Genomic DNA, 144,179 nt, shown 5'->3' on the forward strand with positions numbered 1-144,179 from the left:
CCCATAACCAGCGTGTTACTCCTTCAGCAGCATGGCATCTCTGTCACAAGCTCCCTCTGCCTACCTTCCCCAGAATTCTCCTTGTCTCCTAGTCCTGCCTATCTTTCTGCCTCATTGGAGGAATAGTGTCTTATTCATTGACCAATAAGAGAAACATATATGCAGAAGGACAACCCCCATCATCAGAGTAATGAAAACATGTGTGGTAACATACACCTATAACTTGGGAGGTAAAGTCAAGAAAATCATGATCTTGGGGACGGACTGGCCTACATAGTAAGTTCAAGGCCAGCCTAACCTACATTACCAAAACCTTGTCTCAAAAACATAAGGGGTAGGGATATAGCTCATTGGTAGAGCATTTGCTTAGCATGCACAAGGCCCTGGGTTTGATTCCTAGCATCACAAGAAGAAAACATGAGAGGAGGAGAAGGGAGAAGAGAGGAGAGAAGAGGAGAGGAGAGGAGAGGAGAGGGGAGGGGAGGAGAGGAGAGGGGAGGGGAGGAGAGGAGAGGGGAGGAGAGGGGAGAGGAGGGGAGGGGAGGGGTGGGGAGGAGAGGGAAAAAAGCAGTCTGCAGTCCTAGAGCTGGGCAGAAGAGTGTTACACAGGAATGTCAGGCCTGATTTCTGTTCCAGTGAGCAAGAGAGGCTCAGAGTAAAAGGCCAAGTTAAGGGGAGAACTGAAGAGATTATTCCATGCCAAGAATGACGTCTGAGTTTGTTGCAGAATATTCCTTTACTCTGTATGAAGATGTGTCACTGTGGTTGGTTTAATAAAGAGCTGTATGGTCAACAGCTAGGCAAGAAAACATAGAACTTCTGGGGACAGAGAGGTCTCAGGGAAGAAGAAAAGCAGGGTTACTAGCCAAACACAGAAGAAACAGCATGGCCAGAGCAGAGTAAAGGTAATTGAGCCACATAAAAGAACATAGATTTAAAGATATGGGATAATTCAAGTCATAAGAACTAGTTAGGGACCAACCTAAGCTGAGGCCAAGCTTTCATAATTAGTAAGTCTCCGTGTCTAATCACCATTCAATTCCAAGACCAATGAGATGGTACCAAGACAAGAAAAAATGTCCTACACACTGGGACCACTATGTGGGGGAAGTGAGTCCAGAAAAAAATCAGGAATAGAGTGGAATTTACACAATAGGAGCAACATTTACACAACATCCCCAAGGAGAGATAAAAGGTCCAAAAGCCTGTAGGTCCTAGAATCTTGCCCAAGAGCATCATTGAATGCCACACGCTCACAAGTTCTGCTACACATCATGTCCTGGAATGAGTTCCTAGACTTCTGGCAAAGAGAAGGTACACTTCATCCCTTGGTAAATTCAAGACAGTTTGTCCCAGTACATAACTCCTAGAGATCCCCCAAGGCCGTGCTGTTCACCCAACAGAAAGCACGAGGCGCGCATGGAGGGCTTCTGATGTCCAGCAGGCCATTTCTCAAGTGTCCCAAGATGGTGAAGCTGGCTGACTGGAAGCTTCTCTCCTGAGCATTGCCACGGGAGAGGAAAAGACCCAGTTTGGCTGAGAACACCTTAGGAGGGGCATGCCTCTGTGCTCTTACCCTAAAGTGGTGAGCAGCAGGACTGCGCCCAGGCAACCACTGAGACACCACCACCGTTTTCCCTTCCTAGCTTATGAATAAGGGTAAGAAGGGAAACCTTCGGGCTGGAGAGATGGCTCAGCCATTAAAGGCCAGGCTCACAACCAGAAATATAAGAAGGGAATCCTTCTCCTCCTTCTCCCGCACGAGGTTCAGTGACTACAACCACGCACTCCTTGTGTGTCCTCAACAGCCCAAATGCACGGGTAAAGTCAGCCAGAGCATCACAGTGGCATGTTCCTTTGCCCTCAGCTGGCCACATTAAGAATGTTTTGAAAGCCATTTCACAGTCCTAACTCTGGGAAGAATTTTTCTTTTCGTTGTCCGTGCCTTGTGGTCCTTTTGAACATGAAATCGGTTTACACTCCCGGGGACAGCATTCCTCCTCGGCTGTTTCTACATAGATTCCAGGATGTGGAAACCACCATGGCTCCCCAACATGGTCGCCTTCTTTCCTCTCATAAACAAACTCAGAGGCAATCATGGCGCTGTGGTCACCCGTGGGGCTTTCTCAAGCATCCCCTCCATCTGTAGGAGTCTGGTTATGTTTCGTCCCTCTGGTGAGCAAGCAGATGCTCATCCACGGACCTCCTGCCTGCAGGCTTTCCTTTCATCCTCCACAAGTATATGACACAGCACAATGGACCCGGGATTATAACGGCGGGTTCAGCAATGGCCCCAAGGCCTGGGACCTTCCTAAAGGTCAAAGTGAGTTATTTGAAAACACGGCTGTGTCTACGATTGTGTATGGTGAGGCCTTCCCACATAACTTTGGTGGGTCCTAAACTGCAGTCACATGCACTCCCAGAAGAGGGGAGCGAAGGGAAATTTGACAAAGGCAGACATGAGATGGCAACAGGACTGAGGATGCCGAACATGAAGTGGGAACAGCTGGAAGCCACAGCTGGAAGCCACAGCTGGAAGCTACTCAGTGCTGGAAGCAAGGACTGTATTTACTCCTAGCTCCTTCAGGAGGGACCACTGTCCTCCCGACACCCTGATTTTGAACTTCTGGCTTCCAAAACTGTAAGACAATAAAGTTTACACTGTATTAAGGTGTTTTGTTTGTTGCAGCAGCCAAAGGACACTCATTGGGTCAGAGTATTAGCATGCCAGCTTCGTGCAGTCACTGCTACAGAACCAGGCTCATGCATCTCAGCGTAGAACTCTCCCGTGACACTGATGGGAAAGGTCTGACCTGGGGAACCTTGGAAGCTCCTGAGCTACTTTGACCTCTTCACATCACACAAGAGGAAGATGAGGCCTCTAGTGGATATTCAAACATGAATCCCCAGGCGGGCTCCCTACGCCATGCCCTTCTCATGAGCACTCTGCCTGTTTGGTCAGAGGCAACTTAATTTTTCTGGACATCGATTTCATCTCTGCAAACAAGAGTTCATGCAACATCTGCACCCTCCAGAAGAGAAAGGGGACGTGGGAAGTCCTTCCACAGTGGGCTGCATCAAAAGTTCTCCAACAGATTTCTGTCTGCCAGGATAAAGTTTCTTCATAATTTTTTTCATTATCTAGTGAACTTTATGACCCAGACATGCCTGGTTTTCCTCTCAGAACTGAATTACATAAAAAGAAGAACTGGAGGGAGCTGCAGAGATGACTCCACAGTTAAGAGCACTGGGAGACGGCTCAGTTCCCTGCATCCATACAGCATCTCAACAATGACCTGTAACCAGTTACTGAGGACCTGACACCCTCTTCTGGCACCTAAAGGTACTGCACACACGAGGTACATACACACACACACACACACACAAATACAGGGTAAAGCAGTCATACACATAAGATAAATATTGGAAAATAAAAAAATAAAGAGAGATGATGGGTCAGAGAATACCTCCCTAAAAATCTCTCATTATAAACTGCACAGTAGATTCACCTTAGTTTAGTCACACCATTTCTTTCCAAGAAGATTTTCAACTCTAGGAAACTGTGTTCTGGGTTAAAATATAGGCAACAAAAATTCAATTGTGGGAAAAAATATTTTAAGTGTAAACAATAAATGTCATTGATTTTTTCAAATTTTAAGTAAATTAAGGAGAAAGAAGAATCTTTCTCTTATATACACATATTTTTCAATTTGGACTTTGCATTCAATGCAACTCTATAAACGGAAAAAATGTCATTTGAGAGTCTTAAACACGCTTCATAGCTCATAGCTTCAGGCATTAGAAAAATATCATTAATATAACCCGGGTTGAAAAAGAAAATGGCAGTTTCTAGAGTCTAAATTAAATTGGTTGCTGTCCAAGACTTTTTGCATTAGGAGATGCCAGGAAATAAAAAGGATTATTAATCATTTTTCTGCAGGTATGTGGAGTCTCCATAAATCCAGGGATGAAAGTGCTCAGGGAGCAGTGTTCCCGGAGCACGGCACAGATGGAGGGGCCAAAGCAGGGGTGAGGGAGAGCAGGGGGGGAAGGGGAGGGGGAGAAGGAGGGGGCGGAAGTCTGAAAACTGACCAGGACCCTGGGACAGCTTCCAGTAGGGAAAGCAGAACCTTTCTGGGCTTGTGGGTCATTGTCTATAAAACAAGGGAGTTGCACTAGGTGTTCCTGAAAGTTCTCTTGAGTCCAACTGCTCAACAGAAACACAGAGGCCAAGGGGAACAGTGGGCAGGAGAAGGATTCCCCGAAACCGTCGTGTCTGAGGGCAGGAATGGGAAGAGCTCCCAAGGCAAATGGGCTTGGATCTAGGCTGGACACCCACACCTCCTGTAAGAGGTTTTCCCCGATAGTTAACGGGATCCTATTACAAAGGCCCCGCCCCAGAGTGTTTGCTCACTCTTGTTTGACTACCGATGTTTCTCACCGCACTCGCCCTCACGGGGACTGGACCCTTCTCTCCATGTGCCTGCTTAGGCTCCGTCCTCAACTCACAGGCTGGGTTCTCAGAGGACAGGGACGGCTCACTACTATAGAGAGAAGGCCAAGGCCTATGCTACATAAGAGACGGTGAATGTTAGAATTATCCCGTTCTGCTGCTCTGAAAGAAACTCTTTTGTCTGCACTGGAACAGAGGGTGTCCTTTAGAATGCAGGGGTCATCGGGTCATTGCTCAGTGTCAACCAAACCCTTAGCTCTGGGGATAAAGAGGGAGGGGATCTCCTGTTCTGGCCTGCCATTGGCTCCCACTGCCCTCCCGCCATTCCCCATCCCATACTCAGAACCCCATCTCTTCTTCATTTCTCCTCATGCACATGCTAATCCCTCCCACATCCCGTGGCTTCTGCACACGCCGTGCACGGCACATGCCCCTAAGAAGTGGTACGCATCTCCTCTTCCCGCACACCTGTCAGGGGGTACCGAAGTTCACTTTGCCTTCCTGAGTGTTAATATCTGTCACGTCCACTTTCTCGGCAGGTCTGAGAAAAGCAGGGATCAGTTGGCTTCTGCTCTGTCCTGCAGCCCTCAAACCTCAGCGTGGGAGCATGGTTCCATGTTTAGACATGCGAGTCTCTAAGACATCCTAAGAAACTCTGATACAACCCCACTATCGCAGGCAATGTGGGAAGACTTCCTTTTAAAACTGATCTCATCTAACTATAAAACCATTGCTCCTTTCAGACAATTAATCGTATCAGAGACTGGCAACGAAGGCTTCCCTGAGATGTGACCCCTCTGAGCAATGGGAACTCCCTGCTGCCCTGTGTCTTTATAACCTCTCATTCCAACCAGAATGCTTTAATTTGGAGAAAATAATGAACCTCGAGAAAGGGGAAGGGGAAGGCAGCCCCAGGGACCACGGAACTTAAGTTCATGTCTGGTTACCATTTAGAGCCTGAAAGGAAACAGCAAGAGCCAAGGAACTTGGCTATTGCAATTTTTCTTTGTTCTGTTTTTTTCTTTTTTTTTTAAGAAAATGCCTCAAAATACTTTTCTGAGGCTTGGAGAAAGAAAATGTTTTCTGTGTTATTAAGAACCTAAAGTCGGTGTTTCTTCAACCTTCTATAAACTGACAGTAAAACGCTTGCTATTAGGAGGGGAAAGATGAGGATGGGGTTGAGAGATTTCATGATAAAAGTGTTTTCATGAAGGGAGGGAAAAATCACAATAATGATCCCCAGCAAGTTAAATAATGGGGGAGACATCTCAGTGTGCACCAGGAAGGATGGGAGAGATGTCTCAGTGTGGATCAGGAAGGATAGGGAGACATCTCAGTGTTCACCAGGAGCGAGGGAATTACATGAGCAGGCTTTCAGACATAACCCACGCATCTTATGGAAAGGAGAGTGAAGAGGTTGGGAGTAGGTGAAGGGTCAGTTATACGGACCATGGGAAGACCCGAATGGTGATGCTTAGCTAACGGTACATACAGAGGAGTGAGACCAAAGGGAGTCTGAGATAAGAGAAAAAATGTAAGCACAGTCTCCCGCAGCTTGTGTTCCTGTCCGGGAGAAAACATCCATCAGTAAGTAGTGCAGGAATGTGATACTTTGGAGCCAGGAGGGTGGGTCCACTCCAGATCTTATCCTATTTACGCCGTGCAGCCAGAAATTTTTTTAAAAAATGAAGGGGAGTAAGCGAACTCTCAGCTTTCTCCCCCATATGCAACTCCCGCCACCAATGCATGGGCTGTGGTTCTCACCCCATCCCGACCTGGGGCAACCAGCCCTGCCCCTCTTAGCCCTGCACTTCTCACATATAGAGGGAGAGTTTCCAGCCCCATCTTAGGTCCCAGAGGGTCCTAACATGCGGGCCGTGTGCTACACGTGGAAAAGCACAGATCGCAAGACCCACACCCGGCTCTTCTCCAGGCCAGCCGAGCTGCATTGCCAGGAGACCCATCTTCTCTGAGGTTCCGTTTCCTCCTTTTGAAAAGCCCGGAAACAATGTGAAATCGCCTCCATGGTGGAGAGAAAGGCGCATGTGGACTTACAGGGTGGGGTTTCCGGAGGAGTCCGAAGGGTTCCCACCAGAAGCAGTACCAGCACCCAGTCCCATGTTCCTCGGTGGCATCTGCTAGCAACGGGAATAGTGAAACAGAGTCCTCACATCCTGAACATGTTCAGTACTTACGAGCTGCTATGACAATTCTTACCGGTGACGGCCAATCCTGATCCCAGAGACTTGATGGAAAACGGGTAGTAAAGTAAGCATCGGACCTTCATCGGAGGTGAAGTGTCTGCGCCACCTACCTCCACTCAAGGTCCTGTTCTGAATGTTTTACATGCCAAAATCCACGCAAGCGTTGTTAAAGCTGGTGCCATCTTGTGAGTCACACAGCCGACCAAGTCCATAGAGGAAAACTGAGAGAAGACATACCCACCTACTGGGCAGGCTCGGGATCCCTGTGTGCTTGTGTGTAGCTAATAATTCATCGGCTTTAAACGTTTTTAAGCACTTGGTCTCACATCTGTAGGACATAGGAAACCAGCGGCGGGGCTCGTGTCACAAGGAAGCAAGCCCCATTTCACCTCAGGCTTTATTTAGGGTGTCGCTGCGCATTCTGTTTCCTGGAAAAGAACAGCCTCTTCCAGATGGATTTGGCTCTGGCTGCCAAACACGACCCGTGTCCTCCAGATTCACCACTGGCCCTCACGTCTGGTTTCAGGCGGAAATCACCAACCTCGACACGCTGCTGAGTTTTCAGTTGGATTTCTTAAGTGAAACCCTGGAATGAAGTTCAGACTGATGCAAAGTTGTTTCAAGTGAACTAAATGGACCAAGCACCTCCTCACTACCCGCCGCCCCGCTAGCGCTCAGCTGTAATGCCACAATTCAGAGGATTGGAGGACCCAGCCCAAAGCACTGATTGGATATACTGCACGTGCTGAGGTCATACTGTGTTCAGAAACAGAAGAATGGGACCTGGAGAGATGGCTCAGGGGTCAGGAGCAATGGCTGTCCTTCCAGAGGACCCAGGCTCGATTCCCAGCACCCACATGGCAGCTCACAGCCATCTATAACTCCAGTTCCAGGAAATGCAATGCCTGTTGCCGGAGTTTTCTGTCCTACCAGGTCCCACCGGCTTTACCCCAAATAAATACATAAAGACTTGTATTCATTATAAGTTGGCTGATGACTAAGGCTTCTTGTTGGCTAGCTCTGTCTTAATTATTAACTCATTTCTACTAATCTAAATATTTCCACATGGTCTTATCTTACCGGAGAAGGGTCCAGACCTGCCTACCTTTCCCTTAATTCTCATCTCTTAGTTCCGCCTATCTTCCTGCCTCTATTGGCCAAACAGTGCTTTATTCATCAACCTGTAAGACAAACAAATACAGAAGGATATCCCTGATGGGGAAAATCCTGTGTATATGTCAATAAAGTACTGTTGGCCAATAGGGAAGCAAGATAGGCAGGACTAGGAGTCGAGGAGGATTCTGGGAAGGAGAAACACAAGGAGTCAAGATGTAACTGCCATAGGGATAAGAAGTCCAGACCTTTTCTCCGGTAAGAGAAATACTTAGCATAACAATTATGGGGTAAATACTTAAGTCAGAGCTAGCCAGTATAAAACAAGCAAGGCTAACAGCTTCATAATTAATACAGAGTCTTGTGTGTTATTTGGGGACTACAACGTGGCAGAGCCCAGGTGACTGACTGGTGGGGAAAAACCAAGTGGCTGGCAAGGAAAAGGCTTTATCCTACATATCCCCCCATCACAATGCCATCCTCCAGCCTCTGTGGAGACCAGGCACACAAATGGTACACAAACACACATGCAGACAGAATATCCATACACACACAAATATAAATAAATAAAATTTTAGTTTTAATGAAAGAGAAGGGAGAACACACAAATGCAGAAAAATGGTCCCAGATGCCGCCAGGTGTGTGGCTTTGTCTGTCCTGGGTAAGCTGGTTTGTAAGCTTTCCTGTTTTAGTCTGAGGCCTTGTTCATTTTAAAATCCAAAAACTCTTGGACACATACTCCAGCCCAGATTCAACAGCCACTAGAAGCCCCATGCTTTGCATTACCCCAGGATAGTCTACCACTCTTCGCCTCACAGATAAGAACCAAAACAAAGTGACCCTCCCCCCAGACTGCATTGAACTTAAAGGCTGCTTCTTGCTAAGCAAAGCCTCTTTCGTGCCTTGAAGAAATCTCATGGAAATGAAGCTCTCGTGTGATGTGTGCTTGGAGTTTCAACCAAACTCGCATTCTGGGAGAGAGGAGCCCCCGTACTGAGCATTCTCACCCCAGGGTAAAGCAGTCTAGACATGGAGGGCTTTGCTAGCCAGGAGAGGGCAAGGCCTCCCGTAGGAAGTCTACTAAGTCTGTCCCATCATCTCGTTGAGGCAGGACCAAAGCACCGCTCTACCACCCACACCCCTGTGTCTAGGTTGGGCAAGGTATCTCTCCATACAGAATGGGCTCCACTAAACCAGCTTGTGCATTAGAGTTAGGTCTTGAACCCACTGCCAGTGGCCTCATATATTGTCCCAGTCATGCCATGGTCACCTATATTAAGGGAGTCTGGTTTGGTCTTCTGCAGGTTCCCCAGTTGTCAGACCTGAGTCAGTGGCCTCTCATAGGCCCTACGTTTTAGTAAAGTCTCTCTGACAGGATCTGCCACATACGGCCGCCCTGCCCACAGGAGGAACCGTGGATTCTTGAGATAGCCCCAAAGACAAACTAGACAATGTGGTGGGAGGGGGATAAAGACTAGAAGACAGGGTGAGTGTAGAACATGGAGTGAGTACTGACAAGCCTTTCTGATGCCCTAAAGGACTTAAGACTGTCCAATGATAGCCGAGCCCCTCTTAGCTGCGTGTGTTCACTGCTTTGTTGTCTTAAGGGTTATTTTATTTTTATGTGCATGAGTGTGTGCCTGCACATTGTTCTGTGCGTCATCTGTATGCAGTGTCTGCAGAGGCCCGAAGAAGGTGCCGGATCCTCTGGAACTGAACTCACCCATGAGTGTGAGCTGCCACGCGGGTGTTGGAAAACACTGAGAAGACTGAGAAGTTCAAGGTGTCCAGGTCAGTATTTGTAAGTACACAATTAGGAGCCCATCTACAGTCCTACCACGCCTTTTGTGTTCTTGACGGTTCTTGTGTGCCGTGTAAAGCATCATAACCCTGAAAGAGGGAAGAGACTAGGAAAAGCTTCTGGTAAAACTTAAACCACGTGTGTTGAGGTAAGTTGGCTTTGAAGCACCTCCTGTGAATATCTACGCGCGCGCACACACACACACACACACACACACACACGCACGCACGCACATACGCACGCATGCGCGCTCCTTAGTAAGAACCACGGTTAGCGTCACACGTGATCTTTGCGTGCATCAGAATCTACAGCCGCACCGGAACTCCTGGTAAAACTCTGTCTTCCCTCACACGTGCGCCTTGTCTCTAGGTCGTCTCCTGCTGACTCTGGGCTCCCCTGTGAGTTTGTTCCCTATTTCACGGAGTTTAGGTCTACCCAAAGAGAATGAACGGTGGCTTCACACTCTTGAATCTCACCCGGTGGGTCAAGCAGCTTTGCGCGTGGCAGCCGCTGAAGTGTGCTGGCGTCAGAGGTGGCAGTACGCCTTTGCATAGCCCCTTGCTGAGTATCCCCAGTTTAGAGGCAGCTGAAGGAGTTGTCTAGATGAAGAAGCTGTGAGCCGTTTGGGAGGGTGTGGCACGAATAGAGGGTCTCCAACAAGTCACGCTGGTGCGACTCATCTGACGCACAGCAAACAGACCCTTTTGTGGAAAGATCGAGAACAGATTGATTCCAGAGAGCCAAACTTGCACAGCTTGGGCTCTGAGCCACGGGAAGATAAACCAGCTCTTCCCCCTTCTGGGAGGAGATCACACCAGGCTTGAAAACACGGATTCTTCTTCATTTCCCAGGGTTGGGCGCTCTGTCCTCCCTGCGGGATAGGACGTCTCCCCATTTAAATTCCACAGACGCCTGGCTTTTTTCCTCTCCCCTGGATGCTAATCTACTGTCCTGAGAGGATCATTTATATTTATTACGTGCCAAACCCAACACCCAGCACATAATTCAAGATAACCCCTTCATAAATCCTGTGATGGGATTTATATATCCCAGATGGGTAAGACGTTTTGATCTTTAGAACAGCACAGATTTTTATAATTCACACAGTGCCCTACACTGCACACAGTGCTGTTCTGGGGCTTCCTGTGGAGCCCCTGTGTTCTGGGAGATCAGAATAAGATGGCCAATGACCGGGAAGCTTGAGGAATTTCTTCTAGGAATGTTTGTAAATGTTTTGGGGTGTGTGTGTGATTTATTCCTTAAGGATGGCCTGCATGGGGCCTGGAGAGGTGCCTCAGAGGGTAAGAGCATGTACTGTTTGCTCTTCCAGAGGACCTGGGTTCTTCTCCCAGCACCCATATCCAGGGGACATCTTTCTGGGCACCTGCACACACACGTGCATGCCCCTGCACACATCCACACACAGACACATCCACACACGTATGAAATTTAAAACAAAAAGAACACCCTCTCTGACTCCTTACATGTGCTTAAAGTCTAAAGCTAGGAAAGATCTGTCTGTGTGACATGGTCTTATCTGAGAAGAACTGAAGTTTTTCTCCAGTCCAGGAAAGTGGCCCATTCAACACACTGCTTTAAAACACAATTCACAGTTAGAGCAGCCACAGGCTTTCAAAGAGTGTTTTTAGCGTATTCGTAGTCTAAGCAAACAAGATTAGTTGCTGGGGTAAACAGGTCTAAATCTCAGGAGCTAACTTAACACAATAAACAAGTCTTTACAGCCTTCGGCCTCAGTCCAACAGCTTCGGAAGACGGTTTATTCCCTCTGAGCTCTTTGTTGCCTCTGAGTCTCCTGAATGCTTCATACTTCATGCTGGAGTCAAGAAAGGAGAGTGAGGGCCCCCTGTTAGGGTGCTTGGTTTTTGACGGAGGCCGAAATAAAGCTTGATGGGACAGACATGCCAGTTACCCTGATTTGATGGTTGCATGTGTGTTCTCCATATGATACTTGGCCCTGCAAAGACGTGGGGTTGTTAGGTTTAATTAAAATTTTTAGTATACTGAAAAGAAAAAGATAACAAGGATCCTACACTCCACAAAAACAAGACCTAGGACTAGCAGACGCCCTGCTCCTCTCTGGAGCTGATTGACACCTACCCCCACGGAGGTGAGGGGACAGACAGAGTGGGAAGAGCTCAGGAAGCACGGGATTGGGGTCTTGCCAATTGCACACGATCTTTCGCCAAAGGCGTTAAGCACAGCTAGGATAAGTGGAAGCCAATCCCAGGAGACCAAAGATCACATCGTTTCATCCCTATGAAAATCCAGGACGAGTTCATCTACAGCGACAGAAGCACGCAGGTGGCTTCTTGCTTCTGGAAGGAGTCGGGATGGGGTGACGACTCCAGACCGCACTGTAGAAATGTGTCATGGCTACGGTTGCACGGCACACACATAACCGAGTATGAGGCAAAACCATTGAGTTCTGCAGTGTTGGTGGCTTGCATGGCAAGCATAAAGAAAAGGGTTTTTTTTGTTTAATACCATCTTTTCAAAGTCAGGACCAAGTTCAACAGTTTGGTGTGCCCTCTCACAGAGGTCTTCCTTCGACGTTGTCTCCCACATAGAGGGCTGGTACTTCAGGATGGGGAGTTCCAGCTGTAAGGGAGGTTTAAGGTATACCTGGACTTGGGTTTCTTATTCTGTAAAGTGAGATTTACTGAGATCAATAGTTGATTAAATTGATTAAGATATTAAATTTGAACTGGACATAGCAGAACATACCTTTTATCTCTGCACTTAGGAGACAATGGCCAGTCTGGTCTATAAAGTGATTTCTAACCCAGCCAGGACAATATAGTAAGACCCTGTCTGAAAACAAAAACAAAGACAGATAGGCTTTGAATTTGAAAGTTCATGGGAATTTAGGCATATAATTGGCTCTTACCTGAAGCATATTCAGAGTTTTCAAAGGGAAATTAAACACTCAAAATTCAAATAACTCAGGGGAAATTTGTTAAAGACTTGGACAGATACTTCATTTTTAAAAAAGTATTTAAATTGTCATAAAAATATGAAAATATGTTCAACATCACTAGTTACCAGGGAAATACAAAGCAATGCCACAGCTACACATCCAACACAGGGACTAAAATTAAAGCTGAGTCAATTAAGTGTTAGCAACAGTGTGGTGAACTCTAGGGTGCTACTCATGTTTGAAACTTTGTAATCAGTTTTCTGATTAACTTGAATCTATGATCCTGGAACAGCATGATGCTACTTGACAAAGCCCAAGAGAAACTGATACATGACTTAGTCACCAAAAAGTTCTGTACATAAATAACCATTTTATTCAGAGTAAGAAAAAAATTGGCAACATTCCAACACCCTTAGTAGGACTATGGGTAAGCTGTGGTATATCTGTGTGAAATGAAATAACATTGAGCAATAAAAAAACACAATAGACTGGAGAGATGCTCGGTGATTGAGATGGAGCACTGCTCTAGCAAATGGCCCAGTTCAGTTCCCAGCACCCACTTCAGGCATCTCACGGCTGCCTGTAACTCCAGCTCCAGGGGATCCTGTGCCCTCTCTGGCCTCTGTGAGCACCTGCCATTTCCTAATACACACACACACACACACACACACACACACACACACACACACACACACACATTTTTATTTTAAAACAATAGAGTATGAATATATACAACGTGACATGAATTTTGAAATACCCTGAATTAGCTAATGTGTAAGCAAAGAACACCCATGCAAGCTTCATTTAGTCCTAAGTTCTTACGCATCAAAGACTAATTTATAGTGATAGAGCAGGACAGCCACAGCCTGGAGCTGGGAGACTTGAAGTATTAGCTCACCTGAAGGATCATGTTGTCCAAAGTCACAGAACTGTCTTGCGTGTAAATCAGGACACACACTTGCTAAACACTCATAATCTGTGCACATGGTTGAATATAATAAAGTACTATTAACATAAAAAAACCAAAGGGGTGGAAAAGAGGGCAGGGTGCTGTTCTGCCCTTTGCCTTGGAGACAAAAATCTGGAGTGCATATATGTTAACTATCTGCATCCTATCCAACGCCACAATGCCAAGTCCCTGAGATACGGGATTCTGGAAAATCATCTCTAGTCTGTGTCCCTCTAAAGACAAATCCACCACCACCCATATCAAGTGTCCATTGCACAGGTCAAAATAGTCCATGTTAGATGAAACAAAAAAGAAGCTAAGTGACTAGCCTCTAGCCTAGACATGTTCTGAAGCTGCGTGGAGCATCTGAAAACAGGAAGCAGGACACGTGTGCAGTGTGGCAGGGAAGATCCAAAATAAATGAAAATACGAACGAAGCCGTGAGATTAAAAAAAAAAACACAGCGTGCATTTTTTTTAAGATCCAAAATTAGTCTGGCCAAAACTTGGAAAGGGAGGAAATGAAATGAGAGTCCTGGAATGGGGATGGCCTTCAAAGCACAAAGCAATGTATGAGGAGTCGGAGGAAGATGCCAAGCCTGTCTGGAGATTGACTTAGAGCTGGAGACCCGTAGATGGGAGCCTAAGACACTGGGGCATCTATCTTACACACAAGCGGTGACGGATCAAGATCAGAAGACAGGGAGCCCAGTTAAATTACTGTGGCGGTTTTTCTTCGCTCCGTTCCATCCCCAGCACGTACATGGCAGCTCACAACGACCTTTAGGAACCAACATCCTTTTTCTGGCCTCTGTGGGCATGGCCCACGCGATGCACAGACAGACGTTCAGGCAAGACACTCAGCCGTTGAGTACTGAATTCATCCATCTTAAAAAAAAAAAGGGGGGTAGTGGCTGGTTTGTGAATCTTACCCACCCTAGCATGAGCTCACAACGTCCCCCCCCCCACTGTGACCGCGAATGTTTCTGGGTTTTTTTTTTCTTACATACTCTGACCTCCGTGTGTCTCCCTTCTGCACGGATGAGAGCAGAAGGACCCACCTTCTCTAGGGACTGTCAGGGTGGCAACTTTTCTCTGGCGCCTTCCTCTCTCACACCTACAATGGCACACTTCACTCTCTTTGACCGTAACTTTCCCATTCTTTTTATCCTTGACGTCCCTTGGGTTGTTTTGATTTAGGTGCATTCCTGTGAATGTGGTGTACAGCCAGCACTCTTTCCCGCCAGCCTGGTCCCACGGCCACGTCAGCCCCACATAAGTGTATGGACGCTGTGTTAACTATGAAACTGTTGGCCGATAGCTTGGGTTTCTTCTTGGCTAGCTCTGTCTTAATTGTTAACCCACAACTACTAATCTGTGCGTTTCTGCGTGCTCTTGTCTTACTGGAGAATGCCTGACCTACGTCCTCTCTTCCCCGGGCTCACATGACGACTCCTCTCTGCCTACACCTCCCAGAATTCTCTTTGTCTAGTGACCCCACCTATCTTTCCCGCCTGACCACTAGCCACGTGGAGTTTTACTCATCAGCCAATAACAGAAACATATACAGGATAACATCTCCCATCAGTGGTGGTGGTGATGGATTTTATGGTTGTCTGGCTCAGCTTTCATTTGTATCCAGGAGACACAAATGACGCTAGTCTCCTCTAGTCCTTCACAGACAGCCGCTCCCCGGGTTCACGGCCAGGACTTCGCCGAGGCCTGGAGATACCTTTCTGACCACCTCTTGCCATTTGACTCACCTTGACCTGCATGCCCCCCTACCCCCTAGTCCATCCAGGCACCTGAATACATACCTGTTACTTCTCTCCCTTCCCTTAGTAGACCCACATAGGCCATGGGCCCCACCACTCTGTGAAAACACAATCATCTGTGCCACCGGCTGGCCTGCCCTTCCGTAATGTCTCACTCTGCAGGGTTGCATCCTCGTCAAACCCACTTGCACCTGAGCAACTGAAGCTGGTTGACGGTCGGTGGGTCCCCGAACCACCAGAGGCTTTGGCAAGGACCCTTCCAAGCCTGCTTTGGCTTTGAGTTTTCTGCCCTACATTTCCCTGACACTTCAACCTTGTGCTAGTTCATAATATTCCAGGATATTCTCGTTCACCACGGCTGTCGACTTTTCAGAGGTTTTGCCTGTCGCTTCAGGGACCAGAAGCAAAACACAGACATATTCCAGCAGCCACTGGGGCCAAATCCCCGTCTAAGTTACTCGGTTAAAATCAGTGTCCTTAAGACAAGCCAATTGTCTCTTCGCTTTGGAGAAAGAGACCCTGCGTGGTCAGTCAAGGCTGCACAGATAACATGGGCTGGCTGAGAGGCTGGCAGCATCCCACAAGAACCCTTTTGGGAATAGAATTAGGGAAAAGGCCAGACTAGGAATCAAGGACCTTGCAGCTGGTGTCCTGTTATCGGGGGAAAAAGCCCACCACAGCCCCCAGCAGGAAGAGGGAAGAAAACCAGCCTTCACAGGAAAACACATCACCCTCCCTTTACCATAACGTCTCTCTGATGACCAGTTCCCGGAAGAGACACTGAATTGGAAAAAAAAACCCTGTTCCTTTACTTGATTTCACTGCCCCCAAACAGATCTGCTAAACAGATTTCCTGCGTGTGTTATTGCGGGCCCCGTGGAACTTTTGACTGAAATCCTGGTGCACTTTCCGTCCTTTCCTTATGCAATGTCTATCGGAGCCGGAGAGACAGAGAGGGGGACGAAAGCTCTGAATATGTTGACAGCTGAGACACAGAGAGCAGCAAAGCCCGTCTTCAAAATTTAGTGAGGGCCAGTGTTTCACAGGGTGGCTTCTCGCTGGGCCTAACTGAACTGAGAACCAAGTAGGTTGAAGGCCTTTGAATCTGCCCTTTCAATGCATGGTTCAGGATAGCAAGGCCTAAACCCCACCACCACCACCATTTTAGCATCAAGAAAGAAAGTTTTGGTGGGGGACAGGGATCACACCTCTGAAAGGCAGAACGCCCTGCCCTTCTCTTCATGGAGCTGGGATGTGCTCAGGGCTTCTCCAGAGCTGCCAGCCTCTGAGGGGCTGAGAAATGTTTGACCTGGTGGACATGGTCACAGAAATGCTGCACAGGAAGGTGCCATGGAGGCTCTAGGCGTGGCCTTATGGCTTATTTCTCACACAGAAGAGGCTTGGACTGGGCAGTCCTGATACTCAGAAATACAATATAGTTAAAAAAAAAAGCAAACCCAGAGTCTTCCCAAATCTAAAACGTGTGAGTTTTGTTGTGGTGTCAAAAGTGTCCCCTATATAGAGCATTTCAAGTTGTGCATTTTTAAGTTGTGACATTCAACTGGTAAAAAAAAAATCTGTGAAATATTTCCAAATTCGAAAACTAAAACTTGAAACGTTTCAGCCGAGGGGCCTCAACTAACGTGTTGCGACCAGCTGAGACTTGCACGTGTCTCAGTACTGTTACTTATTAGCCACATGGTCTTTGGGAAAGACACCTCATTGCCCTTATGTTCAGTAAAATGAGCTGTAGAGATGAATTAGCAGTTAAGAACACGCACAGCTCAGGCAAAGCATCCAAGCTCAGTTCCCAGTACCCATATAAGGCAACTCACAATTGCTCTGAGGGTTCTCATGCCCCCTTGTGGACTCCACAGGTATTTGCACTCACGTGCATATACCCACACATTAAACATACATGCATATACATGACTGAAAAATAATAAGCATTAAGGAAGGAGAGACAGCATCGGGGTTGTTGGATGCGACACAAGTAAGAGGCCCAGCACTCAGTGAATGAAAACAAATTCCACTCTCTGTAAGAAAGCACTCATATGCTGGCAATGCGACCTTTTCCAAATATTTGCCTGCGTTTTCTTGGAACAGGAGTTGGGGATGTACATACAGCCTTGCACACAGTAGGTGCTCAGTGAATACCCACTAACTTGATTCAGTTTCACTATCCCCTCCATCGTAATTAAGCTTTTATTGCCACCTCCAGTCAACACAGATCAGTAGCTCGCAAAGACCAGGCTAATCCAAAACTAATCTGGAAGTAGGAGATTAGTGCAAGAGGGGTCAGTCTAGGACAGCAATGGTCAGGCCAGAACAGCACTGGAGTGGAGTCTTGGGCTCTTCAGTAAGGGTGGACACCATCCTGGGTATTGGCCTCTGCTCTAGGAAACGGCCTGGAGCCTACTCATTTAGACTTCAAGTTTCTCCTGGAAGGTCTAAAGGGCCCTAAGATTATCCCAGGGGCCGGAACTACACTTCTGCTCATGCCAATGGGTGACCAAGCCCCTGGGTCCTCCTATCAGCCCCCAGCCACCTGACCTTCAGAATTATATTTTTGATCAAGCCTGTGAAAAATGGAGCGGCTTGGGGAATGATGTTCACATATTTTGGGCAACCCTAGCAGGTATATGTCACAATCGTGGTCACGCCATTCCTTTACCTGCTTTTCTGGGTTTTGTTTCCCAGCCACCATGTGGTAACTATGTTGCTCTATCACAACAAAAGTCTCTGGAGTTATTTCAAACCTTTTCTCTCTCTTTTTTTTTTTGTTTTTTTGTTTTTTTTTTACGAGACAGGGTTTCTCTGTATTGTTTTGGAGGCTGTTGGTCCAGCCCAGCCTCGAACTCACAGAGATCCGCCTGCCTCCGCCTCCCGAGTGCTGGGATTAAAGGCGTGCGCCACCACCTCCTGGCTCCTTTTCTCTTTATAAACCCATTGTGTTGAATATTTGCTACAGTAACAGGCAGCTAACACAAGCCTTTGCCATAGTAACAGACGGCTAACACAGTCAGGTTTCTCCTCTCTGCATTAAAAGTGTAGCTCAGCAGCAACCAAACCACCTTAGTTTAAGGACAAAATGACCCTTGGCAGCCTTTGCTCCATATTGCCTTAGAAATAAAGGAAGGTGGTAAAATAGAGGGGTGTGTAGAATTAAACTTAAGACACTTCAGGAGGCACCAAAATAGACACAAACGCCCCCATGATGGAGAACTGCCAGCATAGAATAGCCGAGCCCTCAGTAACTTCCCTGCTCTCCCCCTTTTTATCCTTTTCCCAGTCCTGAGATCTAGATATTGGAAACATCTGGAGAAGGGAGCATCTGGTGCCTGTGCTATGAACTGAACCCCCATAGGCTCAGGCAGAGCAGGATCTCTGTTCCCCGGTTCCCTTATGAAGAAATCAAGGAGCAAAGGTGGTTCGTACAAGGCTTGATGGTGTGAGTCAAGAGAGGCCTGAAAGAGCGAGGTCTCCTGAGTGTCACACATGTAAGAGACTTTGATGGCAGAAATGAATGAGTTGCAGTTCAGATTAAGTCTAATCCAATGTTCCATAACCTATCAGTGTTTGTATTTCCTTTCCTAGTATTTTTAACCTTTTTTTTCTGACAATGACTATGAACCACCCTTAATTTTGACCTTTATTTTTTTTTTCTAAAAACCAGAGGCTGTGGTACCAAAAGGAGCCGCAGTCCCGAGGTGGGCCCTGAAGCAACCTGGCTCCTCTTACCCCAAGGTTTCCTTGGGAGGGAGCCTGTGATTAATGTGGCCCAGCCCAGCAATTTGCAGCATGCTAGCCAGCTCCCCTAGGCTCCAGACATAAATCTAATGAGGTCAAGGACTTAGGGCAGCCAACAAACCACTCTTTGAAAGAGCTGGGAGTGTCAAGGCCAAGATCTCTTGGAATATTATGGGCTGGATATTGGGCTCAGCTTTTTGTTGCCATCAGTCAACTAGAGAGTCATAACCCAAAAGTGACTTCTGAGAAAGGTGCTGGGTGCTTGCCTCAGAATACCAGCCTCCCCCATCCCAAGGCAGAGTTTCCCGGTGATATTTACTATCCCTTGAGCCCCAAGGCTGCAGATGCTTCAGACACAGCCTGGGAAACAGGATACCAAAGTTCCAAATTCTACCTCTGTAGTCTACCAGTCATATTCCTTTATACACTTGAAAACTTTTATCTTCTAGTCTTTTTTATTCTCATTAAGAGCCATGCCTACCAACACCTTTGTGCAAAAACTAAGAGCAGACTATCCTAAACTGTGAGACGCAGGTCACACCCCGTCAGCTAGCGCGCTGCCGTCATCATCCATTGGCCACTCGGGGACTCCACCCATCCATTGCGCATGCTGGAAAAGACAACCAACGGTTCTGTGTGCCAACTTCGGCCACAGCAACCTCCACTCACACACCAAACACATGATCTGCACGACTCTTCACAGGCACCGGTGTGTTTCACAGACCCAGATCTGACCTTGGCATTGGATTGTGTTCTGTCAGTTGAAGAGCCAGTTCTTTGTTCAATGAACTATCCAGGCTTTGGTCCCAGCTCCCCTCCACATCGTGAGCAATGTCCTTCTCCTCATGCTCCTCCTGTTTTTTTTTTTTTTTTTTTTGGAGGGTGGTGGTGGTGGTGGTTTTGAGACTGGGTTTCTCTTTGTAATAACCCTAGCTGTCCTACACTCTGCAGACCAGGCTGGCCTTAAACTTAGAGATTCACCTGCCTCTGCCTCCCAAGTGCTGGGAGTCCTCATGTCATGTAGGCAACATCTGGTAATAATAATAAAATAATTAGTGCCATACATAGGCAGCAGTGTATGAGCCACTGTGCCGAGATCTTAAGAACAAGTTACCTAACTCAAGTACAACAGTCTTCTCCACACAATTCATGCACTGCTGTTCCAAGTTATCATAGCATTTGCTGAGGCAGTGGGGGAGACTCCCCCATGTAACACACTCAACGATTTATGCCTCCTAATTCACTATGTTCACTCCACAATCATGGTGTCCTCTCTCCTTTTTTTTTAAGATTATTTTGTCTCTTGTTATTCTTATTTTATGTATATGAATGTTTGCCCGCACATATGTATGTGCACTGTGCATGTGCCTGGTGCCTCTGGAGGACAGAAAAGAGAATCAAAACGTCTAAAACTGGATTTCCAGATATTCTGAGCTGCCGTGTGGGTGCTAGAAACCAAAACCTCGTCCTCTGCCAGGACAGCCCATGCTCCAAACTCCTGAACCATCTGTCTGTGACTTTATTCATTAAGGCAATGTAAATACAGGGGTTTTTGTACATGAGCCCTCCATATTAGCATTCTTTTAAAACACATTGTTCCTCATCATCTGGGCCTCGGTCTTCTTATTTGACAAGAAGTTCCCCCAAATTCATAACAGATTCAGAATTTATTAAACTGTTGCAAAAACAAACAAACAAACAAAAACAGGTCGTAGATCAGAAGGATCAGGGTTTTAAATTTGAAAACGTTCTACTCAACTACGGTAATGAAGACCGGGTGGTACTTGAGAATGAAGAGATGGCTCAGTGGTTATGGCTGTTCTCACAGAGGACTGGGATTTCCTTCGGAGGACCCAAATGGCAGCTCACAAGCATCTGGAACTCCAGCTCCAGAGAATCCAGTGCTTTCTGCTGCCCTCTGCAAGTACTGCACCTGTAAATGGAGGTTTCTCTCTGGCCCGCCAGGTCCCGAATAAACAATCAGAGGCTTAACATTAATTATAATTGTTCGGTCAGTGGCTCAGGCATATTATTGACTAACTCTCGCAATTAAATTAACCCATTTTTATCAAAGTTTGTATCACCACATGGCTGTGGCCAAAACATTTTTATTTATCAACCAGTAAAAGCAACTCATAGTCACAGCATACAGAAGGTCATCCCACATCGTCTCCCCTTTTCTGTCTATCTAAAAAGGAAGGTTTCAACTTTAACTTTGTAAAACTACATGTAACAGAACATGCACCAAGCAAGAATTATAGTATTTAGTCTGTATTTGACAAAATTAAAGAAAAAACTTTAGCATCTATCCTATCTTTGAGAGTCTAGAGTTTCATATCTAATTTGTCTTTCACCAAAGCTAAGGAAAACTATAATTAAGACTACCTCATCCTCAACTCCATCAAAGACCCCAGAATGATATAATATTACCTAAACAAACAGGAAGTGTATTGCAAGCAACTTCCAAAACTCTAGAAATGACAGAGACATCTGGCTGCCCAGACAGTCAACCAAAGTTCTTCTGTAACATTGGGGCCATCCATCTTTGGCTGGAAATTTGAAACTGTCCACTTGTATTGGCAGTTTGTCAGTCATTTTCCTCTGTGTCCTGCAGAATGTCTGGCAGATTTTTCCATGAAGCAAGAATGCTGAAGGACTGTCCCACCTTGTTTTGGCAAGTTCAGCAGTCACTTTCCTGTGGGTCCTCTATGTCCAGTTTATACAGCATACAGTCAAGCAGTCCAGGCAAGCCCATTTCTTGTCCAAATGGCTAGCCTTGCCATATTGAAGGCAAACTCCATAAGGAGCTACTTCGATGCCCATCATTCTCTTGAAATAACTGGTGCTGCCAGGAGCAGACATGTCTCACTGTCAAGAAAAATCTAAGTTCTTAAGACATTTTTAAATGCCATATTCTGTAGGTCTTTGAAGTGTTTGAAGATTACCTATCCATCTGAAATATATCTCTGCATATCTAGAAAACCTAACTAACATCATTATAAGTTTGACTATTATAGATAATTATTAATTTGTATTTCTTAATGATACATTACATTTTAAATGAGCTGCATAAACATAACTCCTTAAACAAGAGTAGCAATATACAAATAGTATAACAAAATTGACCTTAAATTTGTATCAATAAACAAAAATCCATACCAATGTAAAGTATTCATTTCTATATACCCCCTTTTTTTTCCTTTAAAAAAGAGATTGATTGTGACCATTAACCATTTACAACCAACCCCCCTTTGGATGAAAACAAACATTTACAAATAATATTTTGGGAATTTGGATGTAGTTTTCTATACTACTTCCTGCTGATTGTTGGGTGCAGTGGACCCTGAGAAAATTTAGAATTATGGTTAAATCTTGGCTGTAGTAGTCTGTGAGGCTGCATCATCTCAGCCAGTTGCCTTAAAGCTGTTTTGGATATTGGATCAACTGGGCCATCATTCCCATGGAGACCTTTTAGGGGGTCTTGTTTGGCCAAACCATATCAGCCTGGAAGGAATTCACAGCTTCTCATCTTCTATGGAAACAAAGGCCGAAACTGTTTTCGAAAGCAACATATCCTTAGACACAAATTTTGAAGTCAAGATACCTTTATGTTGGTTTAGCTTAGCAGCCCCCACAACCAAATATCTCTCTGTAGCTGGCTCATCAACAGCCAAAAAATTCAAAGAAACCACAGTAGTATACATAATCCAGACTCTGCATATTTTCCAGAGGTCCATATACATGGCCCATAATAATTTTTATTACTCTATCTCCCCTTTAAGGACCTCAGTTTATCATCCTCAAATTTTATCTTTATCTATGACTCTGCCTATCCTCTATCCTCTCTCTCCCAAGCCCATGCACACTTATCAAACATACTGTGACCCATTTAGAGGCCCTTTTTTTTGCCTAAATCTGTCCTTATGGTACATCTGTAGTCATTTTGTGACCACTGCTTTAAATTGTTAAGCAGGCATGGCTAGTATAAGAGTAGTTGCTTTAGCTGTTGGTTTGCCCTACTCAGCTTTTCAACATGGCAGGGGTACCAAGGAGAGTCATGCTTACCCCCCCCCCCCCCCAACTCTGGAAAGCAGTACTAAGTACCATGTAGCTGTGCTCTTAGGCCCATAGCTGTGTTCTCAAGCCTGCAGGCAGTGGCTGGGAGAAGCCTCTTTCTACTGCTGCCCCTTTGAAAAACTGTGGCAATCTGCCATGCTGCTTAGCTCATGACATTGGTGCAGGCAGCTGTTGGGAGACAGGTCTCTGCGCTGATGCTGGCATGAAAATGTGAGACTAGAAAGCCCATTGTAGCTCTGTTTCTCTGTGTTCAGAACCTTTTCTTAAGCTTTCTCAGGCCCTATAGAAATTCAAGAGTCCCAAGTTGGTACTGCAAATGTAGCCGGAAGTGTTTATGCATCCTACCTGGTACCGCAGTCACTTATAAAATAATCACTCTGCTGCTTAATATTAACTATAATTGTTTGGCTGATGGCTCAGGCTTATTATTAGCTAGCTCTTACACATAAATTAACCCATTTCTATTAATATGTGTATCGCCATACATTCTGTGGCATCTTACTTCTCAGGTGGCTACGTGGCATCTCCTTGACTCTGCCTTCTTTCTCTCTGTATCTCTGTTTGTATTTCCCTCCTGGCTCTATTCTGCCCTGCCATAGGCCAAAACAGCTTTATTCATCAACCAATAAAAGCTGGACATATTCGCAGCAGACAAAAGGACATCCCACATCATGCACCCACACCGTACACGAGCATACATGTAGGCAAACACTCATATACATAAAATTAAAATGAATAATTTTTTGAAAAAAAAAGACTGTGGTATTGACATGAAGACAGATATACCAGTGGGTGGAATGAACCTAGATTGTGTGCATAACCAAGAGTTCAGTACCGTGGGTGCTAAAGAACAGTCTTTCAGTGGAGAACGCCAGGGATATGCATTTCAAATATTTATGTACTCACTTAGCAGCATACGCAAAAGTGAACTCAAGCTAATCAAATACCCGAAATAAGATTTACAACTACAAAACCAGCCAGGCAGTGGTGGTGCACACCTTCAGTCCCAGCACTCTGGAGGCAGGAGATCTCTGTGAGTTTGAGGCCATCCTGGTCTACGGGGTGAGTTGCAGGACTGCCGAGGCTACACAGAGAAACCCTATCTCCAACAAAGAAACAAACAAACAAGAAACAACAATAACAACAAAAATCCCTACAAAACCTTGACTAGACAACAAAGTAGATTGTTATGGGCTGGGTTTCTTAGATTTGATACTTAAAAGTACTAGTGACAGAGAAAAATAGATAAATCAGACTTTGTTGATATGATAAGCATTTGTCTTTCAAAGGATTCCACTGAGAATCCACAGGACAAGAGATAGTATTTGCACTAAACACAGGGCTTAGTTCTAGAACATATAAGGAGCTTACGTAACTCAATGGCATAAACAACTGGGCAATAGAAGGACAAAAAGCTGGGGAGGGTCGTTGTTATTACTTGTGTCCTTGCTTGTTTAGTTAGTCTCCCTGTGCAGCTTTGGTTGGCTTGAACTCACTATGGAGACCAGGCCGGCCTTGACCTTATTATTTACAGAGATCCACTTGCCTCTGCCTCCCGAATGCTGAAACTTAGGCAAGCGCTGGCTGCCACTCCTGGTAAGCCAGCTTTGAAATGAGTGAAGGAGTTGAATGAATATTTCTCTGAAGACACGCAGATACCCTACAAGCCCACAAAAAAAATATACTCAATATTGCCAGTCATAGAGAGATGTAAACCAAACCACAAAGGCACCACCTCAAGCTCACTCAACAGCAAAAATAAAGACAAGTGCCTGTGGGAATAGACAGAAGTCAGGGAACCCTTGTCTTCGGAGACTGATAACATTTACACAATTTTGGAAAACTAGCTATTCAAAATTACCATATGACCAAGCAACGCCACTCCTAAGGGTGTGTTAAAACACATGTTCACACAAGCACTTGTACAAGTCCCTGGATAACCAGCAACTAATAAGTTAGCAAATGCAGTGTACCATGTAGCTGAACCCCATTTGGCAAAAGGAATAAAGTCCTGACTCATCTGGTCACAAATGGCCATGCATTATATAATTCTATATGAACTGTCCATGGAAACGGATTAGTAGTTGACAGAGGCTGAAAGAAAGGATTTCTTTTTCAGGTGATGAAATACTCAGAACTGGACCTTGTTGATGTCTGCCCAAACTTGTGAACAGATTCACAAAAAAATTGAACTGTCCACATTAAGTTGGCGACCATCAATGTGTGTGAGATCTGTCTCTGCGGAGTTACCGCTGTATAAAAACCAGATCCTGTTGCTGAGCTGGATTTCATGTAACTGCATTGCCCCTGCTTTTCTAGCCTTCCAATCTACCCCAGGCAGTAAACCTGGGAGCCAAACAAGTTATTAACTTTATAAAGTTGAAGTGAACTGCATCGCCGAAGGCTGAAGGAAACACAGCTTAAGCCCTGGGCAGAGCATATCATAAATTAAATCTAGAAAGGGCATGTAAACCAAACCAGTCATGATGCAAGAACTCAGTCTGGAGACATTTTTTTGGGGCAGACGTGTTCAATGGGTGAGGAAAATAGGCTGTTTTAAACTCACAGGGTTTGATCATTTGAGGCAGGGAATAAGCACTGGGTCCCCACGGTCTTGTCTTTTTTAGTCTGTTTTGGTCTCCCCATCCATGCACCCACCTAAACCAGCTAGGATTGTGTAAGCCCTAGACTAGTAGGCGGGACCAATTGAAAATGTCGGACCCTGTGGGGGTGCGGACAAGGCTGCCAGCCCAGCAAAACTGCAGGCTTTTGGTCCTGCCTGATTCCTGGTTCCTCGCTTACCAGCTGCCCTCCCAGTGGCTTCCCGTGGAGGACCAGTGCCCTCAGCCCAACAGTCTGGGGGCCGAACTGTCCTTGGCAAGTTGTTGCCGTGGCAAAATGCAGACAAGCAGGGCAACTGCACTTACGCTAGCAGGAGTCGAGAGACATTTGGAAGAATTAAGGAGACACACGAGCCCACCGCCCAGCACTTCAAGGCTGGCCATGCAAACGGCCCCCTGCCTTCCTGTAACTTTCTTGGCCCATGAAGCATATTTCAGATTCCTCCAATGGGTTGCCCCGGAGCTGTTTCTCCTTAAAGGAGCCGGTCTCAGGAGTAGCCATGACGCCTCTGCCTGGAAACACGGAGTAGGTAAGAGTGGAGACCCTTTCTTTGCTCTGGTGCTCAAGTTGCCACACGTCCACTAACCTTACTAACCTAAAAATTTACCAACCTAAGGGATTCAAGAGATAAAACAGGGAGCGGGAAGTCCCAAGGCCCAACCCAGCTTCCATACAGCCCCAACTTCCACTCCTGGGGGGGGGAGTACATTGCGTCCTACTGAGGGATTTCCATAGTCTGACAAAAATCTGAGCCTTCCAAATGCAAACATTTCATTGTCCACAAAGAGGTCATTCAGTAAACTAGAGCCGGAGAAAGGAAATGGGGAGGGAAGGGGGGCGGGAATCATGAAGGTTTTAATGAAAATTAAAGAGATGGAAAAAATGAATAAATAAATCCCTCCAAAGCTACTTCGCTGGATTGTATGCAAATAATCAGAAACACATTGTGTAGATGCAGCCGCCCTGGAACTGTACTTAGATTCCTGAGTTAATAGAGAGATGCTCAGCAGAAATTAAACAGAAAACAGCAAACACATCTGGGGTTCTGCCAGACCTCAAAACAGCTTTTTAAAAAATGCTTAGTATTTCATTCTTCCTAAAATATCTAGATGCCTGAAGGATAATATCCCCCCCTGCCAATGGTGACTAAACCGGGAGGCATCAGGAACCCTCCCTGTATTTCAATCTGGATTCACTTACTTGGAAACTTCCAAGCAGCCTCATTTAAGCCAAGCGTTTGCTTACAAGTTCAATGCACTTAAAAAAAAAAAGAGAGAGAGAGAGAAGTGTTTCTGTAAAGTGGCACTAAATGTAAGTCCGTCCAATAGGTGGGCTAAATGTCTCTTCTGAGGAAAAGAAAAGAAAACACCTGTGTCAATGTGCAGCTTCCCAACACTTTTTGTGAATTTCTCTGGTCTCCCCCCTGACCAGTTTGTGGCTGAACAGGAATCCCACCAGCCTGTTGCTGCAATGCCTGCACCTATAGCAGGCGATTTCGTAAGTGATGAATAAATCATGGAGGACCTCAAGGTACAACCAAGGAATCTTGCACTCGTAGGTGGCTTCTCCCTGTGTGCTGAAGGCAGGCAAAATAAAATGTCAAGCACACCCACGGGACTGAATGGGCATACCACCGTCTTGGTATCCACGCGTACGGCGTGTGCTGCGTCATTTTGCTTACACCTTAAGCTTCTACACAGATTAGCTAAGAAAAAAAAAATCACTGCCTGCTTCCTGAGGCCAAAGATGAATGCATGCTATGTTCTTCTCAGCCTTTTCTGTCCAAAGAAGGAATAAAACACTCGAGAAGCCAGGACAGCGCAGACAAAAACAAAACAAACAAACAAACAAAACAATGCTGCCAGCCTCTCTCTTACGGCAGGAGCATCCTAAGGGCAGCGTCTTGGGCATGATAATCTTGCATCCAGACCTCCAATGCTAAAGGTACAGCTGAGGTTTTCTGGGCGTTCAAGTTTAGTCTAGGTCAGCCAATAGTTGGGAGCTCTGCCTGGTTGTGAAATATTGCCTGTCGCTCCTTTGTGGACAACAGCCCAAAGTGGACTGGGAGTTAGCCAAGAACCGTAATTCTGATGGGAAGGGCACCATCAACACCCCAACAGCCCAGCCTAACCCCTGGCCCTCTCACCCCACCCCACCCCTCCTCTCCTGTTTCAGAGCTTCCCGGTTACAGCAAACCAAAGGAATGGCTGCTCTCACTTCTGTGAGCATCGGTGGTACCAACTAGCCAAGCATTCTGTTAGAGTTTCAAGCTGACCATGGGGGTGCGGGGGTAGTTGGGGGTGTGGAAACAACCGATCTGGTCTTTAACCGTGAAAACCGTGAAGATGGACAAACTGTTGACACTCTCTGGTCTGACATCCAGCGTTCGGAGGAGAGCATTCCTAAAGGCCAGCTTTGTGCTGACTGGGTCCCAACAGCAATACTGTCTCCAGGCTTGGGTCATCCTCAGGGAAGTAGGTCTAGAGCCCAAGACAGCATCTGCCAGCCTGGATAACTGTCCTTGCTTCAGGTCAGTGTGGAGACATGTGAACACAGTCCTGCGCAGCCGACGTGCTGAGTAAGGTTTCCTGAACACAAAGCGACTTGTATACGATGGTTGCTAAGGTGCCAGGGAGATTATGTTTTCCAGAGTCATCTGTAAAATAAACTCACCTACAAAATCTTCTATAATGGGACTTAGGCACTGCTCACTCTGATGAGGAGAGGGGGTCTTTGTCACATCTATTTTAGTATAGATAGGCTTGGAATGTGTGGGTAGAATCATCAACAGGATGGATAGAGACTGTCTTGCATGGTTCCTGAGGCTTGGTCGTGAGAAGGAGGTTTCAACTGCTGGACTGTGCACAGCTAGGCCACCACACAAGAACCCTGAGAATCTGTGTGCGCTCCAGCCTACAGGCCTGGCTATCTAAATGCCCCTCACGCACCATACCTGTGAGTAGTGGGCTTTCGATGCAAAGATAACCTGTCCTCACAGCATCCTTGCCTAACTGGTGGCCCACTGAAAGCCTAAACAACATCAGATGGTGATTAACCTTAGCTCTTGAGCATTGGTATGATATGGAATGTAGCGGTAATGACTTCCAGCAAGATGGCATGGGTGAACATAAGTATTTTCCAGGAGCTGCCCTCTGATCCACACATACACGTGTGTGTCCCAAAATAAATGCAATTTAAAGTTAAATAACTGAGTAAACCAAAGCAATCCTAAAAGTAACATTAAAGTGACTCTTTATAAATTGCTGCGATTTGCATGCTTTAAAATTCAAAAGCTGTTATACTCAGCTGACCTCATCCTAATTTTCCAGCCCTTCTCACTGTCCTCCCAAGGTGTTCCCTGCTTTCAGATGTCTCAAGTCTCTACCTAACCCCACATCTCTTTTGCTGCTTCACACCTTTGTGCTGTTATAATTTTTTTTGTCCTGATTGAAAAGCTTCCTTTTCCTACCTAGGGAATATCCATGAAGCCTTACATTCAGTGTAAGGTTGTCTGATCGTCCCCACCTTCCTGTGGTTGCTCCCTCTGAGCAGCTGCACGTTCCCATGGGACTACCAACCCTTCTCCCCTAGCCCTGCAGAAACACCAACCCTTCTCCCCCAGCCCTGCAGAAACACTAGCCCTTCTTCCCCAGCCCTGCAGAAACGCCAACCCTTCTCCCCCAGCCCTGCAAAAACACCAACCCTTCTCCCCAGCCCTGCACAAAGACCAGCTCTTCTCCCCCAGCCCTGCACAAAGACCAGCTCTTCTCCCCCAGCCCTACAGAAATGCCAACCCTTCTCCCCCAGCCCTGCAGAAACACCAACCCTTCTCCCCCAGCCCTGCAGAAACACCAACCCTTCTCCCCAGCCCTGCAGAAGTGCTAGCCCTTCTCCCCCAGCCCTGCACAAAGACCAACCCTTCTCCCCGAGCCCTGAAGAAACACCAGCCCTTCTCCCCCAGCCCTGCAGAAACGCCAGCCCTTCTCCCCCAGCCCTGCAGAAACACCAGCCCTTCTCCCCCAGCCCTGCAGAAACACCAGCCCTTCTCCCCCAGCCCTGCAGAAACGCCAGCCTTCTCCTGCAGGAGTGCCAAGCTTCTTACAGGGTGTGTGTGCATCTGTTTACTTCGGGATCTGCTCTCGCAGCCTGTAGAAGGACACTGCATTCCCTTGCTGTGCTCTGTACCTCAGGAACCCGCCCGCCTTCCCCTAGTGTATTGATTTCTATGCCCTGCACACAGTATAGGAGCCGCGTCCCACATCACCTGCAGGTTTTAGCCAAGGGAAGCTGTTTCTTCCTGGCCATTGCTTCCCCACCTCACAAACAAGGGAATTGTGTCCCGAAGGTCACGAGGCTAACAAGCCATGAGACCAGTGGGGGAAAACCCAGCCTACCCAGAAAGCCTGCAGCATTCTTTCTGTGGCATGAGGTGCCCCACCAATAACTAATGATTTCACGGCATACGCTCACATGTGCGTAGTTTTTGTCTGTCCACACAGGAGGCATCGATTCATGGAAATGAATACCCCCCCCCAGATCTTAGTGACATGATATGGCTCCTAGAGGTGAGGGCCACTTTGCAGGGTGACATCCTCTGGCATGGCTCAGATAGCATGCAACAACTGCTCTGCAGTAACGTTCCCACAGCAGGAGCAGGAGCATGGAGACTTGTCCACGTAGGTGAATCTCTAGGGAACAGCATACGTTTTGTTGGCCAAAGCAAGCCACAGCCCCACCTAATTTCAAGGGGACTCTTGTAGACACTGGTGTGGAGTGGCTATGTGAGCCACACAGTCAAGGGTCACAAGTAGACCGGGCCTGAGGTTCAAAGCAGTCACAACTTGAGGTTACTATTTCCTCACTCTGTAATCATTCACTAATACAAGGAAACACCAAAAGTGATTGCAGTGGGTTTCTAGGCTTAAACCACACTTAATTCTGACAATAACAGCAAGTCGTGTTCCCGCAACCACAATGGAAGCCACAACCAGCGTTTATAGAAGTGCTTTGCAATTTGCATGACATTTTCATTTATATCTTCACTCTGTGAAACACGAAAATCTCAAAAAAAAAGAGTTTTGAAATATGCTTTTCCTTCAGCTTTGCAATATGTGATTAAATAAAATGGTAACCTATTAATAACCTATTATAACCTCTCCTTGATAACCTATTAATCTACTGACCCACACAAATAAACCATTCCCATGATCCAATCACCTCCCAAAGTGGGGAGTAGGGGAACCAATGTCCAACACATGAAATCTAACATCCAGGATGCCTCAGACCACGGAAGCCAGGCAGACTCTGGGCTTGGTATCACATTCATCTCATAAAACATCAGGTGAAAAGTTGGCGGGCTGCCTATAAGATGAAATCTAGCTCGTGATGTGTTTCGTTTGACCCAAGTTGCACTAAATAAGCTGCCACTGCCATGTTAGAATTGAGACTAACCCAGGGAAATTCTGGGTTTTCAATGCTGCTTTTAAAGCTGGCCAACCCAGATGCCCAGGTCTGCACCCCGCGGAGCGCTCGGACCGCAGATCTGCACAAGCTGTTCTGCAGGATGTGGCTCCCTGTGGTCTCTGTCACTTCCGGTAGCTTCATCCTGGGTCCAACTTTACTGGCATTTGTTTAACTTCAGGCTCTTGAGCTCAGAGCAACCGAGACAGGACAACAACAGAAACATGCTGCAAACTGCTGAGGAGCTCGGAGACAGCTTGGCCGGCCGGGAGAGTGCTTGCTGCATAGGCACCGCACAAGGACCTGAGTTCAGAGAGAAAGAGTCCCTGTCCCTCGGCACTTCACCCAGTCATCACCGCGGCCTCTCTCAACTTTGTACCACATTGTCATCCAGCCAGCTGACTGCCTGAAATGCTCAGCGACTGCGAGAATGGCCAGTCGCTTCCCTCCTCAACTGCTCTCTCCCTGGGAATTGTTGCCCAGTGTCCTCGCTGATGGATTCTCAACTCTTATCCTTGCCGTGTCTACTGTTTAAAATCCAACCTTACCTCCCAGATGGACTTGGACATAAATTCCACGCAGCCAAGGGTCCCTACCTACTATCCTACCAATGGACCTGAACAGTGCTTATAAAAAAAAAGCCCCTGGACACAGTAGGTGCTCAGCCAACCTCAGTGAATGAGTGAGTGTCTCCAATCTGACAAGCAGAAGAACTTGGTTTTGTTGTTTAGCTCACTTTCGGTTTCTCTGTTACGTAAACTCTGCAGCTGAGATATTGCCTTTATTGCAGTAACAGTATCTGAACATCCTAGCTGGCTGTCATCAACACAATGTTTTCATGGGGCTGGATCCACGGTTAAGAGCTCTTGCTGCTCTTACAGATGGATGACAGGGCAGCTTACAACTGTGTCCCTAGCTGCAGTTCCAGCCGATCTGACACCCTCATTGGGGCTCTAACTGGCATCAGGCGCACACTTGGTACACATACGTACGCTGCAGGGAAAAGAAGACTCATGCATATAAAATAAAAAATAAGAAAACAAACATCTGAAAAAGCAGAAAAACGTTTTCACACAGTACCACAGTGTGCTCCTGTGGCTTGTGAGGCATGGTGGTGGTATGAATTGATGACACCACATACCTGATGTCTTCATCTCTGCGACTTGTCGGATGTCACCCTACAAGGCAGAGACTTTGCAGGTGCATGGAAATGAAGGGGCGGGGACAGAGAGATGGTACCTAAATGCAATCACAGAGATGAAGGGTCGGGGATTGAGAGATGGTCCCTAAATGCAATCACAGAGTCCTTTACAAGAGGGAGGACATGGGTGACAGGACACACGCATAGATGGGGGAGGGAATGTGACCACAGGGACAGAGGGGGGCATGCAGTGGCGGACACCGCACTAAGAGGACAGACACTCTGAGAAGCAAGCGCAGGCTCTGTCCTGGAGCATCCAGAGGGAGGAGAGGCTCTGGCAGCAACCCGGTTCAGCCCAGAAAGGAGCAGTCCTCCAGAACGTGAGAGAAATAAACCTCCTCTTGAAATCTGAAGCCAGATTTGCCGCCTTTCATTCCGGAAGCCATGTTAGAAAGCCGCTGGGGCTCACACAGAGGTCTCCTTTCACCAGAGGTGGAAGAGATGAGCTCCTTCCCTGACACTATGAAGCTAGAAGATGTGGAGCCCAGACCAGACACAGGGGCAGCCAACGCCTGGGCTCTGTCCCTCCACCCACCCACACACCCACACACACACACACACACACACACACACACACACACACACACACACCCCACACACACCAGGGAAGAAATGACAACAAAATGTTCCCTCAGAAGATTCCCAGAGGTGACTCACCATGGCTAACAATAGGAAAGATAAACCAAGACACTTCCACTGTGGCAAACTGTAGGGAATGTCACTGGAGTGTGTCCCCTCCTGTCTCCTGCACAGGCTGGTCTTCAATTTCCCGGTGGGCCACTGGGCTCAGAGGGTCCGGGGTTCCCAGAGGCACTGATCTCCCTCGTCCCCTTGACAGCTCCTCCCAATTCCATTTTGCAGGGTGTATTTCTTTGAAACAAAAGGCCTTGCTGCCACTAAGGTTTAAAACCCACTAAGCCCACTGCCCCTAAAGTCACACACCACAGTGATCTGAAATCTCCAGGTTCCAGACTCCAGGACAGCGGAGGCGACTCTCCCTTCGTGCCTGAGCCGGGTCACTCTCGGCAACCAGGTGGAAGGGGTCCTCAGGGAACCAGAAGGCCCCTCAGAGGGGTAGTCTTGGTGTCTGTTCACAGGTGCTGAGTCACAGCAGCTTTCTTGAGGGGTCTCAGCCAAGCCCATGTCACCATCAGCACTTAATGGAACGGCACACAGTTCTGGGAGTACCAAAGCCCAGCTCTTCCTCAGAATCCTTCCTACACAGTCCTGTAACAAATGCTCCAGTATAAACGGGCCCTGCTAGGCCATTCGTAAAGATCGGGTACCTTCAGTAGATAGCTTCTCCAATCTCCCTGTGGGTCACACACCAAGACCCATAGGGGGTCAAGTCCTCAATCCTCCCTGGCACTTGGGAGAAAATGCATGAGAAGAAAGCAATGCTCTGAGAAGGGGGACTGGGCCCTCTGTAACTGTACTTGCTCTAAGGCCAGATAATAAAAAGGCAGAGGGACAGGTGTGCCTGCTAATGTTGCTAGATAAAAATGGCTAAGCCTGCTCACCTTCAAGAATTCAGCGCCTATGCAGCTTATGCAACCTAGCTGCGGAGAGTACAAAATGTGCTTGCTTTTTCAAGCTCTTTATTTAAAAAAAAATGCTTGTTGTATGGCCCTCACCACCTGGACCGTGATTAGCCACTTTGCTGTTGTTGCAACAATGAGCCCATTGTTTTTGCTTTAGTAATTATATTGAAATCACTGAAATTTTTGAAGAGCTGCTGCCATAATGAAACTGATGGCCCGGAAAGCTGACTAACTTTGCCAAGGTGGCGGAAGACACACACATATCCGTGCCAGCAAAGCACTGACACATGAAACAAAATGAGCAAATGTGAGAGGTGTTGTTTTAGAGAACGCTCAGCGTCAGTACTGCGTGTCCCTCAGAGAAACAACCGATAGAATGCAGGAGCTCGCAGGACGGCGGATGCTTCCTGGACACAAGACAAATGCAGAGGCCCCCAGAAGCTAGTGAGGGCAACTGGAGGCCAAAGGCTACCCGTGGGCAGAGTTCTTCCTCGGCAGAGGTCAGGCTTGGGGTCAGTCTTTGCTCTGTCAAAATTTTTCAGAATGGCTCACCCATTAAGAGCTCGCAATGCTTTTCCAGAGGACTGGAGTTCGGTTCCTGCCTAAAGCAGCACACAACCACCTGTAACTCCAGCTCCAGGGGATCCAACACCCTTCACAGGCACTTACACGTACACACACACACACACACAAAACTAAAATTAGCAGGAGAGTTATCGTAGTCTGGGAGCTTGCACGCCCTGAGGGCAGCACACAGTGGTGTTCACTATGATGACAGCACACAGTGGTGTTCACTATGATGACAGCACACAGTGGTGTTCACTATGATGACAGCACACAGTGGTGTTCACTATGATGACAGCACACAGTGGTGTTCACTATGATGGCAGCACACAGTGGTGTTCACTATGATGACAGCACACAGTGGTGTTCACTATGATGACAGCACACAGTGGTGTTCACTATGATGACAGCACACAGTGGTGTTCACTATGATGACAGCACACAGTGGTGTTCACTATGATGACAGCACACAGTGGTGTTCACTATGATGACAGCACACAGTGGTGTTCACTATGATGGCAGCACACAGTGGTGTTCACTATGATGGCAGCACACAGTGGTGTTCACTATGATGACAGCACACAGTGGTGTTCACTATGATGACAGCACACAGTGGTGTTCACTATGATGACAGCACACAGTGGTGTTCACTATGATGACAGCACACAGTGGTGTTCACTATGATGACAGCACACAGTGGTGTTCACTATGATGACAGCACACAGTGGTGTTCACTATGATGACAGCACACAGTGGTGTTCACTATGATGACAGCACACAGTGGTGTTCACTATGATGACAGCACACAGTGGTGTTCACTATGATGACAGCACACAGTGGTGTTCACTATGATGACAGCACACAGTGGTGTTCACTATGATGACAGCACACAGTGGTGTTCACTATGATGACAGCACACAGTGGTGTTCACTATGATGACAGCACACAGTGGTGTTCACTATGATGACAGCACACAGTGGTGTTCACTATGATGACAGCACACAGTGGTGTTCACTATGATGACAGCACACAGTGGTGTTCACTATGAGGGCAGCACACAGTGGTGTTCACTATGAGGGCAGCACACAGTGGTGTTCACTATGAGGGCAGCACACAGTGGTGTTCACTATGATGGCAGCACACAGTGGTGTTCACTATGATGACAGCACACAGTGGTGTTCACTATGATGACAGCACACAGTGGTGTTCACTATGATGACAGCACACAGTGGTGTTCACTATGAGGGCAGCACACAGTGGTGTTCACTATGATGACAGCACACAGTGGTGTTCACTATGATGACAGCACACAGTGGTGTTCACTATGATGACAGCGCACAGTGGTGTTCACTACAACAATGGCACATGCAAAGCTCGTGCCCTCAGGCACAGCTGAGAGGACCCTGGAGCCCAGGCTGGGATTGTTTTGTTTTTGTTTTTGTTTTTTTCTGTGCATTGGTGTTTGTTCTGCGTGCATGCATGTCTGTGTGAAGGTGACAGATTCCCTGGAACTGGAGTTACAGGCAGCTGGGAGCTGCCATGTGGGTGCTGGGAATTGAACCCAGATCCTCTGGAAGAGCAGCCAGTGCTCTCAACTGCTGAACCATCTCTCCAGCCCAGGAGTCGTTTCTAAGATATCTGCATGAGTCTTCTTAGAAGTGAAAGCTCCACAAGTCTTTTATTGTTTCTACTTGGCTAAGGATTGCACATGCGAGTTTTAGATGTAAATACACCGTGGTACGGTACAGTTGGACTAACAATTGTAGAGTCTCACATGTGTATCCTGCAGTGACAGCGCTTAACCTGGTGCCACTTCTACTGAGAAACAAAAAGTGCTGGGATCATAAGCCAACCAACTGTGATAGCATATGTCTATAATCCCAGCATTTAGGAAGTAGAGGCAGAAAGGTCGGAACTCCGAGCTTATCCCCAGCCACGTAGCAAGTCAAGGGCCAGCCTGGGCTACCTGAGACTCTGTCTGAAAAGCAGACAAGCAAATGAACATGGATTGGTGGCAGGCTCCCCAGCATCTCCAAGTATCAAGCTTCCAAAGGAACATCATTTCTACCCTCAAATCCATGTGGCACACGTGTTGCCTTTCTCACTAGTCTAATTAATAAATTTAGGGACGGAGTTTATTCCAGTCTCAGAGATTTCTCTTTGGGAGGCTGTGGCAGAGCAAAACAGCTCACAGCATGACTGTGAAAGAGGAGAGAGGAAGAGAAAGAGGAGGAGGAAGAGGAGGGGAGGAGGAGGGGAAGAGGAGGACCTACCTTCAGTTTCCAGGGTCTTCTCCTTTCCCTTGTAACACCCCAGCCTGTGGGGTGGCGCTGCCAGCGTGCAGGGCACATGTCCTCCCGTAGTTAACATCCCCTGCAAACACCCAGAGACACATTTAAGTAACTGCCATGTGCATCCCAGTCCTGTAAAGACAACCGAGATTAGCCGCCTCTCTATGCAGAATGCGCTTGTATGAGGCTGACAGGCGCCCTCCCCCTCCCTCCCCACAGATTCTCAGGCTCACCCACAGACACCGATACAGATTCTCATGGGCCCAGAACACAGCCTCAGAGATGCTGCGCTGCGGTCCACGTGTGCGGGGGGGGGGGGTCTCTCCACCCCTCCCCCAGCTCCTCCCCCAGGCCTGGGTTTTGGGACACATAGGTTGAGTGTCCAGCCGGCTGAAAGGATGGAAAGGGTGGGAAGTGGTGGGAAGGGAAGAAGCTTCCGGGGCTTCCCTAGGCCACGGTTAACAGGAAAGCAAGGGTGAGTCTTACAGCACAGCCACCAAGGTTTCTGCCCAATCCCCTCCCCTCTTCCTGACCCACAGGCGCCCCTCTTGGGGGAGCGTGCCACTTGTTTGTCTAATTGTATGTGGGGGCACAACTGTTCTTGTGGGCACACGCGTTTGGATTTGCACGCTAGTGTGTATACGCGTAGAACTTAACCTTTCGTATCATTCTTCGGGACCCATGCTCCTTGCTGTGTGTTTGTTTGCTTATTATTCGTTTGCTTTTATTTCGAGTCCGTTCTCCCGTTGCCCTGAAGCTATGAAGCTCACAGCGTGTGCTAGGCTTTCAGGCCAGTGGGCACCAGGTCTCCAGATGCCTCCACCTCCCAAGTCCACACACCAACCCACGGCATTTTTTATGTGGGCTCTAGGACTCTGACTCAGGTTGGAGTCAGCAAGCAAACACTTTACAGGCTGGGCCTATCTCCCCGGCACAGATGTCCAGAGATTTAAGCACAGGAAAAAAAGTTCTCTTGTCCATTGTCCTTACAGACAGGCCTATGCTTTCCACCCCCTGACCTACTGAGGGTCATGACCTCCACAGCTTCACCCACGGCGACCCAGTCTGTCTGGTGTGTGCATGCAGGTCCTGCTCTGGGCAGCCTCGTCACAACTCCTCCTAGGACCCCAAGCCTCTGGAACTTGCTGGAAAATGTGATTCTCCATTGTGATTCTCGGCGCTGTGTACCAACCCTTCGCCTTCTGGGGACCCTGCTGTCTATGTCTGGCCCTCAGTCTCCAAGGTTCCTCTGTGCCCAGGCTGTCCCTCCGCCTGGCTGCTCAGTCTCCAAGGTTCCTCTGTGCCCAGGCTGTCCCTCCGCCTGGCTGCTCAGTCCCCTTCTGAGCTAAGTCAAACTCGTGGAAAGGCAGGCTGCTTTCCTCGTGCCATTCAGCCTTGGCCTCAGTTCCAGATGGTGTCTGTTTTTCTGAACCGAAAGAAGTGTGGGAGAAGGTTCGGGAAGGCGGCTATGTAAACAGCAGATAACCGACACACACTTTAGCCGCAAGAGTCTTCCATGGGGCCGGTGAAGCCAGGACCGGTTGTGATGTGTCTTGACTAATTTGTTTTCTGAGCAGATCACAAACACTGGCTTTCCTCTGAAGTAACATTTGACGAGTTTCATAACAACCTCTTTTACAGTAACAGGCAAAACTGACTCACAGGGTAATGGAATCGGACTCCCTCACTTCCCTTGGCACAGGAGACTGTCTCCCTAAGTCCATTTTTCTAAATTACCACTCTTTCGATGCTGTTTTTGAGCCAAGAAGAAAATTAAAAAGTGAACACCCTGGTAGGTGATGAGCAGAGGTCATGAGCCTCTCTCTCTCCGGGGGCTGTGAGGTGGCCGCTTGGGCTCCACCGTTGATGCCCTTTCTCAGAACTGAGGAGGACGTCTCCTGGGGTTAAAAATGACTCCTTTCATTTACCCATCGTTGGTAGTTTCTGTGGTGGCTGACAAATGAAACCATTTTAATATGGGAAACACTGCTATAAGCCAGTAGGCAATGTGGATGTCTCTGTGAAACCTTTCAATCAGGGGACATCTGAGTCATCTAATTTGATGTGTCATTAAAACCGATAAAATACAGCAGGTGGCTAGAGGTTAAGAGTAATGGCTGCGTGCTGGAGAAACCCACAGAAACAGCTGACCTGACCTACTGAGAGCACAGGGAACCAGCATTGGACAGAACCAAGCCCTCTGAATGTGGGTGCCAGCTAGGAGGCCTGGGCAGTCTATGGGACCTCTAACAGTGGTGCACAAATGGACTTCGGGAACCCATTCCCTGTGGAGGGATACTATTTAAGCCCAGACATACGGAGGAGGGCCTAGGCCCTCCCCCAAATGATGTGACAGACTTTGATGATTCCCCCATGGAGGGCCTCACTATCCTTGGGGAGCGGGTTGGGGGTGGGTTGGGGGGATCAGTGGGGAGCATGGGAGGATAGGAGAAAGAGGAAAGGGGGGAAATGAGATAGTTCCTAAATTAAAAAAAAAAAAAAAAGAGTACTGGCTGCTCCTCCAGAGGACACAAGTTTGACTCCTAGAACCCGCAAGTTGGCTCTCAAGAGTCTGTCACTCCAGTTCCTGGGATCTGATGCCTCCATGGGTACTGCACACACATGTTTCACAACATGCATGGAGACCAAACACCCACACACGTAATTAAAATAAAAATGTTCTTATGGAAGAAAAATATAGTAAAACTTCAGCGCTCGAAACAGCTGCAAAAAGGAACGATAAAGAGAGAAACAAAACTTCTAGACAGCCCAAGACATGCTCTGAAATGTAACTGCAAAGCCTTTTTCTGCTGAGAAGTGTCTGGGCTACTCATCACCACAGCTGGCCTTGAGACTTCGACTGTATCCCTGATACCGCCATCCTACAGGACTGCTGTTATGTTCCCCCTTAACACTCCCCCGTGTTAAAAAAGAAAAACACTCAGAGCCAATCACTCCCATCTTCTTTCGGCAGACATTTGTGCTATGTTGGTGCTACTTGGGGGAAGGCCACCTTCTTGACTTTGAGCTCCCTGTATTGCTCCCTAAGTTAGTCATTCATTTGGTGGGCCTCGGGAGCCTGTGGGCCAGATGTTTGGAGACCAACCATGTTACTAGGAAACATAATCCCCATTTTGCCATTGTTGTATCTTTGCTGTGGAAATGGCTCCACTCAGTGGTGTAACTCGGGAATTGCATGTCATCTTCCTATTTTAGCTGTCCTGCTTTAGGCAGGCAGACACAAGTGGCTAATTAGTTCGTTGCACTAAATTAATTGATCTGTACAAAAATTTACTAGCACTAAGTTTACTCCACCAACCAAAACTCCATTATAATCTTCTTTAAAGAGCATGATGTCTATCTTATCAGGGTAGAGCTAATTTTGAGTTATACAAAAAAAATGTCAAAGCCAGATTGAGAGAGAGAGAGAGAGATGTACACGTGTGTGTCTGTCCAGGTATGTTCAGCATGCATTTCGGTGTAGAGCTCAGAGGTCTGTGTCCCTGCCTTTCTCAATTGCTCTCTACTGTTTTAAAATTACTTTTATTAATCTCGCCTTTGACAATTTCATACTTGTGTATGATACATTCTTGTCTCGCTCATTCCTTTACTCTTTTGTATCCCAACAAGCCCCACCCCATGCTCATTTCTTGCTTTTGTGATCCACCGGGTTTAATGAAGGCCATTCCTGTTTGAGCGTAAAGGATCTCTGCCCTATCGTGGACAACTCATAAGTGTCTACATCTGCGGTGACAGTGATTTCCTCTCCCCCAGCAGCCCTCCCCTGCCATTCACCCACTGGTTGAGAGGGGGTCCCGTGATCCCTCTCCCCCATCTATGAGCAAACGTTTCGGGGCTCAGTCTTGTGCAGGCAACTGTAGCTATTTCGAGTTCATGCATGTCCCGGCCATGTCATGTACATGTCAGAGTATTTCGTGTCCCTTCTCGCCATCTGTCAGCTCCATGTACATGTCGGAGTATCTCATGTCCCTTCTCTCCATCCGTCAGCTCCATGTACATGTCGGAGTATCTCGTGTCCCTTCTCTCCATCGGTCAGCTCCATGTACATGTTGGAGTATCTCGTGTCCCTTCTCGCCATCCGTCAGCTCCATGTACATGTCGGAGTATCTCGTGTCCCTTCTCGCCATCCGTCATCTCCATGTACATGTTGGAGTATCTCGTGTCCCTTCTCTCCATCCGTCAGCTCCATGTACATGTCGGAGTATCTCGTGTCCCTTCTCTCCATCCGTCAGCTCCATGTACATGTTGGAGTATCTCGTGTCCCTTCTCTCCATCCGTCAGCTCCATGTACATGTCGGAGTATCTCGTGTCCCTTCTCTCCATCCGTCAGCTCCATGTACATGTTGGAGTATCTCGTGTCCCTTCTCGCCATCCGTCAGCTCCATGTACATGTCGGAGTATCTCGTGTCCCTTCTCTCCATCCGTCAGCTCCATGTACATGTCGGAGTATCTCGTGTCCCTTCTCTCCATCGGTCAGCTCCATGTACATGTCGGAGTATCTCGTGTCCCTTCTCGCTATCCGTCAGCTCCATGTACATGTCGGAGTATCTCGTGTCCCTTCTCTCCATCGGTCAGCTCCATGTACATGTCGGAGTATCTCGTGTCCCTTCTCTCCATCGGTCAGCTCCTAAGGTGTTTCTCCTCCCTCTTCCAAGCTCTCTAAGCCTTGGAGGGGATAATATGGGTGTCCTGTGTAAGGTTGAGCGTGCATAGTCACTGGTTCTCAACATTGTCACCAACCGTGAGTTTCTGGACTGACTGATGCTTTCTGTGAAGACAAACCTCTTGGATCAAAACTGAGGATAACACTAGTCTGACATAAATATTCAAGAATCGTAGGACCACTTGGTAAAATAAGCGTAATAGGCTGGCTCCTGGAGCCAATGTCTTCCCTAGCCATGGGTTTTTTGACCAGATCCATAGTACTGGGCGTGAGCTCCCTCCCATGGAGTGAGCCTCATATGCATTTTCAAAACTCCATTGTTCACCCCACACAGCTCTGCCACTACCGTATCAGTGGCACCTCTGAAATTAGGTTCTTATATCTTGTCCTACACAAAACACTTCATTTGGTTGCAGGGCTTCTTAGCTTTTTAGTTTCTTGAGATCCATGTATCAGTTGTCTTATTTCCCACACTGCTAGATCTTATCTTGGTCCACGGGTGGAAGGGTTTCCCCCTAGTTTTTACTCTAGCAGTTTCAAAATGGCAGGGTTCATGCTGAAGTTCTTGAACCATTTCTATTTGAGTGTTATGCAGATGACAAATAATGACAGCACTATTCTTTTACGTGTTGACGTCTGGTCTTCCCAGAACCATTTGCTGGCAGTGATGTCTTTTCTCCAGTTTCAGATATCTTTGTCAAAAAATCAGGTGGCTATAGTGGCATGGATTTATATATGGGTCCTCTGCTCTATTCCATTGATCTGTATGTCCCTTTTTGCTCCCCCATATCTCTCTCTCTCTCTCTCTCTCTCTCTCTCTCTCTCTCTCTCTCTCTCTCTCTCTCTCTCTCCTTAGTATAAGGCTTCACCATGTAGCCCTGGCTGTCCTGGAACTCACTCTGCAGACCACGCTGGCCTTGAACTCACTGTGATTCACCTGCCTCTGCCTCCCGAGTGCTAGGATTAAGGGTGGGCACCACCATGCCAAGATACCATGCTTCTTCGATTGCTGTGTCTCCATAGAGTAACTTGAAATGAGCTATGGTGATATGCCCCCCACTGTATTCTTTGTGTACAGGATGCTTTGGCTATCCTAAGTCTTTTGTGCTCTATAAGAAATTTAAGATTTTTTTCTGTGTCTGTGAAGAATGGCCCTGGATTTTTTTAAACAGGATTTCATTGAATTTGCAGATTGTTTTTGTTACAATCGCCATTTTCACAGTTTTAATTCCTCTGACCCCTGATCGGGGAAGGTCTTTTCACCTTTCCATCTTCTAGAGTGTTCTTTGATTTTTTTCATCATTATTTCTCGTGTGCCAGTGTTTTGCCTACATGTATGTATCTGTGCCAGGGGAGTGACTGGTACCCTAAGAGTGAGTGACTGCTGGACCTCCTGGCCCTGGAGTGGCAGGTGGCCGTGAGCTACCACGTAGATGCTGGAAACAGAATCCAAGTCTTCTGCAGGAGCAACAAGTGCTCTTACCCATTGAGTCATCTCTCCAGGCCCTCATCAAGCACTTTAAAGTTTTCATTGTAGCCATTTGTTTGTTTCATTAGTGAAGTTTATTCCCAGGTGCTGGCAGTGTTTGTGGCTGGTAAGAATGGAATTGCTTCCTTGATTCTTTCCCCCAATTTGTTTGTCCCTGGTATTAAACAGGAAGGCTAGTGGCTTGGGTTCCTTAATTTGGCAACCTAGGCTCTCCCACACTCCTTCTGCCTACATACATGTGAACCTCACAGCTGCTTCACTGGGGCAGGAAGGTGGTAGACCTTGCAGCAGGAAAGTGAGCATGCTTAGGAGAGAGGCAGGACCATGAACATCCAGCAGAGGGAGCTGTGCAAGCAGCGGAGACTCAGGCTGCCCAAGAAACTAGTGGCCCAAACACAGGACAGAGGCAAGATGGAAAATTAGTCTGCCTACGGCAGGGTTGTAAGGTCCAGTGTTTTTCCCTGAGGGTGGTCACTCCCTGACCTTCCTAACTATGCTCCCTTAGACACTGAGCACTGCCTGTAGCGCACCTGTCCTCTCCCTGGCCAAGTCATAAGTGTTACAAACAGGACGAGCCCGGGCTAAGTCCTGGGAGCTGGCTGCACCTGGTTGCCATGACAATAAAAAGAAAAGCAGGACAGTCCAAGGTTTCTGAGTCACTGCAACCTGGAGATTCCATTCCGTGGTGTATCTTGGAAAAGAAAACCTGCAATAGAGTTGTATCGCTGCGTTGCTATGGCGGAGCAAAGGAGAGACACGGGGGGGGGGGGGGGCAATGACCACTGGAGTCTGTTCACACCATGAAGAAAGAGCCCAACGGAACCTTTCAGAAGAGCCATCCTCACAGCAGACCTACACTCAGGCTGCTGCACGACAGACAGACAGACAGATGCAGTCTCAGGGAAAAGATCAGATGTAACTGTAAGACCCCAGGATGACTTCAAACAGTGCCTCAGACCAGTCTTAGATCAGGGGACATGTGCTGTAACACTGACTCCCAGCTCAAAGTCTAGAGGTGCCTGCTGTGCAGGAACAGCTGCCCTTTGGATAGGGTTGTGTAATGTGGGAGACAGGAAGTCTGTAATGTTATGCAGAAGCTGCTTTGACATAGCAGGGTGGTAAGAACAACCCAAAGGGAAACGCTATCTCTAGGTTTCTAGCTCTTTAGAGGAGGATTGAGGCTGAGATGACCACACAGATTTGAGTTCAGATTCTTTGTGTGTGTATGTGCGTGTGTGCGTGCTTGTGTGTGTGTGTGCAAGCAAAATGAACGTCAGTTCAAAGTTCAGCAAAGAGCCAATCTCAAGGCAGCGCTAGAACCTGATAAAAATTTAATAAATAAAACTGGAAACCTACATCCTGGCTACATTTCAGGGCAACTAGTGAAAACTTACTACACTTAACTTCATGCCTCACATCCTGCTCTCATTGGTGGACCCCCTTATTATACTTTATTCATCTCTTACATCCTGCTGTCATGGGAGACACTGTGTGCAGGGCAGATGGCGTGGTTAATCCTGAGAGTCAACTTGATGGGAATTAAGGTCACCATGGAAACAGATTTCTGCACATGTCTGTTGAGGCATTCTCTGCATTGAGTTAATCGAGCTAGGAAGACCCACCCTAAGTGTGGATGGTACCGTTCCACAGCCGGGGTCCCCAACTGCGTGGAGGAGAGAGTGAGCTGGGCACAGGCACGCACTTCCTTGTGCTTCCTGAGCGTGGGTGCAATGGGACAGTTGCCTCAAGGGCCTACCTCCATCACAAGACAATTCCCTGCAACTCTGGGCTAAAACAGACACTTCCTTAGGCTCCTCTTGCCACATTGTTACAACAATGAAACAAATAACTAATGCTGCAGTTTACATGGCTTCACCCTCCCCCACCCCTCCCCCAAGGAGCCACACCACACCATAAAGCAGTACCCAAGGGTCCTACCCACTGCTGGGCCTGTTCACTCCTATTCGAAAGCACAATACTTAGTTAAGAAAAGGATGGGCACACCTTGTATAAGGGAGGGGAAGACTGGTGACCTCTGGGCGTGCCCCAAGCCACTCTCAGGCTGAGTAGCATTCATTCCTCCTCTTCTCCAATCAGCTGGTCCCACGTCTACCCCCAACAGGACATGGTAAAGGTGAGTCTTGGGTTGCTGGTTTTTCTCCCAGCCTGGGCCAGCAGCGTCAGCCCCAAATGAACACACAGAGATGCTATATTGTTTATAAAACTGTTGGCCGGTGGCTGGGCCTTCTTACTGGTTAGCTCTGTCTTAACTATTAAGCCATTTCTATTAATCAATATATTTCCAAGAATGTCTGGGTCTCCTACTCCTTTGTCAACTACATGGCAATCCCTGCCTACCTTTCCCAGAATTCTCCCCACCTCCTAGTCGGGCCTGTCTTCCTGCCTCTATTAGCCAGTATCTTATTCATCAACCAATAAGAGAAACACATGTACGGAAGGACCTCCCCCATCAAGTCTAGATGCTGGAGGACTGGCCACTTTTCCATGCCCTCCTTTCTGAACACACCCCACTAGAATGGAGACGCCATTATGTGAGGAAGCCCAAGTACTCGAGAGGGGCCACGTGGGAAAGATACAGCCATCAGTAAACCATACCCAGCCAGGGCTGCATCCAGCAGCCAGCACCACACATGTCAAGGGTCAGCGCTAAAGAAGGAGAAGCCACGTTGGGCACTTCCCCCTCCACATGACCGCAGCTTAACCAAAGTGTGGGTCCCCGGCAGTGAAGCGGCTATGCGCCTTTGACCTCAAAGAGCGTGATTTTTTAAAGCTTGATCGCAGTAATTGTCTAACACTTTCTTGGATGTATCATTGCAGCTTATCCAGGCTCCCAGAGGAGAAGAGAGGGAAGAAATGATCTTAATTTGATCAGCCACCAATTTACCCGCATCAATCCGATTCACATGCCTGGCCTTTACTTTAAACGCTTCCTCCAACGGGGGAGAAAAATGATAACACAAACCCCAAGCAAGGTCAAACAGAAACTACCAAATACTGAGCTAGCTTTGCTGAGTTGCCGTCAGGATGCTTTTCCTGCCCTGAGACCAGACGATGAAGAAGCAGGCCAGTCTCCAGGGCTGTTGAGTAGGACTAAGCCTTTCCATCCTGGGCATCACTTCCTGAAGTGACACACAACTGACCTTCCCCAGGACTGTGTATGCAAGTCCTCTGGGCTGTATGCAGAAAGCCTGAATGCTGAGAGCCCTGAGGCTCTAATGTTCCAAGTCTTCCGAGCTCGCTCACCGCCCTCCCTGCTGCCTGCTGTCATCTGTCCTGACCTAGAACCGTTCCTTCATCCTCCCAACCTCCCATGGCTCAGAGACTTCTGCCCAACTCTGATGTCCACTCTCAGAAAATCCCATAGTCCCGTTGCGTGGGTCCCTGAGAACACCATCCTCCTTCATACCCCTGAGTTGATCCTCCAGGATGTTACCAATCCTGGAGCTATATTCCCAGACATAACAAAAGCCAATCCTTGCTACTTAGATTCTGTTGCTTTGACCTATGCAGCTGCCCTTCTGAAGGGACCATTGTTATCTGAAACTGTCTTGGGTGTTTAGACATCTGCATCTTCCTGCTCATCATAGCTCCTGGGCCACATAGATCACACACACACACACACACACACACACACACACGTACCGAGCAAGAGACTATAATTTTTCTGCCAGTCTTAGATGGGCTGAAGCCTGTGGAATGTCCGTTGCTCTGTTTTGGGGACTTTTTTTTTTAACTCTGAGACTCACACGATGCTAACAAACACTCCCCTTTCCCCCCCCCCCCAAAATGCACACAAGACAGAAGTTGCTTAGCTAGGGAATATTTTGGGGGACAAGAAGCAAGTACACTAAGCCAAGAGGGACGGATGAAATCTAAGTACTATAAAGGGAAGGATGCTAAGCATGGGCCCGCGTGGGACTCAGCCTGTTGGGTTGACCTTGCTTGTTGGCATGTGAGGAGGGCAGGAAGAGGCAAATCTAGAGAGGTAAGTCGCCTGTCGTAAGAGACCTTGGAAATGTGAACCTGACTATGAAGGCCCTTAGAGAGCCTTCGCGGTTCATGGCATGATTAGACAACAAAGGCCATTTTTGTATAGAAAGGGCAACATTGCTTCCCTGATTGGCTGATTGGCAGGACGGCTGTCTATACAAAGGTTCTGCATTTTGCTGTGGGAAACTAGGTCCCCATTAAGGTGCCCCCAGCTTCCCCAGTTTTTTTTTTCACTTATGTTTGGGGTGATGGATGGGAGTGGTGTATGTGAAAATGGGCACGCCCAGGAATACACTCGTGGGTGCCCATGTCGACACATACGGAGGTCATAGGTTGATACTGAGTTTCTTGTATGGCTTTATTATTTTTTTGAGGCAGGGTCTCACAGTCAACCTGGAGCTTCCCCTATTGGCTGGACAGGCAGGCTAGCAATTCCATGGGATCTTCCTGCCTGCCTTCCACCTCTGAGGTTACAGAGACTGCTGCCACTCCCAGATTCTCACCCAGGGGCTAGGGAGTCGAACTTGGGTACTGTGTTCGTGCAGCAAATACTTCAGCCACTGAGTCATCCTCCAGCCCCCCAATTTTACTTTTCTGGGGGGATTGTTAACACAAAACCAAACATCAGCCAATATTAGTTTTGTAGAGTCACGGACAGCCACCAGGAGGACGTGACAGATAACATGCTTGGCTCCCCAAGTTTATATCCAGAGCTGCCTATGTTCCTAAGACTAACAATAACAGCATAACAGAATAAAAATGGTGTCTTCATTACCACTGTACTTCAGTGTCTACTTTATTGAAAAGTGTTGGTGTTCTTTTCCATTTGCATTTCAAAGTACATGCTCTCCTCCGTTCTGATAAAAAGCCTCCATTTTCTTGTAAGAGGATTTAAATAATTACATCAGAAAAGCATGCAAAGAAAGAGTTGATTTTCAGCTTCAACTAGGAAAATTCATTTTGAGTCCCTAGAAATAGGATAGTTTTGACAGTTCTGTGAGTGTCTGAGCCAGACTTGGCAAGACTGATTCTACATTTCTGTTACACAAAGAATGGGAGATGCTTGGTGGGGGGGGGGTGCTCTGGCATGCACAAAGGAGAAACACCCTTTTCTGGCTGCGAGGGACACGGAAAGGAAAATGTGACTGTTGGTTTTAACTGTCAATGTGACACAGTCTACAGCTGCATGAAAAGAGTCTCAGTAAGGAGTTGTCTACATTGTTCCCCCTGAGTTTTCCTGTGGGAGGCTGTCCTTTTTGTGTGTTAATTGATCTGAGAAGAGTAGGCCTAAAAGGAGGCACCTCACCGGTTCCTGGGTTTGAGCCCTGGATGGTGCAAGAGCAAAGAGAAAGTAAGCTAAGCAGACATCATGCCTGCACTCCGTCTCTCTGCTCTTGACTGTGGATGTGTCTGGCTTCTTCAAGCTCCTGCCTTGATTTCTCCGCGGTGATGGGCTGTGAGCTGCTCTGAAAACAACCCCTGTCTCCCCTAAGTTGCTCTCACTAGGGATTTTTTTTTCCACAGCAGCAAAATGAAGCTAAAGCAGATGCTGAAGACGGACTGAAGAAGCCACTGCCAGCATTTTAGATGGCTTTCCCTCCATTTCGTTCTAGCTGTGGATGGATACAGGAAGAATGCCATAGGGGCGTGTTTGGGAGAATCAGACCATTAGGCGCTGATGCATCCAACACAACAGAAATGGGCCCTGACAGACAAGGCGTGCATTCAAGGAAAGTGAGAAAACCTTACCATGTGTGGTTGTCTGTCTGTCCTCCACAGAAGGACTCAGTGTGTCTGTTTGATGGAGAAAGAGTGCACATGACTCAGTATAAAATCTGGGGAGTCCACTGCATGCACAGGTCCCATAAGGAAGTCCAGAGGATAGCACAGCCCACCTGCTGCTTAAGATGCAGAATGAGAGCAAGGGACCCTAGATTTCCCATGTCAAGGTTGTTTCTGTTTTCTCCTTTAGCTAGACGCTCTGGGGATTCTCAAGAAAGAATCTGAATACTGAGTGCTGCGTTACTCTTCCTGGAAGACAAAGAAATGCCCATTTGCTCCAGATAGGACACTGAGGCCAATGGGACAGGTCCGCTGTGGTGACACGGGGAACTTCTGGAGGATACTAAGGAAGCGTGGGTGCAGGAGGACCATTTCTAAGAGATTGTATGACTCAAACCTTCATCACTAAATTGTCCCAACCATGCATAGATGACAAGTCACACAAAATCAGCTTCACTGGAGTGCCACCTGCTCCAACCACCATCTTCCACCGCCTATCTATTTTAGCGCCATCCAAGACCACGTGTGGCTGGGAGAACAGACAGAAGTGATAGCCAGACTCTCAGGTAGAGGCCCAGGGACACCAGTTCTTTTTACTAATGAATGCTAGCAGTGTGACACCAACCCCAGCGACCTGATGAGATGGTTAGTTGTCATTGTCAACATGACTAGAGAATCACCCAGGAATTCACTGCTCTCTGATCTACCAAGAGGCATACCGAGCAGATTTATGCTCCCATCACCACACCTTCCTTGCTGATAGACCATACCATTAGCCCCCGAGCCAAAATAAGCCCTCCTCCCTTTGAGCTGTGAGGAAAATAAGACCTAGTGTTTTCACTGTATCCTCTGGCTTATTCTGTCACTGTGACTGCAAAGCTGGGTATCCTGTGCTGTTATGGGATATTTTGTACACTGTGTGATGTATTGCTGTGGTTGGTTTAATAAAGAGCTGAACAGCCAATAGCTAGGCAGAAGGTTTAGGTGGGACTTCCTGGCAGAGAGAGGAAGTAGGAGGACACAATCAAGGTGCAGAGGAAATGCCAGGAGACATGGCAAGGAAAAAGGAGGTACCAGTTGGAAGAGAGGTAATGCCACGTGACTGAATGTAGAGTAGTATAAATGGGTTAATTTAAGTTATAAGAGCTAGTTATAAACAAGCCTAAGCCATAGGCTGAGCTTTCATAACTAGTAAGAAGCCTCCGTGTCATTATTTGGGAGCTGGCTGTCAGGACAGAGAAAGACTTGTTACGCTGTGCACATACATAGCCTCTCTAATAAAGATGACTGAGGGCCATGCCATACCTAGGGCAAACAGCCTCACTATGATACAAAGACAGTCAGACACAGATGCTTCTGGCTTCTTATCTCCAATACTTGGGAGGCTTGTAGGGACATTCAGTGACTTGAAACTATAAAATCTTCATCGTCTTCAGGCCATGGACCCCACTCACGGACAGATGTTCCAAGATTCCCAGTGGATGCCTGAAACCTTGACTGCTACCAAAACCTTTTAAACCAGGTTTCCCTCTACATATATACACATATTCAAAGATTAAGTGGAACAGTTACAATGCCACTCATGAAATATACATGAATATTGATGCTGCCAATGATAAACGGCACACTTACTGAAAGTATAAGTAAGTATTTATTGTATAAATTACTCACAAGAGACAAACAAGTAACCCAGATGAGCCAAGTATTTTCTGCCGCCGAACTGGAAGCCCAAAAGCCAGAAAAAGAGTGAGACTTCCACTGTTCAGTCTTTTATTCCTTCCTCCATACACGCCCCTAGCCATGCCCAAAAGTGGGCCTGGCTAGTGATGTAGTTCACTGACTACATCCGTATACATCTTTAGTCATGCCTAAAGTGGGTGTGGTTAGCGGTGCGGTAAACCGCCCTTTTATTACCTCATCTATGAGCCTCTAATAAGTCACATGGCTAATGGTGGAGCACTGTTTCCTCCTACAATTCCCCTTTTAGTCTAAAAAGAATATTTAAACTTAAAACAACTAACTTGTGTCAATGAACAAAATGTATCAAATATCTATCCCATCTAAACCTAACCTAAACTTATCTAAAAGAAACACCCAAGTCTGAACACCTCTTTCCAATCCCAACTCTAAAATAATTGAAAACTAACACTAACAGGTGTAAACTATCCTATAATATCAATAGTAGGGAGAGGGGGCGTGGAATTCTCAAAACTACTTCCTGCTGAGATGGGACGATGACAATCTCATGGGGACCTGTGAGAAGGAAAATGTTAGTGTAACAAAATCTTCAGTAGATCAGACAGTCTCTGTATGGCAGGAGTATGCAGAGTCACAATGTAACCCACCAGAGAAGTAGGATGTACAGAACTTTTCTCCAGTAAGAGAAATACTTAGATTGGCAGTTATGGGATAAATACTTAAGTCAGAGATAGCCAGTAGGAAATAAGCAAGGCCAACAGCTTCATAATTAATATAGCATCTTGTGTGTTATTTGGGGACTACAATGCGACAGAGCCCAGGCGACTGGTGGGGAAAAACCAAAGTGGCTGGCAAGGAAAAGGCTTCTCTCTACAGAATATGACCTCAATTTCTTGAGAGAGATACGACAGCATCAGGGTGATGGTGGTCTGTGGAAAGTAGACCTACTAACCCAACTACTAAGGAGACAATCTATCATACAGTTCCTTCTCTCCTTCCTCTGTATAAACTGAGGAAGGCAGGCCTACTGATGACCTACTAAGGAGACAAACCATCAAATAGTTCCGTCTCTCCTTCCTCTGTATGTTTGATTCTTGTGGTTCATTTGGAGGGGGGAGGGAGTCATCCTCTTTGTTGTATAAAGATGTATGTACCCGCTGTCTGTGACACACTGTTTTAAAGAGTGTGTGTTTTGTGGCTTGACTAACCTGGCTAATTAACATACGTGGTGCCTTGAATCACTTTGTATTTCTGTCAGGAACATGCAACGCCCAGTTCCTTAGCATTTTCCAAGAGCACATGACAGGGTTGGGATTAGGTAGAACATCTGCGCAGCACGTTCCGGGATCTAAACTCAACCCCAGAACTGCAAACAAAAGCCATGCTGTCCTGATAAGCAGTTAAGGCCTATAAAAGCTCCTTCCAGTCCCAGGGAGGAAATCTCTATGTGGGGAGGGGCTAACATTCTAGTTGGCCTGTGCCGATCACCTAGCCAAGGGACCACCCTCAGGAAAGGGACATCATGCCTAGGAAGCTGGGCTCACCTTAACTCATGTTGAAGAGATGGGTGGGACCCTTCCCAGAATCCTACCTCTAGTGGTCACGAAGCTAAGTCTATCTGCTTGCTAGATTATACAAAAAAAAAAAAGCATAACTTCCCTCTCCCCCTCATTCCTAAGGATGCTCTCCCTGTACTCTGGGCTTCTCCGGCATTGTGGACTTCCTTACTTCTTTTCAAAAGCCTGCCTCACAGCCCTGGCTGCTTGTCCACGTGTCTAACCTCCACCCTAGCCAGTGTCTTGTTTTGTTTTTTTCTCTCCTCAAGTCTCTGCCTTTCTGAAGATGCTGATTTACAGCTTGCCTGCTGGGAGGGGGACGTTTTCTTAAACTCCAGGAAAACCCCCTCAACTTCCTCTGGCATCTGTTCTTAAATTTTTAATATCTTTTAAAACTTCTATTTTATCTTATGCATCGGGGTGTTTTGCCTGGATCTATGTCTAGGCCTCACTCCTGTACCTGGTACCCACAGCGGTAGAAGAAGGTGTCAGACCCCTTAGAACTGGGGTCACAGACAGTTGTGAGCCACCAGATGGGTGCTGGGAATGGAACCTGGGTCCTCTGCAAGAGCCGAGCCACCTCCCCTGCACCCTATTAAAGTATTTTATTAAGGAGGCTATAAAACCCCTGAGAAGGGATCCCTGTTCCCCCTGTACCATCTGGCAGCCGCAGAGAGACTCCCCAAATGCTAGCAACAATAATTGGATACACCATCCTCCTGGCCACATACCATGCAGTGGTTCCATCTGCATATTTATGGCAGCAAAACTTCCACATTCACCATTGATTTTTTTCCGAACTCTGATTTTTTTCTGAGTGATATATAACTCTACAACACCGCTACCCTTTGATTTTATAATAAGAAATCAAATGTCAGTGGCCCAGAAATATCGCCCGTCACCAGCTCCAGTTTCTAATACAGTTGCTGTCCATAAGGTGGGGCCTGAAAGCCACCAAGCGCGCCACCGCACTGCGGAAGCCAGGCTGCCTTAGGGGTTAAATCCCCTTGGCTCTCGAAAATGCCTCTGAACAAGTGATGCGAGTGGGGTGGTGACATGGCTCACACGGCTCACCACCCTAGCTAACTGACAGTTCACTAGGGGTGGAAGCAGGCACCAGAGGCTGCTTCACCTGGAAGGATTTCTGCCAATTAAAAAAAAAAAAAAACTCAAAACCACCGTGAAAGTAAAGGAAAAGGCTCCAAAGAATGAACAACCTGCCAATGGTATTTACAAGCGTAAATAAAGCCTCAGCCATCATGGAATTCCAGATTGCCAGAGCTCTTGATGGTGGGTTTAATCAAAAGGCAGCCAGCTGCCTGTGCTTAACGTTAATTGTCAAGTTCTCCATCTCAGCCAATCACTGTGCTTCTGCGCTGGCAGCAGCAACAAAAACACGGAACTCTCCTCCTGACTCATTTGGCTGGGCTGGGCTAGGGTGGGGTGGGAATCAGTTCTAGATCTGGTCAGTCTTGGTATGAAGGACGTAATACTGGTTTTGTAAAGCTAAACGAAGTCTATGCCTGGAAATTTATCTTCGTCAAGATGCACTTACACATTGCAGTTTGAAACCTACAAATCCCCAGTCCCCTCTTCCTGCCCCCCCAAACCAGTGTAGCATCCTCATGAGATAACGTTTGGGGTCCACTATGGGCACAATCTCAGAGAAGCCCTAGTAACGCCCTCTGCTCCCCAGTCTGGGCTCTGGGTCTGGTTCTGCGCTTTAGAGAAGTTTTTCTTTTGTCTCAGATTGCTAACTGCTCTGAGCATTCCAGCCGATCCTAGCCCCCACTCCCACCCCCACCCAGAAGGGTGGATACCTCATCCTAGTTTCTGGACCGGAAGGCAAGAAAAAGAAGCTGAGCTGGGGTAAATGCAAGAATCCAGGAAGAAAATACTACCTGTAAGGACTCAGGCATTATGCTGGGCTGCCACTGTCACCTGGCAGAAGTCACTCAGGCAGGACCCTGGTCAGCCCAGGGTACTGGGAGTACATAGTCTGCACGCAGGTGCAAAGGACCCCTTTAAAAGACAGACCCCGCCCACTTACTCTCTCTTTCTGATTGCCCTCCCCTGGGGCAGACAGGACCTTTCTTGTCTCCTTCATCCTTCATCTCTTCTACCCTCTCTCTGTGTGTCTCTGGGTCTCCTTACCTCTTTTGCCTTTCCTTCCCCCTCCCTCCCCTTTCTAAATAAACTTCTCACTTAAGCTCCGCCTGCCTGGCGTGTTTGCCCCCCTACCCCCCCCCCGGCCTCAGTCAACCTCACCTGCCTCGGAACCCACCAAGGGCTTCCTCTCGCGCTTTACCCTTACATTGGTGCTGCGACTCGGATTCGAATCGAGGTTGCTGAGGCCACAATGCAGAGTACTGATGATGAAGGCGATAACCCTGCCTTCCTCCGCTACTCTCTGTCCCTCTTCCCCCCCTCCACCTCCATAATTAGTTGGTGAAATGGAAGCTCTCCTGAAAGTGTCAAACAGAGCAGCCCATTTCTAGAATCATCTCAGGCCTGGGGAGGGGGTGGGCGCACAGCGCAACCTTCTGCAGTCAACATGACCTTGGCCCTGACTTTGAGATCTGCCAATGCCAAGGCAGTGGTGGCTGTTAGCCTCGGTGCTTGGCAACGAGCTTTTGTCCCTCTCTAGTCTCCTACATATAGGTGGCGGTTAATATTCAAACTCAAAGGGTAAGCAAAGCCACGGGTTGACGAAGTTAAATCTTCTCCGGGCTGATTTACATAACTTGCCGTGAGATCAGAACCGAGCGTGAAAAGTGGAACTAGACAGACAGCCACGGGCTGCAGCTCTTTGGAATTAGGCATAATTGCACTGAGCTTGCAAATTCTCTGTCACTGGACGCCCAGCTGGCCGAGGCTAACTGTAATTTCAAAATATTAACAGATGTGAGTTGGTGAGCTGGCAAGCCAATTAAAGTCTTAGATTAAACAAGAAGAAAAACTATAAACAGGAGAAAAGAAGAGCTGGGTTAACGACCGTAAACATCTCGTAGAGATTCGCCACGCCATGGTGCTCCAACCTAGCTCGTGGAAGCAAAATCACTTAGCCCGTGCTCCCTTTGTTTTATGGCAGCAGTCGGATGCTTTTTTTAAAACACACACACCCCCCATCACTGCATGCACACCGGGTTCTTATTCTTTATGATTGGTGCAAAATCCTGCACCCCCAACCCGGCTCACCATGCCTTTACACAGGAGTAAAGCCAACCAAACCCGGCAAGCACACGCCTCATAATTGTACCTTTCCATGCTGTTCCCATCACCCGGGGTCTGAGAGAAGGAGGGGAAGAGGCAGCAGGCAGGCACAGGGTCACTGCAGGGTCCTCCCCTCACCCCCCCCCGCCCGCACTGCACCCCCCCCCACGACTTCCCAAGTGTTTCCGAAAAACAGAAACAAAATTAGAGACCTAAATGAAGCACCCTGGTTGGAGTTATCTGACAAATGCCACAGACAGGAGCTGGGGGGGTCTCAAAACAGTTACTTCACACAGACTTCACACAGGATGGTTTCTGGAGGGGTTTTCGGTTTGGCAGGTGTGGGTGGCTGATGTAGGGAGGGGACAACTCTCCAGTCCTCTCAGGCCTGCAAAGCTCTGCTATCCCAACTACCCCCAGCGGCAGGCCTCTCCTCCACAGTACCCATCTTCCTTTGCCATAGGAAAGAAACATGTCTCTCCTAAGGTAATATTCTGGAGTTGTTCAAATTGGTTTTTATAGGTTACCACCTCTCAAAAAATTAAAATTGAGACGTTCGGATTTAGGCTAGGCCTAGTGACACAGGCCTGGTGTCCTTAGGTGACTAAAGCAGGAGGAGCTCAGTGTCGTCGAGCTGGTGAGACCACTCAGCAGCCAAGAGCTCAAACTGCTCTTTCAGGGGACCCAGGGTTGGTTCCTAGCACCCACGATGGTGTCTCACAATCATTTGTAGCTCCAGGAGATCCAACGCCTCTGGCCTCTGAGGGCACCTGCAACTCACCTGCAATCACACACACACACACACACACTTAAAAAATAAGATGAATTAAAAAAAATAGGTCGGGCTGGAGAGATGGCTCAGAGGTTAAGAGCACTGACTGCTCATCCAGAGGTCCTGTGTTCAATTCCCAGCAACCATATGGTGGCTCACAACCATCTGTAATGAGATCTGGTGCCCTCTTCTGGCCTGCGGACATACATGCAGACAGAACACTGTATATATAATAAATAAATAATTCTTTTTAAAAAATAGGTCAAGGTCAATTTTCTATTTAAAAATTTAAAACTTAAAAATAATAAACAGTTTGGGGGCTGAGAGTTGGCTCAGAGAACTTGGGTTCAATTCCCAGCACCCACATGGCAGCTCACAACTGTCTGTAAACTCCAGTTCCAGGGAATCTGACAACGTCACCCAGACATACATGCAGGCAAAACACCAATGCACATAAAATACTACTACTAATACATAAATAAAGAAGAAGAACAATGATAAAACAATGGGGTTGGAGAAAGGTTAAGAGCACTTGTTCTTACAGAGAACCCAGGTTCAGTTCCCATCACCCACATGATAGTTCACAGCCATAGACACTCATAACACCTCTTCAGCCTCCTCAGGCACTGTATGCATGTGATACAGACACACACGCATGCAAAACATTCATACACATGAGACAATCTAAGCAGAAAAAGTTTCAAGTAAAAATAAACAGAAAGTTTGTCCTAGTTTGCATCTCTGCTGCTGTGATAAAGCATTGACCAAAAAGCAACTTTGGGGGGACAAAGGACCTATGTCATCTTACAACTTACAGTTCATCATCGTCCAGAGACATCAGGGCAGGAACTGGAGCAGAGGCCATCAAGGGCTGCTGCTTACTGACTTGCTCCCTGCGGGTTGCTCCGCCGGCTGTATTATATAACCTACAACCACCAGCTCTGGCATAGCACCACCCACAGTGGGCTGGGCCTTCCCACGCCAATCAACGATCAAGAGGATTTCTCACAGACATTTCCACAGGCCAATCAGTGACAGCGTTGCTCGGCTGGCATTTCTTCTTCCTGATTATGTCCAGGTTTGTGTTAATTTGACGAAAACCAAGCAGCACCGAGTTCAAGAACATCCCCAGGTACATGCTGGGTGTGAGGCCAGCCTGGGCTACTTGAAGACTTCTGTTGCCAATTTAACTCATCTCATTAGAGACAGCAGGTGCAGTAACCAGCCCAAGTGCTCATGGAAGAAACTGCAAAATCCAGTTACAAAATGTATCCACTCTCAATTGCCATGCTGTGTTCGCCTCCAGGCCTGCAAGGCCAGGACACCTAGAAATTGTTTTCTCCAGCAAGGCAGGAAAATAGTGATTTGTGAAAGTTACATTAATTTTGCATTGGTTGCATTGACTTTAATCTGAAACTGCCTCCCTGCTGTATTTTATTTGGCCTAAAACTTCCTCCACACCTGACAAATTGTAACCCAGGTTTATTTGTATCGGTTTGTAACCTACAAGTGGGACCAGTCTCAGCCAATCAAAACAACTTTCAAATAAGACAGACAAGAGTTACATCCAATCAGGCCGTGTCTGTATCTCCCTGTAGTCTCTGTATGCAACTTCCTTTCCTCTACTCATAAATGGAACTTACCATGCTGCATGTTCATGGTGGCATCAGCATTTGCAACCTTCATCATTTCTAACAGCCAGCTCTGAATGCAGAATTAATTCTACAGTTTGGTCTTCGGGCATGTCTGTGAGTGTGTATGTAGGTGTGTGTCTGGAGGAGCTGTTATTGTGTTGTCAAGCCTGGTCCATATTCCTTAAGACTTCTTTGTCTTGCAAAGCATAAGTCTGTCTTCCATCTTCCTTCAGTAAACTCTTGAAAAGGTTTCTTTTTCTTAAATTGGTCCCCAGTAATGGCTCAAGAAGAATCTGTGTCTAGCTCTCTCCTCCAGAAACCAAGTTCCAGTCTTAAAGTTGATGCTAGGGGTGAAGACCTGTGCAGGAGGACCCTTGCGGACAGCCACACTCAGGGGACCCCTCCGAAGGTCCTGTTGGTGGGCTTCTACAGAGCCCTCTCTCTCCTGGGAATTTCCAAGCACTCTCGCCAACCCTCCTCCGAAGCTCAGTCTAGGGACTTGTCCCTGCAAAATCCCTTCAGGGGTCTTCCCTAGTCCTGATACACTGAAGGCCACCTGCTTCCAACCGTGTAGCCACAAGGGGCTGCCCTACCTTGGTAGGAGTCAGCAAGAGCATCAATGGACGCCATGCTGAGCTTCTGCATTGAGGCTGGGTTTGTCACATGGCTTCAGCCTCTTCTGTGGACTCAACACTGGTGATGGCATGCCTTGTAGGGAGTTCCAGTTCTCACTCCCCAGCCACAGAAAATAATTTTGTAGCTGGTCAAAGGGAGCACAGACCCCTGGATCCATTTCATGCGACTCAGGGACGTGGGGAGAGGGTGTAAGGGAACTGTGTTTGAGAGATGGGTAGCTTGAGACCTGGTGGGTTTGAAACCCAACTTGGAGGTTGCTGACAGGAACAAAAAATAAAGAAGAGTGAAGACTAAGTAACGGATCTAGGAGATGGCTCAGTTGTTATGAGTGCTTGGTACTCTCTCAGAAGAAAACACCAGAGAAAAAGAAAAGGGAAAACCATAAGATGATCCAAGGCTCCCAATCTTAGAGGCTGCAGTGGTCAGAGCTCATTCAATGAAAAGGCAAGTTTGTGTGGTGTCAAAGGCTCAAGCATACTCTTATGGAAACCAAGGCGCAAATGAAAACAGGGATGCAGATGAAAGGCAGGCTGGGAGTTGGGGTGCTTCCAAACTCCCCAGGAGAGACCATGCAAGGACAGAGCACAGCAGAGTGACTGCAGCAAGGAAAGGGCAGGAATGAGAGGAAAGTTGTCCTCTGTCTCCAAGGAGTTGGTTCTGAGACTCGGGATGAGAGCAAAGCCCGAAGGTGCACCCACCCCTTGTGTGAAAGGGTGAGATGCTGCCTTGAGTCCTTTCCCGTCCAAAGCGCTGCAAACCAGTTCCGGGCGGCTTAGAATGCCTCACACGGTGTGAATGTGTATCATTGTGCAGGTTTCAATACAAAGACGACCGGACTTCGAAAGGTGGCTGAGTTGGAATAGGGGCCTGCCCCAAAAACACAAGAATCTGAGTTCGGATCCCCAGCACCAATGTCAGGGCAGGCACAAGTCTGCAACCCCAGTGTTGGTGTGGAAGCTGCATGGACGGGAAGGGTCCTGACGCTCAGTGGCCAGCCAACCTGGACAGATCGGCAAGCTCCAGAGTCAGGGAGAGGCCCTGTCTCAGAAAGTAAGGAATCGAGTGATCGAGGAGCATGCCCCACATCTGCTTCTGGCTCCACACTCACACATCCACACATGTGCACACGCACACACACACAAGTACTCAAACCACACATGTGACCCCTGCAGGGGGCAAAAATCGGTACATGTTCAGAGCCCGGATATCTGTGGTTTTCATGCCCGTGCTTGATTGACTCTGGGCGCAGAGCTCAGGATAAAGGAGCCCAGGCGTGTCTGAGAGCGGTCGTGACGGCAGCAGCAGAGAGCAGGTCATGAAGACTGTGCTGAGGGCATGACTGGCCACCAGCAGCCTCCGAGCTTTGAGCCACTTGACTCAGCTCAGTTCTCAGCATCTCACCGTCTCTGCACTGCCTACCCTTTATCCCCTGCCCACCCCGCAGCCCCTTCTAGAATATTCTCGAGGCTGCCTGTTCCCAGTATCCCACTCAGGATGCCTTCTGCTTGCCCCTGTCCCTGAGTCAAAGCCGGAGCAGGTCCTGCTCATTACCTGCAGTCAGGGTAGCCCAGATGGGGCTGCCTATGAGAAGACACAGGGCCAGTGTCATCCAGGCACTGACACCTGTCCCTCCTGGTGGAGAGAAAGGGACAGATTTCTTAGATGTACGGGCTGCTTTTAGATGGACCTGCTCTCAGGAATGTTCTTCATCGGCTGCTTCTTAGTGGCGTTCACGGTGGTTCCCAGTGGCCCATGTCTCTGCTGTAGGTGCCAACACAGTTTAATTGTGTGTGCTCTGTTGTAACTGGAGGGACATTATTCCGGGCAGCGCTGTTCAGAAATCTTGGAAACCTTTGAGGTGTGGGTGATAGGAGCTCCTCAAGCCCCTAGGGGTCATGCCCTCAGGAAGTAGTTCTTGGGTGAGAACTGTTTTAACAACTTGAGTTTGGTTTGAAGCATAATCACTTGTTGGTCGTAGCCACAGGGCCCATCTACCATGAGGAGAGGCAGCCCACGGGCAAGCCCCAAAACTCTGCCCTCTAAATCGCAAGGCAGATGGACATTTTCTCTTTGGACATCAGCAGACCTGAGTATTTCATGGTGATGACAGAAAGGCTAACCAGCACAATGTCCTGTGCTGTACAAGCTGTCGGAGAGAGACAGAGAGACACAGAGAGAGAGAGAGGGAGAGAAGAGAGAGAGAGAGAGAGAGAGAGAGAGAGAGAGAGAGAGAGAGAGAGAGAGAGAGAACTAAGAGGTGTCTGCTGACTCAGTTCCTGCAGCACCAGCAGCTCTCAGATTGGGGGGTGTAGGAGGACATTGCAAATCTGCTCCCACAATTACCCGGGCGCTTGGAATCCTGGGATCTCAGCTTGCAACAAGAGAAGCTTGCTAATCTCCCAGAAGCTCTGGGTTCCAGAAGCTCCACCAACTTGGCTGTCATCCTTGGTTTGTGTGTTTGGCCAATAACTTAGGACAGGTTTGGCAAGCCCAGCTCAACCTTTCCTGGAATCTTGTCTTTATCTAGAAGCCAGCGGGACTCCTAGCAGAGCTCACAGTATGCACTGGGCAGGGTAAGTGAAATTACCCAAGTTTTCAACAATCCCAGGCTGCATGATCTGGGACACAGGGGGCTGCTGGCTCAGCCGGACAGGTCTGTGAGGGGGAAGAGGGCTTCCTTCTTGCGAGCCTGCGTCCTGAGAAGGCTGAGAAGAACTAGACCTGACAAGCACTCCGGCCGTGTCTGCACTTGCACAGATGGAATTTTAAGCACATAAGACACTGGGGGTGCTGGTGCCAGGGAGCTAGCTTTCACAGCAGAGTTCTGTGGGTCCTGCAAAAACAGCAAGAACCCATGTCTTGGAAAAGTGACGTCTGCTGGTTCTGACAGACAGGGATATGAGGCTCCTTAAAACAAAACAAAAACAACAACAAAACCAGCTATGGAAGCTTTGTGCTGAGGCAGGAACATGAAAAGGAGGAGCAGGGAGTAATGGGCTCTGCGTGTGTGCGCGTGTGTGGATGTGCCTGTACGTGAGTGTGCAAGTGTGTGTTCATGTGTGTGTGTGTGTGTGAACCTGTATGTGAAAATTGTAAGCCAACACCAGGCCTCAATCACTCTCCACCATGTATGCATGTATGTGTATATGTGTGTATGTATATGTATATATATACACATATAGTTTAATATGCATATTTAAATTAAATACATAGTTAAGATTTATTTTCTTTTTAATTTAAGAGGCCCATGGGCACAATGCCTGAAGTGTCTAGAAGAGGGCACCAGATACTTAGGAGTTGGAGTTACGGGAGGTTGTGCACTGCCACTTGCCGCCGAGAACTGAACCTGGGTCCTCTGCAAGAGTACCCAGTGCTCTTAACTGCCCAGTCCTGAGCCTTAGTGTTTCAGACGAGAGGTCTCTCAGTGAATCTGTAACTCGCCAATTTGGCTTCTGGCTGGCCACGGAGCCCCAGGACCAGCCTGTCTCGGCTTCCCCTGGCACGCACCTCTGCTGCCCCTCCCCATGGGTACTGTCACATAAAGCACTCATCAGTAGTCAATGGGACCACGTTGTTCAGTGGCAGTGGTGACTGGCAGATGCTTTTTAGGTTCTACATGTAGATGAGTCATTAAAGACAGTGGGCTACGGGAGCTGACGCACGCTTGGAGTATACTATGACCCCATTCTCACACCTACTGCCTTGCAAACCAGGGGGAAACAGGATGTTTTCCTTCTAAAGGAAAGAAGTGAAGGGAAGCTTTGTTCTCCTGCCATTTGTGTCCTGCCAAATCTTGATCGCGTGCGGTATGCAAGAGGGTTTCTTACATTATTTGTTACATTTCCCCCAAACTTGAAAGCTGAGGGGGAGGCCCTCTTGTTTCCCCTCTGCTGGCTAGCTCACTTTTCCCTGTGGTGTGCAGTGTAGGCAGCAGAAGAGGCACATGGTAGCCAGCACCATAGAAAAACGATTTCAGTTAATACCCGAGTAACACATTTCAGGACTTTGAAAACATCTCAAAAGCAGTCCTCAAGCCTGCTTGAAGAACCCCACGTTGATGATCTGGGGTGCCAGGGTCTGATGGTTAGTATTGCTTGTCTACTGGGCAGATCTCGAACCAGCTGAGAGCTGGGGCTCTTATCGTGCCTGTGGGGGGTTTTCTTGACTGCACCTGAGGTAGAAAGACCTGCCCACCGTGGGTAGCATCATTCCCCGGCTGGCTGGCATCCTGGACTCTTCATCCCCATCTGCCTCCTCGTTGGGGCTATGATGTGACCAGCTCCTTCAATGTCTGCCTGACTTCCCACCGCTGTGGACTGTAACTTTGAACTGTGGTCTTGCACACACCCTGTCCCTTAAGTTGATGCTGTCAGACTGTTGCTATCACGGCGCTAGCAAAGGAAACTAAAACACAGGCCAAGTAAGAGCCTCTCTGCCTGGTCCGTCTCAGCCCAAGGAGAACTTTTGAGAAGGTCACTATGACAACTGACTAGCATGCTGAAGGTACTTCACCATGGAGTCTTCTCTATCAGGTGTGGGTTGACGAGGCTGACACTGATGTCCTGTCATGAAGAAACTGCTCCACGAAGGAGGTTCCGGGCAATACATGGCCTCAGTCGTAGACCCATACAGTATGACAGAGAATGAATTGAAGTCAGTTTATAAAAGAAACCAGACTAGAAGCCCCTCCCCACCAAGGCTGACATACAACAGAGCATGTCCTAAAACTAGTGTGCACATGAGCCAAAAACTGGGGGTGCTGGGCTATAAAAGTCCCGATTATTTCTGTTTGCCATCGATCCCCTGACATTTCTCACAGCTCTGGCCCACTTCCTTCCTTGGAAGTGCACACACACACACACACACACACACACACACTTAATAAGCTGCCTGTTCCTGTCACTATTCATGTGTTTGTGTTCTAGTCTTTGTTTTGGAACACAGGAGCCTGGAATTGTAGTGAGCGCCCTGGGACTCAGGTCTCCACTTACACCAGCAGTGGTACAACGACGCTCTCTGCTCTCTCTCTCTCTCTCTCTCTCTCTCTCTCTCTCTCTCTCTCTCTCTCTCTCTCTCTCTCTCTCTCCTCAGCTAGGCACTGCTGGATCTCTTCTCCCTTTTATTAAAAATTGTAATTATGAACAGAATGCTTGCTGACAAGTGCACAGCCTAAGCTGAACTCAGATCCAGAGTTTGACCCTGCTTTAACCCTGGTTAAGTTGCTTTAACTCCGAGTCCTCTTCTCCAAATGGGGCTGCTGGGATCTGCTCCGTGGCCCCAGTCCAAACGGTAAGTGCAGCGCTGGCTTGTCTCCCCCACGCAGATGGGAGAGGACGCATGGGTTGTTCTGTCAGACCAATGACTCTTAAATTAACCACTCACCAACTGCTGCCCTACTTTAAATGGAACAATGCCATCCACCCACACCATCAACCTTCTGAGGGCAATCTCGAACTGTAGTGCAGCTCATGAGCTGAGAAACAGTGCCTGGTTCCTTTTCCAGACTTAAAAAGGAAAGAAAGGAAAGAAATTACAGGCTTTCGTCCCCCCTCCCGCACTTCACAGACTGCACAGCGCCAAGTTCTCTCCGCTGTGTTGCCTCCCCCTTCCCTGCTCTCCCAGCTTAGCCCCTGCCTCTGCCGGGGTCTTTGTTTGAGATGTTTCCCTTTTTCCCTAAATTGTAGCATTCGATACACTGGGAGCAAGAGTACAGTCCTTTGTGCAGCGCTAAATGCCCAGAACAATCTAGAGAACTTAAATTACGTGAACAAGAGTTCACCCAAAAAGTCCTAAACGCTAGTTCTATGGAAGGATGTGTGTATGGACTTTCCTCCAGGGTTCTCTCATCCTGCTGATGACTGGCAATGCAGACACAGAGGCTTTAGCCACATGGGCAAGCATGCGAGGAATGTCAGCAAGGTTTCACTAGGCAGCCCTAGCTGTCCTGGAACTCACTCTGTAGACCGGGCTGGCCTTGAACTCACAGGGATCCGCCTGCCTCTGCCGCCTGAGTGCTGGTAAAGGTGTGAGCCACCATGCCCGGCTGGAAAGTCATCTTTCTCTGCCACGGGAGCTCCCTCTGGATCTCTGTAGCAGTTACGAGATTCCCTCCTGGTATTTGGGCAGGCATAGCTTCCCATTCGCCTTTGCACCCCTTTCCCTGCACAGGGCCCAGCGCACGCACGGTGAACACACAAGCACTGGTGTGTTGCGTGAGCCCTGGGCCACAGGGCACCTTCTGTACCTGAGGATGGAGGGGCGGAGCACAGTTGAGGGTGAAGGCAGCTGCCAGAGGCCAGGCAGAGAAGCTATGCTTGTGCTCTCACTTTCGAAGTGGGAAATGCCTCGAGAAGAAAGGACAAGGAAGGGCAGATGATTGATTACAAATACTGGGGCGGGGGGGGGGCACAAACATAGAAGACACTGTCTCGGTAGTGTGAGCATCGAAAGGAACATCTGTCCTGAGACGTCTTCGGAATGTCAGCACTGCCCCATCTCTGGAAGAATGGAGATTGAGGTGTCTCCCCCCTCCGTAATGCTGAACCTTGGCTCCAAAGCTCAACTGCTTTGAGTTCCTAGAAGGGGATCCTCATGTTTGGGCATCGCACACCAGTGAGCCCCAGGGGCCACCTGTGTCCGTCACCCCAGCGTTGGGGTTGTAAGCACCCAGCACCACTGTTTTTAAATGTGTTCTGAGAAACTGAACTCAGGTCCTCTTGCCTGTGAAACAAGCCCATTGGTGGCTGAGCCATGCCCGCAGCCTGTTCCCCAAACTGTTTCCTAACTTTTACTGTAAACCAGTTCAAAAGGCTTCTTCACGGTCGCCATCACAGGCCTGGGTGTCTCGGCACGCACTTCCTGTGTCAGGTGTCCTGTAGCTGGGGTTGTAGACGGTTGTGAGCGGCCACGTGGGTGCTGGGAATGGAACGCCAGGTCCCCCTGCGAGACCAGCAAGTGTTTGTAACCTCCGAGCCATCTCTCCTGTCTCAAATGCACGCTGTTCTTCAGGGCAAGGGACAAACCGGCCTCGGAGACGGTTAGAGGCTGTTACAGTGGGATTTCTTGGGTTCAGCTGTCACCCCGGTTTTGTAATCCACATATATGTCTCCCAGAGGAGACTCAAAAGTGTGACTGCCTGAAGCTTTTGGGGGAGCCCTCACGGCAGGGCTAAAGAGGCAGGGACGCCAACCCAGTAAGACTAGAACGTGGAACATGAAGGCAGCGTGAACTGCTCGTGAACGCCCAGATGGAAGTGAACTTGGTTTGGACCAGTTGGCACCTTTCTTCTTTTCCGTTTCCGCCTTCTATCTGATGCCTAGCCCACGACTACGCGCCAGAGACACGAAGTCATCTGAGTTGGTGAGTTCATAGCTAGAAAAGGGTTTTGCTGTAGGAACAAACTGTACCTAGAGTCTGGTCAACATCTAATTTAGGTGAGACGCGGAACTACAAACGGTAAACTCTCTTCGGTGTCCAAGAGCGGGCACAGGAACTCATTAGGACTTTGGGAGCTGTTGGGATGCATTTCACATGCAAGCGTATGAATCTGGTGGTGCCAAGGACGGGATATCACAGACTAAATGTTTATCCCCATTCCTTGCAACTTGTATGTTGGAGACCTGGCCCCCAGTATGATGGTGTCAGGAAGGGGTAAGTATATTTAAAAGGAGTCTGGAAACACCCTTCCCCATGACAGCAAATGTATCTGTACTGATTATTCTCATCTCTGTTTCTGTGACAAATACTTAACTGAGAAACTGCATGGGGGGGCGGGGTTATTTTGACTCAGAGAATATGACTCCCTTGTGGGAGCAAAGCACTTTCAGGTAGGGTGTCTCCATCCCTGTCAGTGGGGGCTTGTGGTGAGGCTTAATGCATTCTGTTAGGTCGGGAAGCAGACAGCAGAGAGATCAGCCCAGAAGCAGAAGCAGAAGTCCCTATCAACTTCCAGGCCTGACCCCAGTAACCCACTTCGTAACCCACTTCTGCCACTGAGGCCGAAGTCCCTAAGATCCTACAACCTGCTAAAGAGCATTGCCAGCTGGGGATGCAGGGTTTAGACACAAGAGCCTGGGTGGGGAGGGGGTCTGTGGAAGAGGAAGGAGTAAGGCAAGGCCATGCCCTCCGTCCGTGCACAGCAGAAAGGGAGCCAACTGCCTGTGAGCTGTGTTGAGAACTCCCCCTGGGAGCCAGCCCCCCAAACAGCTTCACTGTGAACTTCTGAAACTCTAGAACAAAGACTAATAAATGCCTGTCATTATTCTGCTCATTTTAAGGTGTTTGCTACCATCGCCTGGGCTAAATACAGCAGGAACATCTCCAGGAACTCTCAGGGTGGTGGTCAGCCAGCTAAGCCACAAGCTTCCCATCTGAGGGTTCCATGACCTCAAGCCCAGCAACACGTGTCTGTGCTTCGACTGTGAGATTCAAATTAGCTTGACTTTAAGAAACAACGCGGATTTGCATTTTCTGAACCGATTGTTATTTAATTAATAATAATAATGGTTAAGGCTTAAGGGTACTTTCTATTTTGTGGAACTGGAAGAAAAGATATGTCTTTACTTTTAAAAGTTCAGTACAAAGAAAGCCTCCCTGTTGAGGGAGGCTTCAGTAAATTCTCAGTGTTGGCTTGTTTAAATAACTAAGAACTAAAAGGAAAAAAAAAGAATGTTTGGGGTTTTTGTGAAAAGTTGGAGCTGAGATAAGTCAACCAACTGTGGTTTCTCAGTCCCCACGGATCTGCCGGGTACACAAAGCCACCGGACAGTCACATGACCCCTCTGATTCCTCAGGGCAGACTTCTCAGTGTGATGGGTGGAACCACTCCCCGCTGTGCGTGGCCAGGGGAAGAGGTACACATCCATTTCCTCCAAGAATTTACAAGAAAGTCCAGAATCATTGCAGCATTGAGGCTTCTTCCCTCTGTCTCTACAGGAAAAGCCACGGCGCTAAGTAAGCAAGACTTCTGTCACTTCCTGTTTCAACTTCCAGGACTCTTGTCTAACAATGTCTGACACCTTGTCAGCTTACCAGACAGGCCATCGCAGCAACAGACAAGCCCAGACACGGCAGGAGAGCCTGTCCAGGAGGGAGAAGATGTGTGGAGAATGTGAAGAGACATTGACGCTTCAGAAGCAAGCAGTCTTTGTGTAGGAGCCAACATGGAAGCATCCAAGGGAGGTTTCGTGGCTGTGGAGTGGAGTACGCTAATTCCTTTAAAAAGCTCACTGATGATTGGCGGATTGGCTTGCTGGGTGGCAGTGCTTGCTGTGCAATCAAGAGAATCTGAGTTCGCCGGGCGGTGGTGGCGCACGCCTTTAATCCCAGCACTCAGGAGGCAGAGGCAGGCGGATCTCTGTGAGTTGGAGGCCAGCCTGGTCTACAAAGTAAGTTCCGGAACAGCCTCCTAAACAGTACAGAGAAACCCTGTCTCAAAAAACCAAAAAAAAAAAAAAAAAAAAAAAAAAAGAAAGAAAAGAAAAGAAAAGAAAGAGAGAGAGAGAGAATCCGAGTTCAAATCCCAAACCCCCAAAGCTGGCTGTGTCCTTGCTCCTTGTAAACCCTGCACTGTGATGGGGGGGTTGGGGGAGACAGGAAGATGGCTGGGGCTCTTCTCTAATGTCTGGTAGAATTTGGTAGTAGACTGGACTGGACTGATCCTAGGCTTTCATCATCAGAGTCTCTTTTCTTGCTTCAATCTCACTCCTTGTTTTGTATGTGTTTAGGAAGTTTATTGCCCAGGGAGCCTGCATGGGACTGGGACTGACCTGTCATTCCTCCCCCACACACACACACATACGTGACGGTTGTGTAACTTGGTCTCCTCATGGGACTCCCAACAGTGGGAGCAGGGGCTGTCTCTAACTTCCTTGCCTGCTCTCCCTCATACCAGGTTGCCTTATCCAGTTTTAATAGGAGAGGAGGTGCCTAGTCACACTGTAACTTGATATACCGTGGCTGGCTGATATCCACCAGGAGGCCCTCCCTTATCTGAAGGGAAACAGAGGAGGAGAAGTGGATGGAGGGGAGGGGTGGGCAGCAGAGAGAGGAGGTGGGGTAGGGGCTGGAGGAGAGGAGGGAGGCAAAACCGTCGTAACAGATTTAGAAACAAAGAAGCAAAAAATATGTTTATTTCCTTTCTATTTCATTTTGGTAGATAATATATGTCTAAGAATTTACTCCCGCCATCTAGATTTTTTTTCCTATTTTGGAAGATAGGTTTCCAAAGTAGTCCTTAATGATCGTCTAGATTTCATGGGTAATATATGTTACAGTAGCCATGTTTAAAATGCTTGCTTATTTTTACTTTGTGTTGTGTGAGTGTGGGTGTTTCGCCTGGGTGTACGCACATCTGAGCACCACTTGCAGGGGCCAGAAGAGGGCATCCAGTTCCCTGCATCTGGAATCACAGATGGTTGTGAGACACCATGTGGTTCAGGAAACCAAACCCAGGACTTCGGCAAGAGCTGTAAGTGCTCTTAACTACTGAGTGTCTCTCTGGCCCCGTAATTGTTACATTTTCTTTTTGTAACAAAAGATTGTCACAAACGGATTGTTCCATTTGTTAATGTGTGCTGGCTTTTCTTATCTCCTCTGGCTAATTTTAGCTAAAAGTTTCTGCTGTGAGATACAGAACAGGTGCTCTGGCTTGTTTTTAGGGTCTGTTTATTTGATAAATTGACTTCATCCTTTCGCCGGCAGTCTGTGGATGTCTCTGTCAGGGAAGTGTGCTTCCCGGAGACAGCAAATAGATGAGTGTGTCTTTTAACTCTGTCGCTGTAATTCTGTGCCTTTAATTCAAGATTTAGGACCACTTACATTGAGGGGTATTTAGAGAGATTTATGTATCCCTGAAATTTTGTTGGTTTTATAGTTGGTTGAGTTGCTGATTCATTTCTTTCTCCCCTGTTCATATTAAAGGTTTGCTGCGGGAAGCATGATGGGGTCATTCCTAATGCCCCATTTCTCATCTTTCTCTTGTGAAGTTCCGTGTGCTCTCATGACTGGGTCACCAAAGGCTTTTGGTGCCTGCTTCCCATCTGTGCCCTCTCTGCCCTTCATGCCCCCTGTTACTGGTGACATTTAAACAATATTTTTTTTCTAGTTGTCATGGCACTTCAAGCGGGAAGAAATGCCCGTCCTTGTCATCTGCCCCCCTCTTAGCCAGGAGACATCGGCCTCAATCTCCTTACACGTAAGCCAAAAGTGTTCTTAACTCCTGCAATTCAAAATACAAATGGTAAATGACCGAGAAACGTCAAGTCCAAGACACGCTGGCAAATATGCTCTTAATATCCTGGTTCCCTTTTAACTTTATGAAGTGGCTGACCCTGATCCTGGGGCACTGTTTCGCCCACACGCTCAGCCTGTTTTCTTTAGAAAGAGTAAATTATAATGGAGTTAAGCAGACATGCTTTGCTGCTATTGTTCAGTTTCCTGGTTTTTATATTTTGATAGCAATCGCAGGGATTAGCAATTGCATTTAAATTGACTTCATAGCACACAAGTCTGTACTGGCCAGAGCTAGGGATACTTTCAATTATCTTATTTTAGTGCTTAGAATGTTGCGTCATAAATGCCTCCCCTTCTCTCAGGACCAAGGAATGAGTGGATCCAACGGGGGTGGGGAGAGGGTGGGGAGGTGGGGGTGGGGAGGTGGGGGAGGAATCTAATCTTTACCTCTTGCAGTTTTGACTTTTAGGTTCTGTACTTGCCTCTGGCCACTCCACCGCTCCGTATCCACTCCCTATTCCTGGTGCTCAAGAAACAGCAACCCAAAACAAGCTCTGCTTTTGCTGCCTTCTGCAGAAATCGATAAGAATGCAATTTGAACAAGGTATGATTTTAATCAGCATGCCTCAAGCGATAGTGTCAGGGCAACACTCGGGCCAAAAGACGGAGTCTGCCTAGACCCACACCAGGAACTTGAACTCTTGAGATACAGTTTTAAACAGCCAGGAGAACAATGAAACCGTGGCTAAGATTGGGGACTTGTCCCCCCTTCTGCTGGCTCAACTTGGGAAAGAAAAGTACTAAAACAATGTCAAGGGCATTTCCGCTGAAGGAGAAACCTGTAAACCAGCCACTCACCAGCCGAGTGTGGGAGACTGTTAGGGCTCAGAGTTTGCTTCTGTCTGGGCATGAAGTACACGAAGCCTAAGCCGTACACTGTTGTCAGGTCCCCAGTGTTGGAAATTTACCCAGTGACCTGGTCCAGTGCAGACAGATGTGGAGGAGCAGGGGAAGCCAGGCTTGGAACAGCTGAGGAAGATAAATGACCTTGGAGTCGCCCTAAGCAAGCCAGATGCAAGAAAGTGGCTGGTTTCCGAACCAGGGTTGGGGACAAGGGACTAGGCTGGTTCACAGTTCACTTTGCCAGCTCTTGCCAGGCCCTCTGTGCTTGACTGGGGGTACAGGTGGAGCAACCCTGCCTTCTGAAGGGAAGTTACCGTGAAATCAGAGCATCTCCTTCAGAAGGGAAGTTACCGTGAAATCAGAGCATCTCCTTCAGAAGGGAAGTTACCGTGAAATCAGAGCATCTCCAAGCTGGGTGTATTCCTGTCAGTCATCTGTGATTTATTATTGTTGCTGTTTTTTTACATTTGTTTGTTTGTTGGTTGGTTGGTTTTTATTTATTTATCCGGTGTGTAGGGGCAAGGGGAGGTCAGAGAACAGCTTTGGGGAATGGTTCTTTCCATCCTCTGAGGGTTCCTGGAATCAAATTCAGGCCAGCAGGTCTTGCTGCAATCACCACTTATCTGCTGAGCCATCTTGCTGGCCCCTCCACCTGTCCTCAATCTTAGGGGAAAAAAAGGTGCAAAAAAATGATACACATTCACAGAAGTAAAAACCCACTCCCACTTGCCCAGTTAAGTGGAGGTGCAGAGTGCAGAGTGCTATCCACAAGCAGCAGAAAGGAGGGAGATCAGCAAAGTGACTGCATTGGGGGGCGGGCAGACCAAAGATGCAGATAGCTTTTCACATTTAGCATGGCTCCGGCGTGAGCTTATGAGCACCTTAAACTAGAGTGGACATGTCAATGTCTATAAACTAATACCAGGTGAGGAGAGCACAGGCTCCTGCCCTTCCCGCCCCCCCTCCACAATGAAAAGGTCTGCCCAACCACGCTCTAACGTTCTCAGAGATTTTACATCTCCACTCTACCCAGTGTGGCCACAAGGGACTGTGGGCGAAGGCATGGGGTGGTTAATACATAACGCTGTCTAAGAGAAAGATGCTGCTGGATAAAATGTAACTCTGGTGACCTACAAACAGCGCACACTGGCCTGAGGCACCATTAACGAAATCCGAGAGAGTGAAAAGAGGTCAGGACCTCAGATCTGTCCCGGCTTCCAGGCCACTGAGTGCATTCCTCAGAGACAGAATCAGCCAAGCGTTCAGCGTCCTACGCTGGGCCCCATAGCCAAAAAATACAGGAAGGTCTGAAACCAGACATGAACAGTGAGCCTGCCTTGAGCTGTTAGGCCTCTGTTGGGAAGTGGCTGGAAATGGTTTCTGAAGGATGAAGCTTAGAGGGGATGTGGGAAAACTCAGTTTTGAGCCGACGACGTCCTGTTAAGGAGAGAACCTCGAGCCCATCTCCCCTTGCTAAGGAACGCAATTTACTATAAATCTGTCTTCCCCACACGATCTTCAAGAGAGGACTACATGGGGAAAATTCTGATAAAATGTAAACATGGAAAGATCTGAGTGTCCTGGTTTGCTTTCTGTGGGCATGATAGCACGGACCAAAAACGACTTAAGAGGTTTATTTCAGCTTAGTGAGTGGCAACCATGGAGGGAAGTCAGGGCAGGAACTTGTGGCAGGAACCTGGAGGAGCTGATGCAGAGACCGTGCAGGGGTGCTGCTTACTGGCTTGTTCTCCATGGCTTGCTCAAGCCTCCTTTTGGACGCGGTACAGGCCCACCTGCCCCAGGACGGCACCATTCTGCATTTATTAGCAAATGAGAAAATAACCCCACAAGGTAATCTGATGGTGGTAATTCCCCAACTGAGGTTCCCCCTGCCTAGGTGACTCTACTCTGTGTCAGGCTGACAGAAAGATGGCCAGCACAGCATGCAACACAGTATCTGTCTTTAAAGACCAGGAGAGGCAGGTGGGTGCAGTTGTACCACACTCGGGCATCTCTCCAGGGGATTCCTCATCCTACTGAAGGCATTCTTGCTCATCTGTGTTCACTGCCTGCTCTATTCATAACAAACAGAAGTTGGAAACATCTTTGACCAAAGTCCAGATGTAGTAACCAAAATAATTAAACTGAAATAACCAGAAAAAAAACATAAGTAAAAGATCTTGGCCTGTTATATCTAAATTAATTGCTATGTTCTTCCAGAAATGATCATTTCAAGGTTACTACGACCTTGATGTCAATTACTGTCTTTGTGGATTTTGCCCTTGAAAACTCTGTACTCCTGAGCTTGGACACCAAGAGACTCTTGAGAGGAACGAGCCCACTCTTGTCCGGCCATCAATAAAAAGGACTTAAAACTTATAATTGGCTTGATCAGCATGGTTGTCAATAACTGTTTCCTGTGGTTCATTTCAAGAGGCTAGCTTTTGGGAGCTGGTTTTCTCCCTAAGATTGTTAAGTTAAGGCCTCTTTCTGCTTCTCTGCTATGTCCTCCAGGCCAGCTCTCCCATCACTTCTGTAGAAGTACTGGGATTACAAATGTGGGCTACCACATCTAGCTTCCTAATTGGATTCTGGAGATCAAAATTGAATCTTCAGGATTGCTGGGCTAGAGCTTTTAAACAGTGAGTCATCCCACCATCCTCACACTGACATCCTCATCCTCATCCTCATCCTCACACTGACCATCTCCATCCTCATCCTCACACTGACCATCCTCATCCTCACACTGACCATCTCCGTGGAGTCCAGCTCCACAGACACCTTTGCAAATATTATTTTCTTTTGCCCGGAAACAAGCACATGCTCAAAGGAGCTGGCTATTGGTGCATGCAGAGAAGAGGGCCCATTGTGGGGCAGAGTAGGAAGGACTTCAAAGCTGGAATGCAATAGGCTTTGCTCTCATGGCAACCTCAAGTTTAAGATCAACCACTGACAGTGTGTAGGGAAGGCCTGGCTTTGCGGTGGTATGCAGGTCAGCGTTGAGCGAAAGGTTTTAAAATACACACTAGAGAAAAGTAGAGAGCTGTGAGCAAACAGGCAAAGTATTTGGAGATATAGTAACAAGGCTGAAACACAACTCAGGCGTCTTCAGAGTCTGTCAAGGAACCTGAATATGGACAAGACAGGAGCAGTGGGAAATAGCGAGAGGTATAGTCAGTAGGCATGTGGCAAAAGTCTCCAAATTCTAGGTATTTCAATAATATATTCTGATACACACCTACAGACAGTAGTGCCCTGGGGGTCAAACCCTGCTACTTCCTGGCTCTGCCATGCCATGAGTTATTCTGAGACACACCTACAGACTGCAGTGATCTTGGGGTCAAAGCTTGGGACTTGCTGGCTCTGCTGTGCCATGAGAACATTGTTTCCTGTAGAACTTAATAGGCATCTTAGTTTCTTTTCAATTGTTGTGACAAAACACTAAGATCAAAGCAACTCATTTATAGAGTCTATTGGGTCTTATAGTTCATACAGTGAGTCCATCAACCATCAAGGAGGATGGCATGGAAGCAAGCAGTCAGGCATGGTGCTGGAAAAGTAGCTGAGAGCTCGCTCACACTCTTATCCAGAAGTAGGAAGCAAAGAGAGAGATAGCTGATAGCGGCATGGCTCTCAGTGACACACCTCCTCCAACAGGCCACACATCCTAGTCCTTCCCAAACAGGCCCACCAACTGGGAACCAAGTATTAAAAATACAAGAGTACAGAGGTGGTTCTCATTCATACCACCAGGGCAGGTCACCCAATTATCAATGGAGTTCATCAGCCTTTGTTGAATCCTTCATGCGAGTGAGGATACAAGCAATATTATTCCTTCATGTCCACTGCCACAGGAAATGCAAAGGTTCAAGACTTACCTCTACAAGCTAAGGAGCAAAGAGAGACACAAGGTTTGTAAATGCAGGTTGTTAAATAGTGTGGGTTCAAGGCCAACGAGCCTGCCACAGGTCAGTCAGCCCACAGGCCCACAGATGAGCCCAAGTGGAAGAGCGTTGTGGGATCTCCGTAGTGTGTGAAGAGTTAGCAGGATATGGGGAGACAGGAAATAGATCTGCCTTCTCACTTATTTCAAAAAACAATGTCTTTTCTGGGATTAAAATCTCAAACAGACATCTATACTGTCTCTGCAAAGCAACTGGGTCCATCTGTGGATCTCAATGAAGATGAGGAACAGAGGCTTTGACCAAGATTCCCAATGTCTAGGAGAGAATCTGGAATTAAGTTCTGGAAGCAGAAATGGTTGAGATCATAGCAAAATGACATGGGGCTGGGTGGACAGCTCCTCTCTCACTATGGGATCTGCCAGAGTCCAGACAGCACTCCTCTTAGCCTTATCATAGTACCCTTGCAATTGGGTAACTCATTGCAAGGACAGTATAAATTCCAGAAAGGAAAGACCTGTCACAATATTTATGCGAGCCCAGCAACTTCAAGCTGTTCATTAATATGGCATTTTTTAACCATTCTGTGTAAGATCCTCAATTAATCTTCAAACAGTTACCTATCAATCTATCTATCTATCTATCTATCTATCTATCTATCTATCTATCTATCTGTCTGTCTATCATTGTATTATGTATTGGGGCTGGGGAGCTGTGCACCATTGCACAAATGGAGAAGCCAGAGGCTGACTTTCAGGAGTTGCTCCTCTCTCCCTCTGCTTTGTGGGTCCAGGCATGAGCTCAGGTGGTCAGGGTTGGAGATAAGCACCCTAGCAAACCAAGCTGTCTACCCAGACCAGTAACTCATCTTAGCTGAATTTCTTTACAAAAGAAAGGATTCCTGGTACAGCTCTCATCTAAGGATCTCTAACTCAGTAGCAGGAAATACCGTTTTCATTCTTACGGTTCTTCGATCGCAAACAGCCAAATGAAACCAAGTTAATTTAGACGAAATTAGAATATATTGGTGTTTATTGACCCACAGAATGAGAAGCAGGGGTAAAGAGACAGATGTCACTGGAATACTGTTGGTCTCTCTGGTCTGTCATTTGACTTTAGCTTAGTCCTGTACTGGGAAAGGAGCCAATCTGTGTTCTTTTGGTTAAAGCAGGAGAAAATGTCAGTGCATCTCAGTACCGTTCCCAACAGCTAGGTTCCAGAATTCCCTTCGATGTCCACCAGGAGGAATGGATAATGAATGTGAGACATCCTCACAGTGTGCATCTATTCAGCCACCAAGAAGCGTAAGACTGCTGTTTTCAGGGTGTGATCCAAATGCATTGTACACCTCTACGAAATTCTCAAAGGGTAAAGAAAATTTTATTTCAGAAATATAAAGGTCCTTATGAGACCCATCATTATATATATATATATATAAAATGAATACACACCAATTAAAACAATGTAATATATAAAGAATACATACTAATTAAAACAATGTAATATATGAAGAATACACACCAATTAAAACAGGGTAATATATAAAGAATACACACCAATTAAAACAGCATAATATATAAAGAATACATACCAATTAAAACAACGTAATATATAAAAGAATATATACCAATTAAAACAACATAATATATAAAAGAATATATACCAATTAAGACAACATAATATATAAAGAATGCCCACCAATCAAGGCAAGAGCAGCACGTGGGTCCTGCTGCCTGCAGGTTCATGTCTATGCTGAACCTCTGTGACTCTGTCACTCCCCACTGACAATGTGGATTCTCAAAGCGCAACCTCATAGTCAGAGACAAGACTGTGTGCCTTCCAGAGTTACACTCACCCTCAGTTCACAACAGAGGAGAAGGGTAGGTTGGCTTTGTGAAGACCGCTAAGTAATGAGTATAGCATGTCTTTCTCACAAGATAGGTTGTCATTTGGGCCGCATTCTTAAGTACCTGATGCCAGTGATTCAGCCAAAGCAAAGGTTTTTTTTTTTTAAACATGGAAAACAACTGACTTATCAGTGCTGTTTCTATTGCTCCGATGTGACAGGAGATCAGGAGAGCTGTACTGAAGGAGCCCACCAGTTGCTCTAAAGCACATATCATTCAGGACCAGGAAAAAAATGGATGGGGAATATAAAAGATGTATGGGACAGTAAAAGTCATAAAAGGAAGGCTCACAAAACTTGCTAAGAGTCAAAGTATAATGGTTTAATGACAAAGTATCTTTTAATGGGTAAAATTTAAAATGCATTCTACATGAACAGAAATGTCGACACAGTTGTAGCAATAGAGACTCATATTTCTTTAGTTGTCAAACTGGTAGATCAAGAGAATGAGGAGTTAAGCACTTAAGCTCCCAGCTCCTCAAAAGGCTTTCAAATGTTTAAAGAATGAAGGATCCTTAAATATGACAACAAGGACTAGAATCCTGTAGCCGGAGAGACTTGGCTCAGTGGTTAACAGCACTTGCTAGTCTTGTAGAGAACCAGGGTTCAGTTCCCAGCACCAACCGGGTAGCTCACGACCATCTATGACTCCAGTTCCAGGAAAATGATGCCCCTTCTGGCCAACACCAGCACTGCACTCACGTGGTGCACATACACACAGATAGACATGTATGCACATAAAATAAGAGCAAATATTTTTAAATAATCCTGACGCAGATATTCGTCAACATCCATTGAGTATGTTTTTTATTCTGAAAATTCCTTTCCCTCCGCCAAAATTCAGTACTCCCCCTTTCTTCCTTGCTAAGAATCTGGGGAATTGGGGTGACATGTCAAAAAATTCAGGCAAGGGTCGGTCATTGGTGGGGCGCACGCCTTTAATCCCAGCACCTGGGAGGCAGAGGCAGGCGGATCTCTGTGAGTTCGAGGCCAGCCTGGTCTACAGAGTGAGTTCCAGGACAGGCTCCAAAACAACACAGAGAAACCCTGTCTCGAAAAACAAAACAACGACAAAAAAAAAAATTCAGGCAAGAGAGGGCTGTGGTAATACACATTCTGTATCAAACCATAAAGACACCTGTGAAGATGTCCCATGTTCCGCCTGGTCACTAATCCCAGAGGCATGCCAGTCTGCATGGGGTCCAGGAGCCCAAAATAAATAAGCCTCATCATTTCCCCAGCATTCTCTCCACCCTCTGAGTTCCCTGGGAATCATTTCCATTCCTGGATAACAGCAGCTTCACTGCCCCTGATACTGCCTCCTGCCAGATCTCCTGCTGTGTCCTTCCCTCTGCTAGTCTGTTCAAACTCAGACTCCAAGAATATATTTCTTTTTTACCCTTTGACTTTCTATTCTCTTGCCCAAGCACCCCACCCAAACAAGATGCCCAGCCGAGCCCCAGACCCACCCAAACAAGATGCCAAGCCCCAGAAAGCGATGGATTCCATCTGGGGGGTGAGGCCAGATAGGGCGAGTCTGTAAAGCTCCCCAGACAATTCTAATTCATGGCGAGCTTAAAAACTTGAAAGTGCTCATTGTAGGGGAAGTTCTTTAAAAAGGAAAGAAAAATGTGTTTAATATTTCATGTTATTTCACAGCCATGCACAAATCAGTATTACGTAAGCATTCACAAGCAGCAGAGGTTAGGCAAGTCCTTGGAAGCCAACTTGAACCTAAGGCTGAAAGAGGGGCTTGGAGAAAACTGTAAACTATTACATACCACAGAAAACAACTACTAATTTGGGGGGGCAGTAGAGAGGGGTGGATATTTGAATGCCAACCCAATCCAGGCAGAACACTTAGAAATCCTTGTTTTCTATCTTGCACTTTTAATTGTCTTGGGTTTTTTTGTTTTGGTTTGGTTTGGTTTTGGTGGTGTTTTGTTTTTTGTTGTTTTTGTTTTTGTTTTTTTCTCTGAAGAGCATCCAGTTAGGACTGGGCCCCAAATGATTTTCTTGTGAAGGAGCTGAATCTGACTTGATTGCAACTGGTGACTAATAAGACAAGGAAATGATGCTCACCCCAGATCCAAACTGCCTTTGCTGTGTCTCTGGTGAGGTACAGGCCCTGCCTCGTAGCACAGGGCCATGTCCAGCTTCCTGTTGAGCAGCTCTGGGAGCCTCCTAGGCAGGTCCTCAGGAGATGCCAGGCTTCTGATACTGGTGAAGCCTTTAAGGACACTGAGTTCCAAATCATAGCGGGTCACTGGGCTGTGGGATCATTACTCCAGCAATCAAATCTCATAAACAGAAGAGATGCCACAGTAATAGACAAACATACAGAAGTAAATGATTTACAAAGAAAAGACAGCAGTGTTCAGTCTAAGGTCAACGTGCAAAACACAAGTTCCTAAGCCAGATCCAAATCTTGGCTCTACCCCCTGCCAGCTGTGTACCCCTCAGCGAGCTGCTGGCCCTCTCTGTGCTTCACGGACCGCATGTTCAAAGCAAGGGTCATTACAAAGCTTCCCTTGCGGGGTTTCTTACAAAAGCCGAATCAGAAAAATATTGGCTAAAGTTCCTGGTCAATGGTATCTAAGGCGGGCTTTCTGTCTAGTTCCGTGCATGAGTCCCTTCTATGAAGCGGCGGAGATCAACTTGAAGCGTGTGAGTCACGAGACAAAAGTGTAAAACAAAGGAGGCCACATAACTGTGTTCATGCAGCGGCGAGCTATTGGAACTGTTTTCAAAACATTTCTCACATGCACATGTACATGTGCCACATGTGTGCAGTGCCTGTGGAGGCAAGAAGAGGGTGTGGAGTCCCCTGGAGCTGAGATCACCATCTGTCGTGAGCTGCCGCGTGGGTGCTGGGAACCGAGTCTGGATCCTCTGCAAGAGCAGCCGGTGCTCTTAACCTTCAAGTCATCTCTGCAGTTGCCAGCTTAGTGTGTGTGTGTGCGTGTGGTATGTGTATGTGCATTGTGTGTGTGGTATGTGTGTGTAGTGTATATGTGTGTGTGTGTATGGTGTGTGTATTGTGTGTGTGGTGTGTGTGTGGTGTGTGTGGTGTATATGTGTGGGGTGTGTGTGATGTGTATGTGTGGTGTGTGTGTGTGGTGTGTGTGTGTGCGTGTGTGATATCTGTGTGTATGTGTGGTGTGTATGTGTGTGTGGTATATATGTGTATGTGTGATGTGTGTGTGTATGTGATGTGTATGTGTGTGTGTGTGGTGTGTGTAGCTTCACAATAAATAAAACACAATCCCTGCCTGAAATCCCTGGACCATGCCGAGGGCTTTCCAAGGCTGTGAACCAATGAAAGTCTCCTTACTGATCAACAACTGTTGGCCTGGGGGGCTGACTCGGCCAGGAACCCTCAGAGTCTATGTAAAGGCAGGCAGGGTAGCAGGATCTATAACCCCAGGGTTCCTATGGTGAGGAAGGGAGGCAGAAATGGGAGAACCCTCAGAAGTGTGCAGACCAACTAGACTGTGCACACAGCTGCCAGCAAGACTCTGTTTCAAACAAGGAAAGGCCTGCCCCTGCAGCCGCGGAGCCCCACACGTGAAGACTAGATAGATAGATAGATAGATAGATAGATAGATAGATAGATAGATAGATAGTCAGTAAAACCCTTCTTTGCCTCACCTCAAGCAGGCGGTGTCTGACTATCAACAGTTTGACTCCTCCAAATCTGTTTTCCAGGTTCTCCTCTAATTTCCCAGAATTCTCCTGGAGAAAGGGGGAGCCCTGCTAACACCTTCCCCCATGTCTTGGTTCTTCTAGAAGACGTTACTAGTGTTGGGGTTCTCCTTTTCCTTAAAACTCAGCCTGAAAAAAATTTAAATAGCTCTGATCTTATACAAGAATGGACTTAATGATACATAAAATTCACTATTTAAAGTGAGAAAAGTGGTTTTGAAAAAAAATCTCTGACTCCTGCTCACAAGGTATAATGTGTATTATGTTGGGATAACAGCCCGACTGCAGTACAATGGGAGATAATTACCATTTCCCCCTCCATCCTCGGCCTTGCCTTTCCTCTTGCCCTTGCTATGTAAACCGTTCCCTCTAGCGCACACAAACCTCCCCCACACGTTTGCACGCTGCCGAATGATACCCCAGCAGTCATGAGGAGAGCCACACCTGGAGGAGCACACAAGTCAGAATGTGTTTAAAAACTAAAGCAACCTCCCTCCACTCCCCGCATGTTGCCTGAGACCTCACCCTTGCCAGACAGCTGCCTTGCGGATGGTGTGAGGGCCATCCCAAATGACGGCTCCCTAGCCTGGCCTTGGATGCGGTTGAAAATGTGTCCACCGGGCTGTCTCAACAGTGATGCTCAAATCTCACACGTGTGTTGGTGTCTTTTTCCTACAGAAACCAGAAAATCAAAAGAGAAAGCAATAGGCCACCAGGAGGGAGTTAAAAAGGCTTCCCCACGATCTTTTAAAAACTGCCGGCGATTCATTTATCCGTGGCTGTGTCTGCTACTGGGGATGCCCAATCATGTTAGCACACAACTGGGAAGGCTTTTCTCAAGGAGGAAGGAGAGGAGGGAAAAGGGGGCATGGGTGGAGGAGCAACTCCTGCTCATTCTCATGCTGTCACCAGGAGACTGGGGCCTGTGCCTTCGAGCCTGGCGGGTGGATTCCAGCTGTGTTCTGGGTGCTCAGCTGGACTGAGCCAGGACGCCTGCACATGGGGGGTCTCTGTGTGAGCCCTGGGCTTGCTTTCCTCAGGACAGCTGGATTCCAGCAGCCCACGTCACCCTGTGCCACCTGTGAGGACCAGTCTCAGTGGTCTCATAGTGACACTTCTGCCACCGGCTGCTTGCTGTGGGGGCGAGAGAGACTACACTCCCAGCTGGAAAGGTGTTACAGAGCTTGCACCTGACTGCTGTGTTGTAGCTGGTCTCCTTCGTGTCTTTTCTGAGATTCCTCACATCCTGTCAATCACTTACCCCAGTGCTCACCACCCTGCCCCCCAGTCCCTTCCTCAACCACTGGTGCTCTCCATGCTTTGTAATTTGAATACCGAGCTCACACAGCCCCTTTCTGAGTTACCACCCGTTTGGATTTGGTGCCCTACCACCTTTCCAGAACTCCTGTGTCTTCCCGGCTCTAACAGGACTGTGAAGTTACTTAAGGGAGCTTTTACTCACATTCCTGATGGTGGGTTCCACCATGGATACACCACCCTGCTCCAGGAAACAGGATCCTTCCCCGACTCCCACTTGCATCCTCCGCTGTGTTCAGCCCTTCCCGACTCTGTCTCCCCACTCACACTCACTGACAGTCCGTCTTCGCTCAGCTGTGCCCTGCTTACCTGCAGATCCACTCATGTTTAGAAAAGGAAGCCCCAAGTTCCAGCGTTACAGACCTTCAGATGTGCCATCCAATGAGGTCATGTGAGCGCTGTGACAATGAGCATTCTCTCCTCTTTTCTTTTTTTTTTTGTTTTGTTTTGTTTTTGTTTTAGGACAAGGTCTCACATGGAGTCTTGAACCCCGTGTCTCTGGGGATGACCTTGGCATTTGATCTCTAGGCTTTACACCACTATTCCCACTATATGCAGTGTTAAACCCAGTCTACGCACGTCGGGGAAACCTCCCACGGCTGAACTATGCCGCTGTCTCGAGTGGCACCAATCTTGTGCTCATTCCGAAAGTGAGGAAGTGGGCCCCCGTGGCACCCTAGAACATGGTGCTCTATCTTGGGAAGGGGTGACCAAGAGGATTGACTCTCTTTGAAGACAGTGGTGTGTTAAGAGAAGCTTTTTCCTTGAGAGAAGCTTTCCCGCCCGCCTGGTTCTAGGGCCGCATCAGTCCCAAATAAACACACAGGAGGCTATATTAATTATGAAGCTGTTGGCCTTGCTTGTTTCTTACTGGCTAGCTCTGACTTAAGTAATTACCCCATAATTGTTCATCTAAGTATGTCTCTTACCGGAGAATGGTTCCAGGCTTCCTACCCTGTGGCGGTTACATGTTGACTCTCTTTGTGTTTCTCCTACCCAGAGTCCTCCTGGACTCCTAGTCCCTCCTATCTAGATTCCCTATAGGCCAGACAGTGCTTTATTGACAAATGCACAGGACTTCCCCAACAGTGGTGACAAACAGACTCATGCTAAGAGTCTCACACACACACCTGTTTTCAGAACCCAAAGTCACCCTAAGAGAACCACAGTGTCTGAAGACCCTCGAGGGCCCCACATCGGGACTCACTGGAGCTTACACAGCTGCGGCTTCTCGTCCCGAATTCCACCATCAGCAGGAAGTATCTTACCACTGAAGCTGTGGCTCAGCCCACATGCAGTAGGGGCTTCCCAGAAAGACCAAGGAGGTATATACAGCCTCAGGCTTGGAACACTCCCATGCTGCCACAGTACGAGTGTGTCTGGTTCGTGTGTGTCAGCTGATAAACTAGTGGGTGACGCGTGTGCGCAGCTAGGAATTCCTACACAATTTCTCAAGGGTTCTTTCAGTTGGTCAGATCACCCAGCAGCCTATGTGTGGACCATGGCATCATCTCCATTTTTCTGACCTCTGTATCTGGTCTCTCACACTTAAATATAGCCTGCCAACTGAAAGCCCGTGGGAGAAGCTTTCACACGGAGGGTCCCACGTCACCGGATCCAGCCAGCTCCTTCAAACTTGAATTCTTAGACAAATCCCCAACCGGATGTGAAGTATGACATCTGGTGTTATCTGTGCCTGTGAGTTACCTCCGGGAAGTCTGAAGAAGTGAGGAGAGGCTGGCACTCTGTGAGGGTCTTCCTGTACCCGTTGGATAAGCTAAGAGGATGCTGAGCGGGCAAGGGACTCCGGCTGACATTCCCTAGGGGAGTGGCAGGCTCAACAGTCCAAGGAGAACGTGCTCATGGATTCCATTTAGAGAGGATTGGCTATTGGATTTCTTTTACTGCACAAGCACTCACCCATGGAGGTACCAGCAGGGGCAGTACCTTTGAAATCCCAGCAACACAGTCCTTTATTCCTTCAGCAAATATCCCTTGAGTACATATTGTGCTCGGGCACCATTCAGGTGCCAGGGATACAGAGGCCAACAAAGCAAAGTCTTTCTCTTGGAGAGATTACATCCTAGAGAGATGAGACAAATGGTGTGTGTGGGTTAAGAAACACTGTGAAGAAAAATGGAGCAGCAGAAGAGGGGGAGGCGGAGCTCGGGAGTGCAAAGGGGGTTGCTCTGCATAGGATTGTCACGTCTGCTGCGCGGCCTGTGTCCGAGAACGTGCGGAGGGTGTCGGGTATTGATAACACAGAGACTCGTTCAATGATATAAAGAGAACTTTAAACAGGCTCCAAAAAGGTTCAAGAAAACCTCCTAAGAAAGGCTCCCACCAGAGAAGCCTCTGCTCTCTCCTCTCCCCTGGCTGGTTCTGCTCTGACCCAGAGGTGGATGTGTGTGGGTTTTTGAAGGTGCGGTTAGTCTTTGGACAAGGTCGAGGTCAGGGCGGTTTCCATGGGAAGGCCTTTCCCAGGAACTTATTGTATCGTTTTTAGTAAACATGTTTTTACTAAACATTGTCTTACAGCTGCCTACTCCCAGGCAGAAGGGGAAGTGGCCAGGAACTTATTGTATCGTTTTTAGTAAACATGTTTTTACTAAACATTGTCTTACAGCTGCCTACTCCCAGGCAGAAGGGGAAGTGGGTCTCTGCTCAAGGTCTGGTGTTCCCACATAGGATGATCAAGAAGGCCTCTTCTGATATAGCACCACTGGAGCCTATAGACAGGGTGGGGGTGCAGAGGCAGGGGGTGTGGAGAAGGCAGGGGTGAGGAGGAGGCAGGGGTGAGGAGGAGGCAGGGGTGAGGAGGAGGCAGGGGTGAGGAGGAGGCGTGTAGAAGCAGGCATGTAGAGGAAGCAGGCTATTTCTGGCAGAAGACAATCGGGAAGGGGGACCTCCAGGTTGAAGACACTTTAGCCTGCCCCACCACTGCCCAGGCCTAAGTCTTTCCAGGTACTCAAAGCTTTTAAGATTTCTCTTTACTTCCCACCAAGACTTAGGCTGCTGCGAGACCTTCATCGTGCGTGGGGTAACTGAAAATAGTTTTCTTATCTTCTCAAGAAAGCAACGTCCCTTGTAACCAGCAGTAGAGGTTTATGCATTCACAAATGAGTAGCCTTTAGAAAAAAGGTAAGAAAATCCAGGAGAGAAAAGGGAGATAGTTGCGGAAAGAGAGACCAAGGAGGGTCAGCCACCAAACGCCATGTCAGGATCAGGGCACCTAGACTTGCGTCTCTGAGGCCCGGGTCGCTTTAGTCTGTTGCTGTCATGAAAGACTCCGAAAACAGTCCTTCCCGGTCACAGCCCATCACGGAGGTATAGGACCGGTGCCTGAAGGCAGGACCTATGGAAGAACACGGTGAGCGTTGGGTGCTCTCAGGCTCACTGCCAGGCTCATGCTTAGCTTTCATATATGGCCCAGGAAACGGCATTGCCCAGCGTGGACCGAGCCCTCCTACATCACTTATGGCAGACAAGACCATCCCTCACAGACATGCCCACCCGCGACCTGATAAAGACAACTAAATCAGCTGGTTCTTTCTCAGGTGACGCTAGACAATCGTGACAATTAAAGCTGCCCAGGACACAGAGCAAGGCCTCTCCAGACAGTGCACATGTGTCGCCGTGGGGTATCTCCAGGGGCACCAAAAGGAAGGCTAGCGGACTTTGACTGACCTGCACACGTAGGAAACAGAGCACCAAGCACTGGGCCCAAGCAAACGGTTTCAAAACTCATGCTCTGACACCTACTAGTGGCGTGGCCTGGGAATTGATCAGCGTAGCGCACATGCTTAGCATGCATGAGTCTCTCTGGCACCTGGAGGGTGGGGGGAGACCTCTCCATGTGAAGTAAGGCAAGCAAGTTGTCTGACTCGGAAGACTTCCATGAGTGTATTTGACCAGACGATGATTGCTACGAAAAATCCTGTTTTAAGGATTCGTTTATGTGTTTGTATGCGTGGTTAGCTATAGCGTGTGCGTACCACATGGACGCAATGCTTACAAAGGCCAGAAGGGGGCAATCGGGTTCCCTGGAACTGGAGTTACAGATGGTTGTGAGCTGCCATGTGGGTGCTGGGGACTGAATCTCCTGGAAGAACAAACCCAGTGCTCTCAACCACTGAGCCGTCTCTCCAGCCCTGAGCCCATTTTCTTCTAAGCGCATTTCTAAACAATATCGTTGGAAAGCCTCTTCCTCTAGTTTGTTCACGCAGTTATATATTTCATGCATTGTATTTTTTTTCAAGTTCAACGGATTCCCAGTCCTCAGAAGCCCCATCTTGTAGCTAAATGATTTTTTTTCTCTAAAGCAGTGTCATTATCCAGTACCGAAGACCTCCCTAAGCCATTCTGTGAAGCTTTGTAAATGACCTGCACCAACCAAAGACTTCCAGCCTTTCAAATGCCTTTAATCCTGCCCTTAACACTGGCTGTCATCACAGGATGCAGGTCTCCCAGACAGACCTGAGCCCCTGGAAGCACTTAACGAGCAGGTGTTGATTGACAACTGCCACCATCATTCTGGCTCAGCCATCTGCAAAGAGCTGTGGAGCTGGCTTCTCAGACTCAAGCGTGAGCTGGCTGAGGAGTTCCATCCACCCAATGCATTTCCTGCAAGTTTTTACACAAAGTGAAGTTAAGAGAGCACACCCAGAGAACAACCACTTATGTTCTTGAGGTTTTGTGTTTTGTTTTTTTGGTTTTTTTTTGTTTGGTTGGTTGGTTTTTGGTTTTTTTGCTATCAACACAGAAGGTTGTCATTCAGAACATATCATTGAGTTCCATGTTTGGTAGATACACAAAAAGAGAGAAATCCATTTCTATGATAGTTTTGGAAAACAGCTGACAGCATAAAGGTGTGTGTGTGTGTGTGTGTGTGTGTGTGTGTGTGTGATATTATCAGTTAGTTGAGTCAAAGTCTTGGTATGTAGCCTAGGTTAGCTACTGACTTCCAGTCCTTCTGCCTCTTCCCCTGAGTGTTGGTTACAGTGTGTGTGCCACCACACACAGGTGCTGAGTTGTAGCATTCATCTAACTATTGTTTATTAACAAAATGAACTTGGGAGTCAGATATCATGGTGAGAATCTGAACAATCAGAGCACCAGTGAGGAAGTGATCAGAGGCCTCCACTCTCTCCTTCCTCAGTCCAAAAGAGCTGGGGGTCTTGCTAAGCCCCACCCTACTACTTCCGGTGTCCATCTATATGACTTTGGTTCTACAAAACACTCATGGCTAGCCAGGCAGTTTCCCATTATTACAAAACAAAAATCATGTTCCCATAAATTTGTTTTCATGTTAGCCACATATGACTTTGATTTTTCTTGCACTTTGTCTTTACCTTAGATAAGGTTCCAATCCCTAGAAACAGAATATTTACCTCCTGAAGATCCAAATCTGAATGCCACGATTTGGGTGAAATATTTGTTACACCAATGCCTATGTTTAGTAAACCTTCAATCACAATGCTGTTTTATTTTTTTCTTGTTTTAAGCTTTGGTCTTCGATCATGTATAGAAGTTTGAAAAATACTTGTTCTATGGTCTCTCCTGAAATTTTTGTTTTATCTACTGAAGCTGTTCCATCATCCAGAGCAGTGTTGCTTTTACTTGCTCTGTGGAGGAGTTTTCCCAATGCTGGCAGGGAATGATTGGACCAAATTTGACACTGGGATCTGTGAGAGGCCCCCTAAGGCATTTCCCAATGGCAAGGGGTCACCTTGCCTGTCCCTGGTTGATCAGCAGTCAGACCTCCAGCTCTACTTTGTTGTTCTATGGCTCTAGCTTCCTCTTTCCAGTGTGTTTTCCATTGTAATAGAGGACCAGCTTCCAATATTGCTGTAATTAAATCTTTCCAGCCTTTTGAGATGATTCCTTTTTGAGTGGCCCATGAATTTAACATCTGCTTCACGGAAGGTGAACCCGTACCACATGAAACTACTGCTTCTTCTGATGTCTTCAAATTTAGCACTGAGTCCTCTATTCCATTGCCTAGAGTCAAGCAATTCTAGAAGACAAGAACAGAACTTATGTAACTTCAACTTCATGGACATATAGCAGCCTGGAAAGTGGCCCTGGGGGGGGGGGGGAAGAAACCAGGAACCTCCCCTCCATGATGGGTTCTTTAATTTTTATGTTTTTTTTTCAGTGAGTGCCATATATCTTCAATGAAACCAGAACCAGGCCATCATATTCAAGGAAACATTCAAGAAAGACAGACCACAGCAGGCAACAAATAAATTGAAGGCAGGCAGGGGGGGAGGGGGGCCATGGGAGGATTGTTACAAGTTCATCATACTTGTTTCTTGAATGGCTTCATGCAGAGTCAAAGTACAATCCCCAGATACAAACCATTATCATTGCCTTGTATTGATCTTTAACCTACAGAATGTGAAAAACGGGAGCACACCGCTTACTTACTAACCAAGCATTTAAAAAGGAAATCTGCTCTATTACCCTGTTTTCATGTGTTGGTAGCACAATGCCACATATTAAGTAACAAAGAAAGCAGGTTTGTTTGATCTCAGAGTCTGGTCCGGGGATAAGAAACCATATCAGGATGTCTTCTTCTTGCTGTCAGACTCCAGAGGTAGCACAGGGCATCTCATGGCAAGAGATGGGAAGAAGAAAAACCACCCAGACATTTGGTTTTCCTGGTAGACCCAGTCTAGAGATAACCTATTTATCTATTATTCACATGCATGGAGAAATCTGCTCAGTAGCACAAACCCCTAATCATGCCTTAAGGACCCTCCCTGGCCCTAGCTCTTAATACCTCATAATGGAGATAAAATGTCAACAAGAGTTTCAGAGAAGATAAAATTCAAATTTTAACCTGGTGAATTCTTCTCTCCCATAGTTTGGGAAACCAGGAATGGGAACAGAAATGAATTCTCTCACTTTTTTTTTTGAGGCTGAGTCTTATGATACAGTCAGTATAGTCTCAAATTCATGATCCTTCTGCCTCAACTTCCTAAGTACTGAGATTTTAAAGAATGCACCTTCATGCCTGGACCCTTTCAATTTACACCAGATAATTGATGGGGGAATTAATTTCCCCACTCAAGTCTTGGTATCAAAGACTTTGGCGGTCCTACAGTGTAGTTGGAGTTTATGTTCTGCCTGGTCCTGCAGTTGATTAGCCCCAAATAAACACACAAAGACATATTATTTTAAACTCTTTGGCCAATGGCTTGGGCTTCTTACTGGCTAGCTCTCTCTTTATTATTAACCCATTTCTATTAATCTAAGTATTTCCACACGCTCTTGGCTTACCCCGGTAATGCCCCAACATGTTACTCCTTCGGCCTCTCCCTGGTGCCTCCTCTCTGCCTTCCTCTCTCCAGCCTTCTCCTGGTCTGGTCACCCAGCCTATGCTTCCTGCCTGGCTCCTGGCCAATCCGTGTTTTATTCATCAACCAATAAGAGAAACATATATACAGAAGGACATTCCCCCATCACTAAATATCAGAGGAAACATCCTCCTACCAGGGATTATGATGTCGGTTCTGTTCAGCTAGGAGCTGAGCCCTTGCATGGGCATCCTAGGCTCATCACACACTTGATCTGATAAGCCGGGAGATCTTTATACTGATGAGGTGAGGGGAAGACATCCGGTTGCTGTGACTGCATGGATGGTAAGAAGCAACTGGCCTAGAATTCACGAGGTTGGTTGGGGGGTACCTCCTAGTAGTTTCTGGCCTGAAACTTCTAGTCCACAATACTGAGGTAGCCGAGTTAAAATAAGTCAAGCACAGGGTATCAGACCCTGGATGGATGAAACTATGAGTCGTGCCACCAGGTAGAGGTGAAATACTACTCCAGTTGTCATACTACACTGGCAGGAAATGAGGTCCCTGGGTGGGTGCTCCTTACCTTCATGCTGTGTGGAATCAGCATCCTATTTACCCTTGGGCTTTCAACTATGATTGCCGGAGGCAAGAGCTGTTAATGCTCACCACACAGTCATGAGTCCTCTACAGCGTTAACCAGTATCCAGCTTAAGTTCATTTTCTGAGCATGTTGCATAATCTAGGGGGCAGAGCTCTCAGGTTCTCCCGTGTGTGTGTGTGGGGGGGGGCATGTGCAAGCATGAATTTGTGTACATGTGCATAGGTATGTGTATGCTTGCATGTGTGTATATGTGTGTAAGTGTGTGTGTGTGTGTGTGTGTGTGTGAGCATGTGCACGCCAGGGTCTTATACATACTGAGCAAGCACTATACCTCATACTCTCCCCTTCCTGTCATTATTTTTAAAACAAGTTCAATTTTATTATATCAACAATTCAAATAATAAAAACTTCTGCTTACCTCAACATTACAGAAAAGAGACCTTAAAAATGTTCATGTCTTTTGACTTTGACTTCTCCTAAGACTTTATGCACTATATGGAAATCTATAGAGTCTATGGAAATTAAAGAGATGAGAAATGTACACTTCAGTGTTGTATGTAACTGATCAAAAAAAAAACAAAGCAAACAAACAAAACTTTGAAGCAACCTTAGCATCAACCAGTAGACAAATGGTTTAGAAAATAATGGAAATTTAATAAATCAGGATATCATATAGTCAGTAACAGAACACTTGGAAGGCAACACCAATGTCACAAAGGAAGTGATTATGCTGAATCTGTGGAGAAAACACTGAATAAAACACAGTCTAAAAACTGATTCCAAATAGAACTACTGGACTATATTTTGTTTCCGTGGATATGAACCTATGCTACTTTTATACTGAGGCTTTTGAAGAACACCTGTTAAGTTCTGCTTATGTGTGACTTTTGTCTCATTGTCCCTGTCTGAGCGCCCTCAGAGAATTGCCTCCCAAGGTTAAGAAATAATAAGCATATGCTTATTGATTTGTTCTTAGTTTTGGTCTTTGAGTTTGTAGAGTTTTTGTTGATGCAGTTTGGTCTGTTTTGTTGGTTCTGGCACTGAGGATTGAACCTAAGGCCCCAAGCTAGCTAAGCAAGCACCCCACCCCTAAGTAATGTCCCAGACCTAACCTATCCATGTGTAAGTTTGGGCTTGTCGAAAAGTTTAAAAGAATGTGGGGAAGGGATTTTGAAGAAATCTGATCCTTCCAAGACCTGGCAACAATATGGCTTAGGCGACTGTCACAGGATTTCTCCACAGATTGGATTCCTCCAGCTGCCAGAACTTAAAAGACAAAACACAGACACTCTTCTCTTTGCAGAAGCAGAGCGCTGAGGAGATTGCAGAGGAGGACGAGGCAGTTTCTGCTTCCTGTCTTCATTCTAACCATTCCCCAAGTAAGTTCCTGCGGGGAGCAACTTCATGCCAGGGCAGTGAGAGACGAAAGTGAAGCCTTCAGAACTCCTAAATGTCATAAAACACCGGTCCTTCAGTGCAACAAGATGCCCTGTGCTTCAATGTGCAGGATGAGCCAGAATCCCGCACCAGATGACTGTGGAGACAGGAGCGGGCAGGCAAGTCAAACATTCGTCTGAAACTCTCTGACCCTGATCTGACTATGTTTCCTGGATCCTGTAGCAAACACATCTTAGAAGGTTGCACTAACTTCTAGTGACATCCAGGATCTTCTTTCCTTTCTCCTCTCCCTCCCTTCCCCTCCCCCTCTCCCTTCCTCCCTCCCTCCCCTTTCCTTCTTCCCTCAAAAGAGCTTCCAAGGGACTAAGCTTTCTTTGTCCCCAGCTATGTCACCAGGGCCAGTATTTGAGAGCACATAAACAAAAGGGGACTTGGTTTTCAGCCATTGTAATTACCAATATGATTTTCCTTAGTTACTTGTGTTTCTTACATTTTTTTTTATTTTTATGCGAATGAGTACATTGCCCGGATGCATGCCAATGTATGTCTGGTGCCCTCTGAGGCCATAAGAGGGCGTTGGATCCCCTGGAACTGGAGTTGCAAACAATTGTGAGCCACCATGTGGGGGCTGGGAATCAAGACCCAGATCCTCCGGAAGAGCAGTCAGTGCGGTTAACTACTGAGCCATCTCTCCAGCCTGATTTTCCTTCTGTAGACACGAAACTTCCTTCAAGGGAGGTCAGAGAAACCCCCACATGCAAATGAACCAGCAGATAAAACACACATAAAACTACAGTTCACCACAGCAGAACAATCTACCGTCTACAAAAAAATAAAAAAGTTGAAAAGCAAATGTCAATTAATTTATAGGAAGTCAGATGCCGCTCTCTAGCAATCAGCTGAAGGCAGACAGCGCTATGATGATCAGCCCCAAATATCCAGACTTGAATAATAAGTGACAGCTCCTCTATTTTTGTTCCCGATTCCAACTGAAAACCCAAGGAAGCCAAGCGTGTACCCCATATCTCTCAGACAGGATGGCAGCTAGTCTACCTCCCACGCCTCCCCAGCAGGAGCCTCTGCTAAGACCACACCAGGAGGAAGCCCGTCCTTTCTATTTATTGCTTTTCTCTTTCTCTGTCTGCCTTTTTGTCTCTGCCAAAATACCAGTGATGGTGGCCAACTCCCTTGTCACAAGATGCGAACAAAGAGGAGCAGATGCAGTCTGGTCGCTTCTGGGCGAAGGAATCAGCATCGCCATGGAAGTTATTCAAGACGGAAAGGCTCACCTCCTTCCTAGTCCACAGTTGCGGAGTCAGAGACCCCGGGTGCTTCTGTCCAGGAAACGGTTGGACTGTCCTCGGTGTGTCTCCAGAACTACGCAGTTGGAGAACCTTAACAGTGTAACCAGATCTGAATTACTTTGCGTCCCACAGACATTTTTATCTTTTGGGAGGTGTTCCTAAGTGGCACCAGAAGGTTCCTTCCCTACAAGTAGGCTCTGCCGATCTGTTGTTCCCCCCAGTTACAGCCACCAAGCGCCAGACAAGCCCCAGCTGAACAGTAGGGAAGGCACATGTGCTCCTCTGGGATCCATGCCTTTGCATAACACGGCAACCCTCTCTGAAACTGCACTGCATGCGGCTCCTCTCCTCTCTTCTCTGCCACCTGGTATTGTGATCTGTTAGGAGACAAACACCAGTTTTGGCTGTGCCTAGTGACTAACTGTTCCCAAGAACCAGCCAAATTATCCCTAGCACACAAGCTTCCCACCGATGGCTACTTTTCATTTGTAGAGATTTCCTAGTAGTCTAGTGAGTGGAAAATGCCTTGTCCCCACCTAGAATCTTATTCTATGGAAACTACAGATTCCAAACTCAGAGTCATGATAGAAGTTTCCAGTGACTTTTCTCCAGCTCAAATGTGTGATTTCCAGCACTTGGGTTGAAATTTGCAATAGGAGACAGGCATGAGGGTGGATATCTTTAGTCCTGGCACTTGGGAGGCAGAGGTTGGGGAGATACGTTTGAGTCTAAGGACCGTCTGGTCTTCCTAGCGAGTTCTAGGACAACTGGGTCTGCATAGCCAGGCCCTGTTTTGGGGGGGGGGGTGGTAAGGAAGGAAGAAGTTTGCTAGGTAAAAGAAGTCAGGGCTCTGAAACACAGTAGGCTATGAGATGGGATGTACTTTTGGTGGAGAACATTGTTTAGACAATTCTTTTAAAATTTTTATTTATGTATTTCAGGAATATGAGTGCTCTATCTACATATACACTTACATTCTGGAAGACAGCATCAGATACAATTACAGATGTTTGGAAGCCACCATGTAGCTGCTGAGAATTGAATTCAAGACCTTTGAAAGAGCAGCCAGTGCTCTTAACCACTAAGCCATCTCTACAGCCCAGGGGGAGAACATTTGAATTCTGCACCAAAACTCCGTTGTTTAGAAGCTTCTCTAAACAAATCGTTTTTCCAGAAGCGTCACAGTAGTTTCAAGTTCCAAGTTGCTTGGAACCAAGGACAAATCCATCGACTGCATACTTAGGTCTTAAATGATCTCAGAATCCTGTTTTTTTTAAAATTGTTTTAAAAGATGAAAAATTAGGTACAGATACAAGAGAAATGAAAACACAATAGAATATGAATATTTGAACACTGAGAAATATTACTGTTTCATAAGCTGCAGGGAAACTAATGCAAAAATTAATGAAATGCAAGAGTAAATGTGCATTGAAGCTCTGAGATATTGCAGTGATGTTTCCTTCCCATAGTGTTACCTGTGTGAAGATGTCGTAACAAGAAAAACAAGATCAGACGTCTTTCCTCTGGCCTGGCTGATAGAGTGTTTAAATTGTAGAAGGTTCTTTCAGCAACTCACCCTTTATGTATGATGCCATAAAAATTGTTTTGAATGGTGAACATATTTAGGAAAATTGGGATGATTTTCGTCACATGAGTTTTACAGTTTTAAAGTTCCAGTACCCTGGCTTAAGGTTGCATGGGTTCTAAAGATGGGGCTTCTCCAGAAATACACACTAGAAAAAAAAGGCAGCATCTTCTGCAAATGGTGCTAGTCAAACTGGGCAGCTGCACATAGAGCAATGCAAATGCATCCATTCTTATCACCCTGCCTAAATTCAACTGCAAATGGATCAAAGACCTTAACATAAAGCCCAGAGACACTGAACCTGATATAAGAGAAGGTGGGGAATAAATAGCCTGGAACCCACTGGAGCAGGAAAAGACTCCTGAGCAGAACACCATTAGCACAGATAAATAATAATAATAATAATAATAATAATAATAATAAAAAATTATTCCTCCTGAAACTGGAAACCTGAACAGTAAAAGACACTGCTATTCAGACAAAGTGGCAGCCTACAAAATAGGAAAGATTTTTACCAACTACACATCTGATAGAGGACTAGTATCCAAAACACATAAAGTACTCAAAAACCTGGATATCAGGAAAACAAATTACCTAAACTAGAGAGAGAGAGAGAGAGAGAGAGAGAGAGAGAGAGAGAGAGAGAGAGAGAGAAAGAGAGAAAGATCTAAACAGAATTCTCAAAAGAAGAAACTCAATGGCTGAGAACCATTTAAAGAAATTTTCAAAATCCTTAGTCATCAGGGAAATGCAAATCAAAATGACTCTGAGATTTCATCCTACAACTGTCAGAGTGGCTAAGATCAATAAAACAAGTGACAGTTCGTGCTGGTGGGGATATGGAGTAAGGGGAACACTCCTCCATTGCTGGCGGGAGCGCAAACTTGTACAGCCACTATGGGAAGCAGTGTGGTGGTTTCTCAGGAAGATGGGAATCGATCTACCTCAAGATCCAGTCATATCACTCTTGGGCACAATACCCAAAGGTCACTTCACCCTATCACAGTGACATTTTCTCAACCATGTTCATTGCTGCTCTATTCATAACAGTCAAAAGCTGGAAACAACCTAGATGTCTCCGAACAGAAAAATAAATGGATAAATAAAATGTGGTATGCTTACACAATGGGGTATTACTCAACCATTTAGAAAAGAAGAAGAAATTGTGAGATTTACAGATAAATGAATGGAACTAGAAAAAAAATCATCCTTAGTGGGATAACCCAGACCAAAATGACAAATATGGTATGTATTAGCTCATATGTAGTTAGTAGCTATTAAGTCAATGATAACCAGGTACAATCCATAGAACCATAGAGTTAGGTATAGAGTAAGAGACTAGGGAGAGAACATATATAGATCTCCCCAGGACAGAGAAAGGGAATAGATATTTATGAATGGGTCTGGAACATAAGGATGGTGTAGAGTAGAGTGGGAAAGGAAAGAGGGAAATGAGGGAAGGAATTTGGGGAAAGACAGATAAAATTAAGGGTCATTTGAGGGGTAGTATGGAAGCCTAATACAGTAGAAGGGTCCAAGTACACACACACACACACACACACACACACACACACACACACACACACACACACACGAAATTGCCAGATAATGGGTAGACAGATCCCAGAGTCCAACTGGCCATCTCTTTTCATCAAATGAAGCTTCCAGTACCAGGATTAGGTTAAATCTGAGTTGTTGGCCAAAGGGGTCCGATGAGAGCCCCAAACCTAAGCTGTTGCCAAGACCATAGGTTGCTCTCCACAAACAGACAGCAAGATCCCATTGCTGAAGACAACACCTACACAATTCATTGAGCATAGACAAGTTGAGCTGGTTACTGCAAAAAGCCTTCACCCCATATGCTAGTGTTTTTGGTACAGGAAGGCGCTTGTGGCAGTTTGAATGTAATTGGCCCCCATAGGCTTGCAGGAAGTAGCATTATTGCGAGATGTGGCTTTGTTGGAGTAGGTGTAGCCATGTTGGAGGAACTGGGTCACTACTGTGGGGGTGGGCTTTGAGATCTCCTTTGCTCAAGCTACACTAAGTGTGACACTCAAATGCCTTCCTGTTGTCTGTGGATCAACACTAGGGCTCTCAGATTCTTCTCCAGCACCAAGTCGGCCTGAATGCCACCTAGCTTCCCACTGGGATGATAATGGGCTAAACCTCTGAAATGTAAGTAAGCCTTCACTAAATGTTTTCCTTTGTAAGATTTGCTGTGGGCCTGGCAGTGGTGGCGCACACCTTTAATCCCACCACTTGAGAGGCAGAGGCAGGTGGATCTTTGTGAGTTCAAGGCTAAATGGGTCTACGGAATAAGTTCCAGGAGATTGAGAGCAACGCAACACTGAGAAACGATGTCTCAAAAAAAAAAAATCAAGAGATAAAGAAAGGAAGAAAGAAAGGAAGAAAGAGAGAAGAAAGTAAAATAAAGAGTTGCTGGCCATGGTCATGGTGTCTCTTCATAGCAATAGAAACCCTAACTAAGACCGTCACTGCCAAAGAAGAAACATAAACATCAACCCAGACACAAACGTTTTTGTCTACAATGATGCCCAACCTGCAAGATAGGCAGCTATAGCAGTGGCACAAATTTTGTGGGAGAAACCGACCAATATCTGATCCTCACTCTACAAGATGGAACATGCACCTTGGTACTGCTTAGGTGAGCAAGAACCTAAGACTAAATAATTCAAAGATCTGGGGTAAAACCAAATACTACTGTTCTAAATAAATAAATAAATAGATAGATAAATGAATGGATAAATTGAGTCCTAATGACACTCCCCTATACTCATAGGTCAGTGCCTTGGTCAGCCATCATCAGAGAAGCTTCCTCCTACAGCAGATGGGGACAAATACAGAGACCACAGTTAGACATTATGCAGAGAGAGAGAGAGAGACCTTATAACATGCAGCCCTAAATGGGATGTCTCTATCAAATCTCACCCTCAGGGCTCAGGGAATCCAACAGTAGAGTATCCTTTGCATAAATATTATGGCTTCAAGAGAGGAATGTTTTTTGTTTGTTTTATTTATATTTTCAGAATTCCTGAGTGTGTAGATGAATGGGTCTCTGTGGGAACACCAGACCTTGAGCAGAGACCCACTTCCCCTTCTGCCTGGGAGTAGGCAGCTGTAAGACAATGTTTACTAAAAACATGTTTACTAAAAACAATACAATGCCTGGGGCAATAAGTTCCTGGAAAAAGCCTGCCCACAGAAACCGCCCTGACCTCGACCTTGTCCAAAGACTAACCAGCTATTCTGACACGCCCAGATCAGTTTTTGGTGTCAGAGCAGAACCAGCCAGGGTAGAGGAGAGAGCAGAAGCTTCTCTGGTGGGAGCCTTTCTTAGGAAGTTTTCTTGAGCCTTTTTTGGGCCTGCTTAAAGTTTTCTTTACATCGTTGAACGAGTCTCTGTGTTGTCAATCCCCGACACCCTCCGCACGTTCTCGGACACAGGCCGCACAGCAGATGCGAAAGGTCTCTGTTTCTTGTGCCTTCTCTTGGGCTCTTCTCTTCTTTTTTGTTTTTGTTTTTTGTTGTTGTTGTTGCTGTTTTGAAAAAAACAAAAAAAGATGGTACTTCTCAGAGTCAGGGTAGCAACTACCAGAGAGAAACCCACTCACTTCACAATGACATTCCCTTTCATGTCTGCAGACCCAGGAAATATTACAGGGGGAAGGTGGGGATGGGGAAGAGGCCCTTAGAAGCCTTTCTCCACCAGGTGGTGGTGACAGCATGCCTATAGTCCCAGCACCGGGGATACAGAGGCAGGCGGATCTCTGTGAGTTAGAGGCCAGCCTGGTCTACAGGGACAGCCTCCAAAACAATACAGAGAAACCCTGTCTCGAAAAACCAAACCAAATAACATGCATGTAGAAGCCTTTCTTCATGTTTAGTCTGCATGACTGGACACTGCTCTAAGTCTCAATTCAACGTGAACCCAGTTTGAACCCCCTGTGGTCCTCTAAAAGATCCACAGGGGCCTGATGCCCAAAAGTGAGAGGAGACAGATTTTTTTGGGGGGGGGGGGCCGAAGTTGTAGCAGAGAGAGGCCACACATACTCGGCATACCCGAGTTTCACAGTAAGCGCCTAGCAAACAGCCTCCAAGGAAAGCGATGGTCCTGCAGCTGCCTTGCTTGGACCTAGCCCTCCATTGTTATCACTGGGAACTCTGGCAGGTGAATGAAAGGTCAGGTCTGTGTGTTTAGGTGACAGAGGAGGTCAGGGGGTAAACAGAAGGTGAGAGAAAGGAGTGCTGTAGGGAAAGTGAAGAGAAAACACCAGTGAGTGGGAACTGCTGTGTGCGTGGGTGCGGGGAAGGACATGGATTAGGCCTGAGTGCCCTCATGGCCCTCACAGCCCGTCCAACTGATCTCCAACTCAAAGAGCAAGGAGCAGCCAAGCAAATGATTAACCTCTGGAAAAGAGGTAATCCACAAACATGGGCGCCAGTGTCTGGAAGAGCCTGAGGCCAGACTCAGCAGCACTGGGCACATTAAGAGCCCAGCCTTTTTTTTGTGGCCAGAGCCTCCGGTAGGAAATGACGTTCCTTCCCTTCAAGAGCAGGAATCCGCCTGGGTCCAGGTTTGTGGCTCTCAAAGGCCGATCTCGCCCCAGCTTTGAAAAAACGTGGCAGGACTTATCAAAAAGGATTCCAAAGCTGGGATGCCAGCAAAGAAACAAGATGAAGACAGCACGATGGTGACTTCGCGCTTCCCAGCGCATTCTCAGACGCCGGAAATGAGTCTAATTAGCTTTTTAGCTGGAAGAGCTGATTGAGATGCCGCAAGCAGATGCACAGCACGCTGTAGCCCCGCCCCCCCGCCCCGTTTCCAAGCAGCCTTTTATCGCAAGTATGTTTTCAAACTGGAGAACGGAACCCCTTCCTAGGGAGCTCTTGTTTCACCCAGACAAAGCCCAGCCAGGGCTTCAACAAATAAAATGCAAATGAGAATGGAGAAAATTAATTAAAAACAAAGATCAGAATTCCTTTTCATTAATTCTTAGGAAAAAGAAGAAGAAGAAAAAAAAACACCTTCGTTCACAAAGCAGTCTTGGAACATGCTAACTCGCTCAAATTAAAATGCAATCCACCGTGTGTTTTCTTTGCAGTGACCTTGCAGCCCTAAAAATAACGGGTTGGTCAGCCCAGAGGCCGTGGGGGCTTAAAGGGTATTTACCCCCTCCAAAGTAGAAGGTCAGAATCACATCAGAAAGCACGTGCCTGATCCACAGCTGGAAGATATTCTTCCCTTAGGATGAGGGAAGCAAGCTCAAACGGTACATTGTGTGGTTGCTGATCTCTTTGGGACAGGCACCAAGTGTGTGATTCTGGAAATATGTAGAGTAATTATTATAGTGTTACTTTACACGGCGTCCCCACGGATACAATCTTGGGGTCCTGTGAAGAAGCTTCCTCTCCCCACCCCCAGCAGACAGGGCCTCATGTAGTCCACCCGCTGCAAACTCCCTTTGTCAAGGGTGACCCTGAACTCCTGACCCTCTTCCATCTCCAGCATCACGGAAACTTACAGGGTGGTGCAATGGTGCACGCCTGCTTACCCCAGCAGACAATTACTCTAGCTCTTTTTAAAATGCATTTAATGCTACCTGGCGGGGAGGGGAGGAGCATACCTGGCTGGACTCTGAGAACTGAGCAGAAAGATCACAGGTTCAAGTTTGGGGAGATTTGGTCTCAAGATAAAACAAAGATGCCTGTGTAGCTCGGTGCACAGCACTTGCCTGGCAAAAACACAGTGTTGCATTTACACTTATATACACACATGCAAACTTTTCTTCCCGTTTTTCCTCTTGCCTTGCTGGAGGTGGGGATTTCAGGCAAGTCCTTTGTCACTGGACATCCCTTGTGGGGGTCCTCTTTCCCTCTTGGCCTGTTGGGGAAAGAGGCAGAAGGGGCAGCAGGAAAACTTTGCACAGGCAGAAGGGGCAGCGGGAAAACTTTGCACAGGCAGAAGGGGCAGCGGGAAAACTTTGCACAGGCAGAAGGGGCAACAGCAAAACTTTGCACAGGCAGAAGGGGCAGCAGGAAAACTTTGCACAGGCAGAAGGGGCAGCGGGAAAACTTTGCACACGGCCTGAGAGCAAGAATGGAGATGGCCCTCTGGGAGACAGATCTCGATGAATCAGCTCAACTTTATTCCAGAGTACAGAGAATATGTAGGATTGGGGAGCCTGGGGATAAAACCCCTAATTTGTATTAAGGGGCACACTCCTATCACAAGGCTTAGTATGTAGTATTAGGGTCCTATAGCAGAGCTCCCAAGGCAAGTCTTCTCAGCAGGTGTCACGTCTGCTGCGCGGCCTGTGTCCGAGAACGTGCGGAGGGTGTCGGGTATTGAAAACACAGAGACTCGTTCAATGATATAAAGAGAACTTTAAACAGGCTCCAAAAAGGTTTAAGAAAACCTCCTAAGAAAAGCTCCCACCAGAGAAGCTTTTGCTCTCTCCTCTCCCCTGGCTGGTTTTTCTCTGACCCCAGAGGTGGATGTGTGTGGGTTTTTGAAGGTGCGGTTAGTCTTTGGACAAGGTCAAGGTCAGGGCGGTTTCCGTGGGAAGGCCTTTCCCAGGAACTTATTGTATCGTTTTTAGTAAACATGTTTTTACTAAACATTGTCTTACAGCTGCCTACTCCCAGGCAGAAGGGGAAGTGGCCAGGAACTTATTGTATCGTTTTTAGTAAACATGTTTTTACCAAACATTGTCTTACAGCTGCCTACTCCCAGGCAGAAGGGGAAGTGGGTCTCTGCTCAAGGTCTGGTGTTCCCACAATTCACCCCTTTTTATTTTTAAATGAGGCACTCCTGGCTTAGGTCAAGTAGGGTCACCCTCCCTTTCCCGTCTTTGGGGGACCTTGAACCCCTGTTTTAGGTGGGAGGGGTCTTCCCCACAGGTTGCCCGTCATCGGAGATACCCCAACCTTAAATCATCTGTAACCAACCTTTATGGCTATCGGGATTGTCATGGGCTAAGCTAAGCAATACTTGGTTACGGATCTCTTGTCTCTGGAACAAGGCACGTTTGAGCTTGGCATAAAGCCAGAATGCCTACCGCCACTGCCACCATTTCCAGGACCCCCATTGACATAGCGCCTCTCCATCACCATACCCATCACCAGATCTGGGCCATAACATTCTACGAGCCTTCATCTGTTACAAGGGTAACCCGTATGTGATTTACATTTACAATTTGATAAAGTTTTCAATCGTTTTAAGATCTGCTCAGGAAAGCATTTAGAAAGTGCACTTGCACAGATACATTGGGCACAATCATTGATGTTACACATGTAGCATTACGAAAAATATGAACAATAGTTGTCGCATTAGGACACGTTGCATTTCTCCAGAAAAATACACTGGCCTAGTCGTGATTCCAGAAACAGGAGCCATCAAGTCTGGTATTTCAAGTGACCATGTCCTGTTTAAATACTGAAAAGAGGCTTTTGCCACTCATAGTCCATATCAATGTCCAAATATTTTAAATGGGTCCTTTTTTCCCCTAAAGGGAAAACTGGCAAAATGAATTCTGTTGTTTCAAGGTGTGTTAAGGGCAGACAGTTAGTCTTTCCAGTTCTTTGTTGGCTTTGGGATGAAAACTCACGGGTCCGGAAGGTTAATGCAGCAGGTCTGTTGAGAAACTGGAAATCTCGAACCGACTGTTTTTTTTCCTTTTTTGGGCTGTAGATTTGATGACATCAAGGGTCAGGAACACTGATTTAGGAGATCTCACTCAAACTGGCTTAGGTAGGCTCCCATGGTCTCAGGTCTAGTTTTTCTCTGCTCCATGCCGAAGCTTTTATTCTTTTTCTACAAGAAAACACAAACATGCCCTCGACCCCAAATTAGGGTCTTCTCCACTGTCTAGTGTATGGATGTCTCCATTTGACCTGAGCAATGATAGCTCAGGTTCCGTCATGCCAGAATCTGTCTGAAGCTCACTGGCATTTACATTATAAAATTTTTAAATGAGGAGTGTATTATTTGATGAGTCATGTGGGGACTGGGGGCATTATTCCCCCTTTTTTATTTTCTAAAAAAAAGGTTTTTTTTTGAACTGTTGAAGCTGGACCATAACAGTAGAAGGATTTGTCTACCCTCCTTGGTTAACTATCTAGGTAAATTGGGATTACTACTTAGATTATTTGTAGATGCCCATTAAACAGGACATATCCATTAAATATTTTCCAAAAACTTTTGAAAATCACTTAAAGATTGTAAACTATACTGTGTCCAAATAACTTTTGAAAATTATTTGAAGTCTGTGAGTAGTCTTTCCCAATTTAACCTGTAGAGCTCTCACTAGCTGACAAGGCCTCATTTGTATCTTAAAATTTTTTTTTAAAACATTAACAGACTGGCTGGATGTTTTTTTTGGCTATATTTAAAGCAATCTAGGTAGCTTCTTAACTATTTTTGAAGGGATTTAAGTATCCTTTTAATCATATAAGCAGTTTACACTCACGCATTCACAATCACATTTTATACATACCGGTGTGGCCACACCATACATTTAGAACATACATGTATCTTTTTGTCACCCTTTTTTCCTAGGTAATGATTAGTCTGTTGTAATGAAGCTCCCTTAATTGAAATCTATGTAAAAGAACAACTCCAGCCAATCCTTGAACTAAAAGGGTTAAAAAGTCCTGTATGTTCTTTATCATTCCTCCATTTGAGCTATAGTCATGGGGTACAGCCGTACCTACTCCTTGTAACTCTGTAGATGCAAGGTGGAGAGGCCAGGCTTTTGGCCAAAAGTTTTTAGAGATGACTCACAAAGTAGAATTTAAATGTAAACAAAATTTTTTATTTTATGTACCTTTGTCCTTTTTTTTTTTTTTACTTAATATTAGTACCTCTTTACTGTTACCAAAAAAATTTTTTTTTGAGTCAGGGTTTCTCTGTATTGTTTGAGGCTGTCAGTCCAGCCTGGCCTCGAAGAATAGTACTGGACCGTCCCAAGAGTAGTCCGACCGTGCCTGGGGGCAATGGCCCATGCACCCCAGTAGGGAGGGCCTGGATCCCCATTTCTGGTGTTAGGATTGCCCGGGCGGAGGGAGCGAGGTCCAATCCTGCACTCCCCGAGGTGGCTCTAAGGAGGTCTGAGATATGAAGGGGTTGCTCTGGGGGAGAAAATGAGTCCTGCCACTGCCCAGAGCAGGGGTCATTGCCCCGTACACATTGGTTTTGGGGCCCTGGGGCGGGGCCCTCCTCCCGTTTCCCTGATTATTATTAGCAGAAAGGAAATTTCCCTCCCTGTCAGTTTTAGAGTAGCAGTCTTTGGCCCAATGATATCCCCTTCGACAACGGGGGCATAAACCAGGTCTCTTGAGACCCGTAGTACTATTTTGAGGGCGCTCTCTACGGAAGTGTCCCTCTCTACCACAGCTGAAACATGTTTTTCTCCCTCCCAGAGTAGGTCTTTCTTTCCCCACTTGGGGCCGAATGGCAGCAGCTAACACTTGGCCCTGGATGAAGTTCCCATCAGTGTCCCTACAGATCCGGATATAGTCATTTAGACTTTTATTGCGATAGGGGCGAAGGGCTTCCTTACAATATTTATTTGTATTTTCAAATGCCATCTGCTTTATGACTGGCATCGCAGGCCCAATGCCCCCAAATATTCTTTCTGCTACCTGACTGAGACGGTCTACGAAGTCTTGAAAAGGTTTGGAAGGTCCTTGAAGGACTTTGGACAGATGATCCCCTCCTCCCTTGGAAGGCAATGCTTTTCAAGCCCCTTGGGCTGCTGCTGCCACTTGGGCATAGACTGCGATGTCATATTGCATTTGCTGCTGAATGGTGGCGTATTGACCACTTCCGGTAAGCATCTCCACATTTCTCTGGGGCTGTCCGGCCTGTGCATTTCTTTGGGCTGTCTGGCTGCATCTTTCCTGAAACTCACCTCTCCAAATCAAATAATCTCCCCCCGACAGAGCTGCTCTGCAAAGCTGCTGCCAATCGCCAGGTGTCAAATTAAGAGACGCAAAAGATTCCATTAAGGAAAGTGTAAAGGGAGCCTGTGCTCCATAATTTAAAGTTGCCTCTTTCAGTTGTTTTATATCTTTGAAACTTAAAGGGTCATGGCGCCGAATGACCTGTCGAGAATTGTTCGGGTCTGGAACTTCCATTACCGGGGCCACCACCGGGCAGCATTGGACCCCTCCTCTGGGTCTTCCCTCCAGGTCCAAGAAGGACTGGGTTATCTCATAGGAGGAGTCCCTTTTTTCAGAGTATGGGGAAGGGTTTCTCTCCCTGTCCTGTCTTTTCTTAATTAGAATCTTTTTTAGTTCTTTTTTAAGGGCCGCGATCTCAGCAAGTAACCGTTCTTTTTCAGACTGTGACGAGTCTGAGTATGAGCTACTTTTATTTTCTAGGTCTGATAGAGAAGGATATAACCGATTCTGACCGGAGTCCTTCTTTTTGGGTCGCACCCGGAGATGTCTACCCATTTTTTTGTTGTTACTAAGAGACTCCTCCTCATCCTCACTACCAATGGAGCCTCTAGTTTTAATTACGGTCTCTTTATCATCACTCTCTGCCCCTGAACTCAAGGAGGCTTGAGTCTCAGTCTCTTGTAACTCTAAAAAAAGCCTCTTTTGTGTCCTGAACTACCTGGCGGTGACGAACCTTATCTGTCAAAAGTGCTCCCCTCACTAATCTCCATAAGGAGAATGTCGTAGGGGGCAAGGACTCAGATCCCTCTTTTCGTAAAAGTCTATGAAGATCACGGCGAACCTCCTCCCAATCTGGAATATTTAAGCTTCCCCCAGTAATGAACCATGGACTGGCTCGTTTGATCGATTTTAGAAAGCCTTCTAGGGTTTTAGACTTGACTGCAGTCCCATGTTCTTTAAGTAACTTTTTTTAGTTGATACTGTAATGATTCTAGCTTCCCGGAACTATTCCCCATAGTTTCTTAACCCGTCCACTTACCTCGCTTTTACGATCTCGGTGGGACCTCCAATTGTCACGTCTGCTGCGCGGCCTGTGTCCGAGAACGTGCGGAGGGTGTCGGGTATTGAAAACACAGAGACTCGTTCAATGATATAAAGAGAACTTTAAACAGGCTCCAAAAAGGTTTAAGAAAACCTCCTAAGAAAAGCTCCCACCAGAGAAGCTTTTGCTCTCTCCTCTCCCCTGGCTGGTTTTTCTCTGACCCCAGAGGTGGATGTGTGTGGGTTTTTGAAGGTGCGGTTAGTCTTTGGACAAGGTCAAGGTCAGGGCGGTTTCCGTGGGAAGGCCTTTCCCAGGAACTTATTGTATCGTTTTTAGTAAACATGTTTTTACTAAACATTGTCTTACAGCTGCCTACTCCCAGGCAGAAGGGGAAGTGGCCAGGAACTTATTGTATCGTTTTTAGTAAACATGTTTTTACCAAACATTGTCTTACAGCTGCCTACTCCCAGGCAGAAGGGGAAGTGGGTCTCTGCTCAAGGTCTGGTGTTCCCACAGCAGGGATCTGTGCCAAGGGCCAAGCTAAAGATGAATCGGCCATCTGGTTTAGAGACAGCTTTCAGATAAGGTCAGTCCTCCAGGCCCAGGGACATTCTCCAGATAAAGTTAGGTAGAGATCAGGGAGCTTTGCTGGAGGGAGGGGGACAAGGAGACAGGGAGACAGGGAGACAGGGAGACAGGGAGACAGGGAGGCAGGGAGACAGGGAGACAGGGAGACAAGGAGGGAGCTCCATGTTGCCAAGCTAATGAAATCAGCTGCCAAGCCACGGGGAGGCTACAACCCCTACCAACCATCAATGTATTCCAATAACACCTAGCCCTACGCGCAAATTGCCCTGGATAGTTGTATGTCAACTTAACATGGGCTAAAATCATTTGAGAGGAGGGAACCTCAATTAAGAAAATGCCTCCATAAGGTCAGGCTGCAGCTGGGGCCGGGCTAATGTCCATGACTCGAGTTACCACCGAAGGCCACACAAGTGTCAGCCGCCTATGCTGCTACCTGAGTCCATGTTGACATCTGTGAGTCTTATTGCCACCAGGGGCTATGTTGGTGTCTGTGGTCCATACTGCCACCAAAGGCCATGTTTGGATCCATGGTCCTGCTGCAGATGGGCTTGTTTTGATGTCAGTGGGACTGTGTTACCGCCACAGGCTCTTTGGGTAGCTGTGGCCTGTGCTGTTGCCTGAAGCCATGTTGATGTCCACTGCCCAGGCTGCCACCAGGGACCATATTGATGTCCATGGCCCATGCTGCAGCAGAGGGACGTGTTGATGCCCATGGTCTATGCTGCCACTGGAGACCCTGCATGTGTTGATGCCAGAGACAATGTGGATGTCTGTGATCCATGCTGTTGCCAGAAACCATGTGGAAATCCATGATCCACGGTCCTGCTGACTGCCAAGGTCGAGGAAGCTCTTTTGCATTGCATCTAAGACTGCAGACTCACAGTTGTGAAACAGGGACACAGAAGACTTCAGTGACTGTAACAAGTATTCTTTCCACCAGCCTGGTCCCAGAGCTGCGTCAGTCCCAAAAGAACACACAGGATACTATATTAACTATCAAGCTGTTGGCTGTTTGCTATGGTTTCTTATCGGCTAGCTCTGACTCAATTATTAACTCATAATTGCTAATCTGAGTATTTCCACGTGGTCTTCTTTTACTGGAGAAAGGGTCAGGACCTCTTATTCCTCTGGCATCCTACATGGTAACTGACTGTGCCTATTTCCCAGAATCCTCCTCGACTCCTAATTCCACCTATCTTGCTTCCCTGTTTGCCAATAGTGCTTTATTCATCAACCAATAAGACAAACATATACACAGAATACCATTCCCCATCATGTGACAATGCCTACCTCCTACCAACCTGCCAAGTAAAAGTAACAGAAGTCCATCAACGAGAACTCCTACGATTGTGATAAGGATGCTGAAATGCAGCTCTCAACAATTGGGGGCTTCTGGCAGGGGTATGGGTGTGCTCCAGTGAGTATATGGAAAACATAAATTGCTTTTTTTTTAGGGAGGTCATAATGACACAGGACAGGGGTGGGGGAGTGGGGAGGGGGGAACAGTAGACCTGGAAGGGCTAGGAAGTGTGACTGGGGTGTATTGATGGGAGATGGCATTCTGAAATCTTTCTCTTATTGTGATGCTGCAACGATAAACGGCACACTTATTGAAAGTACAAGTAAGTATTTATTGTAGAAATTACTCACAAGAGAAAAACAAGCAACCCAGATGAGCCGAGCATTTTTCCGCCACCGAACTGGAAGCCGGAAAGAGGGTGAGACTTCTGCTGCTCAGTCTTTTATTCCTTCCTCAATACACACCCCTAGCCATGCCCAAAAGTGGGCCTGGCTAGTGACATAGTTCACCGCCTACTTCTGTATACGTCTTTAGTCACGCCTAAAGTGGGTGTGGTTAGCAGTGTGGTAAACCGCCCTTTTATTACCTCATCTGTATGTGCCTCTAATATGATGTCAGAGTACCAAATTTCACCCTACACTATTGGTTGTTGAATAAAGCACTGTTGGCCAATAGGGAAGCAAGATAGGTGGGACTAGGAGTCGAGGAGGATTCTGGGAAGGAGAAACACAGGGAGTCACGATGTAGCCGCCATAGGAGTAAGAAGTCTGGACCCCTTCTCCGGTAAGAGAAATACTTAGATTAATAATTATGGCATAAGTACTTAAGTCAGAGATAGCCAGTAAGAAACCAAGCAAACGGCCAACAGCTTCATAATTAATACAGCCTCCTGTGTGCTATTTGGGGACTGCAACTGTGGCAGGGCACAAGCGGCTGGCGGGGTTGGGGGGGAGCCAAAGCAGATGGAGGAGGAAAACTACACGTTACAGTGTATGATGTGAAATCCCCTTACAAGTACAAGTAATAAAAATAAAAAAGGAAAATATTTAGATGTGAGATGACCCTTGTGGGTTGTGGGTCTCTTTAAAACAGGCATGCTTCGCTCAGAAGAAACATTCGAACTCATCATTTAAATTAAGGGATGGAGCACACTGGATAATGCTCAAAGTTTATTTGGGGGGAAATGATTTTCAGTTTTTTTTATAAAGTTTATTTTGGGGTAATTGTGATTAAAACCTGTTCTCTCATATCCTCTTGACCTAGTATTTTGAGATACCTAAGTAAGATAAAAACATATCTTTTTAATTTTAAATCTTCTATTCATTTTAACAAATCACTTGCACTCAAAAAATAAAATTGGCTGTAGGCAAGTCAATAGCACATTTCCATGATTGATGGGGAAGTGGGCCCAGCCCATGGTGGGTGGGACCACACTTGGGCTGGTGGTCCTGGGTTCTATAAGAAAGCAGACTGAGCAAGCCTTGGGGAGCAAGTCAGTAAGCAGCACCCCTCCATGGTCTCTGCATCAATTCCTACCTCTGGGTTCCTGCCCTGTGTGAGTTCCTGTCTTGATTTTCTCTGATGATAAACAAGGATATGGAAGTGTAAGCCTAATAAACCCTATCCTCCTCATCTTGCTTTCTGGTTATGGTGTTTTATCACAGCAATAGTAACCCTGAGTCACAAATATTTCTTTTTTGGAGGTTTATTTTTTTTCCTGAGTGTTTTGTATACTTACATGCATGTACAACAAGTGCATGATCAGATCCCTTGGAACTAGAGTTACAGACAGTTGTGAGCTGCCATGTAGGTGCTAGGAACTAGACTTAGGACCTCTGGAGGAGCAATCCTTACTCTTAAACACTGAGTCGTCTCCCCAATTTGATGGGAATGTCTTCTGTCCATATGTTTCTCTTATTGGTTAATGAATACAGTACTGTTTGACTAGTGGCCAATCAGCAAGGATAGGCGGGGTTACCGGACCAGGAGAATTCTGGGAAGTGTAGGAAGAAAGGAGTAGACACCGTGAGCCCGGGAAGAGAGGACTCGTGTCAGGTGTTCTCCGTAAGACAAGACCGTGTAGAAACACAGTGATTAGCAGTTGTGGGTTAATGATTAAGACAGAGATAGCCAATGAGAAGCCCAAGCCACCGGCCAACAGCTTCATAATTAATATAGCATCTGTGTGTTTATTTGGATCTCTCAAGGGTGTCGGGACCCTGCTGGGATGAAGAGCCATACGTTATACCAGTTCCTGCAAATTTACACGAACTCGTAGATACAGAATCCCAAGGTCTAAAGAGTTAAATTGTGATAATCTACCCTAAAGACTTTCGACCTAAGGTCTGATCAATAGTGTATGCTTCCCGTTTCAAGCCCTCGTCCTCTACCTACAAAACCATTGCTATGACTTCCAGTCCTCTGATACTAGCAGCAGGATTAAGGTCACTTCATGAGTTTATCAGAACCCCTCTACTTCCACACGGCCACACGGCTTCCCTCCCCATGGGATGCTTTGTGCCCCCCCCCTTAGAATTTTCAAGGGAGACATCTGGATTTCTGATCTCCCGGGTATCCTAGGGCCTTCCTCTTGTATCGGGTTTCCGTGGAAGCAATGGATGAACCTCCTGGTCCAAACAGAACCAGTACAAATAATGGCTATGTCCTCACGTCTTGATCTGCGAAGGGACCGAATCCTGAGAGCCAGCAGCTGAATCGCCAGGAGCACTCTCCTGCGGACACTTCCTGTTTTAGTCCCGTTCTTCCTATCAGAGCCTCTGGCATGGCAGGGAAGAGCTTGGAGGCACTTACTGCCCCTCAGACGTCTCATTTGCCATGCAAAGATCTGAGCTGGGTTCACAGACATTAGGAAACATGCTGCAAGCCCCACAAACAGGTGCTCGCTTAGATTCTCAGCATCATAGAAAAGAGCTTATTAAATCTTATTTTTTAAAAAAGAGTTTAGGGCTGGGGAGATGGCTTGATGATGAAGTCCTTGCTATGGAAACACAAGGACCTACGCTGGGCAGTGGAGGCACATGCCTTTAATGCTAACACTTGGGAAGCACAGGCAGGCAGATCTTTGAGTTTCAGGCCAGCCTGGTCTGCAGAGTGAGTTCCAGGCCAACCAGGGTATCATAGACAGAGAAACCCTGTCTTGTAAAAAACAACAAAAGCAAAAATATGAGGCCCTGAGTTTTGATCTCCAACACCTACAAAAAAATGGAGCATAGCAATACATGATTGTAACACCAACACTGAGGGAGTAGAGACAGGAGGCTCTCTGGGGAATCATTGGCCAGCCAATGTAGCCAAAATGCCATCTCTGAGTTTAGCATGAGACCCTGTCTCAGGGATAAAGTGGTGAGCAATTGAGGACAGTATCCTGATGTGCTGGAAGAGCACGCTTTTACTTGTGTATGGGTGCATGCATACACCACACACACACACACACAATTTTATTGTAGATTTAAGTGTAAGTATTAATAATAAGAAAGTTGTTGTGGGTAATAGGGTTTTTGCCCCTGATAATAGGTTTCTCTGCCAGTACAGTAAGCCAGATCAGGCCAAATTGAAAAAGTACAAGAGGTTTATTTGAGCAAAGCAATTCCTAGGTGGTTTCTCTGGCCCCTGACATGGAGCCCATAGAAGCCACAAGCCAGAGCTAAAGCAGGGAGATTATGTAAGATGTAGGCCAGGGGTGACGATGTGTCCAATGCAAGTTGGGTTTGTGCCCAGGTATGGTCAAAACCTAAATGCTTTGAGTGGGGACTTGGGTGGCTGGCGATTTCAGGGGAGGAAGTTGCTGTAGCAGCAAGAATGTGGAACTGGGCAACTTTTGTGCCTTCCCTTTGTTTGGAGACTCTGATTGGGCAGGGTTTGGAGACAGACATAGGAATGGGGCTTCCTGGATCATGCAGGGGCGAGCTGGAGGTTCCAACAGAACATCCCCATCATTTTGGCTATGTGAGTGCTGTTTCAAATCTGGCTACTTGCTGTTGGCACAGGACCCCAGGGCAGAGGAAATCAGGAGTCAGTGGGCTTGTGCTCTGTGGGAACACCAGACCTTGAGCAGAGACCCACTTCCCCTTCTGCCTGGGAGTTGGCAGCTGTAAGACAATGTTTACTAAAAACATGTTTACTAAAAACAATACAATGCCTAGGGGCATTAAGTTCCTGGAAAAGGCCTGCCCGCAGAAACCACCCTGAGCTCGACCTTGTCCAGAGACTAACCGCCTCTTCTGCCACGCCCAGATCAGTTTCTGGGGTCAGAGCAGAACCAGCCAGGGTAGAGGAGAGAGCAGAAGCTTCTCTGGTGGGAGCCTTTCTTGGGAAGTTTTCTTGAACCTTTTTGTGGCCTGCTTAAAGTTTTCTTTACATCGTTGAACGAGTCTCTGTGTTGTCAATCCCCGACACCCTCCGCACGTTCTCAGACACAGGCCGCGCAGCAGACGCGACAATTGGAGGTCCCACCGAGATTGTGAAAGTGAGGTAAGTGGACGGGGTTAAGAAACTATGGGGAATAGTTCCGGGAAGCTAGAATCATTGCAGTATCAACTAAAAAAGTTACTTAAAGAACATGGGACTGCAGTCAAGTCTAAAACCCTAGAAGGCTTTCTAAAATCGATCGAACGAGCCAGTCCATGGTTCATTACTGGGGGAAACTTAAATATTCCAGATTGGGAGGAGGTTCGCCGTGATCTTCACAGACTTCTACGAAAAGAGGGATCTGAGTCCTTGCCCCCTACGACATTCTCCTTATGGAGATTAGTGAGGGGAGCACTTTTGACAGATAAGGTTCGTCACCGCCAGGTAGTTCAGGACACAAAAGAGGCTTTTTTAGAATTACAAGAGACTGAGACTCAAGCCTCCTTGAGTTCAGGGGCAGAGAGTGATGATGAATCATCTGAAGGGACCCTGACTGAAACTAGAGGCTCCATTGTTAGTGAGGATGAGGAGGAGTCTCTTAGTAACAACAAAAAAACGGGTAGAGATCTCCGGGCGCGACCCAAACAGAAGAACTCCGGTCAGAATCGGTTATATCCTTCTCTATCAGACCTAGAAAATGGAAGTAGCTCAGACTCAGACTCGTCACAGTCTGAAAAGGAACGGTTACTTGCTGAGATCGCGGCCCTTAAAACAGAACTAAAAAAGATTCGATTTAAGGAAAGACAGGACAGGGAGAGAAACCCTTCCCCATACTCTGAAAAAAGGGACTCCTATGAGATAACTCAGTCCTTCTCGGACCTGGAGGGAAGACCCAGAGGAGGGGTCCAATGCTGCCCAGTGGTGGCCCCAGTAATGGAAGTTCCAGACCCAAACAATTCTGGACAGGTCATTCGGCATCATAACCCTTTAAATTTTAAGGATATAAAACAACTTAAGGAGGCAACTTTAAATTATGGAGCACAGGCTCCCTTTACACTTTCCTTAATGGAATCTTTTGCGTCTCTTAATTTGACACCTAGCGATTGGCAGCAGCTTTGCAGAGCAGCTCTGTCAGGGGAGATTATTTGATTTGGAGAGGTGAGTTTCAGGAAAGATGCAGCCAGACAGCCCAAAGGAATGCACAGGCCGGACAGCCCCAGAGAAATGTGGAGATGCTTACCGGGAGTGGTCAATATGCCACCATTCAGCAACAAATGCAATATGACATCGCAGTCTATGCCCAAGTGGCAGCAGCGGCCCAAGGGGCTTGGAAAGCATTGCCTTCCAAGGAAGGAGGGGATCATCTGTCCAAAGTCCTTCAAGGACCCTCCGAACCTTTTCAAGACTTCGTGAGACCGTCTCAGTCAGGTAGCAGAAAGAATATTTGGGGGCATTGGGCCTGCGATGCCGGTCATCAAGCAGATGGCATTTGAAAATGCAAATAAGTATTGTAAGGAAGCCCTTCGCCCCTATCGTAATAAAAGTCTAAATGACTATATCCGGATCTGTAGGGACATTGATGGGAACTTCATCCAGGGCCAAGTGTTAGCTGCTGCCATTCGGCCCCAAGTGGGGAAAGAAAGACCTACTCTAGGAGGGAGAAAAACATGTTTCAGCTGCGGTAGGGAGGGACACTTCCGTAGAGAGTGCCCTCAAAATAGTACTATGGGTCTCAAGCGACCTGGTTTATGCTCCCGTTGCCGAAGGGGATATCATTGGGCCAAAGACTGCTACTCTAAAACTGACCGGGAGGGAAATTTCCTTCCTGCTAATAATAATCAGGGAAACGGGAGGAGGGCCCCGCCCCAGGGCCCCAAAACCAATGTGTACGGGGCAATGACCCCTGCTCCGGGCAGTGGCAGGATTCATTTTCTCCCCCAGAGCAACCCCTTCATATCTCAGACCTCCTCAGAGCCACCTCGGGGAGTGCAGGATTGGACCTCGCTCCCTCTGCCTGGGCAATCCTAACACCGGAAATGGGGATCCAGGCCCTCCCTACTGGGGTGCATGGGCCATTGCCCCCAGGCACGGTAGGACTACTCTTGGGACGGTCCAGTACTATTCTTCGAGGCATCCAGGTACACCCCGGTGTTATAGACCAGGATAGTGAGGGGAGATTAAAATAATGACATCAGTGGGCAGTGGGGTTGTTGCCATCCCTGCAGGAGAACGGATTGCTCAGTTACTCCTTCTCCCTACAGCTCCTTGTGAGGCTAGAAAAATTAAAGAGAAAAGGGGCAACCAAGGTTTTGGAAGTACCGGCCCAGCAGCATTTTGGGTAGCCACTATGGAGAACCGCCCCCAGCTTACATTAAAGATAGAAGGCAAGTTCTTTAGGGGCGTCTTAGATTCTGGGGCAGATTTCTCTGTCCTCTCAGATAAATTCTGGCCCCCCGCTTGGCCGAAAGAGGAAGGGACAGTGACCCTCCAGGGAATAGGACAGGCTGTGCCCCAAAAAAGCCTCAGAATCCTAAAGTGGCAAGACTCTGAGGGCCACACAGGGCTTTTCCAGCCATATGTTTTGCCTGGCCTCCCTATTAACCTCTGGGGACGGGACCTCATGCAAGAAATGGGAGTGGTCCTCACCACCCAGGCACCCAAGTCCAAAAGCAGGGGCCCCCAGATGACGCAAGGGAGGGGCTGGAGCCCGGGGAGGGAACTAGGTAAACTAGAACAGGGAGAGGTTTGCCCTGTGGCATCCCTCCCTTTGGAGACCAGGGCCCCAGGGGATAGGAAGGGTTTTGGCCATTTTTGATGAGGGTCACTGTTGCGCCGCCAGCCCCCATACCCATCACATGGCTATCAGATGATCCGGTATGGGTGGAACAGTGGCCCTTACCAGCGGAGAAACTAAGGGCGGCTCACCAGCTAGTTCAAGAACAATTGGAGGCAGGTCATTTGGTTCCTTCCACATCCCCTTGGAATACCCCTATATTTGTAATAAAAAAATCTTCAGGGAAATGGAGGTTACTACAAGATTTGAGGGCCGTGAATGCGACCATGCAGCCTATGGGGGCTCTGCAGCCTGGCTTGCCCGTGCCTGTGGCCATTCCTAAAGACTGGCATTTGATTGTTATTGATTTGAAGGATTGCTTCTTTTCTATTCCCTTGCATTCTCAAGATAGTCCTCGGTTTGCGTTTAGCCTTCCTTCGATTAACTTTAGGGAGCCTGCCCTTCGCTTCCAATGGGTGGTGCTCCCCAAGGGATGGCTAATAGTCCAACTATATGCCAGATTTATGTAGCTGCCTGTTTAGATCCCCTCAGACGTAAGTTCCCTGACCTTTACATTATCCACTACATGGATGATATTCTTTTGGCCGCAGCCGAAGAAAGACAATGTTACATAGCCTTTGCAGAGCTACAGGAGCTTCTGGAGGCCCGAGGATTTATTTTGGCTCCGGAAAAGATCCAAAAGAGACCCCCTTATACTTATTTGGGTCATCAAATTCAACAAACTGGCCTCCGGCCACAAAGACTCCAGATCGATTGTTCAAATTTAAAAACACTTCATGATTGGCAGAGATTTTTGGGAGAGGTGCAATGGTTTCGTCCTTCTCTTTCTATGAAAACAGGGGCTCTTAAAGCGCTTTATGATATTCTTCCTGGGGATCCTGCTCCAACGTCCCCTAGACAGATTACCCCAGAGGCCAGGGAAGCCCTACAATTGTTGTTAAGAAGTATAGAGCAAGCCCACCTTCGGCGTATAGATTATGGGCAGCCCCTTGTTCTGGTTGTACTTTCATCTAGCTTTTCGCCCACTGCCGTGTTTTGGCAGACTGGTCCTATTTATTGGGTACATTTGTCAGCCTCCCCTAAGAAGGTAGTGACCCCTTACTATGATCTCATTTTACAATTGTTGTGGAAGGCACACAAGTTTAGCATTCAAACCTTTGGAAAGAGTCCTGATAAAATTATCCTTCCTTATGGTAAGGAGGAGGTGGAACATCTACAGATCTTCCATGATGGGTGGACCCTGTTTATTACATCTACAGGCGCTCAGTTTGATAACCAATATCCCAACAGCCCCTTGATGTCTTTTTTCAAAAAACACCCTGTGATCTTTCCCAAGATTTTAAAGGAGAACCCTCTAGTTGGAGCTCGCTCAGTCTTTACAGACGGCTCCTCCAAGGGTTTCGCGGTGGTGGTTTCTTCTCAGGTGCAGAAGAGGGTACCCATAGGGCAGATGTCAGCACAAGCCGCTGAGTTGTTTGCTTGCTTGATGGCTTTCCAAATGTTTGAGGGAGAGCCCTTTAATTTATATACTGACAGTGCTTATGTTGCCAACATTGTTAGACCTTTAGAAACTTCTCCATATGTTCTTCCAACCTCCCAGGTTCGTTCCTTATTAGTTCAGCTCCAACATCTTATTTGGCAGCGCATCCACCCTGCTTATGTGGGATTTATTCGTGCACATACTAACCTTCCAGGACCCCTTGCCCAGGGCAATCAAATTGCTGACTCCTTGACCCGCCCTAGGGTCTTATTTACTCAGGAGCAGCTTGCCCACCAGCTCCATGATAGGTATCATCTAAATGCCCGCTCCATTAAATTTCACACTGGGTGCCCCTTATCCATAGCTACACAGATTACCTCTCAGTGCCCTGATTGTGCTCCTTATCATAATTCTCCCAATGAGGGGGTAAATCCCCGGGGCCTCAGGGCCAACCATCTCTGGCAAATGGATGTCACTCACCTGCCGCAGGCAGGAAAATTAAAATACATGCATGTTTTGGTGGATACATATTCTAAACTGATTTTTGCCTCTCTCCACTCAGGAGAGAAAATTAAAGATGTTATTTCTCATTGCCTGCAGGCCTTTGCCTACATGGGCGTTCCTGATGCCCTAAAAACGGACAATGGCCCTGCCTATGCCAGCAATCGCTTTGCTGCCTTTTGCAGGGAACATCACATTGTCCATTCTTTTGGTATTCCTCACAACCCCACGGGACAGGCTATTGTGGAGCGCACCCATGCCACTCTCAAACAGTATTTTAAGAAAATAAAAAAGGGGGAGTATGTTACCTCCCCCAATATTCAGTTATCCACCATACTTTACATTTTAAATTTTTTGACCATAGACCATAATAATTTGTCTGCTATGGAGAGACATTGGAACAAACCCTCCCAGTCCTTGGGATGGGTCAGATGGAAGGACTTAATTACAGGAAAATGGCAGCCACCCACCCCCCTATTAGCTAGGGTCCGAGGGGCTGTTTGTGTTTTCCCTCCAGGAAGTGAGAAGCCTATTTGGGTCCCCGAACGGTGCATCAGGCATGTCGACCCCAATACTACTCCGGATACTAGGAATGCTCACCATGATAAAGATGATCCAACCATTGTTGAACACTCAGGTAAGGGAAATATGGGCGTTGGTGAGGATTCCCCCATGTTGATGCCAGTTAGTCATTCCAGCTCCCTGTTCATCAAATTTTATAACACCAATAATACATTGGGAGCGGCTGCCGCCAATGAGATTAAAAAGTCAGAAACTAGACATTCTGAGTTTCCCCCTCCTAAGCCTGATACCAGGGTCAGAAAGTAGGGGAATCCAAGAGATTGCCAGCGGCATACGCCTTTAATACCAGCGGCATCCGCCTTTAATCCCAACACGCCTTTATGAGGGAACATCCTGGGTTGAAAGTTGGATTGAAAATGGGTGAATAGCCGGGCGTTGGCAGCACACGCCTTTAATCCCAGTACTCGGGAGACACAGGCAGGCAGATCTCTTGAGTTCAAGGCCAGCCTGGTTTATAGAGCAAGTTCCAAGACAGCCTCCAAATAATACAGAAAAAAAAATTGGTAACAAGCTGGGCGGTGGTGGCACACGCCTTTAATCCCAGCACTTGGGGAGGCAGAGGCAGGCGTATCTCTGTGAGTTCGAGGCCAGGCTGGACTGACAGCCTCAAACAATACAGAGAAACCCTGAAAAAAAAATGGGTGAAACAAAAAATTTGTAACAGTAAAAAGGTACTGGTATTAAGTAAAGAAAAAGAAAAAGACAAAGGTATATAGAATGGAAAATTTTGTTTACCTTTAAGTTCTATTTTGTGAGTCATCTCTAAAAACTTTTGGCCAAAAGCTTGGCCTCTCTACCTTGCATCTACAGTTACAAGGAGTAGGTACAGCTGTACCCCATGACTGTAGCTCAAATGGAGGAATGATAAAGAACATACAGGACTTTTTAACCTTTTAGTTCAAGGATTGGCTGGAGTTGTTCTTTTACATAGATTTCAATTAAGGTAGCTTCATTGCAACAGACTAATCATGACCTAGGGAAAAAGGATGACTGAAAGATGCATGTATGTTCTGAATGTATGGTGTGGCCACACCGGTATGTATGAAATCTGATTGTGAATGCGTGAGTGTGAACTGCTTATATGATTAAAAGGATACTTAAATCCCTTCAAAAATAGTTAAGAAGCTACCTAGATTGCTTGAAATATAGACAAAAGGAACATCCAACCAGTCTGTTAATGTTTTAACAGAAAAATTTAAGATACAAATGAGGCCTTGTCAGCTAGTGAGAGCTCTACAGGTTAGATTGGGAAAGACTGCTCACAGACTTCAAATAATTTTCAAAAGTTATTTGGACACAGTATAGCTTACAATCTTTGAGTGATTTTCAGAAGTTTTTGGGAAATATTTAATGGATATGTCCTTTTTAATGGGCATCTACAAATAATCTAAGTAGTAATCCCAATTTACCTAGATAGTTAACCAAGGAGGGTAGACAAATCCTTCTACTGTTATGGTTCAGCTTCAACAGTTCAAAAAAGAAAATTTTGTTAGAAAATAAAAAGGGGGGAATAATGTCCCCAGTCCCCACATGACTCATCAAATAATACACTCCTCATTTAAAAATTTTATAATGTGAATGCCAGGGAGCTTCAGACAGATTCTGGCATGATGGAACTTGAGCAACTATTGCTCAGGTCAAATGGAGACATCCATGCACTAAACAGTGGAGAAGACCCTAATTTGGGGTCGAGGGCATGTTTGTGTTTTCTTGTAGGAAAAGAATAAAAGCTTCGACATGGAGCAGAGAAAAACTGGACCTGAGTCCATGGGAGCCTACCTAAGCCAGTTTGAGTGAGATCTCCTAAATCAGTGTTCCTGAACCTTGCTGTCATCGAATCTAGAGCCCAAGAAAGAAAGAAAACAGTCGGTTCGAGATTTCCAGTTTCTCAACAGACCTGCTGCATCAACCTTCCGGACCCATGAGTTTTCATCATGAAGCCAATAGAGAAAAAAGGACCCATTTAAAACCTTTGGACATTCGTATGGACTGTGATGAGGGGCAAAAGCCTCTTTTAAGTAATTGAACAGGACATGGTCACTTGAAATATCAGACTTGATGGTTCCTGTTTCTGGAATCACGACTAGGCCAGTGTATTTTTCTAGAGAGGTGCAACTTGTCCTAATGCGACAAAAAGGAGACTTTGACTCAAGTCGCATAATCAGCTGACGTTAAATCAACAAACTGCATCACCACAGGAACAAATTGGTGCTCTGTGGATAGTGCAACAAGCCTATTGTTCATATTTTTCATAATGCTACATGTGTAACATCAATGATTGTACCTAATGTATCTGTGCAAGTGCACTTTCTAAATGCTTTCCTGAGCAGATCTTGGAACAATTGTAAACTTCATCAAATTGTAAATGTAAATCACATGCGGGTTACCCTTGTAACAGAATGTAAATCACGTGTGGGTTACCCTTGTAACAGACGAAGGCTGGTAGAATGTTATGGCCCAGATCTGGTGATGGGTACGGTGATGGAGAGGCGCTATGTCAATGGGGGTCCTGGGAATGGTGGCAGTGGCGGTAGGCATTCTGGCTTTATGCCGGGCTCAAACGTGCCTTGTTCCAGAGGCAAGAGATCTGTAACCAAGTATTGCTTAGCCTAGCCCATGGCAATCCCGATAGCCATGAAGGTTGGTTACAGATGATTTAAAGTTGGGGTGCTCTGATGACGGGCCACCTGTGGGGAAGACCCCTCCCGCCTAAGACAGGGGTTCAAGGTCCCCCAATGACGGGAAAGGGAGGGTGACCCTACTTGACCTAAGCCAGGAGTGCCTCATTTAAAAATAAAAAGGGGTGAATTGTGGGAACACCAGACCTTGAGCAGAGACCCACTTCCCCTTCTGCCTGGGAGTTGGCAGCTGTAAGACAATGTTTACTAAAAACATGTTTACTAAAAACAATACAATGCCTGGGGGCATTAAGTTCCTGGAAAAGGCCTGCCCGCAGAAACCACCCTGAGCTCGACCTTGTCCAGAGACTAACCGCCTCTTCTGCCACGCCCAGATCAGTTTCTGGGGTCAGAGCAGAACCAGCCAGGGTAGAGGAGAGAGCAGAAGCTTCTCTGGTGGGAGCCTTTCTTGGGAAGTTTTCTTGAACCTTTTTGTGGCCTGCTTAAAGTTTTCTTTACATCGTTGAACGAGTCTCTGTGTTGTCAATCCCCGACACCCTCCGCACGTTCTCAGACACAGGCCGCGCAGCAGACGTGACAGTGCTCAGCGGGAGGTATGGGTGAAGAAGCATTCAGTTAATCACCGCCCTGGAGACCTCAGGAATCCGTTCCTGGAGGGAGCAGAGAAGGCAGGTTGCTAGGAGAAAAAAAATAGATTATCGCTGCAAGCTCTAAGAATGGGGCTAGCCTTGGGAAAAGTGAAGATTGCGAGGAAGATGGGATGGAGATGTGCCCCGGTCGTATTGGTGAAGGTCTTCAGACAATTTGTAAAGCGACTTGATAATTAGTTTCTGCCAGGCCAGAATCACTGATAACAGTAACAGCACTCTTTCCCAGAGCATGCAGGTGTCTGTAAAACAGCTGGAATGGATTTACACCTAGGTGTGTCATAGCAAAGTCTATGGCTTTGAGTTAAAAGACTTGAACATTTTCCCTACATCTAGAGAGCCTGGTTTTAGCCCTTTGGAAGGCACCTTTGAGTTTATACTGAGAAAACAACCAAAGGAAATTCAAAATCTTGAGCTCGAGATTGAGTGCTCTGTCTCTTTATCAGATCTTCATCAGTGCTAAGACTCTGGGCCCCTGAAACCCCAGTGTAACAATAGCACAGAAAGGACACAGAAGTGAGAAATATCTTTATACACCTTAATTATACCTTTACAGGTTGCATTTATACATCCGAAATCATTTTCTGTGTTTCTTCAGTGGAAAGTCACGTCGGAAATCCGTTTGTCCTTTACTATGAAGCCTGTGAACAGGGCAAACCTGTTCGTATTTTTTTTTTGTTTTGTTTTTTTTTCGAGACAGGGTTTCTCTGTTTTGTTTTGGAGGCTGTCCTGGAACTCGCTCAGTAGACCAGGCTTGGTCTCGAACTCACAGAGATCCACCTGCCTCTGCCTCCCGAGTGCTGGGATTAAAGGCGTGTGCCACCAACGCCTGGTACCTGTTTGTATTTTTAACAAGAAACTTGACTAATGAATTAACTACATGAACTAACTAATGAGCTGACTACAACAAGGTGGTTGTATAGCCTTGGGGGGAGGGAGGGAGAGATGCTGTTAAACAGGAGGAGCTAACGCTAGTCTACTTGTCAAATACCATCAGATCTGAGAAGGGTACAGTTCACCTGAGTAAGCAGAAGTGCAGATCAGGCAGCTTTTGAACCTACTAAAAACAACAGGGACTTACTGGCTACCTGGAAAGCTACCCCAGGTCCCTCCATGGTCCTTGGGAGAGAGGTCCCAGAGCGGCATCAGTCTGCAGCAGCCTGGCCCAGAGGATTTGACAAGACTTTCCCGTGGAGCAGGAACCTAAGGGGACCAGCATACCTTGTCTAGGCAAAGCTGGGTAATCAACGCCCCAGTGTCCTGCATGTCCACTGTGTGGACAGGTTCTTGGCAGCAGCTGAGGTGAAAGGGAGTGTTGTAATGAAAGAAAAGCAGTGTTTGAGAGAAAGATGCCATTCGACAGGGTTCAAGCAGAGGGTTGGGTTTTTTTTTTTTTTTTGGAGGGGGGCACGAGGGAGCATAAAAAAATACGGGAAAGGGAAGAGGTGAGACCGGCCTCCAAAGGCAGGAGCAACAGGAGATATGAGAAAGGAAAGAGGGGGAAGGAAAGGAAAAAGGAGGAGACAGAGAGGGGAGCAGACTGGGAGAGGGGGAGAAGGATGGGAAGTGGGCGGGGCCCTTTTAAAAGGGAACCTGGTGAGTGTGCACAGGTGCTCTTAGTGTCTGCAGCTGAGGGCATGTCCTGTCAGAACCCCAAGGACAGGCCAGTACAGATGCCTGAATACTAACAGGTGTTTTTTTTTTTCTGCCCTGTGGCTCACTTTGCCACATTTAAAACAAGCGACAGGTGGATCCTGCCAGAAGCTGGCACGTCTCTATCACGAAAAGCTTTTTTGCTAAACATACGAAATGCCTTATTCTCAGATCTCTGAAGTGTTTGAGGATCATTATCTGTTAAGTATTTCTAAACTAGGCAAATACTGCTTGTCTCTAATTACTTGTTTTGGGCTTAACTTTGAAAACATATACGAGCAGCTAAATCTGAGCACATCAAAGAATCTGATCCTCTATGGGGTGGCTATTAACTAGGATTGTACAGCCTTGTCCCTGTTAAGTTCAGCCTTAAAAAAATTAACAGTTTCTGAATTGAAAGCTCTTTTAATGTCAAGTTAAGAGTCGCAGTCCACAAAGAGATTGGGAACTTCACTGACCCTTTTATAGGACAGCATTACAGAACCTAACAGTGGGCATAGAGGAAACTACCCAAATCCCCGGGGCAAGGGAGAAAAAGATGGAAGAGACAAGCATTCAAGGTCATCCTCCACCACACTGCAAGTCTCGGGTCAGCCTGGACTACATGAGGCCACGTCTCAAAAAGGGGAGAGAGAGACAAAGAGAAGGAGGAAGAGGAACAGGAACAGGAGAAGCCGGCAAGAAGGCCTAGCAAGTAAAGGCACGTGCTGCCCAGACAAAACACCTGGGGTCGATTCCAGGACCTACATGACAGGAGAAGAAAACTGACTCCACTGCTCCCTGGCACGCACACGCCTGAACTCACATGCATCAAACCTGAGCAGGCGAGGTGGTGCACGCACGCGCGCACACACACACACACACACACACACACACACACACACACACACACACACAGTGTAAATTTGTTTCTTTGTTTTTATTCAGGTTAGAAACACTCTTATTTTATATATCAATCCCAGATCCCTCTCCCTCCCATCCTCCCATCCTCCATCCTCCCATCCTCCCATGGCCCCCCATCCCTCTTCTATTCCATAGAAAGGGTGAGGCATTCCATGAGACAATCATCAAAGTCTGTCCCATCATTTTGGGCAGGGCCTAAGTCCTCCCCCATATGTCTAGGCTGAGAGAGTATCCGTTTATGGACTCCCAATGTCCATTCTTACACTAGGGATGAGTATTGTTCCACTAACAGAGGTCCCATAGACTTCCCAGGTCTCCTAACTGACACCCACGTCCAAGGGGCCTGGTTCTGTCCTATGGTGGTTTCTGAGCTGTCAGTCTGGGGTCCATAAGCTCCCCCTTGTTCAGGTCAGCTGTTTCTGTAGGTTTTCCCAGCATGGTCTTGACCTCTTGGTTCGTCACTCCTCACTCTCTACAACTGGGTTCCAGGAGTTCGGTTTAGTGTTTAGCTGTGGGTGTCTGCTTCTGCTTCCATCAGCTACTGGATGAAGGCTCTAGGATGGCATAAAAGGCAGTCATCAATCTCATTATAGGGGAGGGGCATTTAAGGAAGCCTCTTCACTATTGCTTAGAATCTTAGTTGGGGTCATCCTTGTGGATCCCTTGACATTTCTCTAGTGCCATATTTCTCTTTAAACCTATAATGGCTCCTCTATTAAGGTATCTCTTTTCTTGCTCTCCTCTAGTCTTCCCCCGACTCAATCTTCCTGGTCCTTCATGTCTTCTTCCCCCCTCCTCTTCTCCCCTCCTCTTTCTCCTAACTCCCTCTCTCCTCCGTCCATGCTCCCAATTTGCTTAGGAGATATCTTGTCCCTTTCCCCTTTTCTGGGGGATCATGTATGTCTCTCTTAGGGTCCTCAATGTTTCCTAACTTCTGTGGAGGTGTGGGTTATAGGATAGTAATCCTTTGCTCTATGTCTAGTATCCATATATGAGTGAGTACATACCATGTTTGTCTTTTTGTGACTGGATTATTTCACTCAGGATGGTTTCTTCTAGTGCCATCCATTTGCCTATGAATTTCAAGCTTCCATTTTTTTTTCTGCTAAGTAATACTCCATTGTGTAAATGTACCAAATTTTCTTTATCCATTCTTCAATTGAGAGACATTTAGGTTGCTTCTAGGATCTGGATATTACACATAATGCTGCTATGAACAGAGTTGAACAGATGTCCTTGCTGTATGAATGTGCATCCTTTGGGTATATGGGTAAGAATGGAATTGCTGGGTCTTGTGGCAGACTGAATCCCATTTTCCTGAGGAACCACCATACTGATTTCCAAAGTGTCTGTACAAGTTTGCACTCCCATCAGCAGTAGAGGAGTGTTCCCCTTTCTCCGCATCCTCTCCAGCATAAACTGTCCTTGGTGTTTTTGATTTTAGCCATTCTAACAGGAGTAAGATGGTATCTCAGAGTTGTTTTGATTTGCATTTCCCTAATGGCTAAGGATGTTGAGCACTTCTTAAGTGTCTTTCAGCCATTTTAGATTTCTCTATTGAGAATTCTCTTTATTTCTGCACTCCACTTTTTAATTGGATTGTTTAGTGCTTTGGTGGCTAGCTTCTTGAGATCATTGTATATATTGGAAATCAGCCCTCTGTCAGATGTAGGGTTGGTTAAGACCTTTTCCCATTCTGTGGGCTGCTGTTTGGACTTGTTGACTGTGTCCTTTGCCTTACAGAAGCTTCTCATTTTCCGGAGGTCCCATTTATTAATTGTTGATCTCAGTGTCTATGTTACTGGTGTTATGTTCAGGAAGCATTCTCCTGCACCAATTCATTCAAGAGTACTTCCCACTTTCTCTTCTAAGAGGTTCAGTGTGGCTGGATTTATGTTGAGGCCACCTATGTAAACTATCATATCATCTGCAAATAGTGAAAGTTTGACTTCTTCCTTTCTAATTTGTATCCCCTTGATCTCCTTTTGTTGTCCTATTACTCTGGTTAGAACTTCAAGTACAATATTGAAGAGATATGGAAAGAGTGGGCAGCCTTGTCTTCTTGATTTTAGAGGAATCACATTGAGTTTCTCTCCATTTAGTTCGATATTTCCTGTTGATTTGCTGTATATAGCTTTTACTATATTTAGGTATGTTCCTTTTATCCGTGATCTCTCCAGACCTTTAGCAAGAAGGGGTATTGGATTTTGTGAAAGGCTTTTTCAGCATCTAGTGAGATGATCATGTGGTTTTTCTTTTTTAGTTTGTTTATATCATGGGTTACATTGATGGATTTTCATACGTTGAACCATCCCTGCATCTCTGGGATAAATCCTACTTGATCGTGGTGGATGATTTTTTTGATGTATCCTTGGATTTGATTTGCCAGTATTTTATTGAGTATTTTTGCATCAGTGCTCATGAGGGAGATTGGTCTGTAGTTCTCTTTCTTAGTTGTGTCTTTGTGTGACTTGGGTATCAAGGTAATTATAGCCTTGTAGAAAGAGTTTGGCAATGACCCTGATGTTTCTATTGCACGGAACAGCTTGAGGAGTATTGGTATTAGCTCTTCTTTGAATTTCTGGTAGAATTCTTCACTGAAACCATACGGTGTGGGCTTTTTTTTGGTTGGGAGACTTTTGATGACTGCTTCTATTTAAATTGCTTATCTGTTCTTGACTTAATTTTGGCAAGTGATATCTATCCAGAAAATTGCCCATTTCCTTTACATTTTCAAATTTTGTGGAATACAGGTTTTCAAAGTATGACCTGATGATTCTCTGGATTTCCTCAGTGTCTGTTGTTATGTTCCCCCTTTTCATTCCTGATTTTATTAATTTGTGAGTTCTCTCTTTGTCCTTTGGTAAGTTTGGATAAAGGTTTGTCTATCTTTGATTTTCTCAAAGAACCAACTCTTTGTTTCATTGATTCTTTGTATTATTTTCCTTGTTATACTCTATTGATTTCTGCCCCCAATTTGATTATTTCCTGCCATCTACTACTCTGAGGTGAGTTTGCCTCTTTTTGCTCTAGAGCTTTCACATGTGCTGTTAATTCTCTAGTGTGACTATTCTCCAGTTTCTTCATGTGGACACTTAGTGCTATGAACTTTCCTTTTAACACTGTTTTCAAAGAGTTCCATAAGTTTGGGTATGTTGTGTCTTCATTATCATTGAATTCTTGTTGGACCCTTTCCCCCGTTGGGATCTACTGACCAGTTTGTGACTAGGAACTTATCTAGCAAATACTTCTTGTTCCCCCTCCTTCCAATAAAGCCTGAACACAAGTTTCTGTTATCTGTCCATCCTTATTGCCGGAGGACCCTGGGAACGTGAACTTCTGACCTTAGTAGTTTTCCACTGTGCCTGCTAACTGGTATATAATGCTCCCTCTTGTTGCAATAAACGGCATTCTCCTTGCAAGAATGACTCCCTGTCTCTTGTCTTTATTTCAATCTTCAGGCCCTCGCCCAAATCCATGAAGAGTGTTGTAACCTGGGTGCTACAATTCTAGGAAGCATTTAATTTCTTTTTTTATTTATTCCTTAACTCAGGAGTGGTGCAACTGCACATTGTTCAATTTCCATGAGTTTGTAGGGTTTCTGCATTTTGTGTTGTTGAATTCTATCTTTAAACCAGGGTGATCTGATAAGATACAGGGGGGTATTCTGATTTTTTTGTATCTGTTGAGGTTTTCTATGTTGCCAAGTATGTGGTCAATTTTAGAGAAGGTTCCATGTGGCGCTGAGAAGGAGGTATATTCTTTTGTGTTTGTATGGAATGCTCTGTACATGTCTGTTAAACCCAATTGGGTCATAACTTCTGTTAGTTCCTTTGTTTCTTTGTCAAGTTTATGTCTGGTGGTCCTATCTAATGATGAGAATGTGGGTGTTGAAGTCTCCCACTATAAGTGTGTGAGATTTTATGTGTGATTTGAGTTTTAATAATGTTTCTTTTATGAATGTGGGTGCCTTTGTATTTGGGGCAAAGCTGTTCAAAACTGAGACTTCATCTTGATGGACTTTTCCTGTGATGAATATGAAATGACCTTCTTCCTCTCTTTTGATTGATTTTAATTTGAAATCTAATTTGTTAGATATTAGGATTGCTGTACCAGCTTGTTTCTTGGGTCCGTTTGATTGGAAAATCTTTTCCCAACCCTTTACTCTGAGGTAACATTGTTTTTGAAATTGAGGTGTGTTTCTTGTATACAGCAGAAGGATGGATTCTGTCTTCGTATCCATTCTGTTAGCCTGTGTCTTTTTACAGGTGAGTTAAAACCATTGATATTGAGGGAAATTAATGATCATTGATTGTCAATTCTTGTTTGTTTTGGATTTGGTGGTGGTAGTGGTACTGTGTGTGGATCCCTCCCTCCTTCCTTATTTTGGCTTTTGGTAAAGTGGGATTATCTATTGCCTATGTTTTTATGAGTGTAGTTAATTTCCTTGGGTTGGAGTTTTCCTTCCAGGACTTTCTGTAAGGCTGGATTAGTGGATATGTATTGTTTAAATCTGGTTTTGTCATGGAATATCTTGTTTCCTCTATCTATAGTGATTGAAAGCCTTACTGGGTATAGTAGTCTGGGCTGGCATCAGTGGTCTCTTAGTGTTGGTAGAATATCTAAGGACTTTCTGGCTTTCAGAGTTTTCAAGGAGAAGTCAGGTGTAATTCTGATAGGCCTGCTTTTATATGTTACTTGCCCTTTTTCCTTTGCTGCTCTTAATATTTTTTCTTTATTATGTATATTTGGTGTCTTGACTATTATGTGGTGAGGGGACTCTTTTTGGTCCACTCTATTTGGTGTTCTGCAAGCTTCTTGTACCTTCATTGGCATGTCTTTCTTTAGGTTGGGAAAGTTTTCTTCTATGACTTTGTTGAATCTGTTTTCTGCCCCTTTGAGGTGGGTTTCTTCATCTTCTTCTATACCTATTATTCTTAGATTTGGCCTTTTCACAACATCCCATATTTCCTGGATATTTTGTGTTAGGGATTTGTTGTACTTAAGATTTTCTTTGGTCGATGAATGTATTTCTCCTAGTGTATCTTCTACCCCTGAGACTCTCTCTTACATCTCTTGTATTCTGTTGGTTATGCTCACATCTGTAGTTCCTGATCATTTAACCAGCTTTTCTATTTCCATCATTCCTTCAGACTGTATTTTTTTAATTGTCTCTATTTCAGTTTTCAGCCTAGAAATTGTTTCCTTCACTTATTTCGTTGTTTTTTTTCTTGGCCTTCCTTGTTTTTTTTAAGAGATTTGTTTATTTCTTGCATTTTTGGTTTGTCTTTTCCTCCATTTCTTGAATTGTTTGTTTGTTTTTTCTTCCATTTTTAAGGGATTTTCTCCTTTATTCTTTGAGGATCTCTATCATCGCCATGAAGTTGTTTTTAAGGTCATTCTCTTCTGCTTCATCTGTGTTGTTATGCTCAGGTCTTGCTGGAGTAGAGTCCCTAGACTCTGGTGGTGTCATGTTGGTCTTTCTGTTGTTGAATGAGTTCTTACAGTGTTGTATTCCGACCCCTTCTTCCAGTAGGTGTCGATGGGGTCTCTCCCTCTCCTGGTGGGTGCAGGCAGGTCCAATACTCTGATGGCTCTCCTCTTCCCATGGGTGGAGGTACAACTAGCCCTAGGAAGCAGGCAGACTCTCAATGGCTTAGACTGCTGGGACAGGTTCACCTGTGTGCAGTCCCTGAGCCAAGAGAGTCCAAGAAGGGCAAGTAGAAAGCAGAAGTGTAAATGTTTTTAAGAAAAGAACCCAGGTATGTATGTGCACTTCTCAAGAAAGAGTCAAGTTCCTCTTTACAATGGCCCTGCATATGATGTCTAGTGGCTTCTGAAGTTAGATCTCAGGGTTGCTAAGGAAACTGGGGTTGGGTGTTAAATGAGGTCAAAGGGTGCACTCACAGGTCATGAGAGAGTGAAGACATGCTTTTGCTGTAACCAAATAGTTTCGTCGAGTTGGTAAGACGCCCAGAATAGTGCAGTTTTCCAGCTGAGAGCAGACTAAGGCCACACTTGAAGTCACACTTAGAGCAAGCACGGTTCATTGCTATTGGAATATTCTTATGTGAGCTAACCCTGCATGAAGGGCACACAGTTTCTGTGCAGGCAATCTTCACAGCAAGAACAGCACGCCGTCTCAAAATAACACAATAAGCAAAGGCTTATAACGGGGGCAGAGGCATTCTGAGGGAATAAAAGTAAGAAGTTGGGGCTGGAACACAGGCTCATTAGCAGCTGAGATGAAGGGTCTGCAATGATGAGCTGGTTTGCTTCAGGATCTTTAAAAAAAGATTTATTTTATTATGTGTGTGTGTGTGTGTATGTGTGTGTGTGTGTCTTGTGGGGGAGGTGCCTGTGGAAGCCAACAGAAGGTCTAGAGTTACAGATGGTTGTGAGGTACCCACCATGAACTGGGAACCAAACTCCAGTCACCTGCAAGAGCAGCCCCTACTCTGAACCACTAAGCCATTTCTCCACTCCCTGTATACACGCAGGTAAAGAAAAATGAATCTTTTTTTAAAAAATATGCTAAACATGTCAAATATCTGAATTAGTAAAAAGTAAATACTGAACTCTTGGATGTTTTTTGCTGATCATAATCACTTCAAGAAATGGAAAACCCCAAAGCATATCTCCACGAGCTAACATACAGCAAGTGCTTCATATCGCTCTGAGTGTCCAGACTCTGTTGCAACAATAAGGACCAAGGAAGAGAAAGTCCCATCAATTCAAACTCTAAAACTATAGGAGTTGCAGTCCGGGAGGCAGAAGCGGGCATCAATACCAGCTGCTGAAACTTAAAAGGGAACGGGCCCCCATGAGTGACAGGAGTGACAAGAAAGACAAGCACGAACAGAAAGGAAGTGTCCACAATCAGCCACACATAGTGACGATGAGCCTGGGGGCGGTCTTGGATGACTCCAGACCCTTGCAGTCAAAGGTCAGAGTTGACCAAAGTTCACATTCCGGTAGCAGCTGGCCCTGTACATCAGCCCTGTTCTGTAAGGGACTCCTGGCTGTGCTTTTTAAAGAGTCTTGCAGCTTTTACTTTTGTCGTGGTTTTCCTCCTGCTGTCACAGAAGTCAGCCACACTGACAGCGTGCACACTGTGGAACTGGTTAACACTGCAGATGCCCCCGAGGTGAGGACTGTCGTGGCTCCGTTTTAAACCGTAAGGTAAGTGTCATCTAGTGCGTTGGGCTATGCAGTTACGGCCATTTTCTAACTTCATAACATCTCACCCTGGAAACCTACGGTATCGACAGTCATTCCTCTCCCTCCCCCCCCCCCCAGTCCCATCCAGCCTCTGGCAAGACAGCTCTTAGTTTTTATTTGTTCACTTTTAATAGCGCTTATCATTATTGCGTGTGTGTGTGTGTGTGTGTGTGTGTGTGTAAGTACACGCGGTATGGGGCAGGCGCCTGTGCCCCGGCACATGGGGGCGCAGCACAGCTCTGCTAAGCCCATTTTCTCCTTCACCTCTACATGAGTCACGGGCATCCATCCAGCCTGGGTCCCCAAGCCTGCAATGCGTCTCCAGCCGTTGGGACACCTCACAGACAGATCTACTTCTTAGGGTTTGAGAGTGGACCGGACTGTCAAGTCAAGCACTTAGAACACACCACTGCTGGGCGGGTCGCATCCGTTTCCGTGGCAGCAGTCACGTGTCCCCTCGCTAAACATTTTCGTTCTTCAAAGTTCTTGAGGGTTCCTGAAGTCCATGGGTTCACATCACAAGATGTATGTACCCTTAAAAAAAGAAGAAGAAGAAAAGCTCTTTGGGTTCTTGCTTCATTCGGTTTATCTGTCACGAGATAAGATGAAATAAATGCCATGGGCTAGGCTAAAAAACAAAACAAAACCTAAGGAATCTTGTTAAAAGCTAGATGGCTTTCTGCTGGGCTAGTATATGGGATTCGCTTTTGCACGAGACAATGGGCTCTTGTCTAATTGTAGATCTGACCGGAGCGTTTCCTGGGGCCTACCGGGGCCCTGGCTTCTCTTATTACTGAGCACACATGCAGGGATTGGGGGAGATTTTGTGAAAAGGGAGAAGAAAGAAGAGAAAGAACTGTAGCTTGTTCTTTTGATCACTGACACAGCGGCCGCATCACGAAAGATGCCGCACAGAGCTTATGAGCTTCCGAGGCAGCACGCACCAGCCGAGCCGGGAGGCAGCCTCTTCGGCGGAGTACCTGACCAGCACACACGGAGCCCTGGGTTTCGCCCTGGGACCACATAAACTAGGTGTGTTGGTGTGTGCCTGCAGTCACAGCACTAAGGCAACAGAGCCAAGAGAACCAGGAGTTCAAGGATAGCTTCATCTGTGTAGTGAGTTCCAGGCTAACCTGGGAAACATGAAACCCTGAAAAATAAAAAAAAATAAATAAGTTCATCCAAAAATATACACGTTTTATAAAGCATATATATATATGTGTGTATATATATATATATATATATTCTATGACCATATTGGTGTGCGTGCTCCATAATGTCATTTATTAACCTCCTAGTGACCCTGTAGTCCCAGCATTTCCCCCCAGAGAGGGACTTCTGGACACCACACACATTCCTGGCTTAGTTAACTCCGGTTGCCTTCAGTCTCTCATATTGTAAAGGAGAATGGCTCACTGTGTGCTCAGAGAGGGAGTCCTCACTGTCACTCCAAGTGTGGTCCAAGGGCCACAGCATCTTAAACCCTAGAGAGCTTGTCAGAATCGCAGAGCCTTGGGCCAGAGAGAGATGGCTCATTGGTTAAGAACACTGGCTACCCTTCCAGAGGTCCTGAGTTCAATTCCCAGCAACCACATGGTGGCTCATGACCATCTATAATGAGGTTTGATGCTCTCTCCTCTGATGGGAGATACCATTCTGTAAATCTGTCTCTCTTATTGGTTGTTGAATAAAGCACTGTTGGCTAATAGGGAAGCAAGATAGGTGGGACTAGGAGTCAAGGAGGATTCTGGGAAAGACAGAAAAGAGTCAGACACCATGTAGGCTGCCAGAGGAGTAAGAGGTCCGGACCCTTTTCTCTGGTAAGAGAAACACTTAGATTAACAATTATGGGTTAAATACTTAAGTCAGAGATATCCAGTAAGAAACCAAGCAAACGGCCAACAGCTTTATACTTAATATAGTGTCCTGTGTGTTATTTGGAGATTCAGACAGCGTGACAGGGTCCAGGTGATTGGCGGGGAAAACTCCTCTTCTGGCATGTAGGCTTTAAGTGTAGATACATAAAATAAATAAATATTTAAAAAATAATTGCAGAGTCTCAGCCCCCAGCCAGACCTACAGAATCTCAAATTGTGTTTCACCAGAGCGTCAAGTTGACTCTAAAATCCTGGGTACCCATTCACTAGACTCCATTCTTACTGTCTAGTCTTGGCATTCATTCAAATGATCCTAACCAGAGTTTAAATGTTTTGGGGAATCTAAATCTTATTTTTAGAATACTTTATGTCTTTTGCATGCGAATGGATGTGGAGGCCAGATGTCAATGTCAGCTGTCTTCTGTAACCTCCTTGTACCTAGTGTTCTGATACAAGATCCGACCCTTGACAAAGAGCTCACCATGTAGCTAAGCAGGCTGGCGTCCACAGCAGGACTGGGATCACCTGACCCAGCTTTTCCATGGGTGCCAGACTCTGAACTCAGGTCCTCCTGCACAAGCACCTCACTGAGCCACCCTCCTGACCCCTCCTTCTCATTTTAGAGATAACATAAGAGGCTGACGCACTCCGCCCAGTTTGGAGTCCTACCAGTTGCAGAAGTGAATGCCCCGTCATGGAAAAGTTTTACTGAGAATCATGGATGGCTTTCTCCGGTAGAAGCAGTTCATGATCGCAGCAGGAAACTGGGAGAACGACCAGGAAGAAAATTAAAATCGCTGGAATTTCCTCCTGAGTATTCAACACTTAATACCCTGTGGCATTTTTATGTATGCCACACACCCAGTGCTGTTACCAATGACAATCACTATTTTATGAAGCTGGGGCATAAATGAAGATAATCTGTCTCTTTTTCCAAATATTATTATTGTTTTCAGGACCCCCAAATTTTTCAACATGGTTTTGTTTTTTACTTTGTTTTCATTTTTGTTTTGAGTCCCATGTGCCCACCTCCACCCCCTAGTGCTGGGACTACAGGTGCACACCACAGCACTAAGCATGATTTGAGTGGTCTTTATTTCCTCCTGCAACAAAACGGTGTTTTCCTCAAGTGTTCTCGTCTGTCTTATGCTTAATTTTTGCTTAATATTTTCAATCGGACTTCTTCATTGCGTCAGCAGGTTTTCGGAAGTGTGGTTGCCGGGTCAGGCAGCATAAAATTCTCAGTGTGATTCTGTTTGGAGGCTCGAAGTTCTAATCGAGGATGTGGGTGACCTTCTAACTTGTGGACAGACTAGTTAATGATTGAATAGGATTTTTGCTTCAAAATCCAGCCATTTGTTTGGGGTTGGCATCAGTGTGTCACGTTGGTGTCCAATGGGGGAAATGCAGACTAGAGAGCTGAGCCAGGACACGCCGACAGCAGCAGGAGCGTCATGCTCCTGCCTCCTCCACAAGCAAGTCTTTGCTTTTACATTTAATTATTTCATGTGTGCATTTTGCCTACGTGTGTGTGTGTGTGTGTGTGTGTGTGTGTGTGTGTGTGTGTGTACACCACATTCTTGCCTGATGTCCTTGAAGGTCAGAAGATGGAACCAGATCCCTTGGAACCGGGGTTAAAGGTCATTGTGAGCCACCACTTGGGTGCTGGAAATTGAACCCAAGTCCTCTGCAAGAGTATTCAGTGCTCTTAACCACTGAGCCCTCTCTCTAGCGCCCTCACGTCCCCCTTTTCTGTGGCTGTTTTACGTTTCCTTTTGCTTCTGATTTTAAACTTCTGTATTTGCTTCTGTATCATGATGCTGTCTCAAACATAGATGATTTCCACTGACGGAGCCCTGCAGCCAATGCCCCGGCCTCCTGAAGCCCCACCTGACACGTCGTCATATTTCAGCCACCACAGTGACCTCAGCCCTAGAAACAAGCTTCCCCGGCATTATCTTATCCACTTTGTCTCCCGAGAATAGCAATGCACTCTCCAGCCCAACAGCCAGCAAGCAGCACGTCTGAGAGTTTAAATTTTTCTCCTTAATTATGTGTATGGGAGGGGTGTAGGTGCATAGGTGTAGGTGCCCAGGGAGCCCTGAGGTGTCGGATGCCCTGAAGCTGAACTTGCAGATGGCCGTGAGCAGCCTGACGTGGGTGCTGGGGATGAAACACGGGTCCTCCGCAGGGCAAGGTCAGGCTCTGCTCCACTGAGCCATGGCCTCCTTTGTTGCTTTAATGCGCAGCATCAGATGATAACAAAGGCAGCACATCCCAGCCACCCACAAGCTGCCTGCTTGGCTGTGCCTTCCCAGAAAAAGAAGCTGAACTGTGTGTGCGTCACGTTTTTCCGAGTTGCCCAAAGTCTCGTTGCACTTCGCTGTGCAAAATGCTGTCTTCCCTCTAAGTATTGCTCGGCACATCTGGCTAGTGCTTATTAAAAGGCGATTTAAACAGCAGAGGCAGCCGATTTTTGCATCTATTTGGGGAGTGGAAATTGAGAAGGCTCAGCGTCCTGTATTTCCCTCTTCCGTTTGACTCATCTGAGATTGACTCACTCTTTAGATTTCTTATGACACTTGCTCTTGAGAAAACTCTGCAAAGAGTGTGGGGAGTCCTGGGTGCTTTGGAATAATCTTTTTGTACGCTATGAAGATGTGTCTTTGCCAAGGCACCTTCTAATTGGTTTGATAAAGGGCTGGGTTGCCTATAGCTAAGCAGGAAGAGGTTAGGCAGTACAGACAGACTGAGAGGACTCTGGGAAGAAGGGAGGAGGCACAGAGTTGACAGCCAGATATGGAGGAAGCGGGAGATGAGCATGCCATGTTGGAAAAAGGCAACTCCACATGGTAGAGCCTGGATAAGAAAGATAGGTTAATTTAAGTTGAAAGAGCTACTTAGTAACAAGCCTAAGCTATTAGCCAAGCGTTTATAATTAATAGTAAGGAAGAGGTTATTTGGCCTTACAGCTCCAGAGAGAGGACAGTCCATCGTGGCAGGGAAGGCTTGGCAGCAGGAGAAAGAACCTGAGAGGTCACATCTCCACCCACAGGCAGGAAGGAGAAAGAGAGACAGAGGTAGAGAGGAAACAGGGACACACATGGAGAGACACACAGAGAGCCAGGCAGACAGAAAGACAGACAGACAGAGCGAATTCAGAGCCCTCCCCCAGCGATGAACTCCCCCCCCCCCACAGCACTGCATCTCCTGAAGGTTCCACAACCTCCCCCAAACAGTGCCATCAACCAAGGACCAGGCAGGCGTTCAAGAACCCCAGCCTAGGGGGACACTGCTCCTTCAAACCACCACAGACAGAAACTACTGGGGAATCCTCTTAAGAAGGCAGCTTGTGTTCTGCTTTTCACCAGAGAGGAAAGGGGGGAGTCCCACCCTTTACTCCCCCAGGCAAGGTTCCTAATGTGCAAGCAACTAAGGTTGACTCCCAAGTATTCAGAAGACAAAGTCATTGCAATGACGCTGTCAGGGCCGAAAAGCAGCAGCTGCTGATTTTGAACTTCAAGGGCAACACCTAAAACCAGGTCCCAGAGCACCCTGAAAAGGGAGGTTTCCTACTTCTCTACTTCTATGAGCACACCCCAAGGAGCACTGCCGAGCACGGTCACAATAAGTTCTCTCTATGGCCACACTTGTCTCAGTATTGCTCTCTCTGTCTCTCTCTCTCGGTCTCTCTCTCTGTCTGTCTCTCTCTGTCTCTGTGTCTCTCTGTCTCTGTGTGTGTGTCTGTCTCTGTCTCTGTGTTTCTTTCTGTCTCTCTCTCTCTCTGTCTCTGTGTGTGTCTGTCTCTGTCTCTCTCTGTCTCTGTGTGTGTGTCTGTCTCTGTATCTCTCTCTGTCTCTGTCTCTCTCTGTCTGTGTGTGTGTGTTTGTGTCTGTCTCTGTGTTTCTCTCTGTCTCTGTCTCTCTGTTTCTGTGTGTGTGTCTGCCTCTGTATCTCTCTCTGTCTCTGTCTGTCTCTGTCTGTGTGTGTATGTTTGTGTCTGTCTCTGTTTCTCTCTCTGTCTCTCTCTGTCTCTGTCTGTCTCTCTCTGTGTCTGTGTGTGTGTGTCTCTGTCTCTCTCTGTCTCTCTCTGTGTGTGTCTGTCTCTGTCTCTCTCCCCTCTCTCAATTTCAGCAGGTTGTTTTCATTTTCAGAAGACATTTATTTACTTGTGTGTGTGCACACGTGCGCTGGTCAGAAGACATTTATTTACGTGTGTGTATGTGTGTGTGTGCGCGCGCGTGCGTGCGCACGCTACTCAGAAGACAGCTTGCCTTATCAGTTCTCTCCTTCCACCATGCAGGTTTCATGAACCGAACTCAACAGCCCCTTCTTCAAGCCCGCCGCTAAGCCGACAGTTGATATGGGTGTGTCTGGTGTGTGTGGCTTCGCATCGCTGCAGCCCACTGGCACAAAATGATGGCGATTTCTAGCTTTTCCAGAGTTCTGCTTTGATGAGGCAAGAAACAAGGGTCCGGAAATAACCGGAACATAGCAAAGGCTTTGAAAAAGAAAATGTAAGAGGTAGGAGTGAACCCCACAAAGCTATCCACTGTATTTGGGAAGACTGGCAGGTAGACAGAAAAGGAAGCAAAAGGAAAAGGACCTTCCCTTTTCTTGGAAGCCAGCCGTGCTTCTAACTCCTACCTTGTGTGACTCTCTCTCTGGTAAATAAATATATTGTATCTCCTATAACATTGGCTATCATCAATAGTAAGATACCCAAAAAGAATGGCAGTGTCCACGACTCCCGCTCCCTTCCCATCCATGATCGGTTGTGGGCGGTCGGCGCACTACAGCTAACTCCTCTCCAACCAGGAGGCATTCCTGAGCCTGTTAGGGGAGTTAAAGTGAACTTTGGCCATCAGATTCAGGAGCTTGGGGAAGAATTCCTGTCTGGATGATTTCTTGTGGGGAGCTCCCCAGAGAAGACAGGTTAGGAATCTGGGAGAAAAGACAGGAAGAAGAAAGAGTGGGCAGACTCAGTTTTGAATGAATGCAGCCCACCAGATTCCACAAGAGACAGGTGGCTGAGTCCTGACTGGCAAGCTTTGTATGGTATGGCATGTTTGTCTGCATTAATCACGAGACAGCAGTATCTTGAATAATTGTCTAAGGTCATTGGGAGTAAAGAGTTGAGCTGGAATTTGAACCGAAGTTCGTCTTGGTCTGAAGACTATTAAGTTATTTCTGTGTACGGTGTGCATTCCATTTTTACTGTTAAAACCAAGCAGAGGCAGATCACAACATCACCCATGTATCAGCTAGTAAGCTCTGAAGGTAAATAAGGAAGGGAAGAATCAGGCTCTAGAAACCCTTAGCCTCATGGACAGCATTAGTTTCTGGACATGCTCAATAAAAATGTGATTTTTCAGGAACACAAGGGGCTTCAGGAAGGAAAGTACGTAACTGAAACTCAAAAGCTCAGCTAACAAAGGGTTTTTGCTCAACTCAATTCTTTTCTTGAAAAACACATTAAAAAATGTTAAATACTGCTGGACAGCGGCGGTGCACACCTTTAATCACAGCACTCCAGAGCCGGGGGCAGGTGGACCTCTGTGAGTTCGAAGCCAGCGTGGCCGACAAACTGAGTTCTAGTTCAGCTAAAGCTATGCAGAGAAACCCTGTTTAGAAAAACAAAACAAACAAACAAATGAAAATGTTAAATGACTTACCTCATGCCGCTAAGTCTAAGGCAGGTTACCCACGACTATCAGCCCTTGGCACCACATGGAATATAGTTAGTTCCCTTTCTCTACCCCAAGACTGTATCCTTGATTATTAACAACCAAGCCAAAACACTTTGCTTAGGCATTTTCTCCTGTTTGGCACTCCTGGTATCCAGTGAAACAGCCTCTTCATAGGAATGACGATTGCCCAGTTCCCTGATGTAAATAGGGACTCCAATCTTGCCAGTACCTATCTTCCTGATGGGACCATGAAGTCCCTGTTGAACAGCTCAAACTCCTCCAGAGAAGTGGGGTTTGGAACCGGGCGTGTTTTGCTCCTTGCATCTGCGGGGAGGCTGGCTGGAGGAGGATGCTCAGAGGCAGACTGGGAAATTGCTTCTTTCTGTACAAGACTTACTTCAGCGATAATTGATAGAGGCTCGTCACCATTACTAAACATTGTGTTAAGCACCCTTGACAACATCAGGTTTCGAAAATGGGGCCATTAAGGCAAGAGGCAGTGCAGGGCTTCATAAATTATGAATTGCTAGTCACAGATGAGTGCGGATAAAACCCGTGATCAGAAGACAGATGGTAATTAGAAGCAGCTCTCCTTCAGGAAAGCAGTTTTGATTTGGGTTTTGTGCTTGGATGCTACAGTACCCTTTAAAGCCAGGAAAAAGTGGCAGTCCCATGCACAAAAACATCTCCGACGGGCCTGCACGAGGGAGCTTTCTCTACTATGCGTCAAAATCGGCAATTTAAAAGAAAATGTCCAGTCACCACATATTATTGTGGGCGATAATTGATTAGCTGGGGAGGGAGGGTGGGGCAGAAAGCTTGTATTTCCAAATTCTGATCCCCCCCACTATTGGCAAGGACTCCGCTCTAACCTGTTTGACCAACTGAGAAACCAGGGTCAGGAGGCTGGCCGCTACCAGCCCAGAGAGCAGGATCCCACTGACACACAGGTCTTCATCTTCTAAGCTGCCTGCAGCTACACTCCCCAGGGCCCCAGAGGCATGCAGGCAGCAGAGAGGAAGTGCAGGCGGCTCTCCATGCTAACTGCTGTACAGGTCTCCTGAGACGTCAGCAGAAGCAGACGTGTCCCTCCAACAAGACAGGTGTTTCTATGAAATCTAAGAGACGTAGTTAAGCTCCCAGGCAAGAGGTACTGGGTGGCAGCATGAACTTTAAAGCAACATTAAGTTTATTATTCCTAAAGCCTTTACAGAATATTGGGAGTCAAATCCTGTAGTGATTTCTCTAAACGCAGCACTGACAGTTTGCCAACTCTGTTACTAGAGGGTGATGGACCTCTCATCCTACAAAGATAAGTAGTAATAATTACGTTCACATTTGGCAACGGTGGTGCCCAGCTGTGATCTCAGTACTCAGGGGCCAGGCAGAAGGATCGAGAGTCAGAGACCCATTAGGCTACATAATGATACTCTGTCTCAAGTATAGCTCCAATAATAACAATGCTCAACATAGACTTGAAACACTGTTTTGCATCGAGAGACACATATCCTTTAGAGAGACACATATCCTTTAGAGAGACACATATCCTTTAAAGAGGTCAAAATGATAAACGTTTAATTCTTAAAATGCACATTTAAACATGAAATCAGCTTAACATTTATTGAAATGAATGTAGTTTCCTAGCATACAGCTTGGCTTTGAGAAATAATTGTAGGAATATCAAGTCAGAAATATAACCAAATAAGAGTCGGTACTCACACATGGCTGAGGTTGTATAAGCCAACATTTTTATTCATGTGCTTTATGCACTTTATAAAGGTGCCCATGTTTCTCTGGAAATTATGTAATGATTTCTTTACCCTTTACATTGAATCTTCACAGGGATTTTGCAGGGTTATTGTCAGATGTCTGAAATTCTCCCCTGAACACTGAATGATAGAACTTTCCATGTTATGATGGGACAGCTGGCCTGAATAGTCTGTGAATCCCTTCCAACCTCTATCTAGGGAGAGCACAAAACTGCCCATCAAGAAGACATTTATACCATGGATTGTAGTGATATATTATTTATGATTTATTAAAGCTTGCCTGAGGATTCAGAAAGCAAAGTCAGCCACAAGCTTGAGAAGCCAGGCTCACACTTTTAATCCCATCAGCCAGAAGCTAAGAGGTGGTGGTACGCACCTTTAATCCTAGGACTCAGGATTAAGAGGTAGACAGATCTCTGTGAGTCCAATGCCACCAAGTTCTATACAAGAGTGACTCAGTATAAAAGAGAATTATAGCTCACACCTTTAATCCCAACATTAAGGAACTATGTAAGACAGAAGCAACCTGGTGCTCTAAGGAGTCTCCACCCATAGGTTAAGAACCACTGATTTGACTGCTGAGCCTTCCCTCCAGCCCTGGGGTCGCTTCTTGCTCCCAGGAGTGCAAGCAACACAGGGAAACTTTGTCTGTGGAAACTTTGGACAAATATCTGTTCTACTTTTTTAAGTCAAAGTCTTGATTTAAAAAATTAAAAGGATAGAAGGAGTACAGATGTCTCCAGAAGGCAGTAAGCAAGCTGAAGATGATGTGGTTAGGGAGGGGAACAGTGTTGCTGGGCAACCATCCCTGTAATAAATTCATATATGTGTATGTTAAGTTTTTTCTAGCACACGCCTATCCTCATGCTCTACCTGCATCTTTCGATATTCCTACAGCCTTCCAGAAAGTTCCTCTGGAGGATCTCAAAAGTTCAGGACCCCAGTGGCCAACTTGATTAGTCTATCCCCTCTAGAAATTATAACTCAAAGCCAAGCACAGTGTGTGTAGCTCTAATCACAGCCCAAGGAGACAGAAGTAAGAGAATCCACAGTTGAAGGCTATCCTTGGATATACAGAGTTCAAAGTCAGTCTTCACATGGCAACCTGTCTCAACACTCTCCTCCCCATCTTCCCAAGAAGAGAGAGAACATCAGAGGGTATTAAGTCAATGGTAGGACACTTGTCTAAGGTATTCCAAGTCCTGGGTTTAATTCCCAGTAAAACACAAACTCACATGGGAAGGAGAGGGAAGAGCTTCAGAAAGTGCATAAACGTTCTATGTCTGTCTGTGTGAATTTACAAACCCACATTCCCACAGGCACTGAGCTTGTTGCTGCAGAGCTTCTGATCCCAAAAGGGACCTCTCATCACTGGGTTGTGGTTTTTGTGATTGTTGTTGTTTTGGTTTTGGTTTTTTTTAAACAGGTACTCTCTGCAGGGCATTGACTGTCCTAGAACTCACTATGTGGATCAGGTTGGTCTAAACGCATAAGAGATCACATGCCTCTGATTCCCAAGTACTGGCATTAAGTGTCGGCCACCATGCCCAGCATCATCACTGGCTTTAAGCACATATCACTGGCTAGTGGAATTCGCCTAAACCATGGGTAGGGTGGACAGACAGAGCTGACTAAGTGGATCCACCACTGAAGTAAGTTAGCAGCTCCAGGGATTCCAACAGCACAATCCTGGGGAACCTGCCAGGCACTGTTTTCTTTCTTTCTTTCTTTCTTTCTTTCTTTCTTTTTTTTTTTTTTTTTGGTTTTTTTGAGCCAGGGATTCTCTGTGGCTTTGGAGGCTGTCCTGGAACTAGCTCTTGTAGAACAGGCTGGTCTCGAACTCACAGAGATCCACCTGCATCCACCTCCCGAGTTCTGGGATTAAAGGCATGCGCCACCAACGCCCAGCTTAGGCATTGTTTTCTATGAGACAGGTGCAAGGCACAAATGTCAAATGAAGAAATCAGGGCGATGACTCTTCCAGGTTGTCTAGCTCACAACAGAGCCAGGATTATAACCGAATAACTTCTCTGTCTTAGGTAGATCCCGACAGCTACTAAAAATATTGTTCGCCATAATGAAGCTCCCATGTGGCATTTCCTCTGAGTTTAGATTTATATGCGTTTTCTCACTCTCAAACATGGTGACTAGAACAAGCCGTGAGCCCTATGGGATCTGGTTGATACCGTGTCAGTCAAATCCTAAGAAGGAGCTTCCGAGTTGTGGAAGGTCAGATATGAGGTGTAGTCAGCTCCCGCTTGTCCCTGGCAAGCAAGCTTGCTGGTCAGGCACAGCTCAGGCCAACTGTCTACGTAAAGAGTTTTTAGACTTTACAGAAACATGTTGATGTAGTTAATCGGCTGCCAAAGGTCCTCACTACTGTTTTTGTTTGTACTTCGGATCACAGAAAAGCAAACAAGTCCATTCCTCACCAAGAAATTCCTGTTGCTGGCCCTTTCTCTGGGCTACAATGTCACATTCTATTCTTGCCCTGGGCCCAACAATGACACACCTAGCAAGGAAACTTGTTTCATATTTGCAGACTGGATGGTAGTCTTTGTATTCTGTGTTTTGACTGTAACAAAGTATCTATGAATGGAGAGTTGTTTATTTAGCTCACTGTTTTAAAGACTTGAAGTCCAAGGTCAATTTGCCTGGCTTATTCAGCCTCTCACACCAGACTTCTGTGGTAGGTGGTATTCTGACAGGAGCGTGTGGAAGACAAGAGGCAAGACAGTACTCATGGAAGACAGAATTCACCACAGTGAGGCAGGGCCAGGCTCACCCTTATGACAACTCACTCGCACAGGAACTAATCTTGGGAGACAGAATGGACTCCAGGAGATCAGACTTTATCCATTCATGAGACCAAACCCATGTGAATGTGTTTCCTTCAACTGGACCCACCTCTTAAATATCTTACTTCTTCAGCGCCAGAACTGCAGGGGCAGCTTCCAGAATATCAGTGCTTGTGAGGAAATCACATTCAATCACACAACCTAAGTCCTCTAGGCATGTGCCTGTCATCACAAAGGGTTTCTCAGTGAGGTGTGCTATTACTCTGATGCCCCAGAAACCCAAGGATTTTCAGCTGAAACACATAAAGTTTTGTTCTTCTCATTGAAAAGAAAGTCTAGTCAGTCATGGTGATGCGACCCTTTAATCAGGGCCTCTGCCTGTGGCGATGCATTATTTATGATTTATTAAAGCTTGCAAAGTCAGCCACAAGCTATAGAGGTCAGGAGGTGGTGGCACACACCTTTAGTCTCAGGACTCGGGATTAACAGGTAGAGGAATCTCTGTTAGTTGAAGGCCACACTGAACTACATGAAATTGCTCCATTCTTGGAGAGAAGCAGCTTACACAAAGGTGATCTCAGCACTCAGGATCACACGCCTTTAATCCCAGGACTCATGAGAGGTATTTAAGATGCAAACAGGATCTCAGGGCTGGCATTCATTCTCCAGCAACACTGAGGTTAGGAAGATATTGAAGTCTGAGGATTCTCCAGCCACATTGAGGAGAGCATAAAAGTCTGGGATTACGTCTGAGGTTTGATGGAGCCAGGATCGGCTTTGGGTTTGAGGTAGAGCTAATGGCTGTCTGCTTTGCTTTTCTGTTCTTCAGCTTGAAGCCTGAACCCAAATATCAGTTGTGGGTCCATTTATTTATTGTGCTACATCTACATTAATCAATGAATTGATCCACTCAGGTATTGATTGAAGTTTGGGTTAGCAGGATATCTCAGGAATGGTTCTGATATAAAAGCCAGTTCAGCCAGGCATTGGTGGCACACACCTTTAATCCCAGCACTTGGGAGGCAGAGGCAGGCAGATCTCTGTGAGTTCGAGGCCAGCCTGGTCTACAGAGTGAGTGCCAGGATAGGCTCCAAAGCTACACAGAGAAACCCTGTCTCGAAAAACCTAAATAAATATATAAATAAATATAAATAAAAGCCAGTTAAGTTAGGCTTTGGTCACTTCATGTTTAGCCCACCTAGAAAGTCTTCCTAAGAGGCCCACCAAATGCCGATGCTATGCTCAGAGACATCCAGCCTCCAGAGTAAGCGTGTGTTCTTTATAAATTCCTCAGTGATCTAAGTCACCACCATCCAAATGCTGGAGTTTGGGTCCATAATGTCTCCAAAAGGCCCTATGCTAAAGGTCCTATATCCAACTTTCCTTATCATAAGCCTGGCAGCAAAGGGTTAACTGATCATGGGCCAAATCATCCAAAACTGTGAGACAAAATGAAACTGTCTTTGAATTGATGCTCTCGGGGCAGGGAGCTAATGCCCAGATGTCCTGCACATCTGCCACTAGGAAGGTTCCCCATCCTCAGGGCTCTCCCTCTGAAACGCTTTGGTTGCCCATTCTGGTGAGGGTGGCTGGCGGGATAGAAACTTCTGTGGGAGGGTTTGAGTTTTTAAGAACTCCTCAGTTACAGGAGTTTTCCACACTCCTGCAAGTGCAGGTTGGACAGAAAGGCAAAGGGGCAGCAGTGGGAAACACATCTGGAATGTGAACTATGCCGCTGTGTAAACACAGGTTACTTCAGGGCTGACTCAGGGCTAGTCCTGTTATAGCTTCCTGTGCCGGGAACTGAAGGCCCAGCCTCACGGCTCATGGTTTGTATTTGTATCAAATTTACAAACAAGACAGAAACCCTTCCTCAGAGAAGCCATTCGCTTCAAATAACAGCATGACACTGCTCTATAAGAGTCCTTGCTATACTTCTTCTGTCTGGGAACTTCACACTCGCTGAGCCAGAAGACAAGAGGGGAAAAGGACTACTGGAAAGTCGTATCTCTGGCGTCTACACCAGCTAATAGAATTTAGAACCAACTGCTTAACTGTTCCAGACATTCTCAACATCCAAAGAAATACAGCATGCACTAAGCCTCTTTCTTGGTAGAAAAAAAGACACAGTATTCAATAGTAGATGTTTTTATGGAAAAATACAATGACCTAGTTTTTGTCCAACCATGGCCATGCTAAAAAAGCTATTCGTTTTCAAATATCTTTGATTCATATCGTATCAAGAGAGCTGGTAAACCTGCTGCCTCCTGCACTCTGGGTCTGTCAGTATAATGTCATCTGGCAGGAAAGCATCAGGGTTACACTGTAACTATGATTCAGCCTTTTCGGACGGAGTCCTGGCAGCCAGGGTTGAAGAGTCTCTGAAACAGGATGGCGAAGTATTGCTGATCTCGTCAGGTGAAGGTAAAGATTTCTGGTGCTCTCCACTTACTGAGATGGGTAAAAAAAAATCACTGAGAGTCTAGCCCTCCCAGGACCAGACAGTTGTTAGTGACGCAAAGAGTCCGTCCCAGAACAAGCCCGTAAGAGCCTGCAGTCCAGAGCGGCACCTGCTTCCCAATTGCCCACAAGCCCTGGGAAGCAGTATCATGTCTCCTTGATCTTCCCAGACTCCAGGAGAGTGGAGGCAATCCCTACAGCTTAGAGGCAGCATGACTACCTGAGTTATTCAACCCTAAAGTGACAGAACTTCACATAGTAGAATGCCAAACAACAAAATTACATTAGCGTAGGTGCTTTCTACACACAAAAGGGTTATTTTTTTCTCCTCCATTCACAAAACTTTCGGTAGATGTGAATCTACAATGCAAACTATTGTCTCATTAAATGTCTTATTTTCAATAATTATACAGGATCAATGAGGCTTTATTTTTAGGTGTTTTTTTTTTTGTTTTGTTTTGTACAGGCTAACTTAGGAAATATATCAGGAAACAGCAACAAAAAAGGCATCATTAGCCAATCTATTCAAATGTTTGCTTGCAGTACAACCTGAAATTCTCTCCAAAATGGAATGCT

At 46.6% G+C, this 144,179-nt stretch overlaps 5 long non-coding RNA genes across 10 annotated transcripts; 2 read left to right on the top strand and 3 right to left on the bottom strand.

The window, feature by feature from the left end:
• Positions 1 to 11,198: 11,198 nt before the first annotated feature.
• Positions 11,199 to 56,861, bottom strand: LOC110342490. 2 transcript variants are annotated; one of them, XR_002384579.2, is made up of 4 exons: positions 56,759 to 56,861; positions 36,721 to 36,820; positions 12,317 to 12,403; positions 11,199 to 12,234 (listed from the first exon to the last, which is right to left on the bottom strand). It is a non-coding gene; the product is annotated as an uncharacterized LOC110342490 (long non-coding RNA). The 2 variants fall into 2 exon arrangements; XR_005881022.1 differs by lacking the exon at positions 56,759 to 56,861 and adding an exon at positions 14,221 to 14,345 and having other exon boundaries at positions 36,721 to 36,889.
• On the top strand, positions 25,643 to 32,695 carry LOC121143702. 2 transcript variants are annotated; one of them, XR_005881024.1, is made up of 2 exons: positions 25,643 to 26,210; positions 27,857 to 32,695. It is a non-coding gene; the product is annotated as an uncharacterized LOC121143702 (long non-coding RNA). The 2 variants fall into 2 exon arrangements; XR_005881023.1 differs by having other exon boundaries at positions 31,323 to 32,695.
• Positions 56,862 to 60,586: 3,725 nt separating the features above from the next.
• On the top strand, positions 60,587 to 72,727 carry LOC110342510. 2 transcript variants are annotated; one of them, XR_005881025.1, is made up of 5 exons: positions 60,587 to 60,786; positions 63,305 to 63,502; positions 66,490 to 67,599; positions 69,318 to 69,407; positions 69,915 to 72,727. It is a non-coding gene; the product is annotated as an uncharacterized LOC110342510 (long non-coding RNA). The 2 variants fall into 2 exon arrangements; XR_005881026.1 differs by lacking the exons at positions 60,587 to 60,786; positions 63,305 to 63,502 and adding an exon at positions 64,657 to 65,572.
• Positions 72,728 to 89,717: 16,990 nt separating this feature from the next.
• On the bottom strand, positions 89,718 to 92,084 carry LOC121143792. The gene is made up of 2 exons (XR_005881117.1): positions 91,768 to 92,084; positions 89,718 to 90,614 (listed from the first exon to the last, which is right to left on the bottom strand). It is a non-coding gene; the product is annotated as an uncharacterized LOC121143792 (long non-coding RNA).
• A 27,080-nt stretch (positions 92,085 to 119,164) lies between these two features.
• Positions 119,165 to 120,756, bottom strand: LOC110342496. Of its 3 annotated transcripts, none has more exons than XR_002384588.2 (3): positions 120,321 to 120,756; positions 119,781 to 119,873; positions 119,165 to 119,261 (listed from the first exon to the last, which is right to left on the bottom strand). It is a non-coding gene; the product is annotated as an uncharacterized LOC110342496 (long non-coding RNA). The 3 variants fall into 3 exon arrangements; XR_002384587.2 differs by having other exon boundaries at positions 120,314 to 120,756; XR_002384586.2 differs by having other exon boundaries at positions 120,454 to 120,752.
• Between the last annotated feature and the right edge of the window lie 23,423 nt (positions 120,757 to 144,179).

This window comes from Mesocricetus auratus, unplaced genomic scaffold (assembly GCF_017639785.1).
Source record: "Mesocricetus auratus isolate SY011 unplaced genomic scaffold, BCM_Maur_2.0 Super-Scaffold_100013, whole genome shotgun sequence".
In the NCBI taxonomy this organism is placed as follows: domain Eukaryota; kingdom Metazoa; phylum Chordata; class Mammalia; order Rodentia; family Cricetidae; genus Mesocricetus; species Mesocricetus auratus.